The sequence below is a fragment of the Oryx dammah genome, unplaced genomic scaffold (assembly GCF_014754425.2).
Source record: "Oryx dammah isolate SB20612 unplaced genomic scaffold, SCBI_Odam_1.1 HiC_scaffold_5, whole genome shotgun sequence".
Classification (NCBI taxonomy): domain Eukaryota; kingdom Metazoa; phylum Chordata; class Mammalia; order Artiodactyla; family Bovidae; genus Oryx; species Oryx dammah.
This window is the reverse complement of record NW_024070189.1, coordinates 50629243-50773421: the sequence shown is the minus strand read 5'-3', so window position 1 is coordinate 50773421 and position 144179 is coordinate 50629243. Positions and strand designations below refer to the sequence as shown.

At 38.0% G+C, this 144179-nt stretch overlaps 2 protein-coding genes and 2 non-coding genes across 8 annotated transcripts; 3 read left to right on the top strand and 1 right to left on the bottom strand.

The window, feature by feature from the left end:
* Positions 1-5467: 5467 nt before the first annotated feature.
* LOC120864985 lies at positions 5468-5571 on the bottom strand. The gene has a single exon (XR_005721311.1). It is a non-coding gene; the product is annotated as a U6 spliceosomal RNA (small nuclear RNA).
* Positions 5572-33540: 27969 nt separating this feature from the next.
* On the top strand, positions 33541-118616 carry SPINK5 (serine peptidase inhibitor Kazal type 5). 5 transcript variants are annotated; one of them, XM_040239753.1, is made up of 36 exons: positions 33541-33659; positions 34940-34965; positions 38713-38840; positions 40690-40762; positions 50724-50851; positions 52951-53014; positions 54111-54238; positions 56079-56145; positions 62458-62585; positions 64233-64314; positions 65653-65780; positions 66979-67060; positions 68171-68295; positions 68743-68824; positions 69170-69297; positions 72788-72836; positions 75730-75857; positions 77437-77524; positions 83122-83249; positions 84901-84985; positions 85851-85978; positions 86564-86627; positions 88892-89019; positions 90557-90653; positions 92125-92252; positions 93920-93992; positions 94956-95083; positions 95229-95307; positions 98128-98255; positions 99058-99130; positions 99839-99928; positions 100038-100165; positions 101164-101263; positions 109156-109286; positions 111388-111466; positions 118304-118616. In XM_040239753.1, the coding sequence occupies exons 1-36, from the start codon at positions 33605-33607 to the stop codon at positions 118310-118312; spliced, it is 3465 nt and encodes a 1154-aa protein (XP_040095687.1). In that variant the 5' UTR covers positions 33541-33604; the 3' UTR covers positions 118313-118616. The 5 variants fall into 5 exon arrangements, with proteins under 5 accessions (XP_040095687.1, XP_040095688.1, XP_040095686.1 ...); XM_040239754.1 differs by having other exon boundaries at positions 68168-68295; positions 84904-84985; XM_040239752.1 differs by having other exon boundaries at positions 68168-68295.
* TRNAC-GCA lies at positions 46140-46210 on the top strand. The gene has a single exon. It is a non-coding gene; the product is annotated as a tRNA-Cys (tRNA).
* Positions 118617-139914: 21298 nt separating the features above from the next.
* On the top strand, positions 139915-144127 carry LOC120863484 (double-headed protease inhibitor, submandibular gland-like). Its single transcript, XM_040239751.1, has 6 exons — positions 139915-140034; positions 140762-140793; positions 141358-141479; positions 142918-142960; positions 143416-143528; positions 143962-144127. The coding sequence occupies exons 1-6, from the start codon at positions 139968-139970 to the stop codon at positions 144017-144019; spliced, it is 435 nt and encodes a 144-aa protein (XP_040095685.1). The 5' UTR covers positions 139915-139967; the 3' UTR covers positions 144020-144127.
* The last annotated feature ends 52 nt before the right edge of the window (positions 144128-144179 follow it).

The following is a 144179-nucleotide window of genomic DNA, read 5'->3' as shown; positions in this document are numbered from 1 at the left end:
ATTTCATGGCTGGTAATGTTGGGTTTAGAACCCAAAACCTAATCTATCTGTTGTTCTTCACTTGGCCTGCGTCCCTGGTTATAAAATGTTATAAAAATGTAGATCAAATAAAACTGTGCATGATCTAAGATTTATTGGAAGCATCAAATATAATAATTAAGGTAAAAGTGTGTTATTGCTACAATGTCTGAGACCAATAAAATGACAGAAAATTGTCTGTGTGGACCAGGATACATTCATAATTGTAAGCAGATTCAAGGAATTTAAATTTTTTAATTTGAGGAGAAAAAAAAAGATTTTCCTTATCAGCAAGTATTCTCTGTTATTTGATATTTTATTAGGTATTTTGCTTATGAAAAATGTATAAGGTATTGACTCTGTTCTGTTAGATATACAGCTTTAAAAACAAGAGCAAATTATAATTTAATCATTAAAATAATGTGTTAAATGGGTGAGCAAGTCAGTATGTATATGCTAGAGGAAGTCAGAGGAGGGAATGTTCTCTGAGGCCAGTTGGAGAGGGGAGGCTCTTTGTACCAGCTGGAACTCTCCTCCACTTGAATTCTGATTGATGCTCTTCCCACATGACAATGTTATATCATAAAATTGAGAAGAAAATGAAGGATCCGCTAATCCCCATTCCTTATTTCACCAATGTGGAAATTAGGGCTCAGAAACCGCAGATTTTTAGGATGAAGTTGTTTTTGATGATGAAATCAGTTGTTATTGTTCAGTTGCTAAGTCATGTCAAATTCTTTGCGACGCTATGGACTGTAGCCTGTCCGGCTCCTCCACTATCTCACAGATGAAATCAGTGCTCATTGCTAAATGTATGTGGCTTTTAGATCTTTTTACCTTAGCACTTCTTTCCTTTTCTATAGGCAATTGTTTCCTTAGAAGACCTCAGAAAGAATAAGCTGTCTTATGTTTATGTTCAGAGAAGGCAATGTCAACCCACTCCAGTATTCTTGCCTGGGAAATCCCATGGACAGAGGAGCCTGTTTATATTCAGGAAATTTGATTTAGAAGTTGAGTTGTTTGCCTCAAATACTTTTTAGAAGAACGTGGGGTAGAAATAAATTAGCAAGTGAACATAAATAGACATGAATAATCCTGAATAAAATGACATTCTTTAAATCTAAGGCAATCCTATACGATGAATCATACTTCATGCATTTCACATTATGATTTGACCTTGGAGAGTCTGGTGGCTATTAAGGACAGTGTGATTTAATTCTTAAAAAGAATTGGGTGGGATCTGGAATGGAAGAGGAAGAGAACAATCATTTATTGAACACCTTTTATTTGCCGAGTATTGAGCTAGATTTCATTTAACTTTAATCCTTACATTATTTTGTGAGATCAGTGTCATTATTTCTCCTCTTCTGAAGAGATGCCATAGTTAATATACCTGGTATGTGGCGAAGGTTGGCTCTAAAGCGTGTGTTGTGTCCTCTGAATTAGTTTGCTTTATACAGTCTCTAGATTTGGTGGAATATTAGGTTTCCTCATCTGTAAAATGAGAATGTTATCTCCCACATAGGAACGTAAAACAGTTTTATTATTCAATGAACTAAAGATATGAAAGTATTTTGAAAAATATTATGCTATTATTTTCAGCCAGAAGTGTGTGATTACAACATGCTGGCATCAAAAAAATTTTTTTTGATTAAAATATAGTTGATTTATGACACTGTGTTAGTTTCTGGTATATAGCAAAGTAATTCAGTCATACATGTATGCTGCTGCTGCTGCTGCTGCTAAGTCGCTTCAGTCATGTCCAACTCTGTGCGACCCCATAGACGGCAGCCCACAGGCTCCCCCGTCCCTGGGATTCTCCAGGCAAGAACACTGGAGTGGGTTGCCATTTCCTTCTCCAATGCATGAAACTGAAAAGTGAAAGTGAAGTCACTCAGTCATGTCTGACTCCTAGCGACCCCATGGACTGCAGCCTACCAGGCTCCTCCTTCCATGAGATTTTCCAGGCAAGAGTACTGGAGTGGGTTCCCATTGCCTTTTCCATACATGTATAAATATATTATTTTCATATCCTTTTCCACTATGGTCTATTATAGGGTATTGAATATAGTTCCATGTGCTATAGGACCAGTAAGACCTTGTTGTTTATCTGTTTTACATATAGTAGTTTGTATTTGCTAATCTGAAACTCCTAACTTGTCCCTCCCCACCCCCTATCCCCTTTGGTAACCATAAGTTTGTATTCTATGTCTGTGGGTCTATTTCTGTTTTCATAAATAAGTTCATCTGTACAATATTTTAGATTCTACATATAAGTGGCATCATATGGTCGTCCTTTCTCTGACTTACTTCACTTAGTACAATAATCTCTAGTTGCATCCATGTTGCTGCAAATGGCATTATTTCATTCTTGAGAGTATGTATTGCATTGCTTATATGAATCGCATCTTTATCCACCCTTCTTTTACGGACATTTGGGTTTCCATGTCTTGGCTATTGTACATTGGCATCGTGTATTTTCTTGAATTACAGTCTTCTCCAAATATGTGCCCAGGAGTGGGATTGCTGGGTTGTATGCTAGCTCTGGTTTCAGTTTTTTTTTTTAAGAACCTCGATACTGTTCTCCATAGGCTTCACCAGTTTATGTTTGCACTGTTGGTGTTTCAAATCTGGAAGGCAGCATGGCCTCTGTGGTCCCATGTCTCTAGGCTTGAATCCAGTCTGTGCCACTCTCTAGTTTTATGATTTAGGGTAAGATTCTTAGCCTCAGTTTCTAATTTTACAATGGAGAAAAAAACAATTCATAGGTCTAGGGGGAAACATTAAATAAGATGATAGGTGAAAAACATAGTTGTTTAGGCCCTCAGGAGAAGTTTTACCCAAGCTACCTTTAGTAATGAGAACATATTGTGAGGAGAACATGTGCCAATAAGAAAGAAAGATAATAGATGGAAAATGTGGTATACACATACAATGAGATGTTATTCAGCCACAGAAAAGAAGGAAGTCCTAACACGTGCTACAACATAGATGAAGGTAAATGGGAAGTAGTTGTTTAATCAGTTTAGAGTTTTAGGCATGCAAGATGAAAAAATCTTAGAGATCAGCTGTACAGCTTTGTGCTTATGGTTAATACTGTATAGTACACTGAAGTTTTTTTTTTAAGAGGGTGAATCTGAAGTTATATAGTTTCTACTGAAGTTGAATAAAAAAGAAGAAAGAAGGATACTAGGGGAACCCTCAAAAGCCTTTGGTTGAAGACTGAAAGCAGTTCAAATAAATGATCCAATAGGAAAACTGACAGTATACTTAAGGGACCTACACAGCTGAGGTACCAGAGTTTTATTTTTTAAGGTTTTGATATTACATTACAATCAATGCATAGTCCCCAAGGTAAAATTCAAGTGTCTTGAACTGCTGTAGATATGTTTTGGTGTTTAGTAATTTTACAATTTTGGAATTACATATTTTGTCGAGAGTTCTGTTGATGCAATTGCAATACTTAGAACCTCTGACCTGCCTTTATTTCTGGGAACAACAGATTTCTTTTCTTCTGCCCTTCATTAGTTCTTCTGACTTCACTATTATCCTAGCTTTAAGCTACTTTTTTATGCCTTATTTATTTTTTTGTTTGTCAGTATTTTGATTCTCTCCATATTGTACCACTCAAATTCCATCAGGAAATTTTAGCTAAAATAGAAGGTTATTTAGCTAAAGTAATATCCATTGCCTCTCTTATTCAGAAGTCTTTGAGCAAAATATTCTCGACCTATGGATTGACTGCCCTAGGACCATATGTCCAGCTTTGTCCAGTTAGTGCCCTTGTCTTCCCATAATAAAAAAATGGCTTAGAGCTTCTTTTTCCTCAGATGAACTGGGCAGGGCAGTTTCCTCATAGACAAGTTATGCATCATGGAAGACAAAATTACTATTATTGTTATTATTTGAAATTAGAAAACATTTGGTCTAGTCTCTATGTGGCATAAATGAATAATCTTTGTTCTAAGAGGACAATGTAACCTGTCCAAGGCCAGATGACTTGTAATGGTCAATGTTCCAATGTTTCTCCTAAAGCGGGTATGTTTGGCATGGTAATCAGCATTGTTAAGGGAGATTATCACGTGGCAACACTTTTTCCTAGCACCACCAATCTGTTATGGCATTTGCCATAGTAATTGTTACAATGAATGAATATTGGGATAGATAGATAGAAAGAGGTAAAGATAGAATACAGATAGCTCAGTTGGTAAAGAATCTGCTGGGCTGGGAAAATCCCATGGAGAAGGGATAGGCTACCCACTTCAGTATTCTTGGGATTCCCTTGTGGCTCAGCTGGTAAAGACTCTGCCTGCAATGCGGGAGACCTGGGTTTGAACCCTGGTTTGGAAAGAATCCCTGGGGAAGGGAAAGGTGACCAACTGTAGTATTCTGGCCTGGAAAATTCCATGGACTGTATACTCCACGGGGTCCCAAAAAGTTGGACAAAACTGAGTGACTTTCACTTCTCTTAAATATATTTTAAAACCACAGCTTGTAATATTTTTTTCAAACAACTTTGATAATTTTTCATTTTACTTTTTTTCCAAATATTACTCATAAAGCTTAGCTCATTTCCAGTAAAATATCTTTTTCAACTCCACTTTAAATGTCATTTGTTCTAACATTGGCCAAGTATTAAAATAATATTTCCTTATTGATTATATGTAAGTGAGAACTGTTTCCATTTATTATATTCTCTAACTTATAAAGGTATATCATATTGCTCTTCAATTTGGCATGCCAAAAGTTGTCCATACTCAGCAAATATTTAAAGCAGAATAAGTAACAAAGATGTTTCTTTTAATAGAGCATTAATCTGGTATTCAAAAGCAGAGACATTACTTTTCCAACAAAGGTCTGTCTAGTCAAGGCTATGGTTTTTCCAGTGGTCATGTATGGATGTGAAAGTTGGACTGTGAAGAAGGCTGAGCGCCAAAGAATTGATGCTTTTGAACTGTGATGTTGGAGAAGACTCTTGAGAGTCCCTTGGACTGCAAGGAGATCCAACCAGTCCATTCTGAAGGAGATCAGCCCTGGGCTTTCTTTGGAAGGAATGATGCGAAAGCTGAAGCTCCAGTACTTTAGCCACTTCATGAGAAGAGTTGACTCATTGGAAAAGAGTCTGATGCTGGGAGGGATTGGAGGCAGGAGAAGGGGACGACAGAGGATGAAATGGCTGTATGGTATCACTGACTCAATAGACATGAGTCTGAGTGAACTCCGGGAGTTGGTGATGGACAGGGAGGCCTGGCGTGCTGCGATTCATGGGGTCGCAAAGAGTCGGACATGACTGAGCAACTGAACTGAACTGAATCTGGTATTCAGACTTCCTATAAAATATTTGACATTAAAAAATATCAGGAAGAAGAAGCCATGAGAGATAAAGCTGAATGAGTCCCGAGATCCAGGTATTGTGTCCTTTACATTGTGGTCCCAATATCCTTTTCTTTTTTATATGGAATTCTTGATGAATTTGCATGTCATCCTTGTGCAGGGGCCATGCTAATCTCTGTATCATTCCAATTTTAGTATATGTGCTGCCGAAGTGAGCACTTAATATCTTTTCCTAATTGTATTTGTCGTTATTTCATTCACATTTTGTTACAGTCAAATTAAGCTATGTGATATCACTGTTCCTCCAGACATACATCTCCTGATTCTTACCCCACATATCTCTCTGTTGACCCCATTTCTCAAGGTTCATTTCATTTTTCAAGGCTTTTTTTTTTCAGATTTCATGTCTCCTATAAACTTTTTCTTCATATTTCAGCTGATAGTACAATTTTTCATTCTAAATTCCCATGCCACTATATTGTTTGGCAATTAACGCTTTTTATTTCAAAATAGAGCTACATTGGGCATATGCCTTGCCTACCCTGTTATAAGATCCTTGAAGGCAAGACTTGTATCTGATTCATCTTCAGTAACTTCCACCAACCTTGAAATTGATGTTCGGTAATGACTCAGCAAATCAGCGAATGAGTAGTTTCACTATGTGTGCTGCTGAAGCAAGTACAGTGAATGAAATTTTTGATATAATGGGAAATGAGAAGACACCTTTAAAAATGAAGAGAAGGGATGGCTAATCTGAATCATGTGTTCAGTGAAGAAACATACCGTTCTTCATGACAGGAATATTTAGCATACCTCTGAGCAACTGAGATATAGGAGGAAAATAGGGAGAAAAGTACACTTGACATTGTTGTGATTTTCAAACAGTTTGTATCTTTTTCTTCTTTCATTTTGATCAATAAAGTAAGTGTATAAGTCTTGGCAGGTACCCCCATCCTAAATGCCAGATGTGTCCAAATGACTTGAAAAGTTATGGTCTCTGTACTTGGCCACCTGATGTGAAGAGTGACTCATTGGAAAAGACTCTGGTGCCAGGAAAGACTGAGGGCAAGAGGAGAAGGGAGCAACAGAGGATGAGATGGTTGGATGGCATCACTGACTCGATGGATAAGAGTTTGACCAAGGTCTGGGAGATAGTGAAGGACAAAGAACCCTGGTGTGCTGCTGTTCATGGGGTTGCAGAGTTAGACAGGACTTAATCACTGAACAACTGTACAAATGTAGGGGGAGGCTAGATGAAGCATACTAGTCCTCCCATCTCTGTTCGGAAACAAAACACTCTTATTTATTATGTATGTTATGGTTATATTCAGGCTTCTCAGTTGGCTCAGACAGTAAAGAATTTACCTGCAGTTTACCTGCAGGAGACCCAGGTTGAATCCCTGGATTCAGAAGATTCCCTGGAGAAGGGACTAGCAACCCACTCCAATATTCTTGCCTGGAGAATTCCATGGACAGAGGAGTCAGGCGGACTACAGTCCATGGGGTTGCAAGGAGTCAGACACGACTGAGTGACTAACATTTTCACTTTTTCACTTGCATAGTTATATTCAAGATTATATTTGAACAAATTATGTTGTTTAAACATTGAACTACATATAGCAAAGACAGAAATGTTGCCATTTCCAAAGTAAGAACAGAAGACACTTAGGAAAATTCTGAAGAAGCAGGAAGAATGGAAGTGAGGAAAGCATCCTTTGAAATGCAATTTAAGGTAAACCATGGTTTAAACAGTGAAAAGAATCAGAAATACAAATAAATCTTTATATGTGACCAGCTGTGAATCCCTAGGTAACTTGGTGAAGTTTCGTCAAAGGTGAAAAGTCACTCATGAAAAATCCTTGGAAGGAAAGGATATTGACATTAGATCTACAAGAAGTTCAGCTCTGGAGATGCTTATGAAAAAATAATGATTGGAAAGCATGGAGGAAACAGAAGACCTAAGTAAAATGTCCAGTATTCTACATTTTTTTTTAAATGGTTCTTTCTCTCAAAAATGATGGATTTAATATTTGTTCATATATTCTGCACTCAGGGGAGGATTTTATTTTTAAAATCAGAAATAAGAAATTGGCCAATCCTGTAAAATATTAAAAAATAAGTATCACTTGACTTTTCTATTAGTATATTATAAATTCCCTGTGGAATATAGCCACATTCCTTGTTCTGGAATCAACTGTATAATCAATGAAGTCTCTGAACATCTCTATTGGCATTTTAAATTGGATAATTCTTTGTTTGGGTGGAGAGAGTTGTGCCTTTCAGAATGTATAACAGCATTCCCAGTCACTTTCTGCTAGTAGGGGCTATCAGTTCAGTTCAGTTCAGTCGCTCAGTCATGTCCGACTCTTTGCGACCCCATGAATTGCAGCACACCAGGCCTCCCTCTCCATCACCAACTCCGGGAGATCACTCAGACTCATGTCCATCAAGTCAGTGATGCCATCCAGCCATCTCATCCTCTGTCGTCCCCTTCTCCTCCTGCCCCCAATCCCTCCCAGCATCAGAGTCTTTTTCAATGAGTCAACTCTTCGCATGAAGTGGCCAAAGTACTGGAGTTTCAGCTTTAGCATCATTCCTTCCAAAGAAATCCCAGGGCTGATCTCCTTCAGAATGGACTGGTTGGATCTCCTTGCAGTCCAAGGGACTCTCAAGAGTCTTCTCCAACACCACAGTTCAAAAGCATCAATTCTTTGGCACTCAGCTTTCTTCACAGTCCAACTCTCACATCCATACATGACCACGGGAAAAACCATAGTCTTGACCAGACAGACCTTTGTTGGCAAAGTAATGTCTCTGCTTTTGAATATGCTATCTAGGTTGGTCATAACTTTTCTTCCAAGGAGTAAGTGTCTTTTAATTTCATGGCTGCAATCACCATCTGCAGTGATTTTATCCCTAACTGTGATAAAAAAAAAAACATCTCCATACATTGCTAAGTGTCTCCTGGGGGTCAAAACTGCCTCTACTTAAAATAAATTAAAACTATTTAAAATGTAAATGAGCAATAAAATCCCATTATAAGTCTGAGTTTATTCCCTGGCATACAGGGTGTTGAATAAAGTCTCTAGCTATTTGTCCTTGAATCTATGGCTTCCCCTTACTGATAAAATGAAGATATTTTAAAATGGTAGAATATACTATGATCCATTCCTGCTCAAAGACTATGACACATTTGTGACTATTCATAAATTTATATATCAATACACCTGGTTCTTTGGGTATTGAACTCTCGCAAAGACTGGAGACTCAAGAGGGCTGTGTGTTTTCTTGTTAGGGCCTGACCTGAAAGGTTTTCAGTATTTTTTCCTTTGGTCAGAGGATCCCCCTCATATCTACTCTCACTGTTTACTTCCATGAGAAATGAAAGGAAAAAGTGAACTCTGACAAAGGCATTTATTTGGCCCTAAGATGATACTAATTTTTTCCACCCCTGGAGAAGAGGCCTGGAGCTAAGCTGTTTGGGTTATGCAAGCACCTTCTGCTGAGCTCAGAAGCCTAGGCCAAGTGGGCAAGGAATCAAGAGTGAACGTCCATGGGAATTACAGCACCCATTTCTCTCCACTTGCCTCCCTTCCCAGAAAACCAACGTCAGAGGATGTTCAGCATTTCCGCCCTAAGTAGGCTGCCATTTTCCCATTGCATCACAAGTCTAAGATGAGAGATTATTTTGACTCCCAAGAGTTGTTTTCAGAGCACACCAGTTAATTAGGTGACAAGACAACAGGGTGGAGTGATACTTTATTATTCTGGATGTCTCCACACCCACAATGGATTTGGCCTGGTGCCACAGCCAGTCACCCTCACAGCAGTGGCATCTTACAATGCAACCTCGCCCAGATGACAACAAATTGTATTTTTTAAGGACTAACTTTAATTTAAAAATTGCATATAGTCATTCATCTAGAGGCAAAAAAAAAAAAAAAAAATTGTGTCAGAGCTTCCCTCTCTTCTCCAAACCTCACATACTTGTTGGAGATTTGGAGATGTGATGAACTAGACTTGTAGGTGAATATATAATACCTGATAAAGACAGGAGCTGAGGCACACAATACCAGTCTTCACCAAGAAGAGTGACTGGCTTCTTCTTAACACCTTATAGCTCAGAAATTCCTTCCTTTTATATTGTTTAATTATATCTTCATTAGGGTTCACTTTTGTATTTATTTTTTTAAAAAACTTTTAATTTTATATTGCAATATAGTTTCAAGTGGACAGCAAAGGGACTCAGCCATATATATACATGTATTAGGGCTCACGCTTGGTAGTGTACATTCTATGGGTTTGGACAAATGTATAAAATGTATAATGCCGCGTTTCCACCATTATAGGATTATACAGAGTATTTTCACTATCTTAAATATCCTCTGTGAAGCAATATTTTTATTATATTGGTTGATACACTTCATTAATACAGTTTAATTGGTCTACCTTCTTTTTGTTCCCTTTTTTCATTTCCCAGTGTACCTCACCTCACTAGTAATTTAAGAATTTAATCTCTCTCACTTTGGGTAAAAGTGAGGACTGGAATTAAAAGCCTTCCTAATTACATATCAAACACTATTTTGACTTTATTCATGAACTTGCAAATAAGCTAAGGGCACAAGAGACTGGTAACAGAAAGAAAAGGCATTCCCTCCAGTCTCATTCCCTGATGGATAAGAAGCCACTTCCTCTCTTTTCAACATGTGAAGTATTTGAAAACTTATGGGTTTAGAGTGAGCTGTTGGATTTTATGAACTATTTGAAAAGGTATTGCTTCTTGATGACTCAGATGACCTGTCAGTCTGTCCAGCCATGTGCGGCTATTGTTCATTGACAGCGACCCAGTTCCTTACAAACTATACCAGCTGGAGTACAATAAGTTGTCCAAAGCAAGGGGTACCAAGAAGGAAATAACTCCCCTCACCTGGAGTCTATTAGTTCAGTTCAGTAGCTCAGTCGTGTCCAACTCTTTGCGACCCCAAGAATTGCAGCACGCCAGGCCTCCCTGTCCCTCACCAACTCCCAGAGTTCACTCAAACTCATGTCCATCGAGTCGGTGATGCCATCCAGCCGTCTCATCTGTCTTCCCCTTCTCCTCCTGCCCTCAGTCCCTCCCAGCATCAAAGTCTTTTCCAATGAGTCAACTCTTCGCATGAGGTGGCCAAAGTATTGGAGTTTCAGCTTTAGCATCACTCCTTCCAATAAACATCCAGGACTAATCTCCTTTAGGATGGACTGGTTGGACCTCCTTGCAGTCCAAGGGACTCTCAAGAGTTTTCTCCAACACCACAGTTCAAAAGCATCAATTCTTCGGCACTCAGCTTTCTTCACAGTCCAACTCTCACATCCATACATGACCACTGGAAAAACCATAGCCTTGACTAGATGGACCTTTGTTGGCAAAGTAGTTTCTCTGCTTTTGAATATGCTATCTAGGTTGGTCATAACTTTCCTTCCAAGGAGTAAGAGACTTTTAATTTCATGGCTGCAATCACCATCTGCAGTGATTTTGGAGCCCCAAAAATAAAGTCTGCTACTGTTTCCCATTTCCCTATCTATTTCCCATGAAGTGATGGGACCAGATGCCATGATCTTATTTTTCTGAATGTTGAGTTTTAAGCCAACTTTTTCACTCTCCTCTTTCACTGTCATCAAGAGGCTTTTTATATCCTCATCACTTTCTGCCATAAGGGTGGTGTCATCTGCATATCTGAGGTTATTGATATTTCTCCTGGCAATCTTGATTCCAGCTTGTGCTTCTTCCAGCCCAGCGTGTCTCATGATGTACTCTGCATATAAGTTAAATAAGCTGGGTGACAGTATACAGCCTTGGCATACTCCTTTTCCTATTTGGAACCAGTCTGTTGTTCCATGTCCAGTTCTAACTGTTGCTTCCTGATCTGCCTATAGGTTTCTCAAGAGGCAGGTCAGGTGGTCTGGTATTCCCATCTCTTTCAGAATTTTCCACAGTTTATTATGATCTACACAGTCAAAGGCTTTTCCATAGTCAATAAGGCAAAAATAGATGTTTTTCTGGAACTCTCTTGCTTCTTCCATGATCCAGCGGATGCTGGCCATTTGATCTTTGGTTCCTCTGCCTTTTCTAAAACCAGCTTGAACGTCAGGAAGTTCACGGTTCACATATTGCTGAAGCCTGGCTTGGAGAATTTTGAGCATTACTTTACTAGTGTGTGAGATGAGTGCAATTGTGTGGTAGTTTGAGCATTCTTTGGCATTGCCTTTCTTTGGGATTGGAATGAAAACTGACCTTTTCCAGTCCTGCGGCCACTGCTGAGTTTTCCAAATTTGCTGGCATATTGAATGCAGCACTTTCACAGCATCATCTTTCAGGATTTGAAATAGCTCTACTGGAATTCCATCACCTCCACTAGCTTTGTTCATAGTGATGCTTTCTAAGGCCCACTTGACTTCACATTTCAAGATGTCTGGCTATAGGTGAATGATCACACCATCGTGATTATCTGGGTCATGAAGATCTTTTTTGTATAGTTCTCCTGTGTATTCTTGCCACCTCTTCTTAATATCTTCTGCTTCTGTTAGGTCCAGACCATTTCTGTCCTTTATTGAGCCCACCTTTGCATGAAATATTCCCCTGGTATCTCTAATTTTCTTGAAGAGATGTCTAATCTTTCCCATTCTGTTGTTCTCCTCTATTTCTTTGCATTGATCACTGAGGAAGTCTTTCTTATCTCTCTTTGCTATTCTTTGGAACTCTGCATTCAGATGCTTATATCTTTCCTTTTTTCCTTTGCTTTTCGCTTCGCTTCTCTTCACAGAAGCGGAGTCTATTAGGTGTGCACCTAAAATTAAGTACCGGTTTTTAGCACTTCCTACTAAATATGTCAACACTTTAAAAGACTGAGAAGTGAATTTCCCAGTTGTGGTCTGTAATTCACTGTAGTCAGCAGCCTAACAAGAAGACTTTTCTAACAACAGATAACTCTGGGCACTCTCCATACTCCAGGTACCATCTAAAGACTTTACATGAAATACCTCATGTAATCCTCATGGCAATCATGTAACACTTCTCAGGTTAGTGGTGAAGAAATTGAGACAGATGGTTTAGGAAAAGTATCCCTGGTCACACAGCCAAAAAGTCAGTTTTTGAATTCAGATAGCATTGCTCCAGGAAAAGGCAATGGCACTCCACTCCAGTACTCTCGCCTGGAAAATCCCATGGATGGAGGAACCTGGTAGGCTGCAGTCCATGGGGTCGCCAAGAGTCCAACACGACTGAGCGACTTCACTTTCACTTTTCACTTTCATGCATTGGGGAAGAAAATGGCAACCCACTCCAGTGTTCTTGCCTGGAGAATCCCAGGGACAGGGGAGACTGGTGGGCTGCCCTCTATGGGGTCACATAGAGTCAGACATGACTGAAGCAACTTAGCAGCAGCAGCAGCAGCAGCAGCATTGCTCCAAAGCCAACATTTCTAAGTTATATCTCCATTGACTCTCAAGTAGGTTTCAGCATGTATAACTTGAACTGCTACCAATAATAATAGCTGTTTTAATCTTTTCACACAGTCATGTCAGTCTGCTTAACAATTCTGTAAAGTGATTCTCTTATCATGTTTGCTGAGATCAATATGCTAGCAAGTTACACATTTCCAAAAACTACTCATCTTCTGTGGTGCAGGTTAGAGAACTAATCTTCTCTGTCCAGACAGTATTGGGATCCACCTGTGGGAGATCGGCCAGGAATCCTGAAACACTTTGTTTTGGCATTAAGAAGCGGGAGTCTGGAAGGATGAAAATTGCCCCCTCTATCAAAATAAATTATGACATTTGCAGTTAGATCATACAGCTTAGGAGATCAAGCTATTGAGAATGTGTGGTTTTAAATGTAAATAATTAGGAAAAATCATTCTGTTAGTCTTAGCAAATGATGCTTTGTGACACCATGGACTGTAACCCACCAGGCTCCTCTGTCTTTGGGATTCTCCAGGCAAGAATAATGGAATGGGTTGCCATTTCTTTCTCCAGGGGACCTTCCTGACCCAAAGATTGAACCTATATCCCTTTCATCCCCTGCATTGGCAGGCAGATTCTTTACCACTGAGCCACCTGATAAACCGTTTAAATTTAAGTAATTAGGAAAAATCATTCTGTTTGTCTTACCCTCATATCTTCATCTCTAAACTAAACAAGAGAGCTGGATGACTTTGTGTCCTATCCTGCCATAAAAATGCTTAACTAATTTTTTAAAATAGCATTTTTGTTCTTAAAGATAATACCCACTTGGGTGCAAAAACTTATCAGACAAGAAAAAATGAAAGAGAAATATGAAAAATCATAGGTAATTCCCTCAGAGATAACAAACGTTAGGATTGTCATGTAAATCCATTTCTATATTCCTTGAGATAGATATATATATATATATATATATATATATAAATGTTTTTTAAATAGTATGATATCGAATGTCCATTTTTTTGCTAAAGTTGAGTTTATTGAAGTGAAATTTATAACTGCAAAATTCAAAATTTTGGGTGTATAGTTCCATAAGTTATGCTTAACAGTCACTTGTGTAACACACTTCACCAGAGTATTTTCATGTGCACCTTTGTGGTCAAGTCTGTATCCTGTCCTTTGGTTCATGGCCCCTGGAAGCAACTGATCTGATTTCTGCCCTTGTAGTTTTGTCACTTTAAAACTGTCATATGAAAGGAATTTTTGTATCTGGTTTCTTTCACTTAGAATAATGTTCTTAATGTTCATCCATGGTGGAGCAGTTCATTTCTTTTTATTCTTGAATAAAAATCCACTGTAAGGATGTACAATAGTTTTTTTTTTTTTAATCCATTCACCAACTGATGTACATTTGGATCATGTCTGTTTCTCAGTGATTATGAACAAAATTGCTATAAATATTCTATTATAAGTTTTGTATGAACATATATTTTAATTTTCTTTTGAATAAATACTAAAAAGTGAGATTTCTGAGTCCGATGATAAGTATATGGTTAGCTTTATAGAAAAAAAAAGTAGAATTTTACAATTTACATGTTTTAAAATCTTTTTTTTTGGAATTTTGCTAAGATAGTACCATACGAAGAAGTCCAGTGTATTCTTTACCCAGTTTCCCCCATAATGAAATCTTACGCAATTGTAGTATAAAAGCAAAACTAGGAATTTTATTTTGATGAAATGTATGTGAGTGCTTCCATGTTATTTTATGGAATGCATAGTGTTGTCGTCAATCAGGATATAGGATTTCCCATCACCACAAAGATTTCCCTCATGCTGCTTCAGCAGCGTCACATCCATACCCTCCATTCCCTCTCCAACAGCCATCCTCAACCTCTGACAATTTGTTTTCCATGTCTGTAATTTTGAATGTTATATAAATGGACCTATAGTATATGCATTTTGGAGATAGCCTTCCTTCACTTAGAATAATACCCTTGAAATCCATCCAAGTGGTTACATGTATACATAATTGATTCCTTTTTATTGCTGAATAGGATTCCTGGGCTCAGTGTACTATAATTTGTTTAGATGCTCAGTCGCTTTAGTTGGATCCAACTTGTTGCAACCACATGGACTATAGCCCGCCAGGCTCCTCTGTCCATGGGATTTCCCAGGCAAGAGTACTGGAGTGAGTTGCCATTTCCTCCTCCAGGGGATCTTTTCAACTGACCCAGGAATCAGATTTGCGTCTCGTGCATTGGCAGACAAATTCTTTATCACTGAGCCACCAGGGAAGCCCACAGTTTGTTTAACCATTCACCTCTTGAGGGACATTGTAGTTGTTTCCAATTTGGAGATATTATAAATAAAGCTACTGCAGGTTTTTGTGTGGATGTAAGTTTTCATTTTTTCTGGGATAATTGCCCAGGAGTGCAATTACTGGGTAGTATAATTAGTATATGTTTAGTTTTGTAAGCAGCTGCCAACTTCCTTTCCAGAGTGGCTGCACCATTTTACATTCCTGCCAGAAACATATGAGAGATCTGGTTTCTCCAAATACTTGCCAGCACGCTATGGTCGCTATTATTTCAGTCATTCTGGCACCCCACTCTTCTAAAATTACTTCCTGCACTTTCCTTTCTCATATATCAACACAGTCAAAGGGGGCACTACACGTTCTTTCATAGAGACCCCACATTATTTTGCTCCTGGAATTTTGTGTGTGTCATTCTGCTGAAAAACCAGTTACATTACCATCCCCACATGTTCAAATATTGTTAGTCCTCAAGGCCCACTGCTATCTTCCAGATAGAAATAATACATCTTTCCTGGACACTTCACTTGTACTTCTTTTATGACACGTTAATATTTTATGTTCTGTTGAATCATTTCTGAGGCAAGTATAGGTTCCTTAATGCAGAAAAAAATTTTTTTAATTTTTTTATTCTTACTTCCAGCAACTATGATTTTCAAGCTTTCAATTAATAAAATGCAACATGATGCCTACAAATTGATACTGATCTAAATTTTTGGTTGGCATTAGTATCCTTATATATAAGGATTCAAGAGAATAATGCTTAATTTCAAATCTCTATGTTGAGCGCTTTCTTAATCCTATACCAACCTCATTGTTTCTAGTTAATTTCTACATAGGTTTCTATATAGCACTCAAATTTTATAGTTTAAAATCCACTTATTCTACCCAAGCTCAAATAGTAGCAGCCTGGGCATGTGATCTCCTAAGCGTTAGTTGTGGTTTTTCTGCCATCTCTGGAGGTGTAAAAGACAGTCTCTCTAAGACAAGCACCTGCTTTATTTCTGGACAGATTTCATTGCTAGAGAGCATCCCCTTTCAGTGGAGTCATAACAGCCTCTAACTTTGGTCAGATTCTAGCTTTACTCTCTTGGGTTACATGGAGTAAACTTTTTTTTTTTCTACTTGATCATAAGGAATTTCAAGACTTTCCTAAGTATTCAAAATGCCAGTGGGTAATAATTCTGGCTTAAAGTGAGTTATAAACAGATACTATGATTTATAAACATATGAATAGTTTTCATTTAATGAAACAATATGAAATATTCTTTCATGTAGTTTTTATAAGTCTTGGTCTCCTTTGTTGGGTACAAACATTAAGAGTGGTAAGAGAGTCGTCTTGGTAAACTGATCTCTTTGTCATCATGAAATGATTCTCCTTATCCCTGGTAATATTCCTTGCTCTGAAATCTACATTTTCTGATATTCATATAGGCAGTCAAGCTTTCTTTTGATTAATGTTAATCATCTTTTACTTTTAACTTATTTCTATCTTTATATTTAAAGTACGTTTCTTGAAAGCAGCAAATGGTTGGATTTTCCTTTTTCATCTAATTTGACGATCTGTCTTTCAATTTACACACTTACATATAACACACATATTTTATGTCTAAGACACTTTTTGTTGTTCAGTCACTAAGTCGTCTCCTACTCTTTGTAACTCCATGGTCTGCGGCACACCAGGCTTTCTTGTCCTTCTCTATCTCTGGGAGTTTGTTCAAATTCATGTCTATTGAGTTGGTGATGCTATCTAACCATCTCATCCTCTGCCACCCTCTTCTCCTCCTGCCGTCAATCCATCCCAGCATCTGGGTCTCTTCCAATGAGTCGGCTCTTTGCATCAGGTGGCCATAGTATTGGAGCTTCAGCAACACTCCTTCCCATGAATATTCAGAGTTGATTTACTTTAGGATTGACTGGTTTGATCTCCTTGAAATTATATATAAAACATATTTATGTTTAATATACATTTTTCATAAAATATATAGATTTAAATATAGATTATTAAGTCTGCCATCTTTATTTTTCCTATTGGTCCCATCTGTTTTCTTACTACCTTTATCCTTTTTTTCTGCTTGTGGATAAACCAAGTATTTTATGATTTCATTGCATCTCCTTTGTTAATTTATTATCATGTATAGATTTTTAGTTGTTTTATTATTAAAGCAGTTGTTTTTAAAAGAGCTGTAAATAATAAGAAAAATTCTGATATATTTCCCCATGTAGTTACTCTTTCTAATGATATTCTTTCCTTTGTGTAGATCCATATTTTCATGTGATATGTATTTTTCTCTTGCCTGATAATCTACCTTTAACATTTCTTTTAGTAAAGGTATGCAGTAAGGGATGAATTCTTTCAACTTTTATATATGTGAAAAAGTCTTTATTTCACCATCATTTTTAAAAGATGTTTTTATTGGGCACAGAGTCCTAGATTGACAGTATTTTCTTTCATGCTTTAAAAATCTTTAAAGATGTTGCTTCACTGTGTTTTTAGTTGTGCTATTTCCAAAGAGAAAAGCTGTCATTCTCCTAGTCTTTATTATTCTATATATAACAGAGCCTTTCTACACCCACCCTCTGGCCCTGTAGTTGCTATAAAGACTTCCTCACTGTTTTTGAGCAACTTGATAATGATATGCCTTGGTATGGGTTCTTTCTATTTCTTATATTTAGGGTTCATTGAGATTCTTGACCTGTTGGTTTATAGTGTGGAAAATTCGGGGCCATTATTACTTCAAATATCTTTTCTGCTTTCCCAGGCCAACTTTTGAGAACTCTAGTTACATTTATATCAGTCTTATATTAGTTGTCCCACAGACCACTGATGCTCTTATCTTTTTCTTCTGTGTTTTATTTTGTATCATTTATATCATAGTCTTTATATTAATTAATCATTTTTTGATGACATCCAATTTACCATTAATCATATGTAGTATATTTTAAATTTTGTACTCCAAGGTCCAATTTTTATTTTTTGTAATTTGTATCTTCCATGTCTCTTCTTTATATTTTCAAACATATGGAGCATGGTTATAACTGTTTTGTTATCCTTGTCTGATAATTATAACATCTGTGACAGTTTTGAGTTAGTTTTAATTGATTGATTTTTCTCCTCACTATTTTCTTGCTTCTTTAGCATGCTTGGTAATTTTTATTGAATACCAGACATTGTTTTATATTATTGAGTAGTGAATGATTTTTGAAATTATTTTTTTAAATTTTACTTTATTTTACTTTATAATACTGCATTGGTTTGATTGTTTATTTCTATAAATAATTTTAAATTTTGTTCTCAGATACAGTTCTGTTCATTGAAAACTGAATTCTTTTGGGTCTTGCTATTACTATTTGTTAGGTAAGAGGGGAGAAATATTCACACTATAGCTAATTGTCACCTACTACTCTAACACAGCCCTTTTGAGTGTTCTGCCCAGTAGGGTTGAGTTGCCTTATGAATTTTGAGATTTTTCCAGTGTGGTTGATAGGAACAGGTACTAGTCCTGATCCTGTATAAACATAGGGTACTGTTCTCTTTAATCATTTCAGATGGACCTTTCTTTGATCTTGAATAGTTACTCATATGTGTTTGGTGATCAGTACTCTGTGGAATCCTTAAGGGTTATTCATATTTCTAGGGTTTTCACTGATCAGCTTTCTCATCTCCAATATCCTGTTTTGGTAAATTTCAACTGCCTTCACCTTCCTGGAATCTCAGCTGTCTCCTTGACACAGGGTCTGCATAGCTGTACCTGAGCTTCTCCTCCATTCTCTGTGACCTGTAAATGTTCTAAGGACAGTAAGCTGGGGCAATTTTAAGGTTCACCTTGTTTGCTTACTATCTGTTTATCATGGGTCACTTGTCTCCAAGAGACTACTGTTCAGTATCTTGAAAACCATTGTTTCATATATTTTATGTGTGTGTTTTTATTTGTTTACTTCCTACAGAAGTGTAGTAAGTTCTGCAGTACTGCAGAAGTGTATCTCCAGTTCCTATTACTTCGCTGGAATCATGAGTCCAGCCAATTCTTTGGATTGATTTTTTCCTTCTTAACATGAATTCCATCTCCTGTTTCTTGGTTTGTCTGTGGTAATTTTGGATTGTATGCTAGTCATTTTCTGTTTACTTTGTTAGGTGATGCATATTTTTCTTTCCTCTAAATGTCCTTGAAGTTTGTTCTGCAACACAGTAAAGTTACTTGAAAATACGTAGATAATTTCTAGCCTTGGTTTTAAGCTTTGTTAGGTGGAACCAGAGCAGGCTTTTGTGGATTATTTTGTCCCCCTACTAGAGAAATACCTTCTCAGATTTCTAACCAAATGACAGATTTTTTTCCCCCCCATTTTATTGGTGGGAACACAAGCCATCTCCTCTCCTGTTTAAACTCGAATATTATTTCCTCTACTTCTTAGGGTGATTTTTTTCCCCCAGCCTGGAGTAGTTTTCTCATGTAGAATTATTTATTATCATGCATTTGAAGACTCTAGGTGGATAATTTGCTACAAATCTCTCCTTGAAGTTCTCTTTTCTTGGTACCATGCCATGTAAAATTTTAGTTCTCTTGGTCTCCCCAGCTCGCAGCTTTGTGTCCTCATCTCAGGGAGAATGTCGTGCTCTACCTGTGTTTTCTCTCTCTGTGCAACAGCCTATAGACAGTAAACTGTGGCAATGAAGACCTAACGGGGGTTTTATTCTCATTCCCAGGGATCATGACCTGTATTATCTAATGTCCAGTATCAGAAAACTATGGTTTAATGTAGTTTTTATCCTAATTAAAAAAATTTTTTTTTCAGGGGAAGGAAATCTCCTTTCCTTGTTCCTGTATCTTGGCCAGAAATAGAAATCTTATCATTAAAACAAAATAAACAAACAAAAACCTTGGTGTACCCTTTAGCATGAGCTTCCCAGGTGGTGCTAGTGGTAAAGAGCCTGCAGGCCAATGCAGGAGACATAAGTGACACGGGTTAGATCTGTGGGTTGGGAAGATTCCCTGGAAGAGGAAATGGCAACCCACTCCAGTATTCTTGCCTGCAGAATCCTATGAACAAAAGAGCCTGGTGAGCTACCATCTATAGGGTCCCAAAGAGTCAGATATGACTGAGTGACTTAGTATGCATCTCTTAGCACACATATCAATTTTTTTGTTTCTCTTTTCAGAGAATAAAATAGGTATTTTAGTTTTCTTATTTGCCTTCTCATCATTTCCTTTCTAATGAAATTATGAAAGTTGTACCTTCAAGCATCTTTCTCAGTGTTAGAAAAACCTAAGGGCATAGGGAAAAGGCAATGGAATCTTGATTGAACAGACTTCTGTTGAACTCCAGCTTTCACCACTTACTGTTTGTATCTTTGAGAAAGTTACTATATCTCTAAGTTTCACTAAAATGAGAATGTTAACAATAATGTTTGTCCAGCCTGTTCAAAAGTTGATCTTGAGGCCCAAATGAGAATATGTACTAAAATTTTTAATTTGTGGGACTTCTCTGGTGGTCCAATGGTTAGGACTTCACCTTTCAATGTAGGGGGTGCAGGTTCAGTCCCTTGTCAGGGAGCTAAGATCCCACATGTGGAGTTGCAAAAAAAAAAAAAAAAAAAAAAAAAAAAAAAAAAACAGAAACATAAAATAGAAGCAATGTTGTAACAATGAAAACCTTCAAAATGGTCCATATCAAAAAAATTTTTAAAAATTATAATTTGGAAACCATTTAACATGGTAATATTTGCCCTTCATCACCAAGATTGGTTCAAATTTAATTATTTCTCTCTTTCAGTGTACTTGGTGTCCTTCTGTTCTCTTTATTTTCTTTCTGAATACTTTTGTACTCTTTTCATGTTTTCTTCTTTCTTATCCTAATCTCACTGAATTGGTGTTTAGACCTCATGGGAGAGTATAAAAAATATATATTCAAATATATATATATATACACATATATGTGTGTGCTGATGCTGCTGCTAAGTTGCTTCAGTCGTGTCCGACTCTGTGCAACCCCATAGATGGCAGCCCACCAGGCTCCACCATCCCTGGGATTCTCCAGGCAAGAACACTGGAGTGGGTTGCCATTTCCTTCTCCAATGCATGAAAGTGAAAAGTGAAAGTGAAGTCACTCAAGTCGTGTCTGACTCTTTGTGACCCCATGGACTGCAGCCTACCGGGCTCCTCCGTCCATAGGATTTTCCAGGCAAGAGTACTGGAGTGGGGTGCCATCGCATATATGGATAATAGGAGACTTGAATTCCTGACAGTGATTCCACTTATGGCTAATAGACATGAGGGAAATCATTCAACTGGGCTGATTTTCACTGTTACTGACTATGAATGGAAATAAGACATTATCTGCTTATCTGAGGATCAGGAATATAAAATATAGACAGTATATAAATATTTATATATATACATATTATGTACAAATTGGTATTGTACTATTGCTGTTGTTTAGTCTCTGAGTCATGTCCGACTCTTTGTGACCCACGGGCTGTAGCATGCCAGGCTCCTCTGTCCACCGAATTTCCCAGGCAAGAATACCAGAGTGGGTTGCCATTTCCTCCTCCATGGAAACTTTCTGATGCAGGCATTGAACCTACATTTCCTACTTGGCAGGTGGATTCTTTACCACTGAGTCACCTGGCAACATCCTTATTGTACTGTATTATTCTATAAATATTATTATATTATAAAATAAATCTTATACAAAATTGCTGTATAAGTACAATAATGTAAATGCCTTTATTAATGCTAGTAAGTGGATTGAGTTCTCAAATAATTTCCTATACACTTTTATAATAATTCTCAGAAGCATAAGTAGTAGTTTCTGTCTAGAAGTGAAAGAAAAATAATCTTATCTTACACTGTAGGTTAAAGTTGATTAATGCATTTTCCAAGGCTGTTTATGTAGATAAATGTTCACTACATACCACTTCCTGCTCAGAAATATTAAAATTACTTTCTGGAAAATACTTTCTTAAATAGAGGTGTTTTACAGTAAGGACTTGGTGATGCAATGCATTAACATCATGCAGGAGGTGTCACTCAAAAGAAACGAAACCCCACTAAATGCAAAATAATTGCTACATTCATGTTTAGACTCAACTCCTGCCCCCAAAATACTGTTAGTTAGCTAACACTTTTGGTGTGTGTTAGTGATATAGTGGAAGCTAAAAATTCAGATAAAAGCAAATTTTTGGTTTTCTTAATTATTTAAGGAGTGATTCATGATTTTTTTTTTTTGATTCATGATTTAAAACAAAAAAATATTACAGTATAGTTGATTTACAATATTATGTTAATTTTAAGTGTACAGCAAAGTGAATCGTTTATACATATACATATAACCACTTGTTTTTAAGATGCCTTTTCCAGATAGGCCATTACAGAGTATTGAGTAGAGTTCTCTATTCTATACAGTTTGTCCTTATGAGTTATCTATTTTATATGTAGTAGTGTGTTTCTGTTGATCTCAGTCTCCCAATTTTCCCTCCTTGCACCTTACTAATAACCATAAGTTTATTATTTTTACAAGGAATGATCCATTTTGATTTACTGAATTTTTCATGTGGATGAAGTCTATACACCTTTTTAACTCCATCTTATCTTTTAGAATTGAGATTATCATCAGGGAACCCCCTTCTAGACTTCAGATATCTTATTTTATGCTAGTTGGACTCAATGGACATCTTTTTAAAAAGTTTCACAGATTCAGGTAAACAATGATTTGTATGATTATTTTCTACTTCTTCAATTAGACTGTATTTTCTTAGAGATTAGAGACCATGTCTTTTATTAACAAGTATAACACGGGACTCTCACATGATGTCAAATAAATGTAGGCATTTATTCTTAAAGAGATGGGAATATCAGACCACCTGACCTGCCTCTTGAGAAACCTCTATGCAGGTCAGGAAGCAACAGTTAGAACTGGACATGGAACAACAGGCTGGTTCCAAGTAGGAAAAGGAGTACGTCAAGGCTGTATATTGTCACCCTGCTTATTTAACTTATACACAGAGTACATCATGAGAAATGCTGGGCTGGAAGAAGCATAAGCTGGAATCAAGATTACCAGGAGAAATATCAGTAATCACAGATATGCAGATGATACCACCTTTATGGCAGAAAGTGAAGAGGAAATAAAAAGCCTCTTGATGAAAGTGAAAGAGGAGAGTGAAAAAGTTGTTTTAAAGCTCAACATTCAGAAAACTAAGATCATGGCATTCAGTCCCATCACTTCGTTGGAAATAGGTGGGGAAACAGTGTCAGATTTTGTTTGGGGGGGCTCCAAAATCACTGCAGATGGTGACTGCAGCCATGAAATTAAAAGACGCTTACTCCTTGGAAGGAAAGTTATGACCAACCTAGATAGTATATTCAAAAGCAGAGACATTACTTTGCCAACAAAGGTCCATCTAGTCAAGGCTATCGTTTTTCCAGTGGTCATGTATGGATGTGAGAGTTGGACTGTGAAGAAAGCTGAGCACCAAAGAATTGATGCTTTTGAACTGTGGTGTTGGAGAAGACTCTTGAGAATCCCTTAGACTGCAAGGAGGTCCAACAAGTCCATCTTAAAGGAGATCAGCCCTGGGTGTTCTTTGGAAGGAGTGATGCTAAAGCTGAAACTCCAATACTTTGGCCACCTCATGCGAGTTGACGACTCATTGGAAAATACCCTGATGCTGGGAGGGATTGGGGGCAGGAGGAAAAGGGGATGACAGAGGATGAGATGGCTGGATGGCATCACCGACTCGATGGACATGAGTTTGAGTGAACTCCGGGAGTTGGTAAGGGACAGGGAGGCCTGGCGTGCTGCGATTAAATTCATGGGGTTGCAAAGAGTTGGACACGACTGAGTGACTGAACTGAACTGAGTGAATATGTGTTGTATTCATGTGGGCAATATTATGGAATCTGTTGGAATATCATAACACCTAACTTTGGACTTCCATTTAAAAATTCTTAAAACCATAGTTTGGTAATTTAGTCCCATACTTGACAGTTCTCTAATTTATTAATCCTTTTTTCTGTCTAATGAATCAGAATTGTGATATGACACAGTGGTTGGTGCTATTTAACTTGCTGCTTTTAGAACAAAATTTTAAGTCTTAAAACCTAGACATGAGCTCCATCTTGACCATGTACAAACCATGTGGCCTGGGTTAAGTCCCTGTGCACAGGCATCGCTAGAGACTGTGTCCAAATTTCTTCTTATAAGGGCACCAATCAGTTGGGTTAGGGCTCAACCCTAATGGCCTCATTTTAACTTGATCACCTTTGAAAGGATTTTTTTTTCTTAAATACAGTCATGTTCTGAGATATTAGGGGTTGATTAAGACCTAAAAATATGAATTTTTGGAGGGATATGGTTCAGTCTATTGCAGGCAGTGTCTGAGATAAGTTAGTTATAGGTGTAGATAGTATGGTCACTACAGTGTGTGGTAGTTTGGAGTTTGGGCTCTGGATTTAACTGCCTCCATTTGTACTGACTGTTAGCATTTGCAACAACCACTGCTTACAGGCTATATGACTTTGGAAAAGTAATAGAGTCTCACCAAACCTCACATCACCAGATGGTCGACACCAAAATCAGACTGATTATATTCTTTGCAGCCAAAGATGTAGAAGCTCTATACAGTCAACAAAAACAAGACGAGGAGCTGACTGTGGCTCAGATCATGAACTCCTTATTGCCAAATTCAGACTTAAATTGAAGAAAGTAAAGAAAACCACTAGACCATTTAGGTATGAACTAAATAAAATTCCTTACAATTTATACAGTGAAAGTGACAAACAGATTCAAGGGATTAGATCTGATAGAGTGCCTGAAGAACGATGGATGGAGGTTTGTGACACTGTACAGGAAGGAGACAGGGAGCAAGATCATCCCCCCAGAAAAAGAAATGCAAAAAAGCAAAATGGCTGTCTGAGGAGGCCTTACAAATAGCTGTGAACAGAAGGGAAGCGAAAAGCAAAGGAAAAAAGGAAAGATATACCCATTTGAATGCAGAATTCCAAAGAATAGAAAGGAGAAATAAGAAAGCCGTCCTCAGCAATCAGTGAAAAGAAATAGAGGAAAACAATAGAATGGGAAAGATTAGAGATCTCTTCAAGAAAATTGGAGATACCAAGGAAACATTTCATGCAAAGATGGGCTTAATAAAGGACAGAAATGGTAGGGACCTAACAGAAGCAGAAGATATTAAGAAGAGATGGCAAGAATACACAGAAGAACTGTATAAAAAAAAGATCTTCACGACCCATATAATCACGATGGTGTCATGACTCAACTAGAGCCAGACATCCTGGAATGTGAACTCAAGTGGGCCTTAGGAAGCATCATTATGAACAAAGCTAGTGGAGGTTATGAAACTCCAGTTGAGTTATTTCAAATCCTGAAAGATGATGCTGTGGAAGTCCTGCAGTCAATATGCCAGCATTTTTTGGAAAACTCAGCAGTGGCCACAGGACTGGAAAAGGTCAGTTTTCATCCCAATCCCAAAGGAAGGCAATGCCAAAGAATGTTCAAACTATTGCACAATTGCACTCATCTCACACGCTAGTGTATTTTACTATGCTTGAAATTCTCCAAGCCAGGCTTCAGCAATACATGAACTGTGAACTTCCAGATGTTCAAACTGGTTTTAGAAAAGACAGAGGAACCAGAGATCAAATTGCCAACATCCACTGGATCATCGAAAATGGAAGAGTTCCAGAAAAACATCTATTTCTGCTTTATTGACTATGCCAAAGCCTTTGACTGTATGGATCACAATAAACAGGAAAATTCTGAAAGAGATGGGAATACCAGACCACCTGACCTGCCTCTTGAGAAACCTCTATGCAGGTTAGGAAGCAACAGTTAGAGCTGGACATGGAACAACAGACTGGTTCCAAATAGGAAAAGGAGTATGCCAAGGCTGTATATTGTCACCCTGCTTATTTAACTTATATGCAGAGTACCTCATGAGAAACCCTGGGCTGGAGGAAGCACAAGCTGGAATCAGGATTGCCAAGAGAAGTATCAATAACCTCAGATATGCAGATGACACCACCCTTATGGCAGAAACTGAAGAAGAACTAAAGAGCCTCTTGATGAAAGTGAAAGAGGAGAGTGAAAAAGTTGGCTTAAAGCTCAACATTCAGAAAATGAAGATCATGGCATCTGGTCCCATCACTTCATGGCAAATAGATTGGGTAACAGTGCAAACTGGATGACTTTATTTTTGGGGCTCCCAAATCACTGCAGTTGGTAATTGCAGCCATGAAATTAAAAGACACTCCTTGGAAGGAAAGTTATGACCAACCTAGACAGCATATTGAAAAGCAGAGACATTACTTTGTCAACAAAGGTCCGTCTTGTCAAGGCTATGGTTTTCCTAGTGGTCATATATGGATGTGAGAGTTGGACTATAAAGAAAGCTGAGCACCAAAGAATTGATGCCTTTGACCTGTGGTGTTGGAGAAGACTCTTAAGAGTCCCTTGGACTGCAAAGAGATCCCACCTGTCCATCCTAAAGGAGATCAGTCCTGGGTGTCATTGGAAGGACTGATGCTAAAGCTGAAACTCCAATTTTTTGGCCACCTAAGGCAAAGATCTTACTCATTTGAAGAGACCCTGATGCTGGGAAAGATTAAGGGTTGAGGATGACAAAGGATGAGATAGTTTGTTGGCCTCACCGAGAAAATGGACGTGGGTTTGTCTGGACTCTGGGAGTTGGTGATGGACAGGGAGGCCTGGCGTGCTGCAGTTCATGGGGTCGCAAAGAGTCGAACTCAACTGAGTGACTGACTGAACTGAAATCTCTATTTTTTAACCTGTAAAAACAGAACAAAATGATACTTACCCTTTATTGTTGTCCCTGTCACTTAGTAAGTACACCTTAATGATGTACTTTGTGTAATGAGGTACATTATGGTACACAAAATGATGTACCCTAAATGATAGCAAATTTTGTCTCTTTGCAAACAATTGAATAAAGAAGGCTGAGTGCCGAATAATTGATGCTTTTAAACTGTGGTGTTGGAGAAGACTCTTGAGAGTCCCTTGGACTGCAAGGAGATCCAACCAGTCCATCCTAAAGGAGATCAGTCCTGGGTGTTCATTGGAAGGACTGATGCTAAAGCTGAAACTCCAATACTTTGGCCACTTCATGCGAGGAGTTGGTTCATTGGAAAAGACCCTGATGCTGGGAGGGATTGGGGGCAGGAGGAGAAGGGGACGACAGTGGATGAGATGGCTGGATGACATCACTGACTTGATCACATGAGTCTGAGTGAACTCCGGGAGTTGATGATGGACAGGGAGGCCTGGCATGCTGCGATTCATGGGGTTGCAAAGAGTTGGACATGACTGAACGGCTGAACTGAACTGAAAGATATTTTCCTAATTTTACTTACAAATCTGACAATTTTCTTATTGTAAGCATGTACATAAAATATTTCAGTATAAAATATGCATTACTCTTTACCTACATTCAGTATGCTGCTGCTGCTAAGTTGCTTCAGTCATGTCCGACTCTGTGCAACCCCAGAGATGGCAGCCCACCAGGCTTCCCTGTCCCTGGGATTGTCCAGGCAAGAACAGTGGAATGGGTTGCCATTGCCTTCTCCAGTATACTAGCTACTTTAGAATTAAGTCACTGTAATTTTCCCCCAAAGGACTATAGTTCCAGAAACCTCTTCTCCACAGTAAGAATAAATCCTAGGAGACTTCAGAACATACAGAATACCCAGGTAATGGATAGTATAGTTTCATGGAACAGGGGTCTCAGTAGTATCAACCGTAGGAGAAGCTGGATATTGTATTTAAGAACCAATTTAATATGGTCAAACATTAGGTATTGAATCATTCTGTTTTCTTAATCCTAATCTAACAAAAACAACAATTATATCTATAAATAGTAAAGTCTGTATGCTTAGTGATCAAACAGCACCCATCTCATTTTGTTCTTAGATAAAATGATATGCTTATCTCTATAGTCTCTTAGCCTTTCTAGACAAACAGAAAGAAATTCTCATAGAGGGAGTGAAGGTACAAAGAGGTGATTAAATAGATAATCCCAGTAAGGGAATGTAGGCTTCCCCAGAGGCTCAGATAGGAAAGCATCTGCCTGTAATGTGGGAGACCCAGGTTCAATCCCTGGGTTAGTAAGAACCCCTGGAGAAGGAAATGGCAACCCACTCTAGTATCCTTGCCTGGAAAATCCCATGGACAGAGGAGCCTGGTAGACTACAGTCCATGGGGTCTCAAACAGCCGGACATGACTGGGTGACTTCATTATTCATTATAAGGAATTGTAAGTAGAAAAAAATATGGGAGACCCCTATAAGTTAATGGATTAGTCAAGAAAGCAGGTTTACTTAGGAATAAAACCATGCAAGAAGCATGAGACAGCCCCCAAAACAAAAAAACAGTGGTGACATGAGATCCCCATCCCACCCAGTGAACTAGTAAGTTAATGATCTCCAGGACATTACTCTCTGCACACATAAAAAACAATAATTTGCGCACCTAGCTTGACCATGTAGGGACAAGAAAAATCCCTTGCTCAACCTGGAGGAGGAGCTGATGATGGAAGCATGACATCTACTTAAGAAAGACAAAAAGGTCTTCTCCCTCTCCCCACTTTTCCTTTGATTATAAAACTGTAGCTGCATAAGTTCTTAGAGCATGGCATTTCTCATTTGCCCACTTGTAAACTTCACAAGAATCCTATTCTAAAAAAATCACTTCTTATCTATCACTTTGCTCACACTGAATTCTTCTCTGCACTGAAACATAAAGGACTGTGGTAACAGAGCTCTTCAGAGCCACAGAAAAAAGCACAATTGATTTCAATACCTGTTAATAGGACTTTCAAAAAAAAAGAAGGGGGGTAAAGGCTGTTTTCCAGTTAGTGTCTTCAAAAAAGGAGAATATAGACTTGTTAGTCAGGAAAAACATGAGAATCTTAGGAAAGGAAACAAAGCATTAAGAAAATAAAAAACTAATTCATCTTGTAAGAACTATTAGGTTATATACTTTGTCAATCATGGTCACAGCATGCTTCTTTTTTTCATTATGGGTTTATGGTTGTGTGTATGTATGAATATGTGAGAGCAGGCAATAAATAGAAAGGACTACATTAGCAATAGAACACTGTACCTAGTTTAAATCACTATAACATCCAGATTCTCTTGAACTGCCTGAAAATCTATGCACTAGCAATGTAGGGTGTAAAAAATAAGAAAGTGGCAAGGCTGGGACTACCACTGAGGCTAGTTCCTACTCTGAGGTTTATGAATGGCACCATTTTTGGCAGGTAAGGAAAGGACAATGAGACCTGCTCTGCTGCCTCACAGCATTGAATAAACAAATCAAGAGAGCTCATGGAAGACAGACTGTTTGGAAAGATGCAGAAGGTGGTTTAACTGTAAGGGACTAGAGTTATTTATTAAACTGCTGTAATCATCAAGGAAATCTCAGCATAGAAAAAGAGACTATCTGAACAGTGATCTGCTACCTTTGGATTTCAGAAGTAACCTTTGTCTTTAGTAACACTGCTGATCTGTAAAGTCTTGTTTCCTTCCTAGTTTTCTCGTCTCTTCCCCCTGTGTGAATATATTTGATGAGAATTCAGATTCTGGGCCACTTGATACCTGTGTTGAATTGTAAAGTCTATACTTTTTGCAACCTAACTCCATTCCTTTTTAATGGGAAGGAAAAGGGTTGTGCATATTTGATGAAAAACTAAAACAGCTGGAAAAAAAAATTTAGAATTTAAGGAAAGTATTCTGACAATCTAATACAAAAGTACTCTATTAACCCAGCTCTCTAAAACCTCGGTTCCTTTCATTCGAATTTCAAGTCTATGGTTTTCGAAGTAAGAAGTGATTAACAGAGTGTGTGATCAGAAGTGTCTGGATTTACATGTCTAAAATGAAGTGGAGAAGTAGCTCTGATGACAGGAGCCAGCTGACACATGCTTCTGGTATTGTAGTGCTTGCTGAATCTTCTCTTGGCGATTTTATTCTCCTGGAAGAGGCTATGAGTTTCAGTCCTCTTATGCATCGTTTCATAAGGTTCTGGGTGTCAGTGAGGAACTCTTCTCCAGTAAGAAGGGAACTAAGTCCTTCCATCCTTCCTCATAGCTGGGATATTTTAGAGACACAATCATCTTTCGGTTCATTGTTACACCCTCTCACCACTTCCACTCCTGGGAAGACTGTCCATCTGGGCTAGATTTGATTTTCATCATTGCATATTGCACAGTCACCAATTCAATTGTGAGGCATTAAACTTTCCTACCATCAATAATGGGCTTCCCTGGTGGCTCAGGGGTAAAGAATCTGCCTGCCAGTGCAGTAGACATGGGTTCAATCCCTGGGTCAGGAAGATGCCCTGGAGAAGGAAATGGCAACCCACTCCAGTGTTCTGGAAATCTCATGGACAGAGGAGCCTGAAAGGCTACAGTGCATGGGGTTGCAAAGAGTTGGACACAACTGACCACACACCCACGCACACACCATCAGGAAGAGTGTATGGTTAGGACACATTTCATATGTTCTACCAGAGCAAATGGAAGATTAAAAAATTAGTATTGACATGCCATTATACAGAAGACTTTACAGGGATCAGTGATGACCAAAATCTAGCAACAGCTTCGGCAAATTTAAGTGGCTAATACTTTGATCTGTTTTAGGTATCATGGTTGAGAACACAATGATAGGATGAAAAAGAGCTTGTATCTTGACTTTTTGATTTTACTTCAGAATGTTTTGGGATTATTATTTCTATGCTGAGCAAACTTAAGTCTGTCATTATGGACCACATCTAAGAGATGTTGACTTTTCTTGGAATCTTAGAAATTACCTAGGAAGCCACATCATTATAATGAGATGAAAATGCAAGACCAGCTATCAACTATAAAGCTTATCACATGTACTTGGAATTTTCCTGAACATTACACACACATACACACACAGACGATTTACCCCTAACTCTTATAACAATTGTACAATATAGTTTTACTATCCCTGCTTTACATTTTAGGAAACAGGCTGAAAGAAAATAAGTGATTTGCCCAAGGCAACATGGCTGGTAACTCATGATCAAGATTTGAACCCAGGTTTGCTATGAGCCAAAGCCATGTTCATTTCCATTACACTGTATAGTTGCAAAGACAGAAACAGAAAAATTTTCTGATTCCCTGTCCCATTCTCTTTCCATTAAGCTATGACAGATATCAATTTTCTAACCTGTAATAGTAATGCAATCTGAACTTGCTTTCTATGGTCACTAATTTTACTAAACTGTTGGAAAGAAATACAGAAATACAGCACAGACTTTGAGACCAATGATTATATTTTATAGGAAAGAAATTATTTCATGAAAGAAAGAAAAAGAAATAGTCTGGCTTTGATGGTATATTCAGAATATTGACATGACCTCAGCATTGGCTAGCCTTAGATCAGTTTTCTGGAACAATCTTTAAAAGGGCTTTGATCCCATTGAATCCAAAATTTCCTTTCTATAGATTTGCAAATGTGTAGAATACCAGAATCCAACCATTTGGCTTTGATTTCAGTCACCTTTGCATAATTCTCCAGGTGCTTTATTGAATGGAGTAAAATAAATCAGTAGACAAAAGGCATTACCTGTAGAATGGAAGAAGGAACTAAGGAGAAGATACTTTCTCTGGAAAAGTTATCTATACTTTTAAATATTTTGTTTCTTCTTTACTTCTTGGGAAACTAAGTAATGAAGTATTACAGGAGTAAACTTAATCTAAAACTGATTTAAGTGAACATTTCCAAACAGTAATTTGGAAAATGATGGACTGTGGAACTAAAAAGCCTCTTGATGAAAGTGAAAGAGGAGAGCGAAAAAAGTTGGCTTAAAGCTCAACATTCAGAAAATGAAGATCATGGCATCTGGTCCCATCACTTCATGGAAAATAGATGGGGAAACAGTGGAAACAGTGTCAGACTTTATTTTCTGGGCTCCAAAATCACTGCAGATGGTGACTGCAATCATGAAATTAAAAGACGCTTACTCCTTGGAAGAAAAGTTATGACCAACCTAGACAGCATATTGAAAAGCAAAGACATTACTTTGCCAACAAAGGTCCGTCTAGTCAAGGCTATGGGTTTTCCAGTGGTCATGTATGGATGTGAGAGTTGGACTGTGAAGAAAGCTGAGCACCAAAGAATTGATGCTTTTGAACTGTGGTGTTGGAGAAGACTCTTGAGAGTCCCTTGGACTGCAAGGAGATCCAACCAATCCATTCTGAAGGAGATCAGCTCTGGGTGTTTTTTGGAGGGAATGATGCTAAAGCTGAAGCTCCAGTACTTTGGCCACCTCATGAGAAGAGTTGACTCATTGGAAAACACTCTGATGCTGGGAGGGATTGGGGCAGGAGGAGAAGGGGACGACAGAGGATGAGATGGCTGGATGGCATCACCGACTTGATGGACACATGTCTGAGTGGACTCTGGGAGTTGGTGATGGACAGGGAGGCCTGGGGTGCTGTGATTCATGGGGTCGCAAAGAGTCGGACACGACTGAGTGACTGAACTGACTTACTGGACTGTGGAAAGTTAAACCGTGCATCTCTAATGTTTATGATTATGATGTTTGGCTAGACTACAGATAAGGCTTGTACATTTAAAATGTCTTTCAGATTGAAAAACTTTAAAAGTAGCTGTGTACAAGCTTTTTTTTTTTGGTGGAGAATGTGAGTAGCTGTGCACAAGTTTCGATTTCACATGTTTCTGCCTTTACTAATGTATAGTGGTGAAGCAGCATATGGAGTTGAAAAAATGTTGGAATTGTGGTCTTCTCTTCCATCTCAAGGGCGTGCTTTTGGGAAACTCATAGCTTCTTCTGTTAGTTTCTGTTTCCCCATGTCTTCAGTGTTTGAGTTTTGATAGTTATCCCTTAGGGTCATTTTATAACTTATATATGAGTCTGTGACACTGAATTGAAACACTCTAGAACAGATGCAGATGGAAGCAAAAGGAACCCTAGGTGCTCCTGCTATCAGCAGCTTTCTCCAGATGTCTTTAAATCTTTACCTGACTTGTAGGACAACCCATCTGCCTTATTTTCCCCTCCCTTCTCACTTAGGAAGGGAGCTGAATTAGAAACACGTTTGTGTATGAGGAAATGTGTCTAGGGTTGGTGAGAAATTCAGCTCTCATATTGGACTCCGGAGTGTTAAACTTTGAGTTTTGGACATTATCTCTTGCCTTCTAGGGCAGATATCTTGAAAACACATTAGAACTACTTTAGAAATAGCTTTTGTGCAAATCTGCCACCTTGACAGGATCCTAAAAGATGGAAACTAAATTGATGTGTTATATTAAGTTTAGCATGACCTTGAACAACTGGTTTTTCAGTGTTGGCTGTTGTGGGTGTTACCCACAGTTATATTATAAAAGTGAGCTGCATCTCCACGGCTTCAGTCTTAGAGCACCAGCTGGTGAGCAATGCAAGGAGCAGGCTGGTAACCAACTTACATCATCATTCAACATGAGGATAACCGCGGTGCCAATGCTTCTGACCCTGGCTGTTTGTCTCATACAAGGTGAGCACTCTGCCTGTAACCTAAGCCTCTTGCCACATATTCCAAATCTCTAGGCAGGGACTTCTCTCCCTTCCTCCCTCCTCAGTCTGTGTGTGCGTGCATGTGTATACAAAACCCTGAACTATCTTGCCAGACATAGAGTTTTGAAGAATTACATATGCAACTTTCTAAACAGGGTATCTTTAAAAAGGACATGTAGTTTGAGATAATCTGAATTTTTATCCATCAGAAATTCTTCCATTAATTCAACATTAATTCTGAAAAGCTAATACAGTCTTCTCTATATTCCCCTCACCAAACATATAAGTTCATAGTGATATGAATTATACATATATTATACATATTTAGAATATTAAATGTGTGAAACATAATTATATGAATTATGTATACAACAGATATTTAAAACTTAGATGTACTTAATATGTATACTTTATTACTCTACTTATAAATAAACATTAAAAAATCAAATTCAGTCATCTGGTTTTAAACCAGTATGCTATCTAGCAAATTTTATTTTTGTGTTTTCAAATCCTAAATGAATTGAAAGTATTTCTTCTACATGGTAAGGGTCTTCTATGGGTGCCAGGAGATAGGTGTTTGCTTTTGCTATCTGAATTTGAAGGGAACACAGATTACCTAGACTTAACTTGCTATGAAGTGTTTACAAATTTTAAAAGGAAACCTCAGAGATGGAGAGTGAGGAGACTATTATACACAAATGATACCCACTTTCCTAAAATGAGTGTCTTGGTAACAAAAAAAGTCTGTTAATGAGAGAGCGTATTGGTCTGTGATTTTAATTAATCATAATATTTACCAGATCTCTAAATTCTGTGGCTATGATAAGGAGACAGTATTATCAGAATCCAGAAAATTTAATTTTATGTATATAGGATATAAACTTTATGCTACATTATTACTTAAAACTGTGACTGATATATTGGATATGTGTGTTATAATTTTAAAAGAAGACTACAATACTTTGTTCTGAAAGGATTTTTTAAGAAGTTAGATATTTTGAGGGGTTCAGAAAGTATATGAATATTATTTTTCAAAGAAATTGGCACTTTATGAATGAGAGATCTTTGTTATTGTATATACTGCCGGTGCAACACCCTCACTTTATTTGCCATGGTGCATTTTAATGTATTCAAATCAATTTGTGGTTTTAAAATATATTGTTGTTAAAATAAGCAAGATTCTACACTCAGTGGATTGTTCGTTTTACTTATTAAATGTTGTACATTCCCTTAACTTTGGTTTCTGTATTTTTGTCCCAGATGCTGCCAGTGAAGATGTAAATCAGGTTAGTCCTGCTTTTTCTGTTCATTGAATTCATTCCAAGATCCCTGAAGAAAAATGTTCTGTGACCAACACCTTCATATTAATAATACAGACATATTATACTGATGGGCACTAATAGCTTTGTTAAAAAACACAGAAACAGGTCTTTATGAATCAAGGCATAAATTACACACACACACACACACACGTGTCAATGCATTAATGATAACAGAGGTTGGCAAGAGGTTGTCTACAACACTAAAGGAATGCTTTACAATTCCACAAACAAACACATTAGTGAATTACTCTTGTTCAGCTTAACAGCTGAAAAAATCATGACACACACAGGAAGCTGAAATAAGTTTTCTTGTGATCACTATGCAAAAAGGAGCTGTGTATATCTTGTATATATTCAGTGTATATAGTTCATTCAGTACATATTTACTGAGCATCTTTAAGGTGCCGGGAATATAAAAACAAAAAAGAATCCTGCCATCATGGAGCTTACATTGTAAGGGAAGAAAACAGACAAGTTAATAAGTAACTTAGCAAAATATACAGTACATTAAATAATGATTAGTGCTAAAAGGATAGAAGATAGGAATTTCTGTGGATGGAAATGGTATCAGTTCTCAATAGTCAGGTAAGTTTCCTCTGAGAAGATAGCCTTAGAACAAGGATAGCATAAGATGCAGAGGGAGTGAATCATGAGGATACTTGCAACTCACGGCAGACTGAACAGAAGCACCTGTGTTTAATTTCTATAGAAATTAAATATTTTTTAATATATTTGAAAGCCACATTGAGAGAGCCAATTATACACACACATACACGCATGCACAACTGTGCCATTATTTCAGATTTAAATATTTCTGGTTATGTAGCACATATTTACTGTCTCTCAAAGATCATGAACATTAAAAGAATAAAATAGTACAAAGATTGTTTTCTACACCGAAACTCATAAACATGATTAAAATACTCTTGCTGTATTTTATTGTTAACTATTTTTTTTAAAGAAACATTACAGGAATATTCTAGAGAATTCCATTATAGTCTCTATTATTTCATTGAAGTTTGCTGAAGGTTCAGAAACTTCCATTGCATAAGTAGAGTAGGATGATAGGGTAGGGAAAAAGACTGGATTTTTGAGACTCAAAGAGCATGCTTGTTTGGATATGTTATACTCAAAAAAGAAGGGTATTGTGTAAATCTCACTATGCATGAAGAAATACGTTTCTGTTTTCAGAGTCTATGATAATGGGTGGTAGTTTCCAGTGCATACTTCAAATTATGCACTGATATTTCGCATACTGTTAAATTGTTATTTCACTGAAAAGCATTTTAAAAACAGAAATTTAGCCTCCTCTTATGTTGGCAAAAGCAAAAAGAATATGAAAAGTGATTATTTATCTGGAAATAATTCAGATCATAGTCTGAATATTTTGTCAGAAATGAAAACTATTGATTTGGTCTTCGTTACAATGCTGGATTTTTTTTATTTTCCAAGTTCGGTAGCTCGAGGTCTTTCTAGTGCCATAAAAACATGCTGAATGTTACAAACATGAGCCAGAGCAGCACAGAAAAGCACCAGAGTGATCTACAAGGATCTTTACCAAATGCTTACATTTGTCATCCCAGAAGGGTAATTACAAAGCCACATCAACCTTGTTGGTGCTTTAACATAGAGCAGGGGTGACGCCAGCTCCTGGGGGGTTATTTTGATGCCTGGGGAGGAACAATGGAAGACAGTGAGATGGATATCACAGCCAGTGAAAGAAAACACAAGAGCTTGGCCCTACAGGGCTCCAGTTTTTCTGAAATAAGTGGAGAAAACACAGAGAGCAACAAACAAAACAAATTTGAGCCAAAGACTGGAAATTATATCGTAAGTAAACAGTTGCAGAGAAGTCATCTCGCCACCTCAGGACCCGTTATGGTCCAGACCTGTTCCTGTTTCAACCCTCTCTATTACAGTCATTGGGAAGCTATTTCACTTTTCCCAGAGAAAAATGAAACAGTTTCTTCCCATTTTTATGGACTTTTTCTCTTGCCCAAGAGAATACACTGGATAACCTCATAACTCAGAAGAATAGCACTGAGTTCCATCTTTACTGATTACAAACTGTGAACAAATTTCTAAACCTATTCTCTGGGACTCTGTTGTCCATTTGTGTGAAAAAAAAAAAAAGGAGAGAGAAGAGGGCCTTTCTCGGATTTAGGAATTTATCTAATTGTGATATTGGAGAAATCCAATTCAGGAATTATTTTGGTTGATAATGTTCTTTTTCAGTTGACCAGTAGTTTCAGTTGAAACTATTTAAAGCTTCATTCTTCATGAATTTTTGTTTTTAGTATGTTCTTTAAGACCTGCCTCACAAGAAATATATTTCTATTACAAAGACACCAGGCTCTTCTCTCATTCCATGACAGGTTTTTTATCTGGACTTTGTAGGTTCAGTTATATCCAGCCAGTTAAGGAGTAACTTGCAATATCGGCATAAAATACTACAGAATCAGAGACCAGATATGGATCTCAAGAGACCTAGTTGTCAGTCTGCTGCCACAAACTGTTGTTGTGCTACTCAGATAAAATCACTGGTTGGTGATCATAATCTTAAGAGATTTCTTAGTAGGTTAGCCTTAGCAAAATTTCCCAGGGCTGGTCTCTGAAGTTATGTATTCTTCTTCACCATTAATCATTCTTCATTCTGCAAATGCTATCACTTGCCTCCCAAGTGTAGGATGCTGGGTTAGGTACATCATTATCCATTAGATGGTAAACACCATTTAGGCCAAGGATCCTTCTGCCTTATTTACTGCTATATCCATGACACCTAGAAGAGTATAGTATCTTCACAGTAAGTGTTTGTTGACTGACTGAATGATTACTATAAAGATATAGGAGGTTGAATAGAATTCTATAATCAATCCTTTGGAAGAGGTGCAATTGTCAGCACTGGATCAGAGGCTTGATTTAATTACTTATTTTTTCTGTTACAAGGATATTGAAGCCTTTTTTCAAAATAAAAACAAAACAAAATATAGACCAGTGAATTTCTTAAACTAATAGGTAATGTAATATTTAAAATCAGTGCTTTACTAGGTAGTGCAAATGCACCCACCATTAATACTAAGCTCCTAGAAAAAAATTGAGTGTCATATAGCAGGCCTTCATTAAATATATTGAATTCACCTTCTCAGCAACCTTTACATATGCCTTTCAATGACAGTTATTATTGAACTATGATATTAGACATTTTTATATGTATGAGCTTAGCATATTTTAATAATAAGCATGGCAACAACAACAACTATACTAAGCAGGAAGAAGAGGTAAGGTAGAGAACCTAATTATTGAATATCCACAAAGTATCAGGCCCTCTTTGAGGGATTTACATGCTTATGATATTTAATCCACATGAAACTTATGAAGCATGTATACTTATAAGTGGGCCTTTGAGAATTTCATTTGCCATGACTATTGGACTTATAAATGAGAACCCTGTCATACAGGCTCATATTTTTTGACTCCAAGTCCCTTGTTCTTTCCATTTTGCTAATATGGTTTTAGATGAATGCTTTTAGGTGAATTTTCAGTCTCCAGCAGACAATCCAGATTCATTATTTTTATTTGTATTATCTGTATCAAGTTGAGTGAATGTCTTCCATACAAAGAGGGTAGTGGTTATGAAATGACACTCTTCTTAGAAGGTAAAATTTGCTGTGATGAGGTTTCTGTAAACATTTTTTTCATATTTTTCCTAAGGAAACATGCAGTGAATATCGAGCATTGATGAAAAATGGAAAACTGTTCTGTTCCCAAGATAAAAAGTCTTTTCAAAGTCCTGATGGAATAATGTTTGTCAACAAATGTGCTATGTGCAAAATGATATTGTGAGTAAAATTTATCTTTCTTTCAAGTGTTTTGAATTACCACTATTCTGTGAACTCAATATATTATTTTTATTTTCTGTCATGTATATTTTTCTGAATCTAAGTTGGTAAATAATAATACTCAGCAGATGATACCTTTTGTCAGGTAAAGTTGGATAAATGCCACTCACCCACAAAGATTTTAATAATCACTCATGGTATTCTAAAATATCCCAGAGGGCTCAGTATCAATACTTTATGTAGTACTTAATAGTCTTTTGAGGATGTAGTTCCAAGTTGAGTTTTCTCACCTTGGGAGAAAAGGATTCTTGGGCCTGTTAAGACCTGACACTGTTGTACCCCTGAGAATGATGTGAGAGCCAACCAGGAGAAGTAGGATATACCCTGACTCTGGGAGCTGCCAGTAGGGCTTTAGACATCTAGGATTATGCTAGCATGAAAGGACTCTAGAATTGATTGTGGCTTCCAACTGCCTGAAACACAGAATTAATATCCTGGAAGTTTACTGACATCTTTGTGATGCTTCCTAACTTAATTTCCTTCTCTCCAGTGACACCCAAAAAAAGTTTGGGTTGGAAAAGGAAAACCCTCAAATCAAAGAAAATTTACTTTTGAACAGGGAGTTCATTCTCAGTCTCTGATCGTCAAAACTTCAACTCTGGTACCAAAACAACACTAAGCTAACCCACTGAAGATAATTATGTTATTCCTGGTAATGTGTCAAGGGATTTTATCTGACATAGTTATTAATATTGGGATAACAAAGCTCTGATCACATATGCTTCTAATGAAGACATTTTGGAAGATGAAGGAAGGCAGGGCAAAATTTAGGGAGGGGAGAGTCCCAGGGCAAGCTGAAGAATCCTTAGTCTTTTGAAAGCTGAATGTAAACCAGTAGGTGTATTACTTACTAAAGAGTTTTCTACTTGTTAACATAGGATGTTTTGATAGGAGACTGAAACTATGAGTAGAATAAATTTATTGAGAAATAAAACAAAAATACAATGCCTTTAAATATGCAAGGCAGGTTATTTATCACTTTGAAGTCATTCAGTCAGTTATTATGTTACTTATGTAAATTATATTGAGATAAACTTGGTTTCTTAACCTGGAAAGAAGGAGCCTGCATGAGGCATTAAGGTTTTCTTTAGATTGCTCAGTTTGCTCTGTGGGTCCTTAAGAGGCTGAAGCCTAAGACCAGACAGGCGAGCAGATTTGGGGTTGATGTGAACATAGCCTTTCAAAGAGAGCATTCTAAAAATGGTACAAATGGCTTTTAGAGCTGGTGACCACCTAGATCTCGGCAGTATTTAAGGTGGGTAGTGTCTTGTGCTGGAGAAGGCAATGGCACCCCACTGCAGTACTCTTGGCTGGAAAATCCCATGGACGGAGGAACCTGGTAGGCTGCAGTCCATGGGGTGGCTAAGAGTCAGACATGACTGAGCGACTTCACTTTCACTTTTCACTTTCATGCATTGGAGAAGGAAATGGCAACCCACTCCAGTGTTCTTGCCTGGAGAATCCCAGGGACGGGGGAGCCTGGTGGGCTGTCGTCTATGGGGTCTCACAGAGTCGGACATGACTGAAGAGACTTGGCAGCAGCAGAAGCAGCAGTGTGTTGTGCAGTTAACAATAGAGATTGTTGCTTTCAATAGGAATACACTTAAGATGGATGTATTTCAGTACTAAGGAGAAGTTTGTGGTACCTGTGGTCATTTCTGGACATACTTCCATTTCTGACAAGTTAGACTGGGCTGAGAACAGCCAAAATTCAGTTTACCGTGTATGATGTTAGTCCTAAAAATTGAGCAAGCATGTCTGAGCTATTCTATTCTTTGCTATCTTCCAGGGAAAAAGAAGCAAGATTCCAGAAAAGGTCCAGGCTTTTAACAAGAGCCTCCAGGGCTACTGCCCCAGGAAAGGTGAGACTATTTTGAGTCAACTTGTCATATTTGCTTTGGAGATCACATTCAACTCTATTCAGATCTATTTATTTCCTAATTACTAGGTTGTGAAGCCTGTTGTGAAGCCAGCTACTTAGAAGGGAGTGAACAGGGCTTAGTCCAGGGGTGGGCTAAATATCTGGTACAGCTTGTCCACAGGCCCAACCCATGACTCAACTCTGAAAACATTCTGGGCACTAACAGATGCTAAGAGTAAACCAGTGTGATGACTGCCTGGCATGGTCATTTCTCATTCCTACTCTCCTGTCTTGGTTCCAACAAGGCCTTCATTGGACTAAAGAACTAAGTTTAAGTCTCAGAATTTGGACAATTTATGTATCTCTGAGCCTCAGTTTATTCACTTTTGACATAGAACATGGATCAAATGAGAATCTAAATTTAAAAGGTCAGCTACAGTGTTTAACATGTGTTAGCAGACATGTGACTCATTTCCTTTCTCTTTTCCTCTGAACATATTTTCGAATACTTGGAGATTTCCTCTAATTCAAGTAGACTGGCTTGTTTATATCTATTTTGCAAACCGGGATTCAGGCTAATATTTGTTGGAGAAAACTGTTCTGTGGTAAAAATTTTTTTAAATTAAATAAAATAAAAACTATACAGATGCAACCCAACACACAACCACTTCCCTTTATACATAATTTTTTCATTATACAAAGATTTTTATTTGTTTAAAAAAATAAAAATTCTAAGCCCTGATTGGGCAACGTCTCTGGCTGGCCTACAACATCTCACAATAAGGTATTGACAAAGCTGGGGCTATCACAACGTGTTCTGACAACTAGTCATATTATTCCAGCTCTCCTATGTAGCTTCTTCTCCAATATCTTCTTTCTCTTCCTCCTCTTGTGCCTCTGACACATAACTAAAATGATCAGTTAAGGAAGGTACACCCAAATTACCTTAATATCCCTGGTCTAACCAAGCTAACATCTTCCTTGTCAGTGTTACTCAGGACTGTCTGAGCACCTCAGCTTCCACAATAGACCTAGTCAACCAAAGTCCTTGCCTGGGCTCAAACTGTCTCACTTTTAAAACAATAACACAGTCACCATGCAACTGATCAATAACTGAGGAAAAGGGGGCTGCTTTTATGCTTCCCAAATCTGTGCCGGTCAGAAAAGTTTACTTGATTTTTCAAATCTGCCTTTCTTTGTCACATTTAGAGAGAGGCTTATAATGTAAAATCCATTCTCCTCTTCCTCCTCTTTTTTTCATCATGAAAAGCCTATATATCAATGGTGCTTAAAAAAATACAAAATACAAGTAAGTGACAAAAATCCCCCAAACACACCACACACACACACACACACACACACACACACACACATCATTTTAAATACTACTGTTTAAAAACATTACTAGTGATATGTTTTCATATATAGACATATATTTGCTGAATTTTAAAATAAGATTTTTAAGAAAATTCTAGAATATCAAGACATTATATTTCTCTGTTATCATTTTATGCCTGAATTATAATTTTGACTTCTCAGTAAAGTTCTTATGGTTACATATTTTGCTACCTAGGAAATGATTTACTTATAAATTAAGGCAGTTAATATTTGACTGTGTGCCTTAAAGTAATTTATGTCTAGATTTTTACATGTCTGTGAATAGATTAATGTAACTATACAGTTTTATTGTTGTTATTTTTCTCCTGACTATAAAAGAAAACAATCTACTCTCTCTGTTTAGATTTCTCCCATCAAAAATTAACCCTGCCTCTTACTCTCAGAATAAGATGCTCTACCCGTTCAAGAAAGTTTCTCCTACAGACATGCTCTCTCTTACATCATCAAATCTATTCTTCATTAGTGTATCCGTCATTCTTTAACCTTATAATTCTGATATCCATTCCATCAACAAAACTTGTTGGTTTTGCCTCCAAATAATTTTTCAATTTGACTCCTTTCATGATTTCCATTCCTACCACCCAAGTTTTCTGAACTTCCATAATTTCTAATCACTAACATCTTTGGTCTATGTAGAAACTTTTGTTTTTTAATTGATCAGTTCATTCTTTCAGTATTTCTCATTGATTTAGGTTGCCAGCTTTCTAGTATATTAAATAGGGTTACATGTATGTGTTTCTAGGTTTCTCATTTGTTCATATTAATTCATTTCTTTAATAACTAATAAAGCAATTCCTCTTTCTCACTTTTTCAAAGTTTACTTACCTATGCACAGGTGATATATTTTCCACATAAATATTTGAAATAAAAAAATTTACTAAGTTTATAAAAAAATCAAACTTGAGTTTGGGAACTCAATATAGTTCAGGCTACAGAGAATTTATAAATTAATTTGCATAAAATTGACTTTTTACAATAGTAACTTTCCTATGCCAAAGGCATAGAATATCATATCATTAATTCATGTAATTTTTGTGGCTTCCCTGGTGGCTCAGAGGTTAAAGTGTCTGCCTGCAATGTGGGAGACCCAAGTTCGATCCCTGGATCAGGAAGATCCCCTGGAGAAGGAAATGGCAACCCACTCCAGTATTCTTGCCTGGAGAATCCCATGGAGGGAGGAGCCTGGTAGGCTAGAGTCCATGGGGTTGCAAAGAGTCGGACATGACTGAGCAACTTCACTTTATGAGATCCATAAAATATTCTCCACAGGTATTTTTATGTTTTTGCTAAGACCTAGAAAATTGGCAATTTTGCTGCTCTTTTGAGTGGTATTTTTGTTGTTTATGGTATTTTTACCTGATTATTGTTGGCATAGACAAATTCTATTGATTTCTGTAAGTTGATCTTATATTAAAAGGCTGTATGATACCTTGTTATTTATTATTTTTTACATGTTAATTTTCTTGTATTTTTCTTGGAAGTTGATCACATCATCTGCAAATAATAGAAGTTCTATAATTTCCTTTTCAATTTTTCTCTTTCTATCAATTAATATAATACATTTCTGGATAACCACACTAATGCTAAATCATTATTTTCTCAGAGTAAATCATACTAATCACATTGTATTTTTAGTACACTGTTGAATTTGCATTGTTAATATTTAGAAAATTTGAAGCTATTTTTTATAAGTGTAAACGATTCTCTACTTTTCCCTTTTAATTATTCTCATGTAGTTGGGAATCAATGTAAAATTACCCTGAAGGGTGGCACTTCAAACTATTGCTGAATCAGGGATTCAGCAAATTCCCTCCCCAAGGAACAACAATAATGCTACACAAAATTGAGTAAAATAACCACTTTAGCACTCTAGAAATTGACCAGCAGCCTATGTTAATCTGATAATCAATTATGCTTGAAAAACTCTTGAACCTTGGTTAAGAATGATGGGAGTCTATGGTCTTCTTGCTTAATGATAGTCACATCTTACTCCCATGGCTTGGTTGATATGAAGAGTCTACCAAAGAAGAGAAGACTATATGGATCAGTAACTGCATTGCCAATGTTGAAAGGGGTTTATTTTGGAGTTGTGGGCAACTGTCATATCCAGAGATATTTTTGGTTACTCCAGTAAGGAGAATGATCTTAGGGTTGTAGCAGTAAGCATATTTCTGGCTAAGTCTTCATAAAGGGGCAGCAGAAGCAAAAAGGGACTAAGCAATTCACAAAGTTCTGGCCAATCATGAAGCTATGTGCAAGCACTTAAAAGACACAAGAATATCCCCAAGAAAAGCAAATGCTGAGGCAGATATAAAAATAGCCTGAGTTTTTAATATTCTCTCATATATACATCGGAGAAGGCGATGGCATCCCACTCTAGTACTCTTGCCTGGAAAATCCCATGGACAGAGGAGCCTGGTGGGTTGCAGTCCATGGTGTTGCTAAGAGTCAGACACGACTAAGCGACTTCACTTTCACTTTTCACTTTCACGCATTGGAGAAGGAAATGGCAACCCATTCCAGTGTTCTTGCCTGGAGAATCCCAGGGGCGGGGGAGCCTGGTGGGCTGCCGTCTATGGGGTCACACAGAGTCGGACGCAACTGAAGCGACTTAGCAGCAGCAGCATACATACATAGGTCCGTCTTGGAGGATGAAAACTTTACTGGCTTTGAGAAGTTTGTTCATAAACTGTGTCGAATCGCTGGCCTGCTGCTAAGTTACACAGATCTAGGGAGAAGCAGCTCTGAGACTGCATTAAAAAAGAATTCGTAGGAGACTTCTCTGGTGGTCCAGTGGCTGGGAATCTGTGCTCCCAGTGCCGGGGGCCCTGGTTCAATCCCTGGTCTGGGAGCTACATCCCACCTACCGTGGCTGAGAGTCCTTGTATTCTGCGACCAAGAATCCTTATGCTGAAAGTAGGAGTCCGCGTATCACAACTAAAGATCCTCATGCTGCTATGAAGATTGAAGATCCTGTGTGCTCCAGCTGAAACTGGGCACAGCCAAATAAATAAATAAAAGCAAATGTTAAAAAAATTAGGAAACTTGAAGATAGCTTAATAAAGTTTAACAGAAGTAGTACAGAAGGAAAAAAATATTGACCCAAAATGTACAGAGTCACAGAGTCCTTCAGACAAGTATATCAATACATGTGAAACAGGGATGTCAGAAATAAAAGAGGGAGACTCGATAGAAAAGTCATTTGAAGAAAAAAATGGCTTAAAATGTATCAAATTACTGGGCTTCTCTGGGAGCTCAGTTGATAAAGAATCTGCCTGCAATGCAGGAGACACTGGTTCGATTCCTGGGTTGGGAAGATCCCCTGGAGAAGGGATAGGCTACCCACTCCAGTATTCTTGGGTTTCCCTTGTGGCTCAGCTGGTGAAGAATCCACCTACAATGTGGGAGACCTGTATTGGATCCTGGGTTGGGAAGGTCCCCTGGAGAAGGGAAAGGCCACCCACTCTAGTATTCTGGCCTGGAGAATTCCATGGACTGTGTAGTCCATGGGGCTGCAAAGAGCTGGACATGACTGAATGACTTTCACTTTCATGTATCAAATTGGATGAAAAGATTAATCTTTATAGTTAAGGATTTCAACAAATTCTAAATAGAATAAAGGAGACTTACAGCTAGGCTCAGGCTTCCCTGGTGGCTCAGTGGTAAATAATCTGCCTGCCTATACAGGAGATTTGAGTTCCATCCCCGGGTTGAGAAGATCCCCTGGAGAAGGAAATGCAACTCAATTCAGTATTCTTGGCTGGAAAATGCCATGGACAGAGGATCCTGGCCAGCTACAGTCCATGGGGTCACAAAAGACTCAGACATGACTTATGATTAAACAATACCTCCACCACCACCTAGGGTCCTCATGATGAAAATGCTGAGCTCAAGAAAGAATTTTAAAAGCAGCAAAAGAAAAAACAATGCATTATATATACAGGTTATAATTGATAACTGGCTTGTCATTTAAATAGACTTCCCTGGTGGCTCAGTGGTAAAGCGTCTGCTTGCAATGCAGGAGACCCAGGTTCGACCCCTGGGTTGGGAATATCCCCTGGAGAAGGAAATGGCAACCCACTCCCGTACTCTCGCCTGGAAAATCCCATGGACAGAGGAGCCTGGTAGGCTACAGTCCATGGGGTCGCAAAGAGTTGGACACGACTGAGTGACTTCACTTCACTTGTCATTTAAAATAATGAGGTTCAGAAGGTAATGGAATGAGATGCTCAAAGTGCTGAAAGAAAAAAAAATGTTAACCAATATTCTATATCCACAAAAATTATCCTGTAAAATTAAGGCAAAATAAAGATATTCCCATATCAATGAAATCTGAGAGAATTTGTTGCCTACAGATCTTACAAGTAATAATATAGTTCTTTAGTTGAAAGGAATGACCACCAGATGATAACCTGGAATTATACAAGGAAATAAAAATCACTAGAAATGGTAAATATGGTATACTCTATAAATATATGTTGCTTATTTTCACCTAGCTTCTTTTGAAGATATTATATACAGCAATGATTATAATGCTGTTTTATGGGGTATACAAATAATATAAAACATACATAATAGTTACAGTACAAAAAGGGATAGAGAAAATAGAGTTACAATTAGGGCAAAGTTTCTATATTTTACTAAAATTAAGTATTAATTGGTAGTAAATTATGATCAGTTAGGATGCTTATTATAATCACCAGAGTAACCAATCAGAAGTGACATGTATACCTCCAATTAAAAATAAATTTAAAAAAAGAAATGACATGTATAATAAATACATAAAATCAACATGAGAAGAAAAGACACACTAGTAATATTTAACCCAAAATAAGGTGGTAGTAGAAGAATAAAGAAGTAAAAAGAACAAGAGTGTACTGAAAACAAATAGAAACATAGCATATATAGATACTATCCTATGAATAATTATATTAAGTGAAATGGTTTTGACATCCCAATCAAAAGGCTGAGATTGTTGTATGCTAAGAAAAGAAAGCAACTGTGCCTCTAGTACATACTCCTTGAATTCAAAGTTTTAGAAAAGTGGATTTTAAAGCTACTTGAACTGGGGCCTTTTAGGGAGAGAATATCTCAGACTAATATATCAGTTAATATTTATTCATCTGTTCAACTTTCCTCCTGCTTATTACCCCAGTGTAGATATTTTATGATTTTTGTAGCGATGTCTCCATTTTGATATCCATACAGATACTCACAGTATGCTTCAACTGTGTTTCTCAATGTTGATACGATTATTTCTAATATCATTCTGTATGGGTGCTAAGTTGCTATCCTTAAACTGTTATCTTCTCTTTCATCAGCTGTACTAGAAACTATAACCTTAGATTTTTAAAAGAGTATTAATTTGCTTTTGGCTATGCTGGGTCTTCATCGCTGTGTGGACTTTTCTCTAGCTGCACTGAGCAGGGGCTTGCCCTTCAGTTGCAGCGCGTGGCTTCCCTTGTGGAACACAGGCGCTAGGTTACATGTGCGTTAGTAGTTTACTACGGAACTGCCAGAGAAGCCCAACATTAGCTTCTATATTATTTTCTCTATAGTTTCTGTTCTTTATGTCATTCATTCCTATTTATGTCTGCTCTGCTGCTCATTTTACAATGAATTGAGTCATACTTTGGTCTTTAAATGTTCATTTTTTAAGTTTCAGGACAAGGGTATTTGAAGGTATCCATGATTATCTACCTCAGATTTGTTCCTGAAGTGTTTTCATGTGTCATTCTTTGCCAATCATTTCTTAATTTTCCTCCCTCCCAAAGTTATTTAGTAATACATTATTTGATTTTCAAATATGTGATTTTCCATTTAAAATTAACTTTTAATATTATTGAATTATGTTCAAAGCACATAGGCCATTTGACATTGATCCTCTGGAATTTCATAAAACTTTGTGGCCTGATAAATATTCTGCTTTTTAAATGTTTTATATGTTCTGAAAAAATTGTTTATTTTCTGTTTCTTGGATGTAGTTTTCTATTAAAATCTAATAACTTAAGCATCTTAAATTCAAGCACCTTAATTTTTTCCTTTGATATGTCAGTTTCTGAGAAGTATGTGTTAAAACCTCTAATATCAGTTATTGATTTATGTAATGATTACATTCTATTGCTTATTGTTTGACATATTTAGAACCTATATTATTGAATATATGCTCATGATTATCATGCTTTGTTATTTTCTTCCCTTATGTAATGTCCTTCTTTGTTACCTATGATGCATTTGGACTGAATTCTATATATTAAGTATTATTATTGTTGCTTCTGCTCTCAGTTACTTTTCTTATCCTGTTATATTTGTGTATTTTTCAACTTTAATTTTGTTTAGTAATTTTTTTTTCTGCTAAAGTGAGCTAGAAAATATTCAAGGCCAAGCTTCAGCCTCTGCCTCTCCTGGTGAATGTCAGGAGAGAACAAGGGATAAGTACCAGAGCTGAAGGTTCTAGAACCAGTGTTGCTAACTCTAGTTTGCTGCCTCTTGACCAGGTCAGGAATCCATTTGTAAGCTCTCAGAAACTGTCAGCATCACCAAGAGGTGTTCTCTGTGGGCTGTGATCCACCAGCCCTTGGAGTCTGGAGGAGGAGGCGGAGGTGGAGTAGTAAATGCTTGCACCTGTTCTCACCACCTCCCACCTGGGCTTTTCATCTGCCAATCACCCTGCCAACACCTGTGACTTAGTAGCTGCTGTTGAGTTCACTGGTGAAGGGGCAGAAGAGGGATGGCCCCAAGTTAATTGCTTGGATCCTTATCCCCTTGCTTCTGCAGTTTCTCCAGAAATAATTTGTGAGAGAAAATCAAGAGCTTTTCCTCATGCTCCTGCTTTTTCCTTATGCTCCAGCAACACTTCTCTCTGTTCCTTAAGCAGGAGAATCTAGTTCCTATCCCCAGTCCTTTGCAATTCTCCATTCCTGGAATGTTCTTCCCACGGATCTTTAATGCCTGGCTCCTCCTCATTAATCTCATCTCACAGTAAATGTTACCTTTGCAGAAAGATCTGTCTCGACACTATATTTAAAATAGCCACCATCTGGGTGCTATATTTCATACCTCTTATTATCATTTAAAGTTGTGTTTACTGTCTATCTTGTCCCACTAGAATGCAAATCCTTTGGAGTATGTATTCCATTTCTCTTTTTTGCTGTGCTAGGGTCATAGTCTAGTGGAATACCTGGAGACTAGCAAATATATAATGGGTTTTGAGGAATAAATGAACAACCAAACGAATAACATAGCACGTATGGCCACGGCTCATCCTGTTTTCTATTTTTAACTTCTTCCTAAACATATGACATGAAGAGTGGGCTATGTTTTAAAGATGTTCTTTTCTAGTTTAAATTCTTTTTCCTTTTTAATTGTCTTCTAGGAGAGTTCCTCTGTGTAATCTTCTGGTTCACAAATGTATTTTACATTTATATCTGTGCTACTTTTATCTTTGGTATTGTGTGGCATACTAGGTCATAGGACCATATTCTAAGTTTTCAAATCGATACTTAAAACATTTTGTCATGACAATAATGGCAACAATTTTTTTTGATAAATGTGATATCATATTCTTTGGTTTTAGATAGAGATTAAATACAAGTTAACTGTATGTTCTTTAGCTAGCTTATGTCACAATGATGAGTTGCCAAATAATGTTTCACAACTATTTCTTTCTTTCCCACCACAAGCCTGTAATGTGGATTGGGTGTGAATTCCCATTTTTCAGATTAGGGAAGTAAAGTTCAAAGAGGTGAAGTGAGTAGGTGGCAAGTCTGAGATCTGAATACTAGTCTTCAATTGTTACCTAGTGTTGTTGATTTCCTCACCAAACAGATTTGTCGCTTTGTATAGGTCATATTATTAGAGCAGAGATTTTGGAATTTCTCTCATCATCCCTAAAAGGTGTTTAGCTTTGTTGGCTTATCAGTACACAAAACATTTAAAATAACAGCAACAACAATAATAAATGGCCAGGATATGTTTGGTACTGTTCTAAGAGCTGTATGTGTGTCAATACATTTAAATATCTTTATAATCCTGAGAATCTGGTAATATATGCATTTTACAAATGAGGTCACTACAGCATAGAGTAGTTAATTAACTGTCCCAAATCACACAACTAGTAGTGGCAGATTTAGAATTATGAACCCAGCAATCTGGCTCTTGATCATTACTCTAATCTATAATACTATAAAAACTTTATTGGAGCTTATAGTTTACAGAGAGCTTTCATATCACTGTCTACTGGACCTTATGACTACTCTGTAGAGAAGGCAGGCAGATTTTGACAAACAGTTTGCTAAATATCAGAGAAGTGACTTGGCTAACCTCACCCAGATAGCAGGTGTCTGAAATCTTACTGAAATAATTTCCTTTGAAATTAGACTATATCTCTGTTCTTGGACCATGTTTTATTATTCATGATTTTGTTAGCTCACTGTAACCTCCTTATTATATTTTCCTTTCCCACTGTATTATACTGTTGTGGGCTTAAAATATTAATTGATTTATGTATCTGAGGAATATCTTCTCTCTTACATTTTGATGTTCCTTGATTATGTCTCTTGCAGTTGAATTGTGATGATTTCAAGCAAGGAGAAAGGGCTGGGGATTTTATCTGTACCCTTGGTGGTACAGCTGTCTGTGGCACAGATGGGAAAACATACAGGAACAGATGTGCGCTGTGTGCTATGAACGCGTGAGTATTCGCCGACGGTTTTCTCCCTGAAGCATGTTCCCTGTATAATTATGATACACTTTTTGTACATCTTTAAGGTAACAATTTATTTTGTGGGAGTTAGCCATCTATAAATTATTAGGATCACTTCTTTTACTATTCTTACGAGAAAAAATATGTATGCAATACGACACTCTATATTTAACAAAGCACACTTGTGTGTAATTTATCAGATGGTTAACACTTTCTGTGAAGTAGACAGATATCTGATATATCTACATCTGTATACACATACACACACAAATATATATATTTATATATACATATACACGGGCTTCCCTGATAGCTCAGTTGGTACTGAATCCACCTGCAATGCAGGAGACCCTGGTTCGATTCCTGGGTTGGGAAGATCCCCTGGAGAAGGGATAGGCTAACCACTCTGTTATTCTTGGACTTCCCTTGTGGCTCAGCTGGTAAAGAATCCACCTGCAATGCGGGAGACCTAGGTTGGATCCCTGGGTTGGGAAGATCCCCTGGAGAAGGGAAAGGCTACCCACTCCAATATTCTGGCCTAGAGAATCCCATGGACTGTATAGTCCATGGGGTCACAAAGAGTCAGACACGACTGAGCGACTTGCACTTCACTTCACTTCATACATATACACATCTATCTATCTGGTTTCTTTCTACCTATCTATTTAGGTATATCTTTTTTTCATAGAGAATGATTTAATCATCAAAAGATACTTACTTACTACATTCTCAGTAATTTATCATATTAGGGTAATGGGGCTTAATGTTTAACTCCACCCATCTACTCAGTGTTCACCATATATAGCTAAAGCATCTCACTGCCCTGCATTTTGTTCTTGTTCAATTCTTTCTCCGCCCGCAGTGCTGGGTTTGGCTATCAGCTGTCTTCAGCCAACAGGACGGCACACCTGCTTTGCAGGTTCTGGCTTATGATCTCCGTCTCGAATTGGCTGCTCTTCAGTTTTAGTAAATAGAGCAACCAATGTTTGAGAAGGTTAGAGATGCTGACGAATATTCAGTCTTGAGGTCTACAAGCTTTGTCCCTCCTTATAATAAATATCTTTACCAAGCACAACTGAATTAAATCACTCTGATCTCTCACATGATTGCATTTTCAGAAATACACACTAAAACTGTATCTTCAACTTTCACCAAGGGTCAACATAAAGAAACAGAAAGCAAAAATAGGCACAGAAAGAACAAGTTGTTATACAAGTTGTTATTAGGAGTGCATCTCTGACACCACTATGACCACACTGGGTATTAGTTCTGACCTTGTTTTATGTGGGGAATCTTACCATGTTTTGTGTGGAGAGCTTATTTAAGCCTCTCATTTCTGGTATATGACTTTTTAATTATACAATGAGAATCATCTTTCTCACTGCATTTCCTTCTTAGTTCTGTCTGCTAAGAAACTCTGTAATGCCACTGGAATTCAATTTTTATATTTTCCTTCAGCTGATACCTTTTGGTATAATTTTTTTTTCCTATCAGTTTTAACTACTTAGTTTTTTTCTTTTATTTTTATTATATTTTTATAGGTATATAGATGCTACAGATCTTTTTAGAATAGAAAATGTATCTTATATTTGTGCTACTATGTTCTCAGGCATGCTTTTAATGCTCTGTTAGACAGAACAATATTAATTAGGGCCTTATGTATTTTCCATGAAAAACAAAATATTATCATAACTCCAATAAAGAATGGTAGAATAGTATGCTGGATACTATACATTTGAATTTGATTATTTAAAATAACATCATCATCAACAACAAAATTCCTTAGGTGGCATCTAATATCTAGTTACAAGATTTATTTCTTACCTATTCTGATATGGATCCTCTCTGGAAGCAGGGGAAAAAAATCTGGAAATAACACTTACAAGTCTGAATCTTACCTCCAACATGCTCTCCAAATTTCTTTGTAATTTATAGAAATGGGATTTCATTAGAAAGAGTAAGTAAAGAATGCAATGTGATACCTATTTTCAAAAGCAAAGGAGGATCAAAATACGATGAAAAGAAACTGCATATGCTGAGAAGTTCCATGATATTAAACTGCTGTGTCTACTAACTTTGAATTCCAGTGAAACCAGAGCTCAAGTTGGCATAAAAAGTGAAGGAGAATGTGAGAACAGTAAGCCAGAACAGGTGAGGACAAATGTCAGAATTGGGGGAAACACTGGGGGACTGACTTTGAAAAGAAAGAAGATGCTCTCTTCTTCCTTCTTTGATGGAGGTGTTTGGAAAGAAAGAATTCTTGCTGCACCTGAAATAGAATACTGCTCATTTAGATGAAAAGCAACTGGTAGTTCCTGAAACTGGAGTGGATTACTTTGGTAGTTAGACCTTTCATCTCTATTTCTGCTTTCTATGAAGAAAAGAAAAGAAAAGAAAAGAAAAAAAGGAGGGAAAGAGGGAAAGAAAGGAAGCTGCATGTGTTGTACAAAGGGATCTACTTCAGCTACTGAACCTGAGTAGAAACCCCTGTCACTGATAGTCAGGATCTCAAGCAGATTACTCAACCACACTTTACCAGTGATCCCATATCTACAATGAGAATCGGACCACATACCTTCTTTTGATGCTAAAATTCTGTGAGCCTGTGATAATAGAGGAAGTGAGTGAGTGTCTCTTACACATCACACTTGATTTTTTATAGTTGGATGATTTTCCCAAGTCAAAGTCTGGTGACTTTCCAATATGCAAGTACAGCACCTGAGGTTACCTCCACCGAGACATTTAACACATTGTATTTTTTTTCTTCAGATTCTTTTAAACTATTTTTGTCATTTAAAAAATTGAAGTACAGTTCATTTACAATATATCATGTACACCAAAGTGATTCAGACACACACACACACACATTCTTTTTAATATTCTTTTCCATTATGGTTTATCATAGGATACTCAATACAGTTCTCTGCAGCACACTGTATTTTAAAAGTCTCTGTATCACCCAGTAGATTGTGAACGAGTCCAGGGCAAGGACTGTGTTCTACCTTGGTTCTAGTGCATCACAGGTTATCCATGTTTACTAACAAATGAATAAACAAGTAAATGAGCTCTGTAGTTAACCATGTGAATTACACAGCACTTAATGATCTGCTTCTACACACTGGCACTGCTCCAGGTAGCTAGTGTGTCCTGGGCAGAGGGCCACTGGGCTCTATACAGTTTCTGAAGACAGTGTTGTAAGCATTACCATCAGGATGGTAAATGTCAAGTTCCTTTCTCTGCTCTTCAGGATATATGTAGTGATTTTCGGCCTTATGTGAAGGATGGAAGACTTGGATGCACAAGGGAAAATGACCCAGTTCGTGGTCCTGATGGAAGGACGCACGGCAACAAGTGTGCAATGTGCGCAGAGCTTTTGTAAGTATCTCACCCCCTCGCAGGCTCCCAGGTGAGTCTGTTGAGCATGCACTTGGTTGCTGTTCTGAGAACCACCCCACAGAGCAAGAAAGTCCTTTTCCTGAAGCATGTTATTCTTGGTCTTTATAGGGTGAAATGGTTCCTGCTCCCACAGTGTCTTCTTCTCTTTTTAATTCATATTATCTGATAATGTTTCTTAAAAGGAGTGGATAGAGTGGTTGTACTAGTTATCTAATTCAAGACTGTTATTTGTTTAATTATAATGACTTAAATGCATAGTGTTGTTTAAGGCACAATATTTCAAAATTTAAAAGGTGCTCTCTTCTGGAATAATCTAAATAAGTCATTTGACATGCACTGCTTTATTCAGGCATGTATAGATACTCTTTTTGAAAGTTATGTTGTGTGTCTAAATGTATTAGTTGTATAAAAGGTGGGGTGGGCTTTATGAAAGGGAAGAACTCTTGGGTTAATCTTTCTCTCAGCACCTGATGCTATCCTGAGCACTGAGCCCCAGATATGAATAAGATCCAATTAGTCTTTAATATTCTGGCTGTTAAACAAAGCAAAAATCAGGACAGAGGATTAAAGAACTTTGCACCTGTCTTTGAAAATCACAGTGTGCTATTGTAGAATTCAGGCCTTGCCTGGTAGCTCAGCTGGTAAAGAATCTGCCTGCAACGCCGGAGACCCAGGTTCAATTACTGGGCCAAGAAGATCCCCTGGGGAAGGGATAGGCTATCCACTCCAGTATTCTTGAGTATCCCTGGTGGCTCAGACTGTAAAGAATCCGCCTGCAATGCAGGAGCTGCTGCTGCTGCTAAGTCGCTTCAGTCGTGTCCGACTCTATGCGACGCCAAAGATGGCAGCCCATCGGGTTCCCCCGTCCCTGGGATTCTCCAGGCAAGAACACTGGAGTGGGTGAAGTGCAGCAGACCTGGGTTCAATCCCTGGGTCGGGAAGATCCCCTGGAGGAGGGCATGGCAACCCACTCCAGTATTCTTGCCTGGAGAATCCCCATGGACAGAGGAGCCTGATGGGCTACAGTCCATGGGGTCGCAAAGAGTCGGACACGACTGAGCAACTAAGCACAGCACACTGTGGATTTCAAGGGCATGTCCTCTCAGGTTTACAAAGCAGAGACTAACTGGCTTCCAGACAGGGAATCAGCCTCATTTCCACTTTCTTATCTACAAGGCATGCACTTTCAGTGCTCAAACCTGCCCTAATTCTGTGATTTTGTGTTTCTTTTCATTCCCTAGCTAAAAAAAGAGAATTTGACCTCCGTGAATCCTGGTTGGTTTCTTGCTCCATAGAACTAAGATAGTCATGCCTATTTCTAAGATGAGACTGCAATTATAGAATAGATCTGAAAGGATTTCCAAGCTTAGTTCAGCGTAACTTTTTAGTGACAAGGGTGCTTCTACATGAAGAAAAACAAATGCTTTACAAGGTATAAAAAGCTATACATAAGGGTGTGTGTGACAACATGTACTTCAGATGCTTAGTTTGGTTTCACCCTTGTCACAGTATTGTTTGAAAGCTCTTGGTTCTGCCTGTTAAAGCAAGTTTTCCTGACAATCTTATGTTTGTCAACCAAGTAGTCACACCCATCCAGTTTTACAAAACAAAGCTTCTAATTGACTGTCAGTGAGTCAGTTTCACACCCACCTTTATCTCTGGCAATTTTCTGGCTCAAACATTCAAGACAGGGGAAAGCTTGTCTCATGTACGTGGATGGGTTTAGCAAGCTAGAGCACAGGGTATAGAACTGCTTAGCACAGAACTGGACATTGAAAATCTGATACAGTCATAAATCAATCAACTATTTTCCTAACAGCTTAAAAGAAGCTGAAGAAAATGCCAAGCGAGAAAATGAAACTAGAATTCGACGTAGTGCCGAAAAGGTAAACTTCTCATCAACATAATTTAGTTCCTGTGACGTAAATATTAACAACTTATATTTGAACGTTTAAGGTAATTCAGTAATATCACTGTCCATTATTATATTGAGCTTTTTTCCTTAAAGTTCCCCAAGTTGAATTCCTACTATACTACTCCTAGAATAATCTTCCTAGTTTATTAATCATTAAATTCAACATTAAAATAGCTTTTCCCACCTAAAGCTCAAAATGTGCAGTTTCTCTCCTTGCTTAAAAAAAAAAAAAAAGACAAAATTTATGCAAATTAAATACTAGTTCTTTTCCACTAGTCTTCTCTTTGGCTTAAATTACTTTTGCTTTGACTAGGTTAGTTTAAAAGCAATATAATATAAATTTGACAGAAATAACTTTAAAACAATTCCAGAGTCTTAAACAGTATATTCACTGGTGTATTTCATGTATAATCCTACTAATGCAAGTTAGTTATTCATGTTTCCATTATGGTTATTATGTTCAGAGAGGCTTGCATTTATAAAGGTCATGCTTCTAATTAAACAAAAACTTCAAATACTGATACTGTGGTTTTAAAAATACCTTTATAATTAAGGTTTTTTCAAATTATTTGATGATTTAGCTTTTCAATCTAGTATAAAAATTATTCCTTTTGTTAACTGAATACTCATTGTAGGTAACGTAGCGTGGATTTCTTAAATCACCAACGTTATTAAACCTTACTGTCAATGAAAATGATGGTAGTTATGTTGGTAATAAGGTTCCCTGGTGGCTCAGTGGTAAAGAAGCCACCTGCCAATGCGGAAGACATGAGTTCAATCCCCTGGAGAAGGAAATGTCAACCTACTCCAGTATTCTTGCCTGGAGAATTCCCATGGACAGAGGAGCCTGGCAGGCTACAGCCCACGGGGTCACAAAGAGTCAGACACGACTGAGTGACTAAACAACAACAAAGTCTTTTGCTGAAAAATGAGGACACTTGAGTTTTAGTCCTGCTCTGAGTGTGTGAAACTGAGCAATTCATTTCTTCTGTCCATATCTCAATTTTCTTAATAGTAAAATATGGAGGCTGGGTAAATGATTTCAATCGCACCCTCCTGTTGGATTCTGATTCTGTGTCCTGCGCTCTTTTGTGCTAACATAAGGATACTATTTTTGCGCATTGTAGAGCCTGTATTTTCCTAAAGGGACACGCAGGTCCAATTCTTGGTAGTTAAGAGCTGAACTTCCACTTCATAATGCAATTCAATGATTCAAATGTCCCACCCTAAATAGGGCACTCAGAGTTTAAGAAACACAGAACACTCATAATTATGAATACTTTGTTCAACACTCACTGAGATTTCAAAAACACTTCTTTTGTGGTGGTTGTTAAATTTCAGTTTAACACTTTGGGTCATCTTGTGAGATCAATATTTTATTACTTCATCAACAGTTTCTTTCCCCTTGTCTTTCATCCTGTCTCAGCTGTTTTTTCTTCTTTTATTCTCAATGGCTGGGGTCATTGTTCTGATGGGGTCATTAGATGTGATTTTGTTGACTGGGACTGCATTAGACTGAAGGCTCAATATTTACCCCATGATTAACCTGTCAGTGGGTTGATCACAGTATTTCTTTAGAATCTCCTTGGATGAATCATAATTTATAAACTGAAATTATCATTGTTTCTTTTATGGGAACCATTGAGCATTAATTTTATTACCACGCTATGATTATCACGTGACAGTCTTCTGTGTCTGTATTCCTGCTGCTGCTGCTGCTGCTAAGTCGCTTCAGTCGTGTCCGTCTCTGTGAGATGCCATAGACAGCAGCCTACCAGGCTCCTCTGTCCATGGGATTTTCCAGGCAAGAGTACTGGAGTGGGGTGCCATTGCCTCCTCCGGTCTGTATTCCTAGGTTGTTACAAGCAGGAAGTTGAGAGCATACCCATTTCTCCTCCAAAAACAAGTATCTTCTCATTAGATTCTCTTTTAAAGTATCCTACTGAAATGTGAGTTTTTTTTTCCTTTAATTAGAGAATACTAAATCTAGGAAAGGTCCTAAAGAGCAACGGTTCTGAAAATCTCTTTTGTGTTGGTAGTGAGACTGAAGTCTCAAAGTTGATGGGACTTTGCTATGGTTTCCCAGTGAGTTAGAGCCACAATTTAATTTCACTTCTGACTCCAAATCACACTCTTTTATTAAATAAGGTTTTTAATTGAAGTATAATTAACATACAGTATCACATTAGTTTCAGGTATGCATCATAGTGATTCGATATATACATATATATGTCAAAAGAGCGAAAAAGTTGGCTTAAAGCTCAACATTCAGAAAACGAAGATCATGGCATCTGGTCCCATCACTTCATGGGAAATAGATGGGGAAACAGTGGAAACAGTGTCAGACTTTAATTTTTTGGGCTCCAAAATCACTGCAGATGGTGATTGCAGCCCTGAAATTAAAAGACACTTACTCCTTGGAAGAAAAGTTATGACCAACCTAGATAGCATATTGAAAAGCAGAGACATTACTTTGCCGACTAAGGTCCGTCTAGTCAAGGCTATGGTTTTTCCTGTGGTCATGTATGGATGTGAGAGTTGGACTGTGAAGAAAGCTGAGCGCCAAAGAATTGATGCTTTTGAACTGTGGTGTTGGAGAAGACTCTTGAGAGTCCCTTGGACTGCAAGGAGATCCAACCAGTCCATTCTGAAGGAGATCAACCCTGGTATTTCTTTGGAAGGAATGATGCTAAAGCTGAAGCTCCAGTACGTTGGCCACCTCATGCAAAGAGTTGACTCATAGGAAAAGACTCTGATGCTGGGAGGGATTGGGGGCAGGAGGAGAAGGGGACAACCGAGGATGAGATGGCTGGATGGCATCACGGACTTGATGGACGTGAGTCTGAGTGAACTCTGGGAATTGGTGATGGACAGGGAGGCCTGGCGTGCTGCGATTCATGGGGTTGCAAAGAGTCAGACATGACTGAGCGACTGAACTAAACTGAACTACTGTGGGCAAGAATTCCTTAGAAGATATGGAATAGCCCTCTTAGTCAGCAAGAGTCTGAAATGCAGTACTTGGGTGCAATCTCAGAAACCACAGAATGATCTCAGTTCATTTCCAAGGCAAATCATTCAATGTCCCAGTAATCCAAGTATATACCCCAACCACTAATGCTGAAGAAGCTTAAGTTAAACAGTTCTATGAAGACCTACAAGACCTTCTAGAACTTATACCAAAAAAAAAAAAAAAATGTCCTTTTCATCATAGGGGATTGGAAAGCAAAAGTAGGAAGTCAAGAGATACCTGGAATAACAGGAAAGTTTGGCCTTGGAGTACAAAATAATGCAGGACAAAGTCTAACAGAGTTTTGCCAAGACAACATGCTGGTAATAGCAAGAGACGATTCTGCACTGTGACATCACCAGATGGTCAATACTTAAGTCAGATTGATTATATTTTTTGTAACCAAAGATAGAGTAGCTCTAAACAATCAGCAAAAACAAGACCAGGAGTTGACTGTGGCTCAGATCATGAACCACTTATTGCCAAATTCAGACTTAAATTGAAGAAACTAGGGAAAACAACTAGGCCATTCAGATATGACCTAAATTGAATCCTTTACAATTATACTGTGGAAGTGACAAATAGACTCAAGGGATTAGATTTGATAGATAGTGTGCCTGAAGAACTATGGACAGAGGTTTGTAACATTGTACAGGTGGTGATCAAAACCATCCCCAAGAAAAAGAAATACAAAAGGCAAGATGGCTGTCTGAGGAGGCCTTAAAAATAGCTGAGAAAAGGAGAGACACAAAAGGCAACGGAGAAAAGGAAAGATACACCCATCTGAATGCAGAGTTCCAGAGAATAGCAAGGAGAGATAAGAAAGCCTTTTTAAGTGAACAATGCAAAAAAAAAAAAATAGAATAGGAAAGACAATAGAAAAACAGAAGAATACGAAAAATAGAAGAATAGAAAAACAATAGAATAGGAAAAACTAGAGATCTCTTCAAGAAAATTAGAGATACCAAGGGAACATTTCATGAAAAGATAGGCACAATAAAGGACAGAAATGGTATACACCTAATGGAAGCAGAAGAAATTAAGAAAGAGTGGAAGAATACACAGAAGAACTATACAAAAATGATCTTAATAACCCAGATAACCATGATAGTGTGATCACTCACCTAGAGCCAGACATCCTGAAGTGTGAAGTCAAGTGGGCCTTAGGAAACATCACTACAAAGATAATAGAGGCAAAGGAATTCCAGCTGAGCTATTTCAAACCATAAAAAATGTTGCTGTGAAAGTGCTGCACTCAGTATCCCAGCAGCGGCCACAGAACTGGAAAAGGTCAGTTTTCATTCCCAAAGAAAGGCAATGCCAAAGAATATTCAAATTACCACACAACTGCACTCATATCACATGCTAGCAAAGTAATGCTCAAAATCCTTCAAGCTAGGCTTCAACAGTATGTGAAATGAGAACTTCCAGATATACAAGCTGGATTTAGAAAAGGCAGAGGAACCAGAGATCAAATTGCCAACATCTGCTGGATCATAGAAAAAGCAAGAGAATTCCAGAAGAAAACCTACTTCTGCTTCATTAACTACGCTAAAGCCTTTGACTGTGTGGATCACAACAAACTGTGGAAAATTCTTAAAGAGATGGGAGTACCAGACCACCTGACCTGCCTCCTGAGATACCTGTATGCAGGTCAAGAAGCAGCAGTTAGGACTAGACATGGAATAACAGACTGGCTCCAAAATGGGACCAGTAATCCTTCAGTATGTCAAGGCTGTATGTTGTCACCCTGCTTATTTAACTTATATGCAGAGTACATCATATGAAATGCCGGGCTGGATGGAGCACAAGCTAGAATCAAGATTGTCGGGAGAAATATCATTAACCTCACATATGCAGATTTCACCACCCTTATGGGAGAAAGCGAAGAAAAACTGAAGAACCTCTTGATGAAAGTGAAAGAGGAAAGTGAAAAAGCTGGCTTAAAACTCAACATTCAAAAAACAAAGATCATGGCATCCCATCCCATTACTTCATGGCAACTAGATGGGGAAACAATGGAAACAGCGACAGACTTTATTTCCTTGGGCTCCAAAATCACTGCAGATGGTGACTGTAGCCATGAAATTAAAAGATGCTTGCTCCTTGGAAGAAAAGCTATGACAAACCTAGACAGAGTATTAAAAAGCAGAGATATTACTTTGCCTACAAAGGTCCATCTAGTCAAAGCTATGGTTTTTCCAATAGTCAAATATGGATGTGAGAGGTGGATGATAAAAAAGACTGAGCGCCATAGAACTGATGCCTTCGAACTGTGGTGCTGAAGACTCTTGAGAGTCCTTTGGACTGCAAGGAGATCAAACCAGTCAATCCTAAAGAAAATCAACTGTAAATATTCACTGGAAGGACTGATGCTGAAGCTGAAGCTCCAATACTTTGGCCACCTGATGGGAAGAGCCGACTCATTGGAAAAGACCCTGATGCTGGGAAAGATTGAAGGCAGGAGGAGAAGCGGATGACAGAGGATGAGATGGTTGGTTTTCATCACTGACTCAATGGACATGATCTTGAGCAAACTCCAGGAGATAGTGAAGGACAGGGAATCCTGGGGTGCTGTAGTCCATGGGGTCACAAATAGTCGGACATAACTGAGCAACTGTAACAACAACAAAAGATAAAGATTAGTCTTGATGGCCCACAATTCTAAGTGAAAAGTGAAGAAAATTAGGTTCACTCTCTGAGGTTTCCACCTGCAGTGTTAGAAATGAACACTGATAAAGGAGGAAGAGTAAATTAAAATGATCCACAGAGTGAAAAACAGAGTAAGCTTAATGCTGTTGGATACCATCTTATTCCTTTTCCCTTGCAGATTATGCAGGTTGTTCTTGACTTGTTCCTATTAAGTAGCTGTTAAATATCTTATCTCACAGATTCTATATTCTGCTTATTGGTAACATTTCTTTTGTCTTGGCTGCTATGTTTTGTTATGTTCTTATTTTTTTGGAACCCCATGACAGATCTTTATTTTTTTCACAAATTTGAAAGTTAACAGTAACTGATCTTAGAAAATATTTCCTCAGCCTTATTCTTTCCTAGGCTTTTTTACCTTTTAGTATATGAACCACATAGTAGATACAAGTACCAAGTAATTTGACAATATAATTTCTATTTTCTCATTAACTCTCCTTAATATATTATATGTGTTTATAAACACCTTCTGGATAGAACATTCTTTGAAAATAAATACATGACATACATTTTTCTAGGTTAAAGGGTAGAAAAGTGCTAAATGTAATTACTTGTCTTTTTTTCAAGGATCTTTGCAAGGAATATGAAAACCAAGTGAGGAATGGAAGACTTTTCTGTACACGGGAAAGTGACCCTGTCCGTGGCCCTGATGGCAGGATACATGGCAACAAATGTGCCCTGTGTGCAGAAATTTTGTAAGTATAGATGTGGTTTCTTTGGAGTGACCTAAAAGGTGAAGTGAAGATTGACTAAAATGATGGATAAGAACAGTGTTTATGGGAAGATTTGCTGTTGAGAACTTCTGAGCATTGTTATATCCTCTACAAATCATAATACCACCTAACAAGCAAGCTCTAATATTTCTTTTTTAATACAAGTGGATTCTAGTTTCCAGTAAGATGACTGGATTACAAAATACTTATTAACATTTCTTCCCATCACCTCTGTAAGCCTTCTTGTGAGCTAGTCACAGTGTGTGTGCGCGCTCAGTCATGTCCCACTCTTTGCAACCCTATGTACAGATGGAGAGTTAAAAGCAGGCACCAGGACTGATTATTTTCCTTCAGTAATCACCACATTAGGGCTTCTCAGGTGGTGCAGTGGTAAAGCTGCCTGCCAATGCAGGAGACACAAGAGATGTGGATTTGTTCCCTTGGTCAGGAAGATCCCCGGCAGTAGGAAATGGCAATCTGCTCCAGTATTCTTGCCTGGGAAATTCCACGGACAGGGCAGCCTGGAGGGCTATGCAGTCCTTAGGGTCACAAAAGAGTTGGACATGACTAAGCAACTGAGCACACACATACATACATTACCCCACTGTGGCAGAACAGATGGGATGCCCACAAAAAAATTCATGTTCATATGTGAATGAGATTAACTCTATCTTTTCATCTTGGACATCTGGCCCTGGGAAAAGAGCAAATCCCACACCACATAAATTAGGACATATATAAAGATGGCTCAGGAAAGGTCTCATCACACTTTCTTTCAGATCCTTGAACTTTATAAGCTCTTTCCTTTGAACTGCTAGTTCTGTTGGTCAGCTGATGTCTCTTCTGTGTAGTTCATATCAAAATTATACTTCCTTGGATAAGATCTCTTAAAAATCACTGATTAAATTCAACCTTTATAACATTTAATAGTTTCATAACAATCATAATAGTTTATATTTGTATAATTTTTTCTAGTACTACCTATTGACTATCACTCTGCTCTACTGGTCTGTAAGTTCTAAGAAGACAGAATATGTGCTCATATTGCAAACTATTATATGCCCAGGGTGCTATCTAATGCTTGCCAAAAAATAATTACTAATCAAATGTTGAATAAATAATGGATGAATGTATGGATAAAGATCCCTGCTCTCAAGAAGCTTAAGGCTAACAGCAATACATGGATGTGTATGCACACGTGCACATGTGTGTGTGCGTGCACACACACTCTCTCTGCCAAAGAGAATAAAAACTATTGTATAAGAGAAGAATATCCAATATGAAAACACAGTAAAAGATGTATAACTCATTTCCACTCTGAGGTATGGGATATCTTCTTAAAGAAGGTAGAATTTAAGTTGGGGGAGATTTAAGAGAGAAGATGACAAAAAAAGATTGAGACAATGGGAAGAAATGGCAAATAGCAAACTTGAAGGCAAAATGAAAGGGGTTCTTTGGGAAAATAGTAAAGATTTCAGTGTAATCAAGGGCTTTAGGGTGATTTGAAAATGTTCGTTCTAAAACTCAGGAACACTTAGTTGTTTGTTTCTACCGGCATCTAAATGACTGTTTTGCTGCTTGAAGATTCAAAACATCTATATTCATTCCCCTTTTCGTTTCTGTCTCCAGCAAACGGCAATTTTCAGAAGAAAAAAATAAAGCAGATGAAATCTTGAGAAAGGCTAATGAAAAAGTTAAAAGAGATACTGAGGTAAGGATTAGTTTGATCAACTTAGTTATGACTTTTACAGGGTGTGTGTGTGTGTGTGTGTGTGTGTGTGTGTGTGTCTTTTACCCCAGAATGGAATGGGTACCTGCTCCAATATTCTGGCCTAGAATATTCTGTATATAGCCCATGGGGCTGCAAAGAGTTGGACACGACCGAGGACTTTCACTCATCCACTCTCCATCTTAGCTCAGATACCTACCAGCTTTCCTTTGCACTGATGCATAGGCATCCTGCCTGTTCTCTATACTTCTAGCCAGCATCCTCCTCAATCCTCAAGATTCATCTTCCATGTTGTTTTCAGAGTAGGAAACATCCACGAACCAATGGCATGATGGAAATCTAATGTTTAAAGTATACTGGGCCATTTCACTCCATGAAGAAACTACTTAAAATAGCTCACTCCCTTAGTCCATCTTCTGTCTTCACATAACTCATATTGTTAAGGTCTCAGTTTCAGTTGCTTTCTCCCTTCAATTCTATGTTACAAAGGTCTTTTAATTTTAGCTATCAAATGCCCCCCAGCTATCCTTTTGTGTTTCATTTTCAATTTCTTCCTTCTTTTTTCCTTCCTTCCCTCTCCCTCCCTCGTCTTCTATAGGTTCCCCAACTTCAGTCTTCAGCCACCTAAACTCTCCACACATCTGACTGGATAAACTTTTTAAAACAAAAGTCTGATTAGATTTTTCTCTGCTATAAATGTTGTTTTCCTGTTTCCTGTGAACAAAGTGCAGAAGTCTTTTCAAAGTTCAGTGGTCTGTTTCTGCCTTATCTTCAAATTCTCCTTTTGACCGGTTCCCAAACCGTCCTCTTCGTGTCCTGATAATTCTTTAGCCATTGTACTCATGGCTGTGATAGATTATCTGAAGATAACCTGTTCTTTTACACCTCTGGCTTTGCATATCATGATTCCTCCTGGAGTACATTTTTTGCCACACTGTTTTCCTAGACACATTCTAAAGATACAGCTCATGTATAAGTTCTTCTGGGAACTTCCTTGAATCATTCTTTCCTTTATGCTGGTGGACACTTAATTTAGGCATGTGTCATATCCCTTAGCTTTTTATATTGTAATCCCTTATCCTCTTCATTCAACATAAAGGCCAAATCACATTCATATGTAATCCCTCTAACTTAATACGTTTGTTGAATACTTAAGTGAATGAATCTTTTAAGGAGAAATATCACAAATTTTAGAAAATTCTAAACCCTAAAAGTTTTATTTTTTATCCTTAAGTCCTCTTTTCTAACATCTTTGATAAAGAATATCATACATTTATAAACGAAGAACCATCTCTAAACTGTCTGATTTCCATTATTCAGAAACTGTGCAGTGAGTATCAGGATCGTGCCAAGAATGGAGTACTTTTCTGTACCAGAGAAAATGACCCTATTCGTGGACCAGATGGGAAAATGCATGGCAACCTGTGTTCCATGTGTCAAGCCTTCTAGTGAGTACAAACTTTTAGAATGTTGAGGGGGAAAAGGATCCTATAGTAATTTAATAGAACTAACCTGTTTTCAGAACTGGGGAGGGAGCTACAGAAGTTACACAGAGAATGTTAATAATAGAGGCGGGAGTAAGTATCTAGAGCTATTTATGCCAAGATGTCTGTTTCCCCTAACATCTATTCCTTCAAACTGGAACATCCTGATTCACACAAATATCAAATTCTCCTACTGCTGAAGCTTCATATTGTGAACCTGTTGTACAAGTTTATAGGCATTTAGTCTTCCCCAAATTAACACATAAACTGCAGAAATTGATTATTGAAGTTGTACATGAAACATCCATGAACTCATAAAATAGCAGTACATGTTTCTTTTTATAATGTGACATTTCTCAGTAAGTTCTAATTGAGTTTAGTTTCAAAATCTGGGATTGGGCTCAGTTTATTTGATTGAATTCAGATTAAGTAGTTCACTACATTTACTTTGACCTTTTGCTTTGACTGACAACCATGTATGGTTGAAATACCATCAGTTAACTGTACATATCATACAATTCCATTGTACAAAACAAACAGGCTCATTTGGCTTATCAAGGTATGGCAATTATTAATCTTTTTCTATCCATCCTACATTTCCTTACAGAGAACACAGTCATGAGTAAGCAGTACATATAAATTGAATGAATAAAAGCTAGGGTATACATGACGTGGTAGATTGAACATAGACTTGAGATGAAAGCTCTTGGTTAGTTGTGGTCATATCCTGAGATTATAAGCAAAGCCCTCACTACTTCACCTTGTCTCTGTGACAAGTGGACCAGTCAGTGTGCTTTGTTAAGGCCACTTTCAGCCTCCAGGTAGAACGTCACCAAGCTAGTAGTTTTGGTATCTCCTTGATGAATGCTGATGATGTTCCTTTTCTGAGCATGGTCAAGAAAGGTAATTTTCAGAAAGCAAGTCTCCCAGATCCACAAGCATTGCTATCTTTATTTCAGTGTTAAGCAGAAACTATGAAGAAGATATGGTACTTTACCACAATGGAGGCTGTCGTGTGCTGTTTCTCATTAATATGTAGTGATAAGGGGGCCAAGTGGCTCCTTCCTAAGGAGAGAGGACAGATTAGCAGTGCAGGAACATGGAGAAGCCATTGCCTGGGTTTGGTTCTATGGATCTGTCCTTTTTCTACCCCCTCATTCAGCCAAGCAGAAGCTGAAGAAAAGAAAAAAGCTGAAGCAAAAGCAAGAAGTAAAAGAGAATCTGGAAAAGCACCCTCATATGCAGTGAGTAGACTATAATTTGAACACACTTCAAAGAACCTAAATGCTGGCATACTGCCCTGCAAAAATCCCCAGAAAACCTTAACCCTTTAATCTAGAGAAGACATTGAGATGCATGCTATAGCAGACTGATCAACTCTTGCTGCTTCTGAGACTAACTCTGTACAATGAAAAGGACTTATTTGCAGTCTGGGAAAAAAAAAGAGTGCTAGTTCTGCTTTTATTGTGTAACAGACTGGACTAGCTTTTGCTACTCAGTTTTCAGAGACACTTGGTGTATATTTTCTACAGGTGAATTTTTGAAATTTCACCTCTGAGTTGGGTTAAAAAATACCTTGCACACCTGGAAAAAACATGGGTTTTACCTTTGAAATGCTACAGTACTCATTTTCATGGCCCTATGTAAGTTATCATAACTTGTTTAAATGCTAAAAGTCAAATCCTCCCTTTCTAATTTTTTTTCCCTTAATCCAGCCACTCTCCCTAACACAGGTGGACTAAAGTTTCAAAATATCAACCAGATCGTAATACTTATCTTCTTAAAATGCACAAATAACTCATTATCAACTGAAGGATGCATTTTAGTCTCCTTAGCCCTCTTATTTGGCTCCGTACTGCCGTTCAGAAATTCAGGTGCTGCTGTAAATGCCATGTAGTCTCCAACATGTGCCCCTCAGCTCATTTTAGCAATCTCAAATGTATATTTCTCAATCTATTTCTTAACCAGGAAAATCCTACTTACTCTTCAAAGTCTCACTTAAATTATTCTAATTCCCAGAAAACATCTTCCCTGATTTCCACAATGAGATTTCATGGTCCCAACATTTGGGTTCTCAGATTTTCTTGGACCTGTATGTGTGTACTTATTTCATCCTATGTCTAGTAGAGTTTACTTGCCTCCCTCTTTTATTATGCATCCTCTGATGTCTTGTTTGTTTCCATCTCTTAGCAAATCATGAGTTTTGCTTCTTGAGTTGAATTTTATATTTGAGAGAAACACAACTAAAGTCCTGGACTCAAAAGATTAGTTTCTACCAGTGGAGATGCTCTGAACTTCTGCTTTGAATGAGGATGAAATGTATTTCTAGATTACCTTCTCTATTTTGGCAGGAGGTGTGCAGTGAATACCGCCAGTTTGTGAGAAATGGGAAACTCCCGTGCACCAGAGAGAACGATCCCGTCCAGGGCCCAGATGGGAAGATGCATGGCAACACCTGCTCCATGTGTGAGGCCTTCTTGTGAGTAGAGCTGCTGCTGGGAAAATGAGGGAGGGTTCTGTCCTTTCTGCTTCATCTCTCTCTCTTTGGGAGCTTTATTCTCTTTCTTAAATTGTGTCTGTTTCTTGTCAGTGGCGTTTGTGTGTGTGTGTGTGTGTGTGTGTGTGTGGCACATTTTAGCACAATGTTGTAATAATCCAAGAATGATTCTTACATATCACTTGCTGGTTGAGTTCCCATGGGAGTGTAAATGATCTGAAACAAGGATCATACCCTTGTGGAGTGGGATATGAAATCATCTGATATCATGTGACAGATCACTAGCAAACATACCAATATGCCAACAGTTCATACATAGTTCATAACTTATATCAACTGTAATAATCAAATATTTGAGTACTTCAGATCACTTTCAATCTGGATATTCTAGAATTCTTACTCATTTCTCTTTAAATGACTCTCTTTTAGCCAAGCAGAAGAAAAAGAAAAGAAAAAGAAGGAAGGTGAATCAAGAAATAAAAGACAAACCGAGACTACACCTTCCTTTGAGGTACGAGGACCTTCTGCAACAAGTCAGAGGCATATGGACCTGGGATCCATAGCTGGCATTCAGGGCACCCATAAATTCTCTAAAACCATATGAAACACAAGTACAGTTTGTGTTTGTGTATTTGTTTATATGTGTGCATGCATACATGTGCATAGATAACTGTTTCTAGGTTGAGGGTCTATAACTTCCATCATTTAAAATTGCTTGTGTCCTCAAAGTTATTCTAAAATTTACCAACTGATGAACCCAATTTGAGAAAAAAAGTCTAAACGTCAGGATTTTTTGCAATCTGATCCAACTTGTGTTCAACAGCTCAGACTTTCCTCCTCCTCCTTGATTTCACAGGAGCTGTGCAGTGAATACCACAAATCCAGGAAGAATGGACAGCTTCTCTGTACTCGAGAGAACGACCCCATCCAGGGGCCAGATGGGAAGATGCATGGCAACACCTGCTCTATGTGCGAGGCCTTCTTGTGAGTAGAGCCCAGGGTTTCTGAAGCTTGGGGACAAGGAACTGCTAAGGGAAGTTTTCAAATAATTATGAATAACACATTTTCCTCTTAGGCATAGCTAGCCTTTTTTTTTTTTTTTTCTGTGTCACATTTAAATGAACTGAAAAATAAAAACAAACAAAAAATCCAAAACTAAAAAACAAATGGAGAATTTTCAGATGATAACTTCTGTGACACAAAGAATACAGAATCATTTCAGGACATTTCAGAAAGATCTTTTTTTTCAGTGAAGAGACTACTCTGTGAAAACCACACTAAATGCTTTTAGTTTTCTGAAGGATTATTAACTGAAAGAGGAAATACATGAGACTATATATATTGATATCATTATGGTATATAGCAGATTTTAGGAATTTTTTGTTTTGGTTCACTATTTTTCTTTCTACTCATTCTGAGTGACCGCAAGCAACAGGATTAAAACTGATGAGAGATACAGGGAGACAGATTTGGATACAACATGAAGATGAACTCTGCGATGGTTAGAGAAGGACTGCTTCAGAAATGATGATTTTATTGTGCAGGAGTTCAATACCTCATTTATAAGGACTAAAGTATGACTCTATTCTCAATAGACAACGTGGTATGTCTTCTTAAGCTGGAGTCAATGATTTTCCTTAAGTCTTTTGCTCTTTGTCCCAAGGGATACTCTATTTTCTATATGCCTAAAATTTATGAAGGAGAAGGCAATGGCAACCCACTCCAGTACTCTTGCCTGGAAAATTCCATGGATGGAGGAGCCTGGTGGGCGGCAGTCCATGGGGTCGCTAAGAGTCAGACACGACTGAGTGACTTCACTTTCACTTTACACTTTCATGCATTGGAGAAGGAAATGGCAACCCACTCCGGTGTTCTTGCCTGGAGAATCGCAGGGACAGGGGAGCCTGGTGGGCTGCTGTCGATGGGGTTGCACAGAGTCGGACACGACTGAGGTGACTTAGCAGCAGCAGCAGCAAACCTTTGACTGTGTGGATCACAATAAACTGTGGAAAATTCTGAAAGAGATGGGAATACCAGACCACCTGACCTGCCTCTTGAGAAACCTATATGCAGGTCAGGAAGAAATAGTTAGAACTGGACATGGAACAACAGATTGGTTCCAAATAGGAAAAGGAGTATGTCAAGGCTGTATATTGTCACCCTGCTTATTTAACTTATATGCAGAGTATATCATGAGAAACGCTGGGCTGGAAGAAGCACAAGATGGAATCAAGATTGCTGGGAGAAATATCAATAACCTCAGATATGCAGATGACACCACCCTTATAGCAGAAAGTGAAGAGCTAAAAAGCCTCTTGATGAAACTGAAAGTGGAGAGTGAAAAAGTTGGTTTAAAGCTCAACATTCAGAAAACGAAGATCATGGCATCTGGTCCCATCACTTCATGGGAAATAGATGGGGAAACAGTGGAAACACTGTCAGACTTTATTTTTGGGGCTCCAAAATCACTGCAGATGGTGATTGCAGCCATGAAATCAAAAGACGCTTACTCCTTGCAAGAAAAGTTATGACCAACTAGATAACATATTCAAAAGCAGAGACATTACTTTGCCAACTAAGGTCCGTCTAGTTAAGGCTATGGTTTTTCCTGTGGTCATGTATGGATGTGAGAGTTGGACTGTGAAGAAGGCTGAGTGCCAAAGAATTGACGCTTTTGAACTGTGGTGTTGGAGAAGACTCTTGAGAGTCCCTTGGACTGCAAGGAGATCCAACCAGTCCATTCTGAAGGAGATCAGCCCTGGGATTTCTCTGGAAGGAATGATGCTAAAGCTGGAACTCCAGTACTTTGGCCACCTCATGCGAAGAGTTGACTCATCGGAAAAGACTCTGATGCTGGGAGGGATTTGGCGGCAGGAGGAGAAGGGGACGACCCAGGATGAGATGGCCGGATGGCATCGCTGACTTGATGGACGTGAGTCTGAGTGAACTCCGGGAGTTGGTGATGAACAGGGAGGCCTGGCGTGCTGCAATTCATGGGGTCACAAAGAGTCGGACACGACTGAGCGACTGAACTGAACTGAACTGAGGCTTATTTCCGTCTATTCTTGATATTAATCTTTCAGCGATGAGGAAGTAAGACTGCCACCTAGTGGTCATCTCTGCTGTTTCCTCTAACTACTTTATAAAAGGGAAATGTGTTAAATCTTACAAACGATTTAGACTCAATAAAGTTTGGATCAGTTTTCAAATAATGAAGCTTAAGAAACTCCACACTTTTGGAGCTATTTTAGTTTCTTCCATCAATGTAAAAATTCTTTATTCAATTAAAGTTTTATCTCATATTTTAAGGACATGTTAGCAAAGGTTATTGCCTTTCTTAAGAATCATGCTTTCCTCCATAGTCATTTCTTGCACACTTTAATAGTATATACAAATAGAGTTCTCAACTTTTTAAGTTTTGATTTGATCAATGAGAATTTATGCTGATTGTAACATATAAAAATTATTTTTGTCTCTATAATATGATTGAATTATCTGCATTATAGATCAAATTATGCTCTAGACTGAGCATATTAAACTCAATTTGCAACACTGTTACTTTTCCAAAATGGCTAAGAGCTGTTACTCTCATTTAAACATATGCCTGTTCTTGGAGAGTTAATTTTCAATAATGCTGATAATGCTGATGATATTGATCACTTTTATCAATCCCTTTATTATATACCAGATACTTAGTCTAATTGCTTGGCATGTATGAACTCATGTAATGCTCAGAACAGTCCTATGAGAGAAGTATTCTTATTACTTCTCCTATCCTTCCATGCTATCTCCCGCACTTAAAGATGACAAAGACACAGACTGGTTGACACTTTCTGTGTTTCTTGTTCAATTTTGCTGCAGAGTCTTTCTTCTTAATCATCATGCTATACTCCTCCCAGAAGCTAAATATTACCACTTTATAAAGAGTTTTTTTTGGAGGGGGACTTCCCTGGTGGCTCAGACAGTAAAGAATCTACCTACAACGTAGAAGACCCAGGTTCAATCCCTGGGTCTGGAAAATCCCCTGGAGAAGAGAATGGCAACCCACTCCAGCATTACTGCCTGGAGAATTCCATGGACAGAGATGCCCGGTGGGCTACAAAGATGTCCATGATCAGAGATGCCCGGTGGGCAAAAAGTCGGACATGACTGAGCCACTAATGCCTTGACTTGCATGAAGAGTTTTGTACCTTTTGCAAATGCAAAAGAATCAGCAAGTAAGAAAGTCCTATTGCAAGTTATCTGCTGAGAAGCTAAATAGGTTTCCTTGTTAATTAAGTGATTATTTCTTGAATACTGTTCTCTTGAGATGAAATAAATCATTCTAATTATTACCCAATAAAATGACACCTACTATAACTGTATCATTGGAGTTGCTTGAGAATAATGAAAGCAATGAATGATCGACCTGCGAGTGTTAAGAATCTACCATATTAAGATTCATTTCTTTTCTCTTTTTTCCTGTTTCTTACAGTCAGCAAGAAGACAGAGCAAAAGCAAAGGTGAAAAGAGAAGATACAAAGGTAATTTTATCACAAATTCTTATATTATACCCTGACACGATTTCTCTACAATAATACTCTAGGTAACTCATTAGCATAAATGCTCCCGTTTAAATTTTATGGGACACAGAAAGACAAATACCATATGATATTGCTTATATGTGGAATCTAAAAAAAGTGGTACAAATAAACCTATTTAAAAACCAGAAATAGAGTCACAGGTGTAGAAAACAAATTTAAAGTTACCTAGAGGCAAAGTTGGGAGGGGCGGTCAACTGAGAGATTGGGAGTGTGACATATACACATTACTATATATAAAAACTGGGATTCCCTTGTGGCTCAGACAGTAAAATGTTTACCCGCAATGCGGACACCTGGGTTTGATCCTTGGGTAGGGAAGATCCCCTGGAGAAGGAAATGGTAACCCACTCCAGTAGTCTTGCCTAGAAAATTCCATGGATAGAGGAGCCTGGAGGCTACAGTCCATGGGGTCACAAAAAGTCAGACATGACTAAGCAACTTCACTTTCTTTTCTTTTATAAATAAAATAGATAACTAACAGGAACCTACTGTATAGTACAGGGAACTCTCTCTATATATATAATTTCAGTTCCGTTCGGTCACTCAGTCATGTCCAACTCTTTGTGACCTCATGGACTGCAGCACACCAGGCCTCCCTGTCCATAAAAAACTCCCAGAGTTTACTCAAGCTCATGTCCATTGAGTCAGTGATGTCATCCAGCCATTTCATCCTCTTTCGTCCCCTTCTCCTCCTACCTTCAATCTTTCCCAGCATCAGGGTCTTTTCAAATGAGTCAGTTCTTTGCATCAGTTGGCAAAAGTATTGGAGTTTCAGCTTCAGCATCAGTCCTTCCAATGAATATTCAGGGTTGCTTTCCTATAGGATTGACTGGTTGGATCTCCTTGTTGTCCTAGCGACTATATCAAGAGGCTTCTCCACCACCACAGTCAAATAGTCTTATAGAAAGTTTATCTTTATTCTATTTCCTAACAAGAGCTGCAAAAGTATAAGTCTAATAATTTCGGAAGGCGGGGGGTGGTGTGGAAGTCAACAGAAATTAAAACTTTTCCTTTACACTGACTAATTTTCTCAATAACTCTGTTACCTGGAATGATATTTTTATTAATATTAGTAATTCAGAACTGAAAATTTGTTCTATCCAGAATGTCTGATTAGTTTCTAAAATCCTCTAAGCTTTTTGAATGATCTTAACACATTCTTCCTTCTCTTCACTCACACAGTTATTCTTCTGTTTCAAATATGCATCCTCCAACCCTGGACTCTATCTGTCAAGTAACTTTCAAAAAGATGTCAATCAGTTTCTCCAGGCATCATACTTTCCTATTTGCTCTCCCCAGATCTTTATTTCAGATATGTCTTTATTTACTTTGAGAATGTTTTTTCTCTTCTTTCTCAATCTTTTAAAGACAAATGGAGGCTTATAATATTCTTTATTTTGGGGGGCTCCAAAATCACTGCAGATGGTGATTGCAGCCATGAAATTAAAAGACGCTTACTCCTTGGAAGAAAAGTTATGACCAACCTAGATAGTATATTCAAAAGCAGAGACATTACTTTGCTGACTAAGGTCCGTCTAGTCAAGGCTATGGTTTTTCCTGTGGTCATGTATGGATGTGAGAGTTGGACTGTGAAGAAGGCTGAGTGCTGAAGAATTGACGCTTTTGAACTGTGGTGTTGGAGAAGACTCTTGAGAGTCCCTTGGACTGCAAGGAGATCAACCCTGGGATTTCTTTGGAAGGACTGACACTAAAGCTGAAACTCCAGTACTTAGGCCACCTCATGAGAAGAGTTGACTCATTGGAAAAGATTCTGATGCTGGGAGGGATTGGGGGCAGGAGGAGAAGGGGACGACCAAGGATGAGATGGATGGATGGCATCACAGACTTGAAGGACGTGAGTCTGAGTGAACTCCGGGAGATGGTGATGAACAGGGAGGCCTGGCGTGCTTCAATTCATGGGGTCGCAAAGAGTCGGACACGACTGAGCGACTGAACTGAACTCAATATTCTTTGGGGGGGGGGGCACATTCATTTAAAAATGTCCAGCTTTACTGAGATATAATTGAATTAAAACATTGGGTAAGGTGTATAGCTTGTTGATTTGGTACCTTATAAGTTGGAAAATGCTTGCCACCAAAGCTTTGGTGAACAACTCCATCATGTCACATAATTACATTTGTCTTTTGTGTGGAGAACATTTAGTCTCTTAGGAACTTTTACAAATATAATACAGTATTGTTAACTATAATCACCATAAACTAGAACTTATAACTGCAAGATTGTATCCTTTGATTACTTTCTCTCTCTCTCTCTCACACACACACACACAGTAAACACCATTTAATTCAGTTTCTGTGAATTTGGCTTTTGGGGATTCCACAGATAAGTGATACTATACAGTACTTGTTTTTCTCTGACTTATTTTACTTAGCATAATACACTCAAGTTTTGTCCAAATTGTTGTAAATGGCAGGATTTCCTTCTTTTTCATGAAGACCTAGTAATATTCTCAGTTTTTCCAGGAAGCCTCCTCTTCTAGGCCTGTTGAATTTCCTCCCCTTTGATCTTTCCTAGCTTTTATAGACTGTGATGTGCGACACATCATTTATTTTATTTTATTTTGGTCTCCACCAATTTTATCAGCCTTCCTCTGCACCTCGGTTGTAAGCATCAAGAGGATGCTGATGTTAAACATTTTCAGATCCACTAAACAGTCAGTACAATTCTGAGTCCACGATGGAAGACTTTTAAATGCTCACTGATTTACTGCTACATTAATCACTTTTTTTTTCTTAATTCTGCATTACTTCTTCTTCATAACAGACGGAAGTGTAGGAAACCACTCTGAGAGTGTATTTTCTTCATGTTCTAGGAACTCTGCAGTGAGTTTCGGAACCAGGTGAGGAACGGAATGCTCATATGCACCAGGGAGAATGACCCTGTCCGTGGCCCGGATGGCAAAATGCATGGAAACAAGTGTGCCATGTGTGCAAGCCTGTTGTGAGTGTCTAAGCTCTTCTCTCCCCTTTATTCTCTTTATAATTTATCAGCCCTGAGTCTCAGTTTCTCCATAAATGTGTAGAATATAGACCATGACTTGAATGCTAGACAATTTTAAAAGCACATGGAAAAGACATTAAGTAACACTGGATCACACAATGACAATGTTATTCTCTATTCAGCTATCTTTCTATCTTCTAGCTAAGGAATGGGAAGAGTCTTAATTTAGTGCAAATATGTTTTTAACACCTGACAATCATCATTTGTAACAAAAAGCGACCAGAAGTTTGATGATCTGGGTGAGATTAAGTGTTTGGTCCCCTACCCCTGACATTTTATGATTCTGTGAGTATACTCAGATACCAGTTAAGGGAAAACCAGCTGAACACAAGTCTCTGGGGTCAGTGTGTAAACACTTCTAAAATAGCCTAAGTAAGAAATGGAATAGAATGGATTGCATTTATCTTTCCAGGGGTCTTACCATATGCAGGTGAAATAAATACTCTGATAAGTGGCTTATTCTAAGAGAGTGAAATCTGTAAGAGGCAGGCCCCATGAGGGATGTTTACTAAAAGTCTGCTGCTTTAGCCATGTCCAGGTCTTCTGGGCCACTGTTTTTCTGAGTGGAGCCAGAGCTCTATTGTGTAGGGCAATACAGAGATGGATTATTACCACCTCTGCTTCACTTCCTCTTTAGATTCTCAATCCTCTAGTGAGCCTCACACTAAAATGCTGAAAAATATTTAAATAATATTTGTGTAAAGAAGTGCATAGTTATTGCCCCTTAACTTTCACATGTCTTGGTCTAATCTAAGTATATTCACATAGTTCCTTAGAGGAAAGATTAACAGGGGCAGTCAATAAAAAGTGCCTGAGATTCAAGAAATCAGGGTTCTCCTCTTATCTGCTTGATTTGCTAGTACTGTATTAGATGATTATATTAGATGTGATAAATGCTAAGGATTTTTCCAGCTCTAATATGCTATATGTCTGTAGAAAATAACAAGAATGTCAGAATTTTAGGCTCATGATTGACCTCAAAATGTTAGTTGTTGAATCTTCTTGGACTTGAATCATTATTATACTCTCAAACTTGAGTTTCAATCTGAATATTAATTCCATGAAAAAATATTAAACTTTTAAATTCTATATTAAAACATGATTCATTGCCATTATGAGCCCCTCATCTGCTATGGTATCACCCCTTGCTCTCATCATTAATATGGTAATTATTTAGATATAAAAAGCAATTTTAAAATTTTTTTAAAATTAAAAAGAAAATCAAGGCAACTGTGACTTTTTTTCTGGATCATTGATTGAAGTCACTGAAAAAAAATACTACCCGAGGTCCATATACTGATAAAAAAGCGTACTAGATTTATTTTTTTTTAAGGATGATTGTAAACTACTGAATTTATCTGCATTACTGGGCAAAGTATTAGTACATATTGATTGGATAAATTTGTACTGAAGACTAAATCTGACATTTGGTCTGGAAGATTCTTACTCCTTTTTAAAATACATTACTGAAGAGAATGAGAAATTGCATTTAGCTTGTATCTTCTGTATTTTATTGCAGCAAACTTGAAGAAGAAGAGAAGAAAAATAATGGCAAGGAAGAAAAGGATAAAGCTAGGTTTGTGAAAGCTAAGAGAGAAGCAGTACAGGTAATTGCTTCATGTCATCAGAGCCACATAAATATTCCATTCTATCTGGGCGAGGCTCCTGCTTCCACTGTCCTCAGTGACTCTGCAAACTGAGGAGTTATATTTGGATCCCCATACTTAAGAAGATTCCTTCTTCTTTATGCAGCTTATCTATCTCATATCTGATCTAGTGCTTGTGCATTTAAGAAGATAACCACCCTTTCCTCCACTGACCACGTGAATTATAGTAATCGTGGGAAAGATGTATCTGAATGCAAACCAACAGAGGTAGAGTTTAGACTTTTCTCCACATTGTTTTGTATTAGAATGTTTAGTTTAAAACAAAATCCCAGTTCATTCTCTGTAAGATCTTGAGAAAATTACTTAAAAGCATCTTTAAGCCTCAAATTTACATTCTATAACCTCTCACATGATGACGACAACAATGATGATGGTCATGGCTATTAATTATGTAGTGGCCACTGTATGACGTGTTGCATAACAATTTTATAACTGATCTTTGTAGTAACCATTCAAGGTATATATTATTATCTGTATTTTTTTAAAAAGGAACTGGAGGCTTAGATAACAAGTTAGGAAATATCTATTTAATGACTATATATGTGTGTGTATATACACACACACACAGCAACTTGGGCGCTAACAACTGAGCCACATGTTCTGGCTCTGAAGCCTGTGATGCTCTTTAGATGTTGCCCCCAAGCTCCATGTGTGGTATTTCTGAAGGCTGTGCTTCCAGTCTTCATCACTCCTTTCCTTTATCTTTTCTAACTTGGAAGATCTCATTTCTGACTGTTTTTCCTGCTCTCATCTTTGGTTCCGACTTTGAAGAAAGGCTAATTATTTACAAATATAAGGCAGGTTATTTATGCCACCCAGTGGCTTCTCATCTCACTCAGAGTAAGAACTAATATCCTTCTAGTGACTGACAATGCTGTATGGAATCTGATCTCTGTTCACCTCTCAGACCCAGTTTCCTGCTCTTCTATCCAGGGCCGTACTGGTCACCTGGTTGCTTCATGGACTTGCCAAGCATTGATGCCTGGCTTTCCAGCCTGTGAACTCAAGAACACTGTGGTTAGAGTCCTGGACTCTGGACTCAGACTGTCAGGGTTCAATACTGGCTCCATCTCCCTACCAGTAAGATCAGACAGTTAACATCTATGCATTTTCATCTCATTTATAAAATAATAATATAGTTATCACTATGTACAGTATGTTTATGGGGTCCCCAGAAACCTACTCAAGAATAACAGCATAGCCCTACACACATCTTATGTCCTCAGTATTGTGCATACAACGAACTCTACCTTCTATGTGGCTTTCTTCCAGCTCAGTCACGAGTGCTCATTTCCACCAGCTGTCAAAGTTCTGACCATTTCTCATGACTCAGATTAAGTATTTTCTATTTCTTAAAGATTTTCCCCATTTATTCCATAGATGTAATAGCTCTAATATCTATCATTTCTCAATTATACCATTTTAAAATTGTAACATATAGATGCATCTACATATTCTACCCAAAGAAACAAAAACCTATGTTCTAGTTTTTTTTTTTTTTTAATGATTTCTCTGACAAATTACCACAAACTGGGTAGCTTAAAACAGCACAAACATATAATCTTATGATTATTTAGGTTATAATCTGGCATGGATCCCAAGGGGCTAAGTAATAGGGCTGGCTTCCTTCCTGGAATCTCTATGAAAGGTCCTGCTCTTTGCTTTTTCTAGCTTCTGCAGGCTGCTGTTGTTCCTTGACTCCTGGACTTTTTCCATCATCTTCAAAGCTGACAACACTGCATCTCTAATTGTTCTCCCTCTTATTAATTTCAAAGACAGCGTACAAGAGCCCTATCATTCACCTTAGTTTAATTTACAAAACAAAGTGCACATATATTATCATATTTTATGTTTGTCGTCATCCAGCTATGGAGGAATACCAGTATTCCCACCTTCAATTACGATTACTCAGTAATCCTTGACCATTTTATATTGACTTCACATTATTTTATAATTTTACAATTTACAAGTAGCAGAGCAAACTCTGTGTCTACTCTCACATAGACTTACACAAGGTTTACCTTTATTTATTCCATTTCCTAACAACAGCTGCCAAAGCATAATTCTAATAATTGTGTTTTTTTTGGGGGGGGGTAGATAGTTGACACAGCCTAAAAGTTTGCCTCTAAACTGACTCATTTTCTTAATAATTTTTTGTTACTTGGAACCAACTTTTTGTTAGTAATTCAGAACTGAAAGTGTTTTATCCATAATGTCTGAAGAGTTTCTAAATCCTCATAGGTTTTTTGAATGGTCTTAACACAATCTGCCATCTCTCCATTGCCATTGTTATTATTCTGTTTCAAATATGCATCTCCCATCCCTGTACTTTATCAAGAAACTCCCAGAAAGTTGTCAGTTTCTCTAGGTATTGTACCTATATTTTTCTCTCCACATATCTTTGTTTCAGGTATATATTTCTAAGCTTAGGAATGTCTTTGCTTTTTCAGCCTTTTAAAGACAAAAGGAGGGTCATAATATTTGTTTTTTGGGCACATTATTTTAATTTAAAAATGTCCAACTTTATTGAGATACAATTGGATTATAACATTGGGTAAATTGAAGGTGTGCACTCTGGACACTTATATATTGAAAAATGTTTGTCACCATGGCATTAGCAAAAGTTCCATCATGTCACATAATTGCAACTGTTTTTTGTATAGAGAATATGGAATCTTTTAGGAACTTTTAAGTATATAATACAGTATTCTTAACTATAGTCATCATGAACTAGAATGTATTCATCTTATATATGCAAGTTTGTACTTCTGACCACTTTCTCTCTCGCTCACACACACACACACACACACACACAAACACACATGTAGCCATCATTATTTTCTATTTCTGTGAATTTTGGCTTTTGGGGATTCTACAGATAAGTGATACCATATAGTATTTGTCTTTCTCTGACTTATTTTACTTAGCATAATACATTCAAGTTTTTTTTTGACTCTATAATATGACATTTATTGATCTAATATATGATGTTTATTGATATAGTAATAAATTGACAGTTAAGGAGACTAAAGTAGAGAGAGGTCAAAGCCAACAGTTGGACAATACACTGTTGCATAGTCTTACTGCTATACACTATAATCCCTACTAAATTTTATAGTATTTCAGCTTCATAACTCATTTAAAAAATTTTTGTTTTTAAATTTTGGGGGCTGTGCTGGGTCTTCATTGCTGCTTGGACTTTTCCCTAGTTGTGGTGCACAGGCTTCCTATCACGGTGGCCTCTCTTGTTGCAAAGCAAAGGCTTTAGGGCACACGGGCTGCAGCAGTTGCAGCATATGGCTCAGTCGTTATGGCTCCCAAGCTCTAGGGCACAGGCTCCACAGTTGTGACATACGGGCTTAGTTGCTCCGTGGCATGTGGGATCTTCCCAGACAAGGGATCAAACTCATGTCTCCTGCATTGGTGGGAGATTTTTTTTTTTTAATTTTTTAAAAACTTATTTATTTTAATTGGAGGCTAATTACTTTACAATATTGTGGTGGTTTTTGCCATACAGTGACATGAATCTGCCACGGGTATACATGTGTCCCCCATCCTGAACCACACCCCCTCCCCATCCCATCCCTCTGGGTTGTCCCAGTGCACTGGCTTTGAGTGCCCTGTTTCATGCATCAAACTTGGACTGGTCATCTATTTCACGTTTCAAGGCTATTCTCTCAAATCATCTCACCCTCGCCTTCTCCCACAGAGTCAAAGTCTGTTCTTTATGTCTCTTACTGTCTCACATATAGGGTCATCGTTACCATCTTTCTAAATTCCATATATATATGTGTGTTAATATACTGTATTGGTGATTTTCTTTCTGACTTCACTCTGTATAATAGGCTCTAGTTTCATCCACCTCATTAGACCTGATTCAAATGTGTTCTTTTTAATAGCTGAGTAATATTCCATGTATATGTACCACAACTTTCTTATCCATTCGTCTGCTGATTAGGTTGCTTCCATGTCCTAGCTATTGCAAACAGTCCTGCAATGAACACTGGGGTACATGTGTCTCTTTAAATTCTAGTTTCCTCGGTGTGTATGCCCAGTAGTGGGATTGCTGGGTCATATGGCAGTTTTATTTCATTTTTTAAGGAATCTCCACACTGTTCTCCATAGTGGCTGTACTAGTTTGCATTCCCACTAAGTGTAATCCCTCAGTGTAAGAGGGTTCCTTTTTCTCCATATTCCTCTCTGGCATTTATTGTTTGTAGACTTTTTGATAGCAGCCATTCTGACCGGATGAGATGGTACCTCATTGTGGTTTTGATTTGCATTTCTCCGATAATGAGTGATGTTGAGCATCTTTTCATGTGTTGGTTAGCCATCTGCATGTCTTTGGAGAAATGTCTGTTTAGCTCTTTGGCCCATTTTTAGATTTGGGTCATTTATTTTTATGGTATTGAGCTGCATGAGCTGCTTGTAAATTTTTTGAGATTAACTCTTTGTCAGTTGCTTCATTTGCTATTATATTTTCTCCCATTCTGAATGCTGTCTTTTCACCTCACTTATAGTTTCCTTCATTGTGCAAAAGCTTTTAAGTTTAATTAGGTCCCATTTGTTTATTTTTGCTTTTATTTCCATTACTCTGGGAGGTGGGTCATAGAAGATCTTGCTGTGATTTATGTCAGAGAGAATACACTCATTTTATCCAAATTGTAAATGGCAGGATTTCCTTCTTTCTCATGAAGTCCCAGTAATATTCTAAGTTTTTCTAGGAATCCTCCCCTTCTAAGCCTGTTGAGTCTCCTCCCCTTTGATGTTTCCTAGCTTTTATAAATTGTGATGTGCGACACATCATTCAGTTCAGTTCAATTGCTCAGTCGTGTCTGACTCTTTGCGACCCCATGAATCGCAGCATGCCAGGCCTCCCTGTCCATCACCATCTCCCGGAGTTCACTCAGACTCACATCCATCGAGTCCGTGATGCCTTCCAGCCATCTCATCCTCTGTCGTCCCCTTCTCCTCCTGCCCCCAATCTCTTCCAGCATCAGAATCTTTTCCAGTGAGTCAATTCTTCACATAAGGTGTCCAAAGTACTGGAGCTTCAGCTTTAGCATCATTCCTTCCAAAGAAATCCCAGGGCTGATCTTCAGAATGGACTGGTTGGATCTCTTTGCAGTCCAGGGGACCCTGAAGAGTCTTCTCCAACACCACAGTTCAAAAGTATCAATTCTTCGGCGCTCAGCCTTCTTCACAGTCCAACTCTCACATCCATACATGACCACAGGAAAAACCATAGCCTTACATGTATATTTTATATTGGTCTCCACCAATTTTATCAGCCTTCCTCTGCACCTCTTTTGTAAGCACCCTCAGGAGGATGCTGACATTAAACATTTTCAGATCCACTATGTAGTCAGCACAATTTTGAGTCCACAATAGAAACTTTTAAATGCTTTTGATTTACTGCTACATACATTCACTTTTCTTTTTTCTTGTTACTCTGCTTTAGTTATTCTTCAAAACAGACAGAAGTGTAGAGAGGGTAGAAAACCACTCTCTGAGAGCCTATTTTCTTCATTTTCCAGGAACTCTGCAGTGAGTTTCGGAACCAGGTGAGGAATGGAATGCTCATATGCACCAGGGAGAATGACCCTGTCCGTGGCCCGGATGGCAAAATGCATGGAAACAAGTGTGCCATGTGTGCAAGCCTGTTGTGAGTACCTGCACTCTTCCCTCCCTTTCAATCTCTTCATGATTTATCAGCCCTGTGTCTCAGTTTCTTCATAAATGTGCAGAATATAGACTATTACTTGGATGCTAGACAATTTTAAAAGCATATGGAAAAGACATTAAGTAACATTGAATCACAGTAAGAATATTATTCTCAATTCAGCTATCTCTCTATCTTCTACCTAAGGCATAGGGAGAGTCTTAATTTAGTGCAAATATATTTTTACACCTGACAATCATCATTTGTAACAAAGAGAGACCAGAAGTTTGATGATTGATTTGGGTGAGATTAACTGTTTCTAATGCTTGACAACCATCATTCATAACAAAAAGCAGAAATTGGATGATCTGGGTGGGATTATATCTTTGGTTCTTTTCCCACCCCTGACAATTTATGATTCTTGAGTATATTCAGATACTGGCTAAGGGAAAACCAGCTGAACAGAGGTCTCTGAGATCAGTGTGTAAACACTTCTAAAATAGCCTGAACAAGAAATGGAATAGAATGGATTGTATTTATCTTTTCAGGGGCATTACCATATGCATTGTTACCATATGAAATAAATATTTGTATAAGTGAGTTATTGTAAAGATTGAAAGCCTTAAGACTTAGCGCCACATAACAGATGTTTACTGAACTGTCTTCTTTTTAAGCAACATCCATGTTCCTCTGGGTCACTGTTTTCCTGAGTGGGGCCAGAGCTCCACCGTGTGGGACAATATAGAAGTGAAATCATTATCACCTCTGATTCTACTCCTTCTTAGATTCTCAGTCCTCTAGTGAGCCCCACACTAAAATAAATGCTGAAAAAAATACTTAAATAATATATCTGTTTAAAGAGGTACAGAGTTATTGCCCCTTAACTGCCATATGTTTTGGTCTAATATAAGTATATCCACATAGTTCCTTAGAAGAGAGATTGACAGAAGCAGCCAGTAGATTTAGTGCCTGAGATTCAAGAAATCAGGGCTCTCCTCTCACATACTTGATTTGCTAGTGCTGTATTAATGACTATACTAGATGTGATATATGCTAAGGATTTTTCCAGTTCTGATAATGGTACATGTCAGTAGAAAATAGCTAGAATGCCAAAATCTTAGGCTTATGATTTCGCTCAAAATATCAGCTGTCAAATCTTCTTGGACTTGAATCATTAGTATACTCTAAAACTTGAATTCAAAATTGAATTTTAATTCCATTAACATTTAAATTTTTAATTTTATAGTGAGACATGGTTTATTTTGATTATGGGTCCATCATACTGAAGCATTCAGTATTTCCTTAGTCTCATCATTATAATTGTAATTATTTAGATAGCAATTTTGAAAAAGCAATTGTTGCTCTTTTTCAGATCATTGATTGAAGTCACTGACTGACAGAAAAAAGTCAAGGGTCACATACTAATAAATAAAAAAAATACTAGTTTTGTATTTTTAAGGGCAATTGTTAACTACTGAAGTTATCTGCATTATTGGGCAAAGTATTAGCACCTCTTGATTGGAAAAATTTGTACTGAAGACTGAATCTGATTTTTGCTCTGGAAAACTCTCATTCCTTCTTAAAATATATTACCAAAGAGAATGGAAAACTGAATTTAGTTTGTATCTTATTCTTTTTTTTTTTTAAATTGCAGCAGACTTGAAGAAGAGAAGAAAAATGTTGGCAAGGAAGAAAAGGAGAAAGCTGAGACTGAGAAAGTTAAGAGAGAAGCAGCACAGGTAACTTTTTCAGGTCCTTGGAGCCGCATGAACACCCCATTCTCTCTGGGCAAGAAGAGAGAGACCCCATGTACTAGTTTTTTTATAGTTTCTCTGACAAATTACCAGAAACTTACTGGCTTAAAACATTACAAACTTATGATATTATGATTGTTTAGGTTATAACTCTGACATGGACCCAAGGGGCTAAATCATAGGGTTGGCAGAGCTGTGTTCCTTTCTGGAATCTCTACAGGAGGGCCTGTCTCTCTGCTTTTTCTGGCTTCTAGAGGCCTTTCATGTGCTTTGGGTCTTGGACTCTTTCCATCATCCTTAAACACTGCATCTCTAGTTGTTCTGTAGGTACAGCTCCCTCTCACTGTGCAGTCTTAACTTGTCCAGTTTTAAGGTTTGACCCTTGTGATTTCATTGGGCACACTAAGATAATCCATAATAATATCCCCATCTCTAGATCCTTAACTTATTCACAACTGCAAAGTCGCCTTTGCTCCGTAACATGTTCACAAGTCCTGGATATCAAGACTTGGACAGATTTCGGGTCAGGAGCTAATATTCTGCCAACCACAAACTGCTTTATGAAAGGGACAATAAATTACTGTTTTTAATCTCTCACAGTGCCTAGCCCAGAATAATATTTGAATTAAGTTGAAGGTTTTCTAATGAGATAAGTGACAGTAATCTTATATTCCAAATAATGTGTGACCTCAGCATCTGAAAAGTGTCTTGTCTAGTATCGACCTTCTGCGTCATCATCTTGATGCATCCATTATGTTTGGGGCATTATATCCTAGTCTTCAAAGGGGTAACATGGAGGAAGCATTCCGTATTTCATTACCTGATGCTTAACTCCTCCCTCATTTGGCAGGAGCTGTGCAGTGAATATCGTAACTACATGAGGAATGGACAACTTCCGTGCACCAGAGAGAACGACCCCATTGAGGGCCCCGACGGGAAAATCCACGGCAACACTTGCTCCATGTGTGAGGCCTTCTTGTGAGTAGAGCTGCGGCCACTGTTCCTCCTAAGCGCTGGAGAGGCTAGGCCTGTGGAGGGCGAGAGAGAGCATGTTGAAGGCTTCCTCTCTGAGGCAGACAGTGAAGGTGACCTTTTCACTGAGTTTGGGGATTTACTATTACGAAGCTGTCTACTTAGTGCATTTCTTTAGAGTGTTCTCAGTGTTCTGAAAGGTACTTGAATTGCTATTAAGGGGGGACCATGTACTAAGGGGAAATTCCCCCTTGGCCTACAAGGATTGGTCATTTTTGTTCTGCATACATACTGTCATGAATAATCCAAAGATGTAATTGCTGGGTGCTAACAAATTGAAAGTACCCTATCGTCTCATCAATTTTTTAAGTATCCTCATTGCTTCCTGGGAAGAAGGACCACATCTTTGTTTTCCAAAGGAAATAGAGTAGTGAAAATTTATTTACTGGTTGGGCACAACACCTGTGTCTTTAGGTAACACTAAAAATAAGAGGTGTAGAAGTAATGGAATATATCGGTCTAGAGAGATCCTCTTTAGGATAATAGGTATGGTACTAGAAATGGATTGATCCCCCTGCCTTTCTCTTACAGCCAGCAAGAAGCAAAAGAAAAAGAAGCAGCTAAATCCAGAAAAGCTAAGAGAGAAGCTGAAAAGGTAGTTACTCTGGAAGCTTCATACCACAATGAAGCTTTGTAGTTTCTCTTTTAAAATAACTCATGGGATCACTGAAAGGCCTATGTGCGAGAACTCAAGGTTCAGTTAGTCCAGGCCTTGATAAAATTTTCTTAAAGAGTCAGACAGTAGATGTTTTAGGTTGTGACTATTTGGTCTCTGTCATGACTACTGAACTCTACTACTATAGCTATAAGGCAGCCATGGATAATATGCTAACAAATGGGCATTTATTTTGCATAAATAAAAATTTCCAGTAACTTTTTTATTTATACAAAAAGGTGGTGGGCCAGGTTTTGCTCACAGGCCATAGTCTGCAAACTTCTAATTTACTCCATTGCCCTATTTTTAAATGAAGATTTAAAATCCAGAGAGAGGAAGAGCTTGTGTACAAAGGTAGTGAGAGTATCGGTATCAGAATCTTTATGTTTTTCCAAATTTGTCACACTTGAAAAATAGGAACAACAGAATTCAAACTTGGACTTCATAACACCAAATCTAGCAGTAGCTCCATACAACATGGAGCTTTGGATGAACGCATTTGGTCAAACCAGGAGGGCCCCTTGCTTTCATTATGTCTGGGGCCAGCATTTGAGCAAAAATTAGAGCAACATTCCCAAATAATATTTTCTTGGTTCCAAAAGTACTGACTCCAGGTAGATTTTTCCAGGTTTGTGGTCATTTTCTTGCCCCCATCAAAAACTATTGATGTTAAAAGTAATCTCTAATGAAATATCACTTGGAATTCTGAATGATTTGGTTTGTTTTACAACTGTATTTCCCACAATTGAGAATCTGAATTTTTCAAATATTAGCTCATATGCTTTCCTTTTTTTGACATCAATAGGAGACTAGTCTTCAGCATCAGATGATTTCTGATTTCACATTAGCTACTACCAATAAGCTATCCTCTCATATTTCTTTTGCTAAATATGACCAGTCAGGGAATCTGGCAGTGAACCTTGCAGCAGAGCTGGTAAAAGTCACTCTTGTATTCACTGAGTTTCGACTGGAACTAAAAGTTACAGAAAAAAATACAAAGTCAATCTTACTTGCCATTGGTAATTAATTATATGATCTTGAGTATTTGCTTATTCTATCTCAATTCCTCATAAATTTACTGAGTACTTCCGAGATGTCAGTCATTGTAGATACGTGTAGAAATATATTATCTCACATTATTGTCATAACAATTCAGCAGATGTACTGAATACTGACCATTATTATTTTAACTGTGTGGAATTAATATTATTTTCATTTTATAGAAGAGGCAGTTGAGGCACAGAGAGGGCAAGACCCCTCACCCAAGGTCGCAGGGCAACAGATTAGAATTCTAACTAACAATATTAAATAGCCATCAACACATTGGGTTTGTCTGGACAGACATGGAATATTATGTTAAATTCTTTAGGAAAGGGAAAGAAATCAGAATGAGAAATGGTGCAAATGACTGAAAAAGACTGGAACAAAATAACTGAAGTACCTGGGGGTGGTTTGCTATGGGAGGACAAGAGGACTTTCTCCAGATATTTGAAGGAATCCATGTGGAAGAAGAAAAATACCCTCAGTTTTTCTGAGGGAAGTAAGATATATTGACTTTGCTTACTGGTTTGAAGGAACATACTCATCCTATTTGTAATGACATCTTAGAAAAATAAAACCCTATGAATAAGGATCCTACAGGAGTGATTAGAGTTCCTTTCCAAGATCCTCCTAAGTAGCACATGGCTAATTTGTGGGAATGATCTAATAGAAATTCTGGAATGAATTATCTGGAGGGTAATGAACTCCTTATCACTGCAGGTGTTCCAGTGCAAATTACACAACTTATTGGCAGGCATGACATAAAGGGGATTATCAGGTGAACTTCAAAGTTCTACCTAAACCTTAATTCTTTAAAATTCTATACTATATACAGTGTTCTTATTGCCTTATAATAGACAATAAAGTCTTGATTAAGAACTGTGTCCAGTCCTCTGAGAACCCAGTTTATTAAGAGATTCTTGCTTATGTGTGACTTCCAGGTTCAGTCTAGACTTGGAAGCTAAATCTCAAGGAAAAAGAAACAGGAACCTCTTTTTAAGTCCTGTGGTCTTAGTAGGAATTGAACAAAACAACTGCCAGAAAGAAACATTCATAGGTCATTTTCATTTTCCTTTTTTTTTCCCCAGGAAGCACTTAGTAGGGACCCAGCAGAGTTATTTTCAAGAAGATACCCAAGCTCTTGCCTTTTCTCCTCCTTTTAGGATGCATGCAGTGAATTTCGGAGTCTTCTTCAAAATGGAAATCTTTTCTGCACTCGAGAAAATGACCCTGTGCGTGGCCCAGACGGCAAGACCCATGGAAACAAGTGCGCCATGTGCAAAGCAGTCTTGTGAGTGTGCAGATGAAGTTCACGCTGAGGGTGGCAGAGCTGGGAGGAGAGTATATAGTGTTGGTCCTTTCCTTACATGTATTGTAAAAGCAACAAATGCTCATGTGTAAATCATTTTAGGGTGCCTCTTTCTTTACTGAGGCTCATGCACAATTCTAGAAACAGACAATAGATGACCAAGTTATTACACTACATTCTCCATTAGCTCTGGGGCACCGCTTCACAGTGGATCACACCATTTTCTTGATAAAATTCTAAGTTCTGTGCTGTTAGGTGGATCCCTTCTCTGGATTATTTTGTAATCCCCATCAGAAAGAAGGCACAGATTTTACTACCAATCTAACTCCTCTACCTACATTTTTTTTTTAATCACATTTTTAGGAAATTAAAGATAGCTCTTTACACAAGGCTTGGAAGTACATCTGAAATATTTGTCATTTAACAGTCATTTGCTGAACATCTAGGATGTTTAAGTGTAAAACGGTTATATAAAGATGAATGAAATAGTATTATCAGAAATGATATAGTTCAGTAAGGATTAGACATGGGAATAAATTAATATAATACAAAGGAGTAATTGCTGAATGAAAAATGATGTATACAATGTGTTATGGTAGTTCAGGAAAGGGAGAGTTAATAGAACGCTTTATGGAGGGATGAAATTGGATCTGGTAATTTGGATCATATGTGAACAGTACAGGAAGGAATGAGGATAAAACAGGGAACTGCATAGGTAAAATCTAAAATTAAGGAAGGTGTAGTATGTACATAAAAGAGCAAGTCATTTTAGTTAGAACTTATCCACTTCACCAGCTTTGAATGCCAGATCATGGATTTTGAAGCCAATGCTATATATAGTGGCAAGCTGCTAAAATTTTTCAGCTAGGAGAATAAGTGGCATAAATGTGGTTCCTTTTTGGAAGATTCATATGTTAGCAGTAAAAAAGCAAGGTACCAAAATTCAGAATACTGTCGGTGATAGTAGGGAATGACAGTAATCCAGCAAGAGGTAACTAAGAACACAGAGCTAGAATAGAAGGTGAGTACATCAACACGGGAGATGAGGGAAAGTGAAATCAAAGTAAGCAGCTAGGTGAGCTAAAGAAGAGGGAGCAGTTAGGGATGGCTCCAGTGTTTTGTTCTTTCTGAAGGAGAATTCAGGAGGAAGAACACATTTGGTAGAGGAGATAATTATGTAAATAATTAAATAACTCTTTAATATGAGGTATTTTAGAGACATTGCTCTGGAGATTCATATGAGCATTTACAAAATGCTAATTAATTGCTCACCAAGTCTTGCTTGTGGTTCCGTAAATGCTGGTTTTCTTCTACTGCAATAAGAGTCTTCCAGGCAAAAGGATGCAACATAATGCATTTTTCTATTTTCAAATAAGAGGGCCTGCAATGTAACAGATGTTCAATAAATGCTGGTGAATTCTATAAAAGTCTAATTTGGTCATAGGATGAGAAACTCATAGAAATGCATTCCACCTCTCTGTAATCTATTATTCCCTACCTCCCACTTTCTAATTTTCAGCCAGAAAGAAGATGAAGAAAGAAAGAGAAAAGAAGAGGAAGATCAGCGGAATGCTGCGGGCCATGGTTCCAGTGGTGGTGGAGGAGGGAAAGCTAAGGTGAGAGCTGCCTCTAAGCTCCATAACCAGAGTGGGCTCAACTCAGTGGCACTGGGGTCATGGCAGAGCCTGTAGTCAAAGGCTATAAGTGTACACAGTGCTGAGCTGGAGAGCATCCTTGGAAGGACAGGGGATTTTCCCCTTATGACTGCAGAGTAATATCCAAGCAATTTTTAGTTTCTCTAGGGCTCACTCTGATGTCTCTGAACTTGAAAATAATTAACATGATGACCTGATCCCAGTCTCCTGACTCCTCTTTCTGTCATTTAGCTTTGAAGCCAATACATGATCCTAGGGGAGGAAGTGGCATAGATGTAATGATGTTTCACATCACATGCTCTTCAGTTCCTTTCATTACGCGCTCTCTCTGACTGGAGCCACTTTTGGGAGGTATATTTGCTATTGTTCCAAGGCAGGATCATATGGTGAAAGAACATAGGCTTTTGAGTCAGATAGTTTAGGGTATGATCCTCCCTTTGTCACCTGGACTTGCAAAGCATTATATAAATCACTTCATCTCACTCAACTCTATAGTTTCTCTTACTTAGCAGTACTCCTATAGGGATACAGTAACTTAGGCGAGTGTTGACACATTTCCTGAGATGTTTTAAATGTCACTGTGACAATGTTGCATACAAGCCCACTCCTCAGGCATGTGAACACTGCTAAGATCACAGACACCTTGTCTTTGGTCGTATGACCTGGTCACAGCCATCTTATCTCTAGTCGTATGACCTGGGGATGTCAGGACTCTCTCTTTGCCTCCAGATCTGACAGGCCCAGTGTTTGCCTTTGAAAAATTTTGGCTTTTCTGTTTGTGCATATCTTTTCCTGTAGGAGGTTGAGTTCTTACTTTCAGGTATAGACTTGTTAAGACCCTTTGTCTATCTTGTCTATAATTTACTCAAGCCTGTCTTCTTTGGCATTTTGCATGATTTTATGCTTTCTCCTGGCACTTCTTTCTCTCGTCTATCTACATTAGAGGTTAGCAATTTTTTTTTCTTTTCTGTAAAAGGCCAGATAGCAAATATTTTAGGTATTGCAAGTTACACACTTTCTGTTACCACTATTCAACTCTGCCACGTCTATGGGAAATCAGCCATAAATAATACTTAAATGAATGAGTGAAGGTGTGCTTCAAGTTTTATACATAAAACTTCCTATATAAGAACAGACAGCAGGACAGATTAGTGTTGTAGGCTGTAGTCTGCTGACCCTTGATCTATGTGATTAAATCCCAGCCAGCTTTATAATTTTCTTGTGTAAAACCTTAAAAGCAACATTACCCATGACAGCTGACCTCTTAGAATATGGATGATTCCAGCCCCTCTTCTGTTGACAGCACTCCTAGGTGTTACATGCTGTATAAGAGGAGATAGATAAGAACGTCGGACTCAGATTATTTAACAAACTTAATAAACATACAACAGACCAAGTCATCCAGGGGGCCTGCTCTCTTTTCCCTTTTCAGGACCAATGTGCTGAGTATCGGGAAAAAATGAAAGATGGAAAACTCAGCTGCACTCGCGAGAGTGACCCTGTCCGTGACGCAGATGGAAAATCGTACAACAATCAGTGTGCCATGTGTAAAGAGATACTGTAAGAGCTTTTCTCAACCTGCTTGTCTAAAAGATAGCCACATATTCCTCCTGAATTAATGGCTGTTTCTCATTTGCCTGTAGTTTCTTTCATGAAAACTACCCTCTCTGTTAATTCTCAAATATTATCTCTTTCTCTTGCATCCCCTAAGGAACAATGAGCCCAAGCAAGGGCAGCTAACTGGTGGCTGATTCCTACTCTATTTTGTATCATAATTCTGTGAACTATAGCCACTGGAGATTTTTTTTTTTTATCAGATCCGTGACTGTAAATTGAATTCCACCAGACTGAATCATTACAAGTAGTCTCTTTTTCCTAGTATTTTGTTAAGGTTCCATGACTTAATGTTTGTTTAAATCTTCAGGTTACATTGACTACCACTTCCCTATTTTTATTTTATTTTCAATTGAAGGATAATTGCTTTACAGTATTGTGTTGGTTTCTACCAAACATATCAATCAGCCATAGGTTTACCCATGTCCCCTTCCACTTGAACATTCCTCCCACCTCCCTCCCCATCCCATCCCTCTAGGTTGTTTGAAAGAAATGAAACTCAAACTGAGCCCCGGTTTGAGTTCTCTGAGTCATATAACAACCTATTTCTTACATATGAAAAGGGAGCTCCCTAAAATACACACACACACAGATATTCATGTTATATATATTCATACACATTTCTTTTAAGCATAAAGCCAAATGAAACTTTGAAAGAGATATACATGTACCAGAGTTCAGTACTGTTTGGATCGTGGATCAGAATCACCTCGGTTATTAAAAGTCAGATTACTGAATCTCAATGTAGATTCTGTCAGTAAAACTGTTGGGATTGACAGTGAAACTGATTTTTAAAATCTCACAGGTCATTCTTAATGTACATGAAAACTTAGGAACCACTAGCATAAATATTTTATCAGAAAGGTAAAAGATTAAAGAAAACCCCCCAAAACCATAATCCTAAGGTACTTCCTATATCACTTGTCTTCTATCTTAGGATCCAATGATAACCTAGATAAATTGAAATATTAGTGCTAGTCACTCAGTCATGTCCAATTCTTTGTGACCCCATGGATTATAGCCTACCAGGCTCTTCTGATCATGGAATTCTTCAGGCAAGAATACTGGAGTGGATTGCCATTTCCTTCTCCAGGAGACCTTGCCAACCCAGGGATCAAACTTGGGTCTCCTGCATTGCAGGCAGATTCTTTACCATCTGAGCCACCAGGGAAGCTTAGGAACAAGGAACAAAAATGGTGAATTGTTAAGGAATTAAAACTACAACTTATGAAAAAAAGGTGAAAGAAATGAGGAAGCTGGACTTGGAGATCTGAAGCTTGCTTTTAAATATCTGAAGGATTAATATCAGGAAGAGATAATGGATTTAGCAGGCTTGTTCCATGCTTTTCCTGAGGATGTGAAGTAAGGATGAAAGCTACAGGGAGATTAATTTGGACATATATAAAGGAGACTTTGAGATTAACTGAGTTGATCTCGCTAGAATATCTATCTTGTAATGGGGAGCTTCTTAATACCCAAGGTGACTGTCCATCTCTGAGAGGTGGAGAGAGATTCTCTATGAAGAAGGTGAATTAGAATACAGAAACTCTTAGGCCTCTTCCAAACCTGGATATGTGTTAACAACATGACTACTGAAATCTTTTCTTTTTTAGGCAAAGAGAAGCAGAGGGAAAAAACAAGCAATCTGTCTACAGATCAAATGGGACTGATTCAGCATCAGGAAAGGTAAATCATTAACTAGGTTTTGGCAAGAATGGTCTTTCTGTAAGTCATTACTTGACTATCAAAAATGTGGAAAGAGCATGCCAGTGTTGACAGTCAAGATCTTATGCTTAGAAGCTCAGAAGTCATCATGAATGTGAGTATCACCGATAACTTGTTCAGTGTGGAAATTTAACACCAAATGGAAATCTTCCAGCCTAACACTTTATAAAACACTTTTATAAAGAGTAGTTTATTTAATTATCTCAATAGCCTGGTCAACTAAGGTTTTCCCTATCTCATTTTATAGATGGGGAAAATGAGCTTTGACTGCTATAACAAATTATTACCAACAATAGCTTAAAATAACCCTGATTCAGCATCATACATTTCTGGAGTTCAGAAGTCCTAAACAGGTCTTACTGTGTTAAAGCCAAGGTGTCAGAGAAAGGCTGCTTTCCTTGGTGGAGGTTCTGGGGAAGATCTTTTTTTTTTTTTAACTTCTAGAAGTGCCTGCATTCCTTGGTTTGTGGTCATCTTTAAAATCAGCAGGGGCCAGTAGATTTTTTTTTTTTCAATGTTGTATCATTCTGACTCTGGTTTTCCTGCCTTCCTGTTTCACTCCTAAGAATTTTTTTGATTACATTGGGCCCACCCAGATAATCCAGCATAATCTTCCCATTCTAAAGTAACCTAGTTATAAAGCCACCTAACCTTGCTATGGGGGAGCTCTACACTGGACCGCAGAGGTGTCCAAGTGATCATTTCTGGAGTATGTAGCCTTACATGGCAAGCAGGAATTAAAGTTGAAGATGGAATTTATCTTCAGAAATTACCACTCGGACACCTCTGTGGTCCAGTAAAGAGCCTCCCACAGCAAGATTAGGTGGCTGCCCAACTCCTGAGTCAAAATCTTCAAAAGTTTCAAGCTCAGTCAAATACTGTATGAAAATAGCCATCTCCAATATAATTTTTCCTTCTTTTCAGGATGTATGTGATGAGTTTAGAAGTCAAATGAAAAATGGAAAGCTTATTTGTACCCGAGAAAGTGACCCTGTACGAGGTCCAGATGGAAAGACACATGGTAACAAGTGTGCTATGTGTAAGGAAAAGCTGTGAGTATTTTTCAAAAATGAGCTTTTAATTGTTGAGTATTAAAGTAAATAATCACTCATCCGTTCAAGACTATTTTTTTTAAAAGCATACCTGAGGTGTTTGTTCATTTTGGTTGAAACGTTTCTTCCCATTTTTCTCTTTAAGGGAAAGGGAAGCAGCTGAAAAAAAAAAGGAAGAGGAGGAATACATGAGAAACACAACCGGAAAGGACAATGAAAAACAGGTAATGTACGTTAGACATATCTTGTGCTCAGTCGCTGTCACGTCTGACTCTTTGCAACCTCATGGACTGCAGCCCTCCAGGCTCCTCTTGTCTATGGGATTTCCCAGGCAAAAATAGTGGAGTGGGTTGCCATTTTCTTCTTCAGGTGATCTTCTCGACTCAGGAATCAAACCCACATCTCTTGCATCCCCTGTACTGGCACGTGGATTCTTTACTATTAGTGCCACCTGAGCATGCTTATCGGAGAAGGCAATGGCACCCCACTCCAGTACTCTTGCCTGGAAAATCCCATGGATGGAGGAGCCTGGTGGGCTGCAGTTCATGGGGTCGTGAAGAGTCGGACACAACTGAGCGACTTCCCTTTCACTTTTCACTTTCATGCATTGGAGAAGGAAATGGCAACCCACTCCAGTGTTCTTGCCTGGAGAATCCCAGGGATGGGGGAGCCTGGTGGGCTTCCGTCTATGGGGTCACAAAGAGTTGGACACGACTGAAGCGACTTAGCAGCAGCAGCAGCAGAACATGCTTATACTTAAATTTGGATGAGTGGTTACAAGCTTGGTTTATTCAACAAATAAACAGAATGCATATTATGGAATGCATACTCTGTCCCAGTTGTTGTGAACATGATGATAAGCAAGAAAGACATGACCAGATATTCAAAGAAATAGCATGGAATTTAATTGTCCTAAGAGCAGCTCTGATGCAGTTACCACACGTTATAGGAACAATGGCAATTGTCAAATTATTGTTATTATCAACTTGATCTCCCCCCTAAAGTTTAAAAACAATTATGCAAATAGATGCCAAATTTACACACAAGGAGATCTAAAGCTTGGAGCTCCAGCTGGTAAATTCTTGACTTGGCACTCTAGTGCCATCTTGTGTTCAATTTAGGGTTTTAAAAATAAGGTTCAATGCTTTACAACACCAGCACATAGACGATGACACAGTGCAACCTCTTCTAATCCATCTATGGGCTGAGAAAAGTAAAACCGTGAAATTTCCCCAGGAAAGTTTTCCCATTAAAGAGGCAACTTTTCATTAGTTTTATACTGACTAAGCAAAATTAAACATTAGTAATGGTCATTTTTGAAAAATATATTGGGAATATCTGTTACCCATATGTTGGTAGATCAATGTACAATAAAGTATTTCCTCAAAGCCAACTTCAAATGATCTCTACTGGACATCTATTCTAGATTGGTAAATTTCTTTCAAGTTTAAAAATATCTATTTCAAGAATTTCAAACAAGGAAAAAACCTATATGTACGTATAGAAAATACCTAGATATTTTTTGGCCTGTGGCAAAAAGAAAGCTACAGTCTTATCTACAAATGTAAACTAAAATAAGCTTTACAAAGTACATGCACCATCATATTTAAATCTGCCCACAATCAATGCAGTAGGTGGTGGTGTTCCAATTTTACAGTTGAGGAAAAAATTCAGAGAAGTTAACTACCCACAGATAACAAATAGAAGAGCTAGAGATTTGCACCCAAAGAGCAAAGGCTGCAATATACTCACATGGGTGCTATCATAAACACAGATGTATGTGGCATTTTAGGTACTTGTAAGAGGAAAAAAAAATTCTAGCAAATTTAAAAATGATGTCTATGAGACATTTCATATGTTGATCAGGTATTCGATTCCAGAGAATAGTTAAAATGCTATTAAACAGAGAAAAGTAGGTCTGGAGTTGTTCATGGTACCACAATTTAAAGAAAGGTAACTCCAATCTAGGTTATTGATAGTATTTTTAAAGATAATTTTCCCATATACTGTAACTCTTTGGGCTTAAAAAAAATGTTTAAGACAAATGTCTATGGATGTTCAAAAATTTCAACAGGGGTCAAATCCTGTGGGCACAGTTCCATTGCCTTCTTTTTAAGGTTCTTATTTTTCAAGGAGTAAAGACGGCAGCTAGCTCCATGTTCTTAGAGATGTACCAGGAGTCTTATCTTCTGCCATGTAAAGGCAAAGAAGGCAAGGAATCTATAGCCTGGTTATTAATAGGTTTCTGACCTCTGTTCCAACACTGATTTTAATCACTTAATATCTGTGAAATTTTTTTCTCTCATCTGTAAAATGGGGATAATGTGTGCTTATCTTACAGATTTTTAAATGACAACCAAAAGAAATCCATTACCACGCACAGCAAAATGCTAAAAATATAATACAGATTTGATGAAACAATTTAAAAAAATTTGTTCTTGAGGAACAAAGCTAAAACTTTAGATGTTTATATGCCGCCTTCCCAAAGGATGTCTTTCAATTCATTCTAGGGCTTTTTAATGTGTGAAGTAATGAGTTGAGGTGCAGTGCAACAGGTTTGGCGTTCAACCCAATGAAACTATATAAAAATGGCACAGGCTGCCTTAGGTGGTAGTGAAATTCCACTGGGGCTGACAAGTACTTGAAAGGGATGCTGTGGAGAGGATTCAGACTTCTTAAGCAGATACTGAACATAGTGCCCGTAAAATGGGTCCCCAGCCTCCAGGATGATCTGAGGTGGAGCTAATGTAATAATAACAGAAATAAAGTGCACAATAGATGTAATGTGCTTGAATCATCCCCAAACCATCCCCCGAGCCCCAGTCCATGGAAAAACTGTCTTCCACAAACTGGTCGCTGGTGCCAAAGAAGTTGGGAACTGCTGCTTTAAAATATATTTCATCTCTAAAATTTTATTTTCTCTAGATTTTTATTTTCCTCCTCAAGAGTTATGAATTTACATATAAGCAACCAATCATATTTTCTGTTTTAAAGATCAAATGATTGTAGAAATCTCTCTTTTTTGTTATTGTTCTTATTGGCAGGATCAGTGTCATGAATTCCGGAACATGGTGAGAGACGGAAAGCTTATTTGTACCAAAGAAAACAACCCTGTTCGAGGCCCAAATGGCAAGACGTATGCCAACAAGTGTGCTATGTGTCAGAGCATCTTGTGAGTAGAGAGGTTTATTAATCAGTTTGATATGCTGTGTCTGCTTCCCAGAAATCAGTTCCTTTTGATTTAAAACTTATGGTGTTTGGCATCACACATTAGAAATATATACTAACAGCTCCTCAGTTTAGAAGAGGACAGTAAGTTTCCAAAGTAGATTCCATAAGAAATTTCTGTTTTGAATATTATGAGAAGCATAATCATAGCAGGAGCAGCTGGGATAGGAGAACACCCTGTTGTATCATGCCAACATCACTGACCTTCAAAGAGGAGGTATCTCAGATAAGTGACATGGGACAGACACGTTCATTCTGCAGAGCCTCAGTTCCTCCTATATATAAAGAGAATAATAACTACACAGTAGAGTTTTGGTAGGGACTCAAGGAGATAATATTTTTAAAATGTTTATAAACTTTAAAGCATAATAGCAATATAAAGAACAATCAATACAGGAGAGTTTTATTGTAATTCAATAAGAAAATAAAAAGGAGAAATGAAGTAACTCTCTACCTGACAGTCATAAATAATCCTATTAGGAAAAAATGTAATGACCCTTCAGATGTATATCACTCTAGATGATAGTATAGAAACTGGGTTTATGAAACTTGACAGCACTGTCACAAATACATTATGAAAACCCTAATGATCAGAACTTATTTGTTTAAAAAGTATCTTATGTATTTTTTAGATACTAGAAAACAGTGTTAGATATTCTAATGTTTAGAATTGGAGACATATTTGGTTAAACAATTCAATAATGACTCTGGGAAAACTACTCTGTCCCTTTCATAAAATTTTTCAGTGAGCGAGAAGCTGAAGAAAGAAAAAAGAATGAAGAAGAACGATCAAGAGCTAAGCCCTCAAATGATGCAAAGGTTATTTTTTAAGATATGAAGATAACTATTTTACTTTTCGTCCTCAGATTCTTGTCTTCCCCTTCACTTTTTGGATAATAAAGTTGCTAATCTTCTGCTTCAAAGAATTTTGAATTTTGATTTTGCCAATATTGTCATGTTGGGTTATAATAAGATTTATCTCCTGGCTTTGAAGTTTAATGTTTTTTCTCAGTTTTATAGAGAATTCTCCTGCAGTGTGTATCGATTATTGCTTTGGTCTCTCCTCTTTGGGAGAATTGTGGACTGAAAAATAGTGGGTAAAATTCTTTACCACCTCAACTGTATGCTTATGTCTGCCACTTTAAATGTGAAATGAGGCTTCATGTTGCTTGTTGACACTGATTTTAACAATTTATGTGAAATAAACTAGTCTCAGTCTCTCTTTTAGCGTCTCTCCTTGATGCCTTTCCCATTTTCTCCAGAGGGTCTTCTGAGCATCAGTGAATCAATAGTGCACGTGCATGGTGCTGCCTTTTCTATTTGCTTTTCAAGATCACAAAGAAGACATCTGCAATCAGTCTTTTACCAGTGATGATAATGACATTCATAGAGTTAGACAACTGTGGGATTGTCCTCTGGTCAAGAGTGTCTCTCCCTGAAAAGCAGAGGAAAGGAAAGACTGATGGAAAGGGCAAGCAAGACGAAGAGGTCTTTCAAGTATTGTTTTATGTTTCCCTATATTTCCAGGACCAGTGCAGAGAGGTTCGAAATGAAGTGGAAGATGGGAAGTTTAGAGAGTCTGGGCGTTCCATGGCCTCCATTGCCAGGATAAGTGCAGTGAGTCTGAGACCAGAGCCAAGAGAGGAATTCCTAAAACCAAGTTTAATAAAGTAACCAAGTCACAAAGGGAAAAAGCCACACCCACTTCCCTTTTCTTATTTTCTAGGATGAGTGCAGTAACTTTCGGCAGCGTGAGAGGAATGATGAGCTCATGTGCACTAGAGAGAATGACCCTGTGCTTGGTGCTGATGGAAAGTTATACAAAAACAAGTGCTACATGTGCAGAAGTATCTTGTGAGTAATAGGATCCTGTACCCCGTTCAGCTAGTGCGGGGACTGCATTTTTAGAGACTGCTGATTAAATACTCATGTGCTCATGAATCCATGCGGGCTTTAAACCAAGTCTTTAGAGGCAACGCTTTTAAGCTGACAACAGCCAGTACAGGAGAAAGAACAGTTGGACTTGAAGACAGGAAATCCAGATGGAAGTTCTAATCATGATATTTACTAGCTATGTCACTTAAAAAAAAAAAAAAAACGTTTTCCAACCCTTAGTATCATAGTTACAAGAAATTATTCCAAATCTGTTCTACAACTAGATCACACTTAAGAGAGGTCTTAAACACACACACACACACACACACACACACACACACACAGATTAGTCCTTCAAAATAAGTTAAGAGTCTCCAAGGCTAAAGAATTTGTTTTTTAGAAAGGGTTTCTAGTTTATTCTGATGAACAACTATATTTGGGGACCTATGGACAAGCTAGATGATGATGGTTCTGAAAAAACACTATGAACATGACTGTAATATATTATATATATATAATATATATATATATATATATATGTATGTATTAGCTCCTCTTAGTACATTCCTTGAGGAAGGAATTACCAAAACTATCATCTCTTTTATCAGAGAAGGCAATGGCACCCCACTCCAGTACTCTTGCCTGGAGAGTCCCATAGACGGAGGGCCCTGGTAGGCTGCAGTCCGGGACTTCCCTGGTGGCTCAATGCAGGAGACCCAGGTTTGATCCCTGGATCGGGGAGATACCCTGGAGAAAGGAATACTCTAAACAACTTGTCCAAGGTCACACATCTGTTAAGTGAAGGGAGTGCCAAGCCAGCTCCCAGCTGTGTACTTTTCTTAACATGTCTTCCTGGACACTTTCTCATTCAATGTTCTGTGGTTCCATCATATTTTATTAGAAATGTTTAACTTCCAACTAGAAATTATAGGAGCTAGTCTTTGTGGATGTAAATTTACTTTTGTCTTCTTTTCTAGTGAAAAAGAAGCTTTGGAAAGGATAAGACTTGAAGAAAAACCATCCCACTTTAGATCTTCTGAAGAGGAAGACAGCCCAGATTCTTCCATTTCTTCTCTGGTAAGAACTGCTGTTTCTAAAAAGTTACTTATTAACTTAATTCACTTATTCTGGGGGTTGAGGGCAGTGCTGTTGCCACTTGCCCTCCCTAAACCTCATTTCATGTAAAGGCCTAGAAAAGACTGATTCGGTACAGCCTCAAATCCTTTCCAGGAATCCATGGAGTTCATGCTTAGTAAGAGTCTCAAGATTACTCACTGGTGCATTATTCTGTGCTCTTTGAGATTATTAGTCTTGCTCTAAATGAATTTATTTTGAAATTTTAAAAAGTGGGTGTACAATGCATGTAACTTCTGGCACATGCAGTCAAATAAGTAGTTAGGAGTCTCAACCCTATAATTTCAGCAGACCAGAAAGGCTCCTCATCCACTTCCTACTCCCCCTCCAAACCTAGTCCTTTTCCCAATAACCTGGAAATTTATGCTGAACATATTTATACTTATTATACATTTATAAGAAGTGTAAAATGACATACTTATATTTACATATTTACATTGACCCTATTTGGGATTGCTTTTTTAGAGCTTTGTCAAGGTCAGGAGTAGAAAGAAGAAGATATAAGAGCATGAAGTATATTCATTCACAAAGGGGAATCTCAAATTGGTCCCTAGAAGGGAGACTTTAGCACCTAGTCTGATGACTCAAAAAAGAAGAAAGAAAGGTATCAAACATGAATTTTATCTAATTATTTTCTCAAATCAAGTATAATAACAGATAAGTTACAGTAACAAAATACTAATTACAAATTTCTAGTAAATCAGACTAGGGATCCTTAAGCATGGAGAAGTGCTAGCCACAAAATCTGCTTCTTTCTCCCCAGCTTTATTGTGGTCTGTGTGTGTGTGTGTGTGTGTGTGTGTGCTTAATTGCTCAGTTGTATCCAACTCTTTGTGACCCTTTGGACTACAGTCTCCCAGGCTCCTCTGTCCATGGGATTTTTCAGGTGAGAAGACTAGAGTAGGTTGTCATTTCCTTCTTCAGGGGATCTTCCCACCCCAGGGATCAAACCCACATTTCCTGCATTGCAGGGAGATTCTTTACCTGCTGAGCCATTGCAAAGCCCTTCTTGTATGTGTGTTGACATGTAACATTATGTAAACTTGTGTACAACATATTGATTTGATAGACATAGATTATAAAATGATTACCACTATAGTGTTAGCTAACATCTCCATCACCTCATATAATTACCATTTCTTTTTTGTGGTGAGAATATTTAAAGTCTACTCACAGACTCTGAGTATATTACACATTACTATTTCCTATAGTTTTCATGTTCCTTTCCAAGGCAAACCATTCAATATCACGGTAATCCAAGTCTATCAGTAATGCTGAAGAAGCTGAAGTTGAACAGATCTATGAAGACCTACAAGACCTTCTAAAATTAACACCCCAAAAGATGTCCTTTTCATTATAGGGGACTGGAATGCAAAAGTAGGAAGTCAAGAAACACCTGGAGTAACAGGCAAATTTGGCTTTGGAGTACAGAATGAAGCCAGACAAATACTAATATTTGTACCAAGAGAAGGCACCAAGAGAAGGTCATAGCAAACACCCTCTTCTAAAAACACAAGAGAAGACTCTACACATGGACATCACCAGATGGTCAACATCAAAATCAGGTTGACTATATTCTTTGCAGCTAAAGATGGAGAAGCTCTATACAGTCAGCAAAAACAAGATCAGGAGCTCTGACTGTGGCTCAGATCATGAACTCCTTATTGCCAAATTAAGACTTAAATTGAAGAAAGTAGGGAAAACCATTAGACCATTCAGGTATAACTTAAATCCTTAATGATTATACAGTGGAAGTGAGAAATAGATTTAAGGGACTAGATCTGATAGAGTGCCTGATGAACTATGGATGGAGGTTTGTGACATTGTACAGGAGACAGGGAGCAAGATCATACCCCCAAAAAAAGAAATGCAAAAAGGCAAAATGGCTGTCTGAGGAGGCCTTAAAAATAGCTGTGAAAAGAAGAGAAGCAAAAAGGAAAGGAGAAAAGGAAAGATACACCCATTTGAATGCAGCGTTCCAAAGAATAGCAAGGAGAGATAAGAAAGCCTTCCTCAGAGATCAATGCAAAGAAATAGAGGAAAACTATAGAACTGGAAAGATTAGAGATCTCTTCAAGAAAATTAGAGGTACCAAGGGAATATTTCAGGCAAAGATGGGCTCAAAAATGACAGAAATGGTATGGGCCTAACAGAAGCAGAAGACATTAAGAAGAGGTGGCAAGAATACACAGAAGAACTGTATGAAAAAGATCTTCATAACCCAGATAACCACGATGGTGTGATGACTCACCTAGAGCCAGACATCCTGGAATGTGAAGTCAAGTGGGCCTTAGAAAGCATCACTGTGAACAAAGCTAGTGGTGGGCACAGAATTCCAGTAGAGCTATTTCAAATCATAAAATATGCTGCTGTGAAAGTGCTACACTCAACATGCCAGCAAATTTGGAAAACTCAGCAGTGGCCACAGGACCGGAAAAGGTCAGTTTTCATTCCAATCCCTAAACAAGGCAATGCCAAAGAACGCTCAAACTGCTGCACAATTGCAGTCGTTGCACATGCTAGCAAAGTAATGCTCAAAATTCTCCAAGCCAGGCTTCAACAATACGTGAACTGTGAACTTCCAGATGTTCAAGTTGGTTTTAGAAAAGGCAGAGGAACCAGGGATCAAATTGCCAACATCCGCTGGATCATGGAAAAAGCAAGAGAGTTCCAGAAAAAGATCTACTTCTGCTTTATTGACTATGCCAAAGCCTTTGACTGTGTGGATCACAACAAACTGTGGAAAATTCTGAAAGATATGGTGATACCAGACCACCTGACCTGCCTCCTGAGAAATCTGTATGCAGGTCAGGAAGCAACAGTTAGAACTGGACATGGAATAACAGACTGGTTCCAAATAGGAAAAGGAGTATGTCAAGGCTGTATGTTGTCACCCTGCTTGTTTAACTTATACACAGAGTACATCATGAGAAATGCTGAGCTGGAAGAAGCACAAGCTGGAATCAAGATTGCCAGGAGAAATATCAATAACCTCAGATATGCAGATGACACCACCCTTATGGCAGAAAGTGAAGAGGAACTAAAGAGCTTCTTGATGAAAGTGAAAGAGGAGAGTGAAAAAATTGGCTTAAAGCTCAACATTCAGAAAACTAAGATCATGGCATCCGGTCCCATCATTTCATGGCAAATAGATGGGGAAACAGTGGCTGACTTTATTTTTTAGAGCTCCAAAATCACTGCAGATGGTGACTGCAGTCATGAAATAAAAAAGCACTTACTCCTTGGAAGAAAAGTTATGACCAATCTAGACAGCATATTAAAAAGCAGAGACATTACTTTGCCAACAAAGGTCCATCTAGTCAAGGCTATAGTTTTTCCAGTAGTCATGTATGGATGTGAGAGTTGGATTATAAAGAAGGCTGAGCACCAAAGAATTGATGCTTTTGAATTGTGGTGTTGGAGAAGACTCTTGAGAGTCCCTTGGACTGCAAGGACATCCAACCAGTCCATCCTAAAGAAAAACAGTCCTGAATGTTCTTTGGAAGGACTTATGTTGAAGCTGAAACTGCAATACTTTGGCCACCTGATGTGAAGAGCTGACTTACTGGAAAAGACCCTGATGCTGGGAAAGATTGAGGGCGAGAGGAGAAGGGGATGACAGAGGGTGAGATGGTTTGATGGCATCACTGACTCAATGGACATGAGTTTGAGTAAAGTCCAGGAGATGATGATTGACAGGGAGGCCCTGCATGCTGCAGTCCATAGGACACGACTGAGCAACTGAACTGAACTGATTGCCTATAATCATCACACCATATATTAGAGAGCCATAAATTGTATCTAAAAATTTATATCCTTTGACCAATGTCTCCTTATTTTCTCCAATCCCCTAGTAATCACCATTCTATTCTCGGTCTCTATGCGATTGGCTTTATTGTACAGTATTTGTCTTTCTTTGTCTGACTTATTTAACTTAGCATAGCATCCTTAGGGTTCATCCAAGTTGTCGTTAAAGAATTTTCCTCTTTCTCATCTGAATAATATCCTATTGTTTCTATGTGTGTTTGTGTATCTTGGCTATCATAATAAAATCTGTTATTTAACATTTTACTGCAGTATAATAGTCATAAAGAAAAAGTGTACTATCATAAGTATACAACTAAATATTACAAAGTGATCACATCTGTGATATTGACACCTAGGTCAAGAAATAATGTGTCACCAGCAGACCAGAAATCCCATCGTGCTTATTCCTGTGTAACCTGGTTTTGAGCTGAACTTTCTCTTGGAGAAGAGAACAACATTCTATTCAGTTTGTCATTTAGCCATCATTTATGCATGCTACAAATAATTATCAAGCACTTGTTATTTTCCAAGTGTTACTATGTGTATGATTAAAATGGTGGTGCTGGTGGTTTAGTCGCTAAGTTGTATCCAACTCTTTTGCAACCCATGGACTGTAGCCCACCAGGCTCTTCTGTCTATGGAATTTCTCAGGCAAGAATACTAGAGGGGGTAGCCATTTCCTTCTCTAGGGGATCTTCCTGACCCAGGGATTGAACCTGAGCCTCCTGCACTGGTTGGTGGATTCTTCACCACTGAGCCACCAGAGAAGCCTTATGTGAACAATATCCTTAAACAAAATAGACATAACTCTCTACACTTAGGGAGCTTATATTGGAAAAACATAGATCACAGACGATGTGAGTCAATAGAAAAATGACATAGTAAATGCTGAGATACAATTTTAAGTATCTTGTACAGAAAAGAGCTCCCTGAGAAGGTGCCATTTGCACCTCCTAGGGAGATTAATTCCATACATGTAAGTGAGGGAAGAACATTCCAGGAAGAGGAACAGCAAAGCCTTGAGACAGGGCTTACAGTACAGCAAGAAGCCCAGTACAGCTGACACAGAGTGACCTCAGAGTTATACAGGAAGATATCATTAAAATAACAGGAGGCCTGTTATGTAAGGTTGTGTAGACCATTTTAAGGATGTTGTCTATTAGTCTGAATGAAGGTTTTGAAAAGAGAAGTAACACGATCAATGTTTTAAAAGGCTACTGCAACTGCTATATTGAAAATACACTGCAGGAAGGCAAGAGCAAAAGCTGGACAGCTAGTTAGCCACAGCACTAACCAGAGAGGCTGGCTTATGGTGATAGTAGCGGAGGTCATAAGAAGTAGCTGAATCCTAGGTCTATTTTGAAGGTGGATAATTTGTTCAGAATTGATGTACTATGTAAGAAAAGAAAGGCATAATTCTGCCTGTTGCTTCTTTATCACCCTTTATTTTGGTAGTTTTCAACCTTGGAGTGGCAGATACCTGAAAACTATTAAGGATGTACTTGGTTCAGTCCTACCTTTGCCAGTGACTTATAGGACGTGCTTGTTTAAACTCTACCTGAATATCTCTATTGTTATGGAATTCACCTCAATCTAAAGCAGTCCCTTTAGATGTTTGAATTATTTTAGAATACAAATTAGCAAATACTTCTTTACACCTCTGAAATGATTATCAATAGATATACTACTATTAAATATCTACTCAGTGTCTGTTTCAGAAATTAGTTTTCAAGGAATTTCTTAAGTTGTCAAATTTATTGACATTCAGTTATTCACAACATTTTCACATTATCCTTTTAATATCTATATATAAGGTACCACTTTTTAATATTGGCAATGTGTGTTTCTTTTGTCAATTTTGCAAATAGTTTATCAATTTATTAATCTTTTCAAACAACCATTTGGCCTTCTGTTTTCTATTTCATAAATTTATTCATTTTCTTCTATTTTCTCTGAGCTTATTTTGCCTATTATTTGCTAGCTTCTTGAAATGGAGGTTTAGATTGATTTTAAGATTTTTTCTATTTACATATCTACCTAAAACTTTCCTTCAAATCACTGAATTAACTACTGAGTATTTTTTATTTTCATTATCATTCAGTTCAAAACATTTCTATGTTCCATTATGATTACTTTAGAGTCATGATTTATTTAGAAGTATGTTGCATAACTTCTAAGTACCTAGTAGCTTCATAGCTATCATATATATTACTAATATTATTTCAATGTGATCCTAAAACTTACATTTTATGACTTCAGTTTTCAAATTTATCAGTACTGGCTTAATGGCCCAGAATGTGGTCTATTTGGGCAACAATTTCATGCGTACTTAAGAAGAATGTGTAGTCTGCAGTTGTTGGATATAGACATCTACAAATATCATTGAGGGCAAGCTGATTTTATTGTTTTTCAAATACATATTTTAATATTTGTGTCTGTGGTATTAATTACAAAAAGAAGTATGTTAAATATAAACATAAAGTTTGATAAGTTTGCCTTTCTCTCCTTTCAGCTAATTTTTGCCTCATTATCTTAAGACTCCACTGTAGGTACATAAATGTTTGAGATTGTTAACTATGGAATCTGTTATTTTATAATTAGAAATCCTCTTCTTTTATCTCTGACATTAGTTCTTATCCTAAATTCTACTTTGTGTGATATTAATAGAGATACATCACCTTTTGTGTGATGAGTTTTGTACACACCTATTTTCCTTCCTTTCATGTTTACCCTATTAGTTGAAATATAAAGATATAAAGTACACTTCTTTTAAATATTGTAAGTTGAGTCATTTTGTTTCTCCAGACTAGGAGTCTCTGTTCTCTTTATCTGGAGTAGTTATTCCTACTAATACTTAATGTAATTTTCGACACCACTGAATTTGTCTTCCATAATCCTATTTTTCAAATTTCTGTGTTTTTTCCTTTTTCCTGCTTCTTTTAAGATTAATAAATTTATCATCATATCATCATGAAACTCACAATTCCAAAAAACTGCTAAGAACAAATATGTTCCTTTTTCTACATGAAAAATTTATGTATTTTTTACCTTAGGAAACTAACAACTGTCATATACTGAGCACTTAGTATGTGCCAAACACTGTATTATGTATGCATATAAGTGCATTATCTGATTTGATTCCCTAAAACAATATGAGGCAAGAGCTATTATTATTCATGTTTTTCAGATGAGAAGCCAAGGCTCAAAGAAGTCAGGTAAATTACTCCTTTAGTTAGTGGCAGAGCTGGAACTCAAACATCCATGTGATTACCTAGCATTTATTTTGAGTCTTTCCTTTCTAGAGTGTATATAACCAATGTCTTCATTTAAAAGGACAAAAAAAAAAAAGGAATTATTTTCTGCATGGGAGTTTTCTCCCTATGGGCATACCTCAGTTTATCTGTGCCTAGGTGGCTCAGATGGTAAAGAATCCACCTGCAATGTGGGAAACCTGGAGACCTGGGTTCTACCCCTAGGTTGGGAAGATTTCCCTGGAGGAGGGCATGGCAATCCACTCCAATATTCTTGCCTGGGGAATCCCCATGGACAGAAGAGCCTGGAGGGCTACAGTCCAAGAGGTTGCAAACAGCCAGACATGACTGAAGCAACTAAGCACAGCACTGCTGCTGCTGCTGCTGCTAAGTCGCTTCAGTCATATCCAACTCTATGCGACCCCACAGACAGCAGCCCACCAGGCTCCTCCATCCATGGGATTTTCCAGGCAAGAGTATTGGAGTGGGGTGCCATTGCCTTCTCCAAAGCACAGCACTATCTTGTAGGATGTCTGCTTTCTAATTGCTTTGTTCTTCCTTGTATCTTGGTTTGGCTACTTCCTTAGTGAAAAAGAAGCTAAACCCAGGAGGTTACCTAACAGTGATATGAAATGAATATAAGAGTTTGTATAACCTATGTTACAGTTCCTTTACTAACTGTTCAGTCACACATGATTGAGGAAATCAAGAGGTTTTCACCAAGTCCTATCTCTTAAGTGCCATTGAGCAAATCTACTTTATGTTTTGTTTGTTCAGAATTCTGAGATGTGCAAACACTACCGAATATTACCCAGGATGGGTTACCTTTGCCCAAAGAATTTACAGCCTGTCTGTGGTGATGATGGCCAGACATACAACAATCCCTGCATGCTCTGCCATGAAAATCTGTAAGTATACGAGTCCATCTTCTAGTGTAGAGGTTCTTGACGACCGTGTTGACCCACAGCAGAGTACTGATATGAAAGCAACGTACTGCAACTAATTATAGAAGTTTAAAATTCAGATGCTGTGAATGATCTTGTTCATGCATAAAATAGAGACTATCTATGGGTATGCCTTTAATAAAACTGTTCATATACTTTACTGAGGGGAAGAGAAAGGAAAAAGTGGTGGGGTTACAACGTAATTAGAGAAAATCTCTCTAAGTGAACATGGATTCACTCATGGGAGTATGACCATCATCTATACTTTGTATAAAGAGAAAAAAGTTGAGAATCATTGCTATACAGAGTCAGCCCAGGCTCTAATCTCTAATAACCTTATGACTAGCTTCTAGTCACTGATTTCCCTCCATTCTCCACCTGTTTCCAGCCTTCATTCCACCAGCTTTAAATAAGGGCATGGTGGCAAATCTTGCCTTTTCTACCACATCCCACCTCAGGAACATGCTGTGCCTGTATGTCCATCCTGTCCTTCTCAGAACACTATAAACAAGGCCCAGGATATGAAGATGGGCCTGATATCCTCCTTTTCAATTCTGGAAAGATATTTGAAATTATATTTCTTTCTTTAAAATCAACTAACTCACAAAAGAAAAAACATTCTACAGTTCATATATGTAGACTATAATTTGAATATGAGTGCTTTATGTGTTATATCTGTAAGTAAGACACTTTAATATTCTCAGTTTCACTGACCTCACTACTTACTATAGAGGTGGTATTATTTTCATTGTATAGAAGGTTAATCTGAGGCTCAGAGTCCAGATAATCTGTTTAAAATGACAACGCTTTGGAAACAGAATAGACTGGATTGTAACCTTGTTGATTTCGGTTTAAATACAGTTTGCTTTTCTGTCTACTACACTACTGTTATATCAAAGGTAAACAAAAGGGGATCAAAGATTCCCTTGATAATATGGAGAAAGTTACCTCTTTCTACAAAAGAAAAAAATAATGAAACATTAAAAATCTGTATGCATAATATCTGTGGGCACATAAATCTCTTGAAGTCCATCCATGGATATTACACAGTTTTAATAACTAAAGAATCTTAATTCTTAAATGCCTTAAACATTTAAGAAATGAGTAAAACCATTCATGAATCTGTTACAATATGTGTCTTATTCCGTCCCAGAAATCCTTCAATTTCTCCTTACTGTAAATGCCAGGCCCTAAATTGTCCAACCAATGTTCTGCAAACATTCCATCAACTGTTTAAACCTATAATAAGTTATACTTTATTCAAAGGAACTTTAGAAATTACAGAAATGCCCATGATAAAAATACTGATAAAGGATGCCTCAAGATGGATTGTTCAGCTAAAGAACTGAGAGCACATGTTATAAAGAGAAGATTTAGGCTGTCCCAGGCAAGATGGAACATTACTGGTTTCTGAGGTCTTAGAAGAAGCTAGAGGGAAGAAATTTCAATTTTTGCAATGTTCAAAGACCAGATGAACTGTCCTGATAGACAGTTAGTCTCCTATCACCAAAGCAGACAAGTAGATGTTTGCTATATATTTCTTATGAGAAAGGCATTAAAATTCATATATCTTAAGATTCTTTCCAAGTATAAAATTCACAATGACCATATAGTTATGTTTTATAACATAGATACATAATTTATATAATTTATGTAAAAGTTATTTTGTAAAATGTATCCTATTTTATAATCCCCAAGTCACATTATAGATATCAAATAAAGTCAACCTCCTCTCTGGGATCCAGTTTTCTCATCTATAAAATAATGGCTTTTGTGTGAGATGATGTTTATTTCTAACATTCAACAATTCCATGACTATATAGTGTATGGGAGAATGAAATATGACGAAATAGATCCCGGCCTGGGCATAAATCTGGAGCTAAATCAGAAGAGGGACAATAAACCTGAATGACGCCTACTAGAAAATGGATACCAGTTCCTACCCCTGGTTTCAGTTTTGATTTGATGCCCAAATGTCATTCATACTGATGCTTGGTTGTGTTTTGTTTTGTTTTCATTATAACTGTGAGTTTTCCCAGCTTTGAAACTTCCTGTTCCATTTTAGAATACGCCAAACGAATACACACATACGCAGTAAAGGAAGGTGTGAGGAGAATAGCATCAAAGAAACAACACCTCTTGACGTGAGTACTCTGGCCTTCAGAATCACAGTCTTAGAACCAGGTGGTTCGGCTGCTGTTCTCTTGTATTAAGTGATGGATGTTTCTCTGGCCAGGGAGATGATAGTAGGTCAGGTAACTCCAGAATTATCTTCATTGAGAAGATATTTAATTACTGAAATGTGTGGGAATAAAAATATAGTAGTTAACATTGTTTATAGTTTACTGGAATTGATAACATACTGTTTATGAGCAATGTACATAATGTCACCAACACTTCTTTAGAGTAGATTTTATTTTCTGTGAACTATGATACAGAGGCCAGGAGAGGTCAGACAGGGATAGAAGCAGACTTAAACTTTCTATCCTTGTACTTTGCATTAAACTGTTCCCCAACATGAAAAGTTGACCTTTTCATTTAAGTCCCTATAAGGATGTTTCTGGAATCAAGATTGTCAGGAGAAATATCAATAACCTCAGATATGCAGATGACATCACCCTTATGGCAGAAAGCAAAGAGGAACTGAAGAGCCTCTTGATGAAACTGAAAGAGTAAAGTGAAAAAGCTGGTTTGAAACTCAACAGTCAGAAAATTAAGATCATGACATCTGGTCCCATCACTTCATGGCAAATAGATGGGGAAACAATGGAAACAGTGGCAAACTTTATATCCTTGGACTCCAAAATCACTGCAGATGGTGACTGCAGCCATGAAATCAAAAGACACTTGCTCCTTGGAAGAAAAGCTATGACCAACCTAGCTGCTGCTGCTAAGTTGCTTCAGTCGTGTCCAACTCTGTGCAACCCCATAGATGGCAGCCCAACAGGCTCCTCCGTCCCTGGGATTCTCCAGGCAAGAATACTGGAGTGGGTTGCTATTTCCTTCTCCAATGACCAACCTAGACAGTATATTAAAAAGCAGAGACATTACTTTGTCAACAAAGGTCCATCTAGTCAAAGCTATGATTTTTCCAGTAGTCATATATAGATGTCAGAGTTGGACCATAAAGAAAACTGAGCACAGAAGAATTGATACTTTCGAACCGTGGTGCTAGAGAAGATGCTTGAGAGTCCTTTGGACTGCAAGGAGATCCAAACAGTCCATCCCAAAGGAAGTCAGTCTTGAATATTCACTGGAAAGACTGATGCTGAAGCTGAAACTCCAATACTTTGGCCACCTGATGTGAGGAACTGACTCATTTGAAAAGACTCTGATGCTGGGAAAGATTGAAGGTAGAAGGAGAAGAGGATGAGATGGTTGGATGGCACCACCAACTTGATGGAAATCAGTTTGAGCAAGCTCCCAGGAGTTGGTGATGGACAGGGAAGCCTGGAGTGCTGCAGTCCATGGGGTTACAAAGAGTTGGACATGACTAAGCGACTAAATTGAAGGATGTTCTGACACACCTTATGGTAATCTCACCTTATTCAAGGGTTTGTTTTCCATAGTTTTAGTTACCCGAAGTTCACAAATACTAAATGGGAAACTCCAAAAATAAATAATTCATGTTTTCACTCATTTGCTGTTCTGAGTAGCATGACGAAATCCTGCACTGTCCTGCTCCATCTCACCCAGGAGGTAAATCATCCTTTGTCCAGCACACCCCATCTCCTAGTCACTTAGTAGCTATCTAGGTTATCAGATCAACTCTTGTGATATCACCGTCTTTTGTTCCAGAGACCCTTATTTTGCTAAATAGAGGGCAAGGGTAGTGACACTGCCAATCTGTATATGCCAAAGAGAAGCCAAGAGTTCCTTTATGTGCAAAGTGAAAGTTCTCAACTGAATAAGGAAAGAAAAAATAATGTGCTGAGGTTGCTCAGGTCTTTTGTAAAAATGAATCTTCTATCCATGAAATTGTGAAGATGGAGAAAGACATTTATTTTAGTTTTGCTGCTCCATCTCAAATGGCAAAAGTTAGGCTCAGAGGTTAAAGCGTCTGCCTTCAATGCGGGAGACCTGGGTTCGATCCCTGGGTTGGGAAGATCCCTTGGAGAAGGAAATGGCAATCCACTCCAGTATTCTTGCCTGGAGAATCCCATGGACGGAGAAGCCTAGTAGGTAACAGTCCTTGGGGTCGCAAAGAGTCGGACACGACTAAGCGACTTCACCTTTACCTTCAAAGACACATTATGTGTTAAGTGCTTAGTTAAGATGGAAAAGGCATTATATTTATTGGATGGAAGACATGAACAACTGAGTTCTGACTGGTGACAAGGTGTTTGGCCAAAAAGCATTAAGACTACAATGAGATTTCAGCAAGGAATCCCCTGAATTAGTGACACCAAGCCATTTATTATAAGTAAAGTACGGTTACACAGATTCTGGACTGAAAAATATAAATATGAGTGGAGTGGATGCATCTTCCATGAAGAAGCTGCTGCCACATTTCTAGCAGAGTTGAAAGGTTGATTAAAGAGAAAGACTATCATTCAAAGCACGTCTTCAATTGCAATGAGACTGGGCTCCTCTGAAAAAAGATATCCAATAGAACCCGCATTTGCAAAAGCACAAAGGAGGCACCAAGTCAGAAAAGTAGGGAAGGACAGATTAACTCTGCTACTATGTAATAATGCCACAGGGGATTAAGCCCGGCAAAGTGTGAACAGCAAATATTAACTGCCCATATTCTGGTAACAAAATCAGAAAGCGTGGGGCACAGTCATCTTATTTATGGAATAGTACCACCAGTGCTCCATCCCAGAAGTGAAAAATACTTGGAAGAGAAAGATTGGAATTTAAAGTACTACTAATAATATCCTGAATCTATCTTCTATGAAAATAAAAACACTGAGGTTGTATTTTTGCCTCTAAATACAATCTCATTGCTTCAGCCCCTTGATCAGAGCATTGTTCCAATTTGTCAAAGTCACATACACCTGCCTGGTGTTTAATTACATTTGATCAGCAATTGATGCAGACCCTCATTTGGACAAAAAACACTGCTGGAAATCATTCACTATTGCTGACACAGTTCAGTTCAGTTCAGTTGCTCAGCTGTGTCCGACTCTTTGTGACCCCATGAATTGCAGCACGCCAGGCCTCCCTGTCCATCACCAACTCCCAGAGTTCACTCAAACTCATGTCCATTGAGTTGGTGATGCCATCCAGCCATCTCATCCTCTGTCATCCCCTTCCCCTCCTGCCCCCAATCCCTCCCAGCATCAGAGTCTTTTCCAATGAGTCAACTCTTCGCATGAGGTGGCCAAAGTACTGGAGTTTCAGCTTTAGCATCATTCCTTCCAAAGAAATCCCAGGGCTGATCTCCTTTAGAATGGACTGGTTGGATCTCCTTGCAGTCCAAGGGACTCTCAAGAGTCTTCTCCAACACCACAGTTCAAAAGCATCAATTCTTTGGCACTCAGCTTTCTTCACAGTCCAACTCTCACATCCATACATGACCACTGGAAAAACCATAGCCTTGACTAGACGGACCTTTGTTGGGAAAGTAATGTCTCTGCTTTTGCATATGCTATCTAGGTTGATCATAACTTTTCTTCCAAGGAGTAAGTGTCTTTTAATTTCATGGCTGCAGTCACCATCTGCAGTGATTTTGAAGCCCCCAAAAATAAAGTCTGACACCATTTCCACTGTTTCCCCATCTATTTCCCATGAAGTGATGGGAGCAGAGGCCATGCTGACACAGTAACATTCCTCAAAGCTACAATGGATAAATTAGAACCAGAAAGTGTAAATGCTTGCTGGAAAAATGAATGGAGTGAAGTTGTGAATGATTTTAAAGGCTTCCTGGGGATTGATGGAGAAGTTAGGAAATTCGTTTACAGGACAAGACAAGTTGATGGAGAAGGATATTCTGATGTGCTTGATGAAGTGGAAGAACATACTGGATACATCAACAAGTATCCAAGAATGAGGAGCTAGAAGAACTTACTGAGTCATCAACAGAGGGAGAGGAAGACAAAGAAGAAACTGAAGCAGAGCCAGCAATGTAAACATTAGCGAAATTTGCCAGTGTTTCAAGCTGCACAAACATTAAGGCAAAATTATGGAGTATAATCCTTGAATGGAAGCCAGCATTAAAGTCACCCATATGATCACCAAAGGACTGCAACTTTTGCAGCAACACTTTGAGTTAGAAAGAGCAACAACTTCTAACTACAATATCCTTTCAAAAGTTTTCCTCAAAAAAACCTTTTGCTATCAAAGATTCCTAACCATGGATATCAGCTCCTGACTTCCAGCCATGCACACCATCACAGTTTGATGATACAGGATCGTTTGAAGCAGATGATCCTCTGGCTGATGTATTGAGAAAGTCACTGATAGCCTACTGCTATGTCACAAAACCTCCCTCTTTCACATCATCTCAATTACACAAGCACCATATTGTATCATCACAAAAGGGGTGGGTACAGTGAAATAAGATATTTAGAGAGGTGGGGGGGGGAGACTACATTCACATAATGTTCTGTTTTAGATTTATTGTTGTTAATCTCTTACTATGCCTAACTTATAAGTTAAACTTTATCATAGGTGTGTAGGTATAGGGAAAAACAATAGATATGAGATTCAGTTTACACATAGTGTGTCTATGGTCTCAGGCATCCACTGAGGGTCCTGGAATGTATGCCTTGGGAGTAAAGAGAACTGCTGTACTGAGTTTAACACTGTCCCTGGTGATGGCATTTGCGTAATCTCCTCCTCAAGCAAGAGGATATTTGACTTGGGTAAAAATATTAGGAAGTTTCAAATAAGAGAAAAATTTTGTTACCAGATAAGTGTAAGTTCAGAGTTTTGGTGTTTTTCATGTATGAGACCTTTGGCAAATCACATAAATATGTAAACCAAAGTTCTCACTGAGTTACTGAAAATTTTTAGTAAATACTTTTAAGCATTTGGCAATAATGGAATTAAAAATGATTCTACCACATTTGAGGATCTCAAGCAACACTAGATGAGACCATATTCAAAAGAACTACTCAGTAAGCACTGATATGGGAAAGTGGAAAAACAAAAGCGCTATAAGCTAGGTGTTTCTGCTTTTACACTGACAGCTGGAAGGCAGGGGACTGGAATGAAATGAAGAGACCTTTGCTGTTTCTTCTTCTGGGTTAAAAAAGTCATTTATCTACTCTGGGTCTTTACACATGTACAAAGAGAGGTTTTAAACTTTTGCCCTAGTCCCTATATGGTGTTTGCTATCTTACGATGTATAAACTGTTAGTGGTTTGCTTCTCATTTTATTGCCAGAATATACTGTCTCCCCATCTTACAAACACATCTGGTCACATATATCTCAAAACAGGAAGGTAAAAATAATCTTTATGCAAGTCCTACAGACCACACCTTAGACCATGCCTTGCTGTAATCTCACGTAGACAACTTGATGAAAACTACTTTATGAGGAATTTGCCATAAAATAATACTAAGATGTTTTTATTCAAATAATGACATATCTTGCCAGAGATAAGAACAAAACGTTTTGTAAGTTCCTTCCTTTCATATGAGGGTGTTTTCTTTCCACTGGAGTTATATAATGGATATTACTTACGGTTTTATCTGATGGAACAAATCTTTAGAGCAAGAGGTGTCCTGGGCATGGATTCAGTTCAGGCTGTATGATTGTTATGTGATCTTGGATACACCAAGGTGGTATGGGTGGGTCATGGCCCAGCATTGCTCTGATAACTATTATGGGTGTAAATCCTAAAGGTTGAAACTTATTGCCTGAAACTAGTTCATGAGTAGATGATTCTCTAAGAGAGTCTAGAATCCCAAGAATGAATAAAAGACCTGACAGTCACAACTTTCCTGGAAAAACAGACTGAAAACCCAACTTTCACTTCCTATTCTAAGAAATATTTTTCATTGTATGGTAACTTCTAAGATTTATATGACTCTTTAGAGAGTTCCCGGTACTCTTCCCTTTTGCATCCCCGTAGTAGATCTGTATTTAGAGCAGGGATTGTTATCTTTCCCATTTTAAAGAAAATCAGCCTGGGAGAAGTCCTGCCGTTTACCACAAGTTCATTAGAATTAAGTTCCAGGTCCACTGTAGACCTGATTTCATTTCTTGTGCTCTGCCGCCATCCTTTAGTTGTCAGGAGATTCTGAAAACCGAGGGCTCTACAAAAGGCATTACCTGAACTAAATAAAGATTAGCTACACTGGGAGGAAATTCCTATATTAAGAAAAATATCAATACTATTCTGAGATGAAGAAATGACTATTCTCAATTCCATGACAAAGATTTTCAAGGATTCGAGACCATAAGTTGCCAACTCAAATCAAAGAAAGCTTGATGGGTTCAATGTGAGAACTAAAACAGAGGTTTGAGTTTGTAATAATAATGCTGCTAGTGTTCCAGGGAGTACCAGCAGACAAGATGCAGTTACATTTTAAAAACTTTAAATGTTGACTTAATGTTTTAAATGTTGATTTAAAGAATATACATGGATGAGTCAGGCACGAAGACAGCTAATTAAATGCTTATGTCCTAAAACTATAATAGTAAAGCATTAATTGTTAGAGGAATTAGACTAAGTCCTGACCAAATGCGAGACCTTGGCAAGTCAGTGAACTTCTCTGAAGCTCAATTTCTTCCTTTTTTGAAAAGATATGAATGACATCTTCCTTCTTTCATTATCATGAGGGTCACAAGTAATCAAGAGCAGAGGTCATTTTTGCATCTACCTCAATAGGTAAAATGTACTAGATACTCAATAATTACTCATTGAATCAATGAAATAAAATGTGAAAGTGATTTGAAATACTGTATTCTTGGCAGAATGCAGGAATCTATGGATCTCTTTGACTATGTTACAATAATAAATGTATAGCCAGCATTTCTACAATGTCTTTGAGTTTCTAACATCTAACCTCTTCATCTTCTTGTCTAGGTCAAATGATGCAAAAGTTGGTAAAAGCCATGAGGGAAAATGTGTACCCCAATTCTGAATTACCTACCTTCACCATCTGTATATACAAATTCTCCAGAGCTCATCTTATTTACTATACAAAGCAATACAGAACTGTTGGGGGAATGGACTCACTGACTTTCAGTCTATTCCATCTCTTTCCTCCTAGATTCTGTGATCTAAGGGCACAGAGACATCTTAACCAGTTTGTGCTGTGGAAGCCTCCTGATCACAATGCTGTCTGTTCAACTGCTTGTTCAATAAAAGTAAACCCAGCAGAATGCCATTTCTGGGATTTTTTTTGTCACTGTCTGGATAATAGAATTTTTTTTTTTTTTTGAAGAAAATTAACTATACCCTTTTTTTCTTTAATCCTTTTCTCAAATTCTAGTTGCTCTCAGAGTTTGGAAGAAATGTTTAGAAGAGAAGTGAGGAGGCACCTCACCTCCTAGGCAGCCAACAGCTATCTAAAGTCAAAAACCAGCTATAACTCAACCTCACCTTCACTGTTACCTTACCAGCTCCTCTATCTAGCTTCTGTATTTCCATGGATAGCATAACTATCTCAGTTATTTGGGTCTCATCCAAGGACACAAATTAGTAATTTCTCATAGTCATCATGCAAGGAGATCCAACCAGTCCATCCTAAAGGAGATCAGTCCTGGGTGTTCATTGGAAAGACTGATGTTGAAGCTGAAACTCCAATACTTTGGCCACCTCATGCGAAGAGTTGACTCACTGGAAAATACCCTAATGCTGGGAAGGATTTGGGGCAGGAGGAGAAGGGGACAACAGAGGAAGAGATGGCTGGATGGCATCACTGACTCGATGGACATGGGTTTGGGTGAACTCTGGGAGTTGGTGATGGACAGGGAGGCCTGGTGTCCTGTGATTCATGGGGTCCAAAGAGTCAGACACGACTGAGCGACTGAAATGAACTGAACTGAATCATGCTACCTCTTGATAATTTCCTGTATGAGAGCCTTGAACCCATACATAGTCTTGGGGAAGACTAATGCAACAAGAGTAACCTATGTATGCAAGTCTGAGCAGCACTGACTAGTAGAAATATAATACACGTGTAATTTCAAATTTTCTAGTAGCTACAAAAGAAATGGGTAAAATAAATTTTAGGAATATATTTTATGTAGCCCAATATATCAAAATTATCATTTCAAAATACATACATAATATTATAATCATAATGTAATCAATATAAACTTGTTGTTACTAAGTCTTTGATATTGGTATATATTTTAAACTTCCAGCACGTTGCAATTTGGACCAGACACATTTCAAGTGCTCAAGAGCTACATGTAGCCGGAAGCTACTAGTGACCTATTACACATGAGAAAACCACTAGAGAAAGTAAGCGCTAGACAGGAGTGGGACAGAACAATGTGTGAGCTCCTGCCTCAACGCTGAAACACTGTCAAGCTCAGACTCTTGCTACACCTTGCACCTAGTTATTGTTCCCATGCAGATCCTGGGCTGATGCTGAACACACTATAGATGGAGGAAAGTAAAAGTGTGTGTTACTCAGTGGTGTCCGACTCTGTGCGACCCCATGAACTGTAGCCTGCCAGGCTCCTCCATCCGTTGGATTCTCCAGGCAAGAATATTGGAGTGGGTTGCCATTCTCTTCTCCAGGGGATCTTCCTGATGCAAGGACTTGGGCTTCCCTGGTGGCTCAGATGGTAGATGGAGGAAGCCATGGGGAACCCACTGTGCCTCAAACTGTTCTTAGCTCTAGAGCTGTGACAGGAATAGTTGGCTTACCTGGATTTGGGAGGTTAATTTTGTATTTATTATGCTGTCCTTTTTCTTTTAGCTAAGTTGCCACTAAGCCAATTATAGCAAAGTTTTGTGATCTTTGTCCTTTTTAACTAAAGTGAAGATAAATCATTCCCTAGGGTTTTTTTTTTTACTATGATATCATTAAGAAAAAAGAAAGAAGGCTTATGTATCATTTTTCAAGCATGAAAACACAGCCATTTTAGGGGAGAAAAAGTGAGAAAACAACATTGCTATTTTCTTTGGTAATTTCAGGACATACAGAATGGGTTTCGAGATTCTAGAACATATGAGATTGTATCTCTTTCCTGGTTAGTTCTGGGAAATCCCAAAACACTATTTTCTTGACCAAAATATACAATTGTTTGAGAAATACTTTATTATATCACTATGAATATTTTATTGAGATAAAAATAGCAAATTCCTTGTACTGCTTTGATCATTATTGTGATTACGGTTATAAGGTTACATGCACAAACACTGTGTTATCGCACACTCAAGACTTAAGCAAGCTTTGACAACCGTATTGAGCACCAGGGAAAGAGTGTGGCTCAGGGATACTGTGAGGTGAAGGATAGGGTAGTCTAGAACTGGATGAGACACAGGAATTGAGAAATGCCTAAGGACCCAGTGAAAGTCAAGGGTGAAGCAGGGATACAGAGGTCAGGAATGGAATGGGGACCAAGGGGCTCAGGAATTGGGGTTAAGGATGTGAATGTGTGAAAGCTGTTTATTTTGGAGACACAGTCTGGAGGCAAACATAAAATGTCATCTGTGTCCAAATGGTCACAAGAAAATAGCTGCATTAAATATTAAGTTAACTAATTTCTGGGTTGTTTCTTGAATTATATCTTGATATCCATATGGGAGGCAAATGAAAACCAGACCCATCTCACTGAGGTTTCCCAAACCAGCCCTAAACTTCTAAACCAGGAAGTGACAAATGATCCTGAAATGGAACAAAAGAAAGCCAAACTATATCTATTATCTCCTCCTGTCACTACCACAGACTGACGCATTTCTCTATAACTGATATTTCAGATTTCATTTGCAGAATGTGGGTTTTCAGAGAACTACCACTGTCAAACTCCTTATATGTCCTTTAAGGAACTCACCTGAAGTCTCCCTCTCTCTCTCAAGGCTTCAGAAACAAGTACAGAGGGCACTTGTATAGATTACAGGCCAACAAACTTTTCCTCTGAAGAGCCATATAGACCTTGTGAGACATACAATCTCTGTCACAGCCACTCAACGCTGCTGTTGTAGAAATATATGAATTTACATTATGTAAGATTATATGCATAGCTGTGTTCCAATAAACCTGTATTTAAAACAGGTGGTGGGCCAAGTTTGACCTGTGGGCTGTAGCTCAGTAATGGTTAAGAATCAGTCTCCCTTGGAGGGCAGTCCTAAGATGGTGGAGGAATAGGACAGGGAGACCACTTTCTCCCTCAAAAATTCATCAAAAGAACATTTCACCGCTGAGTAAATTCCACAAAACAACTTCTGAATGCTGGCAGAGGACATCAGGCACCCAGCAAAGCAGATCATTGGCTTCAAAAACAGGTAGGAAAAAATATAAAAGATGAAAAAAGAGACAAAGGAGGTAGGGAGGGAGCTCCGTCCCGGGAAGGAATCCCGTCCCGGGAAGGGAATCCCATCCTAGGAAGGGAATCTCGTCCCGGGAAGAGACTCTTAAAAAGAGAGGTTTCCAAACACCAGGAAACATTCCCACAGCCGAGTCTGTGGCGAGCTTTGGAAGCACAGAGGGCAACATAACAGGAAGGAAAAATAAATAATTAAAACCAACAGATTACGAGCCCAACAGTAACTCCCCCAGCGGAAAAGCAGCGCAGATGCCTGCATCCGCCACTAGCAAGTGGGGGCTGGGCAGGGAGGAGCGGGAGGCGCAGGCGGCAGTGCTTTTTAAGAATCAGGCCACGGGAGGCGCAGGCTGCAGTGCTTTTTTGCGAATCGGGCTGGAACGCCCTGCGCATGGCCAGAGCGAACTAACTTGGACTAGCAAACCAGACTGTGGGATAGCTACCACGCGAAACGCTCGAACATAAGACACCGCCAGGACCGTGCACAGAACAAAGGATGGAATGGAAACAGCCGACGGCAGACCATCTCCCTCTGGTGACAGGCAGCCAGCAGCAGCAGCCCAAGAGAGACATTACCTACCAAAATGCAAGCAGGTTTCTTTGTTAACTAAGACTTCTGGGGGTTCTGGACAGTCATCATCTGCCTGAGAAGCAACGCCAGCGGTACACCCAGAAAACTGAGCAGCAGGGAAAGGCCATAAGTCGCAGCGATTGCGCTCGCCAAACTCCTGAGCTACTCGGACCTGGGAAGGGCACAAAATGCAGGCCCAACCAAATCTGTGCCTCTGAGGGCTTCCTAAGCGCCGAGCGGCTTAGACTGGGGAGGTGTATGAAGCCTAGCGCCGGCCTCAGACGGTTCCCCGGCAGAGCTACCTAGAGCCTGAGCGGTGTGCGCCGCGAGCAGGGGCAAGCCCAGCATGGATGAGACACTGCAAGCACACGCCATTAATATTTGTTTGCAGCATCCCTCCCTCCCCACAGCACGACTGAACAGTGAGCCTAGAAAAAGAAGAAAAAAAAAATGTGTGTCCACCACCGCCCTCCCTGTGTCAAGACGGAAATCAGACACTGAAGAGACCAGCAAACAGAGGAAGTTAAACAGAGGGAACCGCCTTGGAAGTGACCCCACACAACCCACAACACCAGAGAAAGGGCCAGATATACTTTTACTACTTTTACAATCATTTTTTTTTTTTTTTGAGTTGATGTGGTTGCATGATTGTTTTTTCTTTTCTTTTTTTTAACTTTCTTAAATTTTTAAGTACTCTATTTCTCTAATATTTTTATAACCTATTATTACTTTTCAAAAAACAAAAGACCCTATTTTTAAAGCAAACGCAGTATATAGTCTTTTTGTGGTTGTTGTTTTTAACAATTCTTGTGGCTTTGTTTTTTTGTTTGTTTTTGTTTTGTTTTGTTTGTTTGTTTTTCTTCTTCTTTTCTTTAATATTGTATTTTTGAGAATCCAATCTCTACTCCAGATTTTTAATCTTTGCTTTTTGGTATTTGTTGTCAATTTTGTACATGTAAAAACCCAATCTTCAGTACCCAATTTTACCTGAAAGCGAGATTACTGGCTTGACCACTCTCTCCTCCTTTGGACTCTCCTTTTTCTCCACCAGGTGGCCTCTGTCTCCCCCTCCCCCTTCTCTTCTCTATCCAACCCTGTAAATCTCTGTGTGTTCCAGACAGTGGAGAACACTCAGGGAACTGGTTACTGGTCGGATCTGTCTCTCTCCTTTTCATTTCCCTCTTTTATCCTCCTGCCCATCTCTGTCTACTTCCTCCCTCTCCTCTTCCCTGTATAACTCTGTGAACACCTCTGAGCAGTCCAGACTGTGGAGTGCACATAAGGAAGTGATTACTGGCTAGCTTGCTCTCTCCTCTTTTGATCCCACCTCATCTCATTCCAGTCACCTCTAACTACCCCCTCCCTCTTCTCTTCTCCGTGTAACTCAGTGAACCTCTATGGGTGACCCTCAATGTGGAGAAACCTTTCATCTTTAACCTAGATGTTTTATCATCAGTGCTGCATAGATGGAGAAGTCCTGAGGTTATTGTAAAAATAAAACTGAAAACCAGAAACAGGAGGCTTAAGTCCAAATCCTGAGAACATCAGAGAAATCCTGAATCCAGGGAACATTATTCAATAGGAGCTCATCAAACGCCTCCATACCTACACTGAAACCAAGCACCACCCAAGGGCCAGCAAGTTCCAGAGAAAGACATACCACGCAAATTCTCCAGCAACACAGGAACACACCCCTGAGCTTCAATATACAGGCAGCTCAAAACTACTCCAAAACCATTGACATCTCATAACCCATTACTGGACATTTCATAGCACTCCAGAGAGAAGAAATCCAGCTCCACCCACCAGAACTCCAACACAAGCCTCCCTAATCAAGAAAGCTTGACAAGCCACTGATACAACCCCACCCACAGTGAGGAAACTCCATAATAAAGAGAACCCCACAAATTCCCAGAATATAGAAAAGGCCATCCCAAATGCAGCAATATAACCAAGATGAAGAGACAGAGGAATACCCTGCAGGTAAAGGAACAGGAGAAATGCCCACCAAACCAAACAAAAGAGGAAGAGATAGGGAATCTACCTGACCTGGAGACAAGGATTAAGAAGATGCAAGAAAGGTTTAACAAGGACCTAGAAGAAATAAGAGTCAATATATAATGAATAATGCAATAAATGAGATCAGAAACACTCTGGAGGCAACAAATAGTAGAATAAGGAGGCAGAAGATAGGATTAGTGAAATAGAAGATAGAATGGTAGAAATAAATGAATCAGCGAGGAAAAAAGAAAAACGAATTAAAAGAAATGAGGACAACCTCAGAGACCTTCAGGACAATATGAAACACTCCAACATTCGAATTATAGGAGTCCCAGAAGAAGAAGACAAAAAGACAGACCATGAGAAAATACTTGAGGAGATAATAGTTGAAAACGTCCCTAAAATGGGGAAGGAAATAATCACCTAAGTCCAAGAAACCCAGAGAGTTCCAAACAGGATAAACCCAAGGCGAAACACCCCAAGACATATATTAATCAAATTAACAAAGACCAAACACAAAGAACAAATATTAAAAGCAGCAAGGGAAAAACAACAAATAACACACAAGGGGATTCCCATAAGGATAACTGCAGATCTTTCAATAGAAACTCTTCAGGCCAGGAGGAAATGGCAAGACATACTTAAAGTGATGAAGGAAAATAACCTACAGCCCAGATTACTGTACCCAGCAAGGATCTCATTCAAATATGAAGGAGAAATAAAAAGCTTTACAGACAAGCAAAAGCTGAGAGAAGTCAGCACCACCAAACCAGCTCTCCCACAAATACTAAAGGATATTCTTTAGACAGGAAAAACAAAAAGGGCATATAAACCTGAACCCAAAACAATAAAGTAAATGGCAACAGGATCATACTTATCAATAATTACCTTAAACATAAATGGGTTGAATGCCCCAAACAAAAGGCAAAGACTGGCTGAATGGATATGAAAACAAGATCCCTATATATGCTGCCTACAAGAGACCCACCTCAAAACAACAGACACATACAGACTGAAAGTGAAGGGCTGGAAAAAGATATTCCATGCAAATAGAGACCAAAAGAAAGCAGGAGTAGCAATACTCATCTCCGATAAAATAGACTTTAAAACAAAGGCTGTGAAAAGAGACAAAGAAGGCCACTACATAATGATCAAAGGATCAATCCAAGAAGAAGATATAACAATTATAAATATATATGCACCCAACATAGGAGCACCGCAATATGTAAGACAAATGCTAACAAGCATGAAAGGGGAAATTAACAATAACACAACAATAGTGGGAGACTTTAATACCCCACTCACACCTATGGACAGATCAACTAAACAGAAAGTTAACAAAGAAACGCAAACTTTAAATGATACAATAGACCAGTTAGACCTAATTGATATCTATAGGACATTTCACCCCAAAACAATGAATTTCACCTTTTTCTCAAGTGCTCACGGAACCTTTTCCAGGATAGATCACATCCTGGGCCATAAATCTAATCTTGATAAATTCAAAAAAAATCGAAATCATTCCAAGCATCTTTTCTGACCATAATGCACTAAGATTAGATCTCAATTACAGGAGAAAAACTATTAAAAATTCCAACATATGGAGGCTGAACAACACGTTTCTCAACAACCAACAAATCACAGAAGAAATTTAAAAAAAAATGCATAGAAACGAATGAAAATGAAAACACAACAACCCAAAACCTGTGGGACACTATAAAAGCAGTGCTAAGAGGAAAGTTCATAGCAATACAGGCATATCTCAAGAAACGAGAAAAGAGTCAAATAAATAACCTAACTCTACACCTAAAGCAACTAGAAAAAGAAACGGAGAGCCCCAGAGTTAGTGGAAGGAAAGAAATCTTAAAAATTAGGGCAGAAATAAATGCAAAAGAAACAAAAGAGACCACAGCAAAAATCAACAAAGCAAAAAGCTGGTTCTTTGAAAGGATAAATAAAATTGACAAACCATTAGCCAGACTCATCAAGAAACCAAGAGAGAAAAATCAAATCAATAAAATTAGAAATGAAAATGGAGAGATCACAACAGACAACACAGAAATACAAAGGATCATAAGAGACTACTATCAGCAATTATATGCCAATAAAATGGACAACCTGGAAGAAATGGACAAATTCTTAGAAAAGTACAACTTTCCAAAACTGAACCAGGAAGAAATAGAAAATCTTAACAGACCCATCACAAGCATGGAAATTGAAATTGTAATCAGAAATATTCCAGCAAACAAAAGCCCAGGTCCAGACGGCTTCACAGCTGAATTCTATCAAAAATTTCAAGAAGAGCTAACACCTATCCTACTGAAACTCTTCCAGAAAATTGCAAAGGAAGGTAAACTTCCAAACTCATTCTATGAGGCCACCATCACCCTAATACCAAAACCTGACAAAGATGCCACAAAAAAAGAAAACTACAAGCCAATATCACTGATGAACATAGATGCAAAAATCCTCAACAAAATTCTAGCAATCAGAATTCAACAACACATTAAAAAGATCATACACCATGACCAAGTGGGCTTTATCCCAGGGATGCAAGGATTCTTCAATATCTGCAAATCAATCAATGTAATTCACCATATTAACAAATTGAAAAATAAAAGCCATATGATTATCTCAATAGATGCAGAGAAGGCCTTTGACAAAATTCAACATCCATTTATGATAAAAACTCTCCAGAAAGCAGGAATAGAAGGAACATACCTCAACATATATATGACAAACCCACAGCAAACATTATCCTCAATGGTGAAAATTGAAAGCATTTCCCCTAAAGTCAGGAACAAGACAAGGGTGCCCACTTTCACTGCTACTATTCAACATAGTTCTGGAAGTTTTGGCCACAGCAATCAGAGCAGAAAAATAAATAAAAGGAATCAAAATTGGAAAAGAAGAAGTAAAACTCTCACTGTTTGCAGATGACATGATCCTCTACATAGAAAATCCTAAAGACTCCACCAGAAAATTACTAGAGCTAATCAATGAACATAGTAAAGTTGCAGGATATAAAATCAACACTCAGAAATCCCTTGCATTCCTATACACTAATAATGAGAAAGTAGAAAAAGAAATTAAGGAAACAATTCCATTCACCACTGTAACGAAAAGAATAAAATACTTAGGAATATATCTACCTAAAGAAACTAAAGACCTATATATAGAAAACTATAAAACACTGATGAAAGAAATCAAAGAGGACACTAATAGATGGAGAAATATACCATGTTCATGGAATGGAAGAATCAATATAGTGAAAATGAGTATACTACCCAAAGCAATCTACAGATTCAATGCAATCCCTATCAAGCTACCAGCAGTATTTTTCACAGAACTAGAACAAATAATTTCAAGATTTGTATGGAAATACAAAAAACCTTGAATAGCCAAAGCAATCTTGAGAAAGAAGAATGGAACTGGAGGAATCAACTTGCCTGACTTCAGGCTCTACTACAAAGCCACAGTCATCAAGACAGTATGGTACTAGCACAAAGACAGAAATATAGATCAATGGAACAAAATAGAAAGCCCAGAGATAAATCCACACACCTATGGACACCTTATCTTTGACAAAGGAGGTAAGAATATACAATGGAGTAAAGACAATCTCTTTAACAAGTGGTGCTGGGAAAACTGGTCAACCACTTGTAAAAGAATGAAACTAGATCACTTTCTAACACCACACACAAAAATAAGCTCAAAATGGATTACAGATCTAAACGTAAGACCAGAAACTATAAAACTCCTAGAGGAGAACATAGGCAAAACACTCTCCGACATAAATCACAGCAGGATCCTCTATGATCCACCTCCCAGAATACTGGAAATAAAAGCAAAAAAAAAGAAATGGGATCTAATTAAAATTAAAAGCTTCTGCACAACAAAGGAAACTATAAGTAAGGTGAAAAGACAGCCTTCTGAATGGGAGAAAACAATAGCAAATGAAGCAACTGACAAACAACTAATCTCAAAAATATACAAGCAACTTATGCAGCTCAATTCCAGAAAAATAAACGACCCAATCAAAAAATGGGCCAAAGTACTAAATAGGCATTTCTCCAAAGAAGACATACAGATGGCTAACAAACACATGAAAAGATGCTCAACATCACTCATTATAAGAGAAATGCTAATCAAGACCACAATGAGGTACCATTTCACACCAGTCAGAATGGCTGCAATCCAAAAGTCTACAAGCAGTAAATGCTGGAGAGGGTGTGGAGAAAAGGGAACCCTCTTACACTGTTGGTGGGAATGCAAACTAGTACAGCCACTGTGGAGAACAGTGTGGAGATTCCTTAAAAAATTGCAAATAGAACTGCCTTATGACCCAGCAATCCCACTGCTGGGCATACACACCGAGGAAACCAGAATTGAAAGAGACACATCTACCCCAATGTTCATTGCAGCACTGTTTATAATAGCCAGGACATGGAAACAACCTAGATGTCCATCAGCAGATGAATGGATAAGAAAGCTGTGGTACATATACACAATGGAGTATTACTCAGCCATTAAAAAGAATACATTTGAATCAGTTCTAATGAGATGGATGAAACTGGAGCCGATTATACAGAGTGAAGTAAGCCATAAAGGAAAACACCAATACAGTATACTGACACATATATATGGAATTTAGAAAGATGGTGATGATGACCCTGTATGCGAGACAGCAAAAGAGACACAGATGTATAGAACGGACTTTTGGACTCTGAGGGACAGTGAGAGGGTGGGATGACTTGGGAGAATGGCACTGAAACATGTATACTATCATGTAAGAAACGAAGTGCCAGTCTATGTCCAATGCAGGATACAGGATGCTTGGGGCTGGTGCATGGGGATGATCCAGAGAGATGATATGGGGTGGGAGGTGGGAGTGGGATTCAGGATTGGGAGCTCGTATACACCCGTGGTGGATTCATGTTAATGTATGGCAAAACCAATACAGTATTGTAAAATAAAATAAAGTAAAAATAAAATTTTAAAAAAAAGAAAAAAAAATTTTAAAGACGAATGAGTCTGTACCATAAAAAAATAAAATAAAATAAAATAAAATAAAAAGAATCAGTCTCTTTAGCTACATGTAAATCAATGACATTAGAAGGCTCCCTCATACCATACACAAAAATAAACTCACAATGGTTTAAAGACATAAATATAACACCATAAAATTCCTAGAGGATAACATAGGCAAAACATTTTCTGACATAAATCACAGAAATATTTTCTTACATCAGTCTCCCAAGGAAAAGAAAGAAAAAATAAACAAATGGGACATAACTAAACTTAAATGTTTTTGCACAGCAAAGGTAATGTCAACAAAATTAAAAGAGTGCCTAGGGAACAAGAGAATATATTTGGATACATTGTGACTGACAGGGAGTTTCCAAAATATACAAACATCTCATTAAAGAACAAACCCAATCAAAAGATGGGCAGAAGATCTAAGCAGACATTTTATCAAAGGCACACAGATGGTCAACAGGCATAAGAAAAGATGTTCAACATCACTAATCATTAGGGAAATGCAAATCAAAATCAGGATGAATGATCACCTCACACTGACCAGAATGGCTATTATTGAAAAGCATACAAATAACAAATGTTGGCAAGGATATGGAGAAAAGGGAACACCTGTACACTGTTGGTGGGAATGTAAACTGACTCAATCACTATGGAGAAGAGTATGCAGGTTCCTTAAAAACTAAAAATAGAACTACCATATGATTCAGCAATTTCACTCCTTGGTATATGGCTAGAAAAGACAAAAATGCTAATTCAAAAAGATACATGCACCCCCAATGTTCACAGCTGCACTATTTTGCAATTGCCAAGACACAGAAGCAACTGAAATATACATCAATAGATGACTGGTTTAAGAAGATGTAGCTTATATATATATACATATATATATACACACACACACAATGGAATATTACTCAGCCACAAAAGAAGGAAATACTGCCGTTTTCAGCAACATGAAGGGACCTAGAGAATATCATACTAAGTAAAGTCAGACAAAGAAAGTATTATATGATATCACTTGTATGTGAGGTCTAAAAAAGAATGTAAGTAAATCTACATACAAAACAGAAACAGACACACGGACATAGAAAAGAAAATTATAATTACCAAAGGTGAAAGGAAGGGGTGGAGGGATACATGAGGAATACAAGATTAACAGATACAGACTACTGTACATAAGGGCTTTCCCAGGTGGTGCAGTGGTAAGGAATCTGCCTGCCAGTGCAGGAGATGCAAGAGACAGGGTCTCAATCCCTGGGTTGGGAAGATCCACTGGAGGAGGAGAATGGCAACCCACTCCAGTATTCTTGCCTAAAAAATTCCATGAGGAGCCTGGCGGGCTACAGTCTACCACAAAGAGTCAGACACGACTGAGCAACCGAACACACAGACACACACACACACTTTACATAAAATAGACAAGCAACAAGGATTTACTGTAGTTCAGGGCACTATATTCAATGTCTTACAGTAACCTATAATGAAAAATAGCCTGAAAAATATATGTCTATATAGATAGATCACCAAGCCACTTTGCTATATACCCGAAACTAATGTGATATTGTATATTAACTACATTTGTTTTTTTTAAAAAAAGAATATCTTGTCCTTCTTTGTCAGTTATTAGTAGTTGTCTTCTCTTTGCTCCTTTCTATACATTTACATACAAACCACACTTCTTATTCAATGAAAATAATAATAAAAAGTAACATATATTGACATTTAAACATTTAATATGTGCCTAAAACTGAGACAAGCACATAGTCAGACTCACATTTGTACCCCAATCCAACACTCTTTGTGGCCTTGCTGGTTGACTTTGACCAAGGCCAGTCTCATATATAACACAGATTATGGTAAATGAAGTGAATGTACCCTCAAATAACACTCCCTGTGATCTTTACCAGTAATGGATAATATTTGTTTCCCTCATAGTAAAGAGCATAACAAGACATCTTATTCTTTCCCTGGTACATTCCTGGCACAGAAATACCTTTTTATTTCCAATACTGTAATTAAAGTTCAATATAAATAATATATGACCATAAGTCACTCTTCAAGCATGAAGAGAGAACAGAGAGAAAGACTTGGTCATCTGAAAATCAGTCATAGGGAAAAAAATCTAATAAAACATTAGTCATCCTTGAGGGACTTTTCACAAGATGGTAGTTCCTTGCAGATTATTTTGAGGGATGATGTGCTGTCTTCCTCCAGGCTGTGCTATACACTCTGTCCTATTACAGTCTTTGTAAATATCTTTCAAGCCTAAAGACAATTTACTTTTAAACCTTTTTTTCTTTAATGAATTTTAGACCTTCTATCTTTTCAGTGGACTTTTTCAATGGCCTAACAGACGTGCTTGTCACCATCCTTTACAGCCCTCTCTTTTTAAAAAATAAAATCTTCCAATGACCTCTTTGAAACATAGATCTGCTTAATTCCCCAGTTAAAAAAATTTGTTTTTTGAAAAATTCCTACTAAGCACCCAGGGTGCACTAAAACACAGTAAAGCAAGACAAACCTGAAACCAAGGCATTGTCTTCCCTACTCCATTTTTTCCTCTATTCAGTTACCACTAAATTTATTAACTCTTTGGTTTAAGCTATCATCCTTTTATGACTGACTGTAACAACTTTATACATGATCTCCCTGCAGAGTACTGATCTGAAATCCAAATTTGGTAGTATTATGCATAAAACCTTTAAGTGATTTCTCTAGACCCCAAGATGAATAACCAAACTCGCTCTGAGATGCAAGGCCTCTGTCTACATCTTTAGTCTCAGCTCTTATATTATCCTCTTTACCTTCTACCCTTGAATAATTTCCTGGGATTTATTTATATATGTCCTTTTCTCCTAACATATCCTCTTTATTCACCTCTGGTCCTTCTCCCATTTTTTCCCTTCCATCTCATAAGGTTCATTCCTTTAAACTCTAGGATAAATTTAGTCTCACCTCATTAAATGTGCAGCTTTTTTTCTAGAAACCTTCCACAACTTCTTTCCCCTCTGAATGTGAATTAATTATTCCTCTCTTATGCTCCCATAACCTCTTCTCCCTACACCCAGATTACCAGCTGTCTCTGTTTCCTAGTTGCTTATTTACAAGTCTGTCTCTCTGACTAGACTGTGACTGCTTTAAGAAAAGAAGAGATGGTTTAATATTCTTGCTTTTCTTTCTATTAATACTTAACTTGGAGCTATTACTTATTAAAGTTGTTGGATAAAGCTATACTCGTTTATAGAGTTTTAAAAGGAAATTTAGAACAGGCTTCTTAGTTACTGTTCAATACCTACAAGGACTTTTCTTTTAAAAAACTACTGGTAATGATGGTTGGAAACAAGCTAGTTAAATGAAAATATGAACTTATAAAATGTATCTCCTCCCCAGACAAAGGCTAGATTCAGGAGGTATTTCTCAGAAATATTAGAAAAGGCTATAGCTAAAGAGGAATACAAAAGCAGTAGGAGCCCAGAAAAAAAAAAAAAAAAAAACAACTATGAAGTATATTGTTATAATTAACCTTAATTTCAGCTAATTAACTGCTTTTAATCAGCTAAATATATGCTACATAGTGATGAAGAAAATCTCAATTATTTTATTTCAGGTTGATAAACTCCTAGATTGACAGAGCTAGAATAAAACTACCCATGATTTATCCAGCATGTTTAATATATAGGAATCTTAAAGCTAAAAGAGAGGAAGTGATTTTCTGAGCTTACCCAGATGGGAGTAAATAAGATATAAATTCAAGTAAATGGTTTTTAATTTCATGTCCCTTACACCACTCCCTCTGGCCTCATGAACCACAGTTTTACACTTTTCATGAAAATAACTATCCATCTAATTATGTTTTCAGACAAAAAGGTGGCGTTTATATCCAGTGATCCTAGAAAACTGTTCATTACCTACAGAAATGTCACTTCTGTTCATTTGTGGAATACTTTAATTACAAATCTATGGGGTATGTGGCAGGAGAAAGTACACTTGCAGATTTGTTAGCCAAGAGTAACAGAATTAACAATGAAAAGTAAATTCTAATGACTTAACACAAAAGAAGTGCTTGGAATAGTAATGAAACAGAAAACTGCCAGTTAGTATATTCTCATTTCGATTCTTTTCGCTCCTAAAATTTTAAGTGAGGAAAGTTGCCAAAACTCCATTGCAGAAGTCTCTAAAATGAGCTGTTGACAATTGTGCTTGCAAAGGATATTTGCTTAAGTCCCAACCTCTGGTCACAAGACAGGCATTGATGAATCAAGCAGGAAATGCCACATCCGTCTCTTCCCAGACGCTGTGCCAGGCGCTCAGAAGATGTGTAGGCAGTTGGATAACCTCCAGTTATAACTGCCCACTGAAGAATTTCTGGTAGAGCTCTTTCCCCACCGCCACCCCCACCCCCCGCCCCGCCCGATATTAGCACTTACTTAGGAGCACAAGATAAGACTCTAAAGAAAAATGGGATCGTGATACAGTCATTTTAATGCCAGTATGTCAAACAAGAAATAGTAACACAGCATCAACAACTCAAGCAGTAGTTAAAAGCTATTAACTAGTTTTCTTTGTATCTTTCCTTCACCATCTAGCACAAAGCTTGCAAAAAATGATATGAATTTTTGCCTTAGAGGGTATTTGAAAATTAACTGGACAAAAACATAAAAATAGGTAAAATATTACTCCTTGTGTTGCAGCAAAAATAGAAATGGAGTTTTTCCTCTCCTGAGAACAAGGAAAGTAAAGGGAACAAAGAACAGACTAAAGAAGAAACATAAATGGGCGTGAAAGAGTTAATAACACCTAGTTTTATTTTTTTTCTTTTAGTTATTTTATTTAAAAGAAAAAAAATTGTATAGTAAAATGCTGCTTTATTTTCACCGTGACTGACAGTATATTCTCATTAAATATTCATGATCGACCTTGAAGAAAAATCATAGGATGAGGTAAAAATATTATTGAAAAATTGATATTATATAACAAAGACAAGATATTATAAGCACAGTAGGAAATGCCAACACAAAGTATGAAAATTTCACTAAGGATGCTTTTTTCTTGATTGCCCTATTGAAAATTTCTTTTAAGTTTTACTTTAACTGTTACTAACCTGTAGTCTCTATTTCACAGAACTAGCCTGACACTATGTAAATTACATCTCAGACCTACCACTCCTTAACTCTAGGCAAATTACATCCTGTATCTGGTGCTTTCCTTCCTGGCACTCCCTTTGCAGACCTTGTCAAGCAGTTCAGTAGCTCAGTCTTTTCTGCCTCTTTGCAACCCCACGGACTGCAGCACACCAGGCTTCCCTGTCCATCACCAACTCCTACAGCCTACTCAAACTCATGTCCATTAAGTCGGTGATGCCATCCATCCATCACATCCTCTGTTGTCTCCTTCTCCTCCTGCCTTCAATCATTCCCAGCATCAGGGTCTTTACAAATGAATCAGTTTTTCACATCAGGTGGCCAAAGTATTGGAGTTTCAGGTTCAGCATCAGTCCTTCCAATGAATGTAATAAACACAATGAATACAAGCAGACCTTGTAGCTTTCCACATTTCAGAAAGTAGGCCCAGTAGGATGAACATGCAAGACTCACTGCTTTGTTCTTTATCACTTACCCCAGACTTGGAGCCCCATCTATAGGATCCCCTCAGATTCCCCATGTGGGGAGGTAGGGGTAGGGTAGGGGGAGAACCACGGTTCTTGAGGCACCAGCCTGCTGCATTCTCTCTTCACCAGGCCAGCTGAAGATCAAAACGGCCTTTCTATTTCCTCCAGACTTTGTCTCTGTGTTATTTATTTGGCATCAGAGGGCAGAGAAAGCCAAGATTTGGGTGGTAACATTAGTGGCTTGAGTACTTTAGAAAGGAATGCAAAAACAGAAGAAATTAAATTTTCAAGAGAAATCAAAAAGATTCAGTTCTAACACTGACCGAGACTGATGCTGGCTGCTTCCTGAAGAGGCAAGAAACTGCTGAGTGCCTGCCTATACAAAGGATCTGCTGAACCCTAGACTCAGGAGTTTCTCAGTCTCAGTCAAAAATCACCCTGTCTCCTTTGTGGCATGGAATAGGGAGCTGCCTCAGTGAAGGGAACCATTTAAGGCTGGCATGCACGGCTGAGATGCAGGTGGCAACCATGCCTGCCCAAAGATAAGAGGGCCTGCTCGCATTTCCCATGCACTGCTTATGCATTTCAGATCCTCACAAACTCCAATAATGAATGAGACTAAATCTACTCAATTCCAAGCAGAATGAAGAGCTCAGAATTCTGTAATTTTATTTAGAGAAAAAGATAGACAGTATTGTGTATCTACATTTACTGATCAAAACTGACACCCACTCTGTGGAACCATGTTGGGGATTGCTAGGAATTCACATGCAGTGCATGTCTGCATCAAGGCCTGGCTACCTCAGAATCACAGCCAACCTAGCAGTTTTGAAACAAAAACCTTGTGCCTGTTAAGGAACTGGTAATAGAAATAGGTGTGGATTTACTGATAGGTTTTTTGATATGGGCAATGTATTATGAGGATGTTGAGTTTAATGTAATTCTAAATACTATTTTTAAATCCTTAGTTACTGAATAGATAAAGGAAGAAAGAGAAATGGAGTCTTATTAGTTTGTTGAGCAGATTCATTTTTTTCTATGAAGATTTCCAGAAAGAGAAGAACATGGGAGGTAGATATATAGGTCATTCTTCTTAAACTCTGGATTTAAAGGAATGAATCAATGAAACAAAGTTAAAAAAAAAAAAAAAACTTCATGGAGAGGAAAGCACATACACAAATTAAAACCTAACTGTTGAGAGATTAGATGGTGTTAGACAGGATATGAAGACTCCTAAATTTTCCTGGGTTGGGTTACTACTGACAGCTATCAGCACAGTGAAACTGGACAGAAGCCTAAAAGTGAGATTAAGCAGCAAGGTTTTGGGGGAGCAAGTTGACCTGGAAGATCCTACAGGATGCCCAGAAGGCACGCTTCAGTAAACAGTAGAGAGCTGAGTCTAGGACCCAAGTAGCAAATCTTCCCTCACCTTATTTGGGAAAGTAAGTCAGGCCAGACATGTTGACTCAGAGCTGTGTGCTCGTGAGGAGACACGAAGTAGTAGGAAGAATCCTGTACTCTAATCAGGTGATTTAATTCACTGAATGGCCTCATCATGGTACTCTTCCTCCCAGAGCCTCACTTCCTTCTTTTCTTTTCCAAATTGATTTCCATGGAGCCCTGAAGTGCATGGTAGAAATGCAAGTACTCTTGAGCCCTATATTGCTTCCATTTAAGTTAGCTTTAAAAAAAAAAAAAAATCTGCTTCTTTATCATTTGCCTCACAAAAGTACATTTGAGTGTGGAAAAAGTTCCCTTTTTAAATTTGACAAAAATGACAAATATAGACAGCATATTAAAAAGCAGAGACATCACTTTGCCAACAAAGGTCCACACAGTCAAAGCTATGATTTTTCCAGTAGTCATGTACAGATGTGAGAGTTGGACCATAAAGCAGACTGAGCACCAAAGAATTGATGCTTTTGAACTGTGATGTTGGAGAAGACTCTTGACTGTCCCTAGGACAGCAAGGAGATCAAACCAGTCAATCCTAAAGGAAATCAGTCCTGAATATTCATTGGAAGGACTGATGATGAAACTGTAGCTCCAATACTTTGGCCACCTGATGCGAAGAACCAACTCACTGGAAAAGATCCTGATGCTAAAAAAGATGGAGGGCAGGAGGAGAAGGGGGTGACAGAGGATGAGATGGCTGAGATCGCGGCCTCAATGGACATGAGCCTGAGCAAACTCTGGGAGAGGGTGAAGGACAGGGAAGACTGGTGTACTGCAGTCCAGGGGCCACAAAGAGTCGGACACAACTTAGCGACTAAACAACAGAATGTTTGAAGACCACGGATCCAGATGTTTGTTCTAGGACTCACCAATTCTCACATCCTGTGAGTCATTGTTCTCATTTCTGTTACCTACTTGAAACACGGTCCCTCTAAACAGATGTTTCACTATAACCTGGAAAGATGACCATTTACCCCATTCAGAAAACCTTCTGGTTTGCACTTCATTGTGGTCTACATATTTCAAATGTTGATGAAGCCTTGAAATATATGTAAAATGTAAGTATTCAGATTTTTACAATAAATCCATATGTGAGTCGTGAACTTCCAGATGTTCAAGCTGATTTTAGAAAAGGCAGAGGAACCAGAATTCAAATTGCCAACATCTGCTAGATCATGGAAAAAGCAAGAGAGTTCCAGAAAAACATCTATTTCTGCTTTATTGACTATGCCAAAGCCTTTGACTGTGTGGATCACAATAAACTGTGGAAAATTCTGAGAGAGATGGGAATACCAGACCACCTGACCTGCCTCTTGAGAAATCTGTATGAAGGTCAGGAAGCAACAGTGAGAACTGGACATGGAACAACAGACTGGTTCCAAATAGGAAAAGGAGTACATCAAGGCTGTATATTGTCACCCGGCTTATTTAACTTATATGCAGAGTACATCACGAGAAAAGCAGGACTGGAAGAAACACAAGCTGGAATCAAGATTGCCAGGAGAAATATCAATAACCTCAGATATGCAGATGACACCACCCTTATGGAAGAAAGTGAAGAGGAACTAAAAAGCCTCTTGATGAAAGTGAAAGAGGAGAGTGAAAAAGTTGGCTTAAAGCTCAACATTCAGAAAATGAAGATTATGGCATCCGGTCCCATCATTTCATGGCAAATAGATGGGGAAACAGTGGAAACAGTGTCAGACTTTATTTTGGGGGGCTCCAAAATCACTGCAGATGGTGACTGCAGCCATGAAATTAAAAGATGCTTACTCCTTGGAAGAAAAGTTTTGATCAACCTAGACAGCATATTCAAAAGCAGAGATATTACTTTGCCGACTAATGTCCATCTAGTCAAGGCTATGGTTTTTCCAGTGGTCATGTGTGGATGTGAGAGTTGGACTGTGAAGAAAGCTGAGTGCCGAAGAATTGATGCTTTTGAACTGTGGTGTTGGAGAAGACTCTTGAGAGTCCCTTGGACTGCAAGGAGATCCAACCAGTCCATTCTGAAGGAGATCAGCCCTGGGATTTCTTTGGAAGGAATGATGCTGAAGCTGAAACTCCAGTACTTTGGCCACCTCATGCGAAGAGTTGACTCTTTGGAAAAGAGTCTGATGCTGGGAGGGATTGGGGGCAGGAGGAGAAGGGGACGACAGAGGATGAGATGGCTGGATGGCATCACGGACTCGATGGACGTGAGTCTGAGTGAATTCCAGGAGTTGGTGATGGACAGGGAGGCCTGGTGTGCTGCGATTCATGGGGTCGCAAAGAGTCAGACATGACTGAGCGACTAAACTGAACTGAAGTGAAAACTGTAGAATTTGGAGAGAAAAGAGGTGGTATTGGAAAATGGAAAGTATGAATGAGAGAAACATATCTTAAAAAATTAGAAACAAATACAGTCATTACTGGAAGATAGTAAGATCTGAAACGGGAAGATCTGGTTTCAGTGAAGATCACAATAGCTGTCTATTTTAGGGAATTTGCTTACCTCCTCCAATCTCTGAATCTGTCCTTTGTGAATGAATTTTTCCTTTATATTAACTCTGTCTTCTGGAGAGCTGATGTGAAGACCACAAGGGATAATAGAGGTGAAAATGCTAATTGGAAATTATTGGGCCTGTGTTATTGAAAAAATACTTGTCATGTGGATAAACAGAATATTTATAGGTATGGGTGCAGGAGAATGGGTCACATACAATATCACGGTATGATCTTTTTTAAATATAAATTTATTTATTTTAATTGGAGGTTAATAACTTTACAATATTGTTTTGGTTTTGCCATACATCAACATGATATGATCTTAAAAGGCATGAGATAACGTTGAAGTATGGGTTTTCATTATAAATATCCGTTTTAGTGACTTAAGTAGTATATCCTAGTTTTTTGTTTTTTAAAGTATAGGCCTAGAATTGGAAGGGACCAGCTCTCCTAACTGTTAAGAACGTGACTAAAAAGAATATACTTAATCTTTCTGATTTTGTCATTTTACTTGCAAAATAGCAATAATACTCATCTTCACATTTCATAAGGTTAATCATTTAACAAGCCTTTACAGAATGTTGTAAAGTATGTTCATACTCTAGAAAAGCAAGGTTTATGGTGCTATTAATGTTGTCTACTACAGCACATTTTAAAGAAATGTCCTCATTGCTTCTCTGATTTCAACATTCTTGCATTTCACATAACCATAAAATCCTTTTACATGTCATTAAAAAGTCTGTTTGCTATTCACTTCACCTATGACTTTATTTGTCCTCAAATATAGCCATGCCATTATACCTGCTGAGAGATCAAAGGATTATTATGGAAAACATCTGGTAGTTGGTATCAGGATGTAACTATTCCAACTGTCTGTAACTCAAGATAATAAGGAAGCTTTGTTTGACAAATGAAAAGAAACAACCTTGCTTGGATTAACAGCCAACCATCACTGCAAAGACCAATTTTAATGAGGGTAGGGCTCTGAGTGTATATATACATGCATTTGTCAGACTGCTTTTTGTCTGTTTCTCTCTGAACTTCTTGACTCCGGGCAGCGGCTCTCAAATACCCTCATTCATCATCACTATGAATAGCATCACTACTTTTGCCATCCTTGCTCTGGCAGCCACGACATGGGCTGTCACTCTACCTGGTGAGTTAGGATTCCTTTTCAATATTCATTCTCTTATGTTAACTGCAGTATATTTGGCCTTCAGTAATTATAGAATATTAAGTGAAAGTGAAATACTGGAGTGGGTAGCTTTTCCCTTCTCCAGGAGATCTTCCCAACCGCAGGGATCAAACCCAGGTCTTCCACATTGCAGGTGGATTCTTTACCAGCTGAGCCACAAGGGAAGCCCATAGAATGTTAAAGTCAAAAGAAAATTTAGTAGCCATCTATTTAGATTGGTCTGATCAACAGAATAGGGGTAAATCAGACCTTCACGAAGAGGAAGAGAGACTGAGAAGAAGAGGACCGAGAACTTCCTGCTCAGTTCCTCATTAGATCTCTCAGGTTTCTGACTTGCCCTTTTAGAAATCAACTATGCAACTCTGAGACCATAAGTCCAACTCTCCCTGGGCATGCCCACTGGATTTCCTGGATTCCTCTACAGTTCCTTCTCCAGTGATCAGAGATTCCCACCCCCAACCTCACTTTTTTTTTTTTTTTGGGTGGGGGAGGGGGGTCAGGATCATATTTCTCTGACTTCACCCTTAGCTGGCCTGACTAAAGAAGTGACCTCTTTTCGGTCTGGTCTGGGCAAGGGATGTTGGGACATGGGTTTTAGTTACTGTGAACAATGAATTCAGCTTTGCATTTCTAACTGTAGAATTTACTATTTCTCTAATTCCTTCTCTCCAAATGCATCTCGTCGTAGTCTCTTCTGGTGATCTAGAAATAGGGATAGAGGTGAGTACCTTTTTGGCATGCTCTTTGTAAAAATGAAATCAGGGTGAATGTGTAAATGATTAGTGAAGGTATCTAAACTGACTCACAGTGGGCTGAAATAATTCCGTGGGAGGTAAACATTGTTTCTACTTTACTTTTCTAATGGCGTTACTTTTCTAATGGCGTTTCTTTTCTAATGGCGTTTCTTTAAGTGAATCTCTGTGCAAAAGGAGAACAGGAGATAAAGGAAGCTCTTACTTTTAGGTAGTATTTTAAACTTTTCTCAGTATTTTTCACATTCATTATTCAACTGGACTCTCACTGTAACCCTAAAAAAAAAAAGAGAGAGAGAGAGACTGATATTTCCTGCTTAAACTGCTAATTCTCATTTAAAGACTGTTCTAGGTCTGATTTATTTTTGCAGCACAGCACCTGCTCCACAAAAGGCATTCTAGACATGTTTGCTGAAAAGCTGAGGAGGTTAGGAATCTTCCTACTCTCTTCTTACTCTTCACCATCTAGATATAAGAATGATAACAGAATTGAAGGAACAGAATGCAGAGTATTATTTTGTTCCAATTACAGGTGAACTGCACCAAATACAACTTAAAAGGTGCCGGGATTGCATGCACAAAGGAATGGAGACCAATATGTGGCATAGATCAGAAAACTTACAGTAATGAATGTATGTTCTGTTTCCTAAATAGGTAAGTATTATGCTCAATTTGGAGCCCAGTTTTGTTTTGCTTTACAATCACAAAAGTCACATTGGCCAAAATCTACTCGGCTTTTGAAAACATGGTTGTTCCTCTACTACTCTGTGGACATTGCTTTGTTTTAAAAAAAAAACAAAAACTAGTTATATTAGGGATATATATTATGTATATTTCTTTGCTATCCGGCCAAATTCTCATGTATACTATATTACACGGTATCCCTCAGGCATTAGCTGTTATATATAGATATTTTTATTCCCATATTACATTTAAGGAAACTGGGTCTCAGGCAGGAAACATATTCTTGGTCAAACTTTCATGAATCTCCTGTTACATCTTTCTTATCCGTTAATAGAAACTCAGAAGAGAGCTGTTGCTACTTGGGCTGTAAGCCATGGACACTATTGTAACACTGTGATCTACCCTTCACACCCCAGAGGAAAATCATGGTGCTTCTCTAATTGTCTGGAAAAGTCTAGGGAAGAGGATGGAAACACAAACGAATAGTTGAAATTAGTTGGAATCCTCACCACCACCACACCCACACATTAAATATTAAGTTCTCACTATAAACAACATCTCAGCTTCTAGGAGACTTTATAATAATGATTATTACCAGTCACTCCAGCAACTTGAACTCACTGCTTTCCGACTAGCAGTTAAAATCATGGACTTTTGTGTCAGACATCTGGATTAGAATCCAGGCTTTACTTAGTAGATCTGTGACATTAGGCAAATAAATACCCATTCTGCTATGTACTTCTGTATTCAGTAAAGCAGAAGTTATAATAGTGTTTAGGATTCATTGTGAGAAAACAAGTCACATCTTAACTAAGCAGCTGATGCAGAGTGAATACTCAGAAATGAGCTCTTCTTCTTTTTAATCATTTTCGTCCTTCTTTTCTAGCCTTTCTGAAAATTCATAGTCAAATATAATAGCAAGTGTTATCAAATAAAACCCCTCAGAATATGCAATGCCAGAGACTAAACACTGAGATGGGATTGATTATATTATCTCATGTCTTTTTAGAAGGAGGAGATCTAATACTCAGAAAGGAGAAGTGACTATAACAAAATTACACATACTATAAGTGCCAGATATGGATATGTGAATATTTTAAAACTGCAAAAATATCCACACACTTTATTATACCTTTGATTATACCTGAGTATTCATGGACTATTTTAAAAATGCTCAATCTACTCTCCTTTTAGTGTTGATCTTACTTTTTTATATTTTAATTTGTTCACAAAATGATCATTTATCAAAGATGTTAATGACAAATATTAACTAACTTGGGAAGAATATTAACCAGAACTATTTAGTTCAGGTCAGACAACAGAGAATGACATATGACCATGTTTTACTCTGTAGATTAAGAAGTATCAAATTACTGAATTACCCATTCAGTAAAATCTTCTTTTTCAGAGATAAAGGATCTCAACTCAGGAAACTTCATGATAATGAATGCGTAAGTATACACAAAAATTTTACATATCCTTAATATAAAATGTTTCAACAATTCCTCCCTTTCATCAAGAACAACTATTTTAAGATATTTATTCTACAAATTATCTATGACTATGAGTAGTCACAGGTAACACACCTGGGCAGCCTAAACAGAAAATTTTAAATATAATTTCTTGACCCAAAAGACTCCATAAACTTTATTTATACTCCTTTATTCATAATCCACAGGATGGATTCTGTTCATTAGCTACACTGGGGAATGAGAGAGAGGGCAGCCTTGAACTTGGGCTGAGCAATCTCTTGCTGTGATGGTATTCTCTCCAGTGTTGGGTCAGGCTATGTAAACTGCAGAAAATACATATTTCTGCAAGTGGGATTCTGAACTAATGATCCTCTCAAGGCTTTAAAAGAGTTTCTTTTCTATGATTTAATGTTTTGTTTTGTTTTTTTGAATAGAGGGAGGTTGAGTGCACCACATATTCAGAAATATGCACCATGGAGTACATACCTCACTGTGGATCTGATGGGACAGTATATGGCAACAGATGTTCATTTTGCAATGCTGTTGTGTAAGTGCTTAATTCAGTATTTTATTTGTACACACAGAACCAGAAACCATCTTAGCTACATAAGCCAGATGCTGCTATGAAGCCTAAGAGATAGCTGACTGAAAATCATAATATTTTACAGAAAGAAGGAAAAAGAGAGAAAATGAGAAAGAAAATGCTTAAGAATAAGAATTGAAGTTAGGGAAAGAGACACTTGATCATCATCATAATATTATTCAGTGGCAGATAAAAGAGAAACTTACAGAATTTTTGGCTCCTAACACTGGCTTTTACTGGTACACTGAATTCCCTTTTTTCCACCATGCTGAAGCTTGGTAATTAATTGTTCAGCATTCATGTTATGTATTCATCTGGCTGGCTTGATCTAAGATGATGTAAGTTTCAACTTAAGATTTCCAGAGCCCCCCTTTTAAATGTATTATTTTTCTTGTAGGATGAGCCGTGGCACACTTTATTTTGTAAAATATGGACCATGCTCTGAGTCTCCCTGATGTTCGAGGGCACCAAGTTTCCTTTGGCAGTGAACCAGTTTCTCTAGGATGGCTGTGGGGACAAGTATATGGAACTTGATTCTTCAATAAAAGATTCTCAGCAGAAAAGTTGTCAGGCTTATCTCTGTGGAGGTAGTTCTTCTCATATCTATGGTCCTTT

Bases quoted from the DNA above. Each gene is read 5' to 3' on its own strand.
- SPINK5 (XM_040239752.1), top strand. From the start codon at position 33,605: ATGAGGATAACCGCGGTGCCAATGCTTCTGACCCTGGCTGTTTGTCTC. The intron at 72,837-75,729 runs GTAATTTTATCA...TTCATGTTCTAG, and splicing joins TGAAAAGAGAAGATACAAAG to GAACTCTGCAGTGAGTTTCG. The intron at 109,287-111,387 runs GTAAGTATACGA...GTTCCATTTTAG, and splicing joins ATGCTCTGCCATGAAAATCT to AATACGCCAAACGAATACAC.
- LOC120863484 (XM_040239751.1), top strand. From the start codon at position 139,968: ATGAATAGCATCACTACTTTTGCCATCCTTGCTCTGGCAGCCACGACA. The intron at 141,480-142,917 runs GTAAGTATTATG...CTTCTTTTTCAG, and splicing joins ATGTTCTGTTTCCTAAATAG to AGATAAAGGATCTCAACTCA. The intron at 142,961-143,415 runs GTAAGTATACAC...TTTTTTGAATAG, and splicing joins AACTTCATGATAATGAATGC to AGGGAGGTTGAGTGCACCAC.